Here is a 141,825-nt window from a genome sequence, read left to right on the forward strand (position 1 = left end):
GCATCTCATCGAATGCACACAAGGGGCACCTATGGATCGATGAGCGATAATAATTTTTGTTTGAAAAGCAACCAATTTTCATTAACTGTTCTTGCAGAGGAGGAGATGCAGAAGTGAGGAACAAAAACTTGTGCCAATACTTAGAATGCCGGCCTTCTTATAGCCTCGAACATACTTGACTATGTTTGACGATTAGCGATGGGCACGAACAAGTAGAACACTAAGGCGCAATGATTGCTGAAGCCAGCAATCCTTGATCATTCAGGATTCGAAACAAGATCAAGGTCAAGAGTATTGCTTTGGTGAGTTGGAACGTCGACTCTTTGCGTACAGTGGACAATAAGGCTCATGGCAAGAAATTTCATATGTAGGCTCAATACATAGTCATTTAGAGATTAGTTTATTTTTATTACGCACTTTTGTGGAAAGGCAATGCCTCCTTAATTTAAATAAAAATTATTGGTTTTTGCAAAGGAAATGGCGCAGTATCTGTCTTATATATCGGCGGACACTTGAACCGCGCCGTAAATGAAGGGATAAATTAGAGAGTGAAAGAAGAAAGGAAGAAAGAAGCGCCGTAATGGAGGGCTCCGGAATAATTTCGACCACCTGGGCATCTTTAACGTGCACTGGCATCGCACAGCACACGGGCGCTTTAGCGTTTTGCCTCCATAAAAACGCAGCCGCCGCAGTCGGGTTCGAACCCGGGAACACCAGATCAGTAGCCGAGCGCCTAACCGCTGAGCCACCGCGGCGGTTTTCATTAAAAAAATGAATTTTAGGGAAAGGAAATCGCGCAGTATCGGTCTCACATCTCGGCGGACATCTGAACCCCGACTTGAGGGAGTGGATAAAGAATGAAGGGCAAGAAGAAATGAAGAAAGAGGTGCCATATTTGAGGCCTCCGGAATAATTTCGACCACCTGGGGATCTGTAACGTACTCTGACATCGCACTGCACACGCGCCCCTTAGCGTTTCGCCTCCATCGAAACGTAGCCGGCGCGGTCGGGTTCGAATCCGGGAACTCCGGCTCAGCAGCCGAGCGCCCTAACAACTGCGCCACTGTGGCGTGTAATTCAGCACAATTCCCATTTGCGTGAGGCGTAGCTTCACACAGGCAGCGATGGCGCCTCCTTCTCTCCTGGCGCCGAAGCGACGTCGCCGGCTTAGCGAAATTTCGCCCATGTTATTCGCCTTTCTTCGCGTACAATATTGCCTTACTTCTCCTCCGCCCCTAAGCTGGTGACACGCATGTTCCGGGGTTCACTGGGTTTTTTTCAGGCTTCGAGCAGCAAATTAGGTGAGCCCAGGCTCTTCATAAGCGGCTGAACGCGAGCCTTGATCTCCGTCTGTTTTTTGGCTGTGTTGTCACGGATTCCCCCGGGGAACACTCGGTCCGAAAGAATGGACTAGGCGACAGATGTACCCACACAGACGCATATTTAATACACCCTACGTGACACACACACACTAGAACACAAAACTAACAAAAAACAAAGAATAAAAATACACACGACCCGGGAACACTGCTACCAGCGTCTAATATTAGAGAGTTTTAGCAGAGCGAGTTTACTGTCCCCTCCGCTCGCAGTTCCCAGCGGAGCCCCAGTGGAGCGTCACGCAAGAATAGTGTTTTAGCGCCGCGGGTTCCTCGTCCGCTCCAGCGAGGAGTCCTGTTGCACCTCCAAGTGATCGTAATTGGACCTACCAGAAAATGGTTATAAGCAAGACAGCCTAATTTATGAGGGAATAAAATAATAATAGTTGATTACGTTTACTGTATGTTTTTGGCAACAGCAGTGGTTTGGGTTTAGCAGCAATGTTTACGTATTACGAAAATTAGAGAAGTTTGTCATTGCGAGAGCCAAGTCAAGACCACGCAAGCCATTCCTCGGAGCGCGTTGTCGTGAGTGTGTGATCGTTGGGTGCGCCTGCGAGCATCGCGTTCGAGTTTTCCCCGAGTTTCGTTAGTAGGTTATCCGACACAACCTGTTCGCGATGCCGAAAAGCATTCTGCAAGACCCGCTCCTACTCTCACAGTTTAAGTGGTTCGAAATAAAGGACTTGTTATGTCTAGAAGTGTTCAGACAAAATCGCCGTGACCCACTTTCCGTGCACGGGCTCATCAACATCGATACGATGGACCGTGGGGTCTTTCGGACTGCGTTTAGTTTTGAAAAATACGATATACGCAGGCTGCAGAGGGCATTGCTAATTCCCGATGCGCTGACCACTCCGCAAAGGGTGACAGTGCCCGGGGATGAGGCCTTTTGTATCACCTTACGTCGGCTTGCGTATTCGAACCGCCTCCACGACCTCGAAGGCGTTTTCTGGCGGCACAGTTCGACTCTATCGTCTGTGACAAACACCATTCTTCAGCACCTCGAAGAGAAGTTCTCCCATCTCCTGGATGATGTCAACAACCATTCTTGGCTGAACACTGACACAATGGAGAGGTTCTCGCAGGTAAGGAGGAAAACGCAGCAAAATTGCCCAAATGATAATTGCTCACAGAATCGCCCTACTGTTTTCAGGCCATTCCCGCCAATGGAGCCCCGCTGAGGAATTGTTGGGGATTTATCGACGGTACGGCGCGGCCAATTTGCCGGCCGTCGAAAGATCAAAAGATCTATTTCAGTGGGCACAAACGCGTCCATGCTCTCCAATACCAGGCAATAATGTGCCCGAATGGGATCATCTGCCAGTAAGACGGATCGTATCCAGGCAGCAAACATGACGCCGGTGAATGTGAAAACGTCGGCGATAAAAGCCCTAACAAGCACACAGTGTGTAACAAGCTGCTAATTTTGAGGTATGGTTTCTTTTTATACCCTTCCAGGTGACTTCGGGAAGAGCGATGTGTACACAAAGTTGACGAGCCTGGTCAAAGGTCAAAGCTGTTGCATATATGGAGACCCGGCGTACCCACTCAGGCCCCTCCTGATGAAGCATTATGGCGGTGCCCATATAACACCACAACACCACAACAGATAGCTTTCAACAAAGCCATGAGCACCGTGAGACAGGCAGTTGAGTGGGGGTTCGGGAAGATTGTTGGACTGTTTGCATTTTGTGACTTCAAAAAGAACCAAAAGATCTACCGCCAAAATGTGCCAAGGATCTTCAAAAATAGTGCCCTCCTTGCGAACTGCCACACATGTTTGTGCAGTGCCCAGGTGTCACAGTACTTCGGCATCGACCCCCCATCACTTGAAGTGTACCTAGCCCCTCGCTAATGCCACACTTCAGCATATAAATTGGGTGGTATTTGTCTGTTATACTTTTGTTTACAAGGCTCTTGCTGCTGCACTGGGCCCCTCGAGCTATAGTCGGATACAACTCAAGGACAAAGTGACTTTTCCCTGACAAAGGACCGCCTTCTAGCCAATGGTGTGGGCCGATTCTCATGAACCTGCGAGCATCACAATGCTAGGAGGGGACTATTCCCTTTCATCTCCCACTTCCTGTATTGCCGTGCTAGCAGACTCATGAGAATCGACCGAAACCATTGCTTGAAGCGTGTCTTTTAAGGGGAAAAGCCGCTTCGTTCTTAAGTCGTCTCTAACGGTAGTCGTAAAAACAGGACTGAAGAGGTCACATTGTTTTAACCAGCGTACTTATACGAGACAACAAGCTAGAGGCCTATGTACTGTGCGATGTCAATGGAAGTTAATGAACCCCAGGTGGTCGAAATTTTTCGCAGCTCTCTACCACGGCGTTCATCATAGCTTCAGTTGCTTTGGGACGTTAAACCTCACAAACCACAACCACATCACTGCCACTTTCAAGCAGTAAATAAATATTCCATCAAGATTTACTGTGAATGATGGCCTGCACAAATTGCAGGTGTTGTTGATAGCTGCACGAAAATTGGGCATTGACACCCACTCATTCTTGCTATTTGTTATTCAAGCCCATGAGGTACTCTTTTCATGCAAAAGTTGCTCAAGGCAGTCCAGGCGGGCAAGCGGGCGACTGTGTTCCTCTGCCCGGCGGCGTACATCAAGGCGGTGCCTCTCTTCAAGAGCCACTTTCCTCTCGTCGAGGGCTAGCCGCTGCCTTGCTAGCGCAACCTCTTCTCTCCTCAGATCACATTCGTAGTTTTCACGGCGGGCCAGGAGCTCCAAGCCCATTGCTTGTAGCCCTCAGACACCTGCCGGGATAACAAAAGTAAAATCTTAGTAATGTTGTTTGAAAACACATCAGCATGAGGTCACACACCATAGTTTAGTGCTCAAAAGTCCTCTGTGATTTGTAATGTACTCACCTTCTCTAACTAAAGGATGCATGTACAACAGGGAACTGTAAACACACCAAAAACAAAAAAAGCTACATACATGCATGCGTACACCACCCCTTGGCCTGTATACTTTTGACGGGGTGTGTACAACCTTTGTCAAAGTACTGTGTGGATGCTCATGCATAGGGTTTGGGCATCAATTTTTATGTGACAAATATTCTGACCTTTTTCAGTGTTTATTTCAGACGACAACTTTCTTTTCTTTCTTCTGCGAATGTTATATATTCGAGTAATGAAGTGCTGACTATTTTTCGGTGATTTAATGTGCCAATCTTGTGCGCTCAAAACTCACTTGTAGTCTATCTCGGCGTTCACTTCACACCAATTAATGCAGAAATGGTAGTACTTTTAACTGTGCCTCAACTTTTGTGTACTACGTTTGTGTGTGTGTGTGTTGACTTCTTTTCCTTGTTGAAGTTTCGACAAATCAAACGAGTATGACAAGGTGCGCTTTACAATTTTGCCTGACCAAATCTGCAGCAGCTGTTTAGTGTGCATTTTTTGTTGCATTACGTCTACATAGAAAATTATTACACTGCAAGAAAACGTTTCAGCGTTTTAAGGTGTAGGACATAGGTTTCCAATCCTACAACACGCAGCTTCCTCAAAGTCGAAAGCGCCTCCTGCAAGGGTAATATATGCAGAATTACTTGAGATTACTGCCTAAACATACTGTCCTCAAGCTGCTTTATATTCTGACTTTTTTCAGTGCTTATTTAAGCCGAAAACTTTCTTTTCTTTCTTCAGCGAATGTTATATATTCGAGTAATGAAGTGCTGACTTTTTTTCGGTGATTGCGAAGTGGCCAGACGTCAACGATGAAGACGACGGCCCACCGCAAATCTCATTGAGATTTCAATGAATGTTTCTCTCTATCTCTCTCGGTGATTTAATGTACCAGTCTTGTGCGCTCAAAACTCACTTGTAGTCCATCTCGGCGTTCGCTTCACACCAATTAATGCACAAATGGTAGTGCTTGTAACTGTGCCTCAAATTTTGTCTACTACTTTTATGTGTGTGTGTGTGTTGACTTCTTTTTCTTGTTGAAGTTGTGACAAATAAAACGAATATGACAAGGTACGCATTACAATTTTGCCTGACCAAATCTGCAGCAGCTGTTTCGTGTGCATTTTTTGTTGCATTACGTCTACATAGAAAATTATTACACATGCAAGAAAAAGTTTAAGTGTTTAAAGGTGTAGGGCATAGGTATCCAATACTACAACACACAGCTTCCTCACAGTCGAAAGCGCCTCCTGCAAGGGTAATATATGCAGAATTACTTGAGATTACCACCTAAACATACTGCCCGCAAGCTGCTTGAGAGCACTGTGTAAGAGCTGTCTTACCTGTTGTCCCACCCCGCCGGCACAGCTGCTTTTGTTGTGGTTCTTGTGTATTGTGCGTTCCAGACGCAACACTGGTGTTCATAAAGACAGCATCTCCATTTTCGCCACCTGTGTTGTCCTGCTGACCACTTTGTGGGGACAACGGGCTCTGTGGGGAGGGTGGTGGCCGCTGCTCAGACTCGAACAAGGTCATGAGCAGCTCTGAGGCTGCTAACCCACACTGTGCAAAAAAAGTACAGTGCCGAAATTAAATGTGTGAGTCAAATAACAGAGATGCATAGGTAATAAACTGGGATAGTAAGGAATAAAAGTATTTCACAGTTTGTAAATGTGGTACATTATGTACATATACACCTCTAGCCAGCACATTTAGACCACATCGAAATTCGTCGCATGTTTGTATGCACTTAATAATCAGTGCAGTCCTGCAAACACCTATTGTATGCCAAACAACATCTCAACATGCAGAACCTTGCCCTCGAGGATTGGCGTAGAAATATGCGAGAGTAAAACTACACTTGCCATTCGTCTGACTGTCGTCGTTCTGGCTGTGCTCCGCAACAGACAAAGCAGAGTCCCTTAGTCCCTGGGCCAACCGCATCTCAGAAGCGGCCGATATCGTTGCTGCGAGTGCTTTGCGCTTCACAGGTACCGATGCGTTGCCCTTCCTTGGCACAATTTTCGGCGTATGCGCAAATTCGCGCGCCATATCGGAAACTTCCTGGAGAAGCTGCTCCAGCTCATTGTAGTCTTCTTCAGTGCCGGATCTGAGAAGGAAATACGAGAAGCGCCAGCTTGGTTTTGTGTTCACGCAGGTCAGACAGTAGAAGTAGTAGTGAGTGCAGTGAGAAGAGCAATGCGCACGAACCTGCCCACTACAATCAACAGGATCGCTACCACTGCCGCATGCGAATAGAAGTAAACAGGGAGGGAAAAACAGTTTAAAGGAAAAGCCAAAATACACGGGCGCCGTAGCCACCTCGTACGCGAAACGACAAAGTCGACTGCGAGAAACCTATACAAGTAACGCACAGAATACTTCCACGCAACACAAAGCTGTACCTCAAAACACACCAAGATTAAAACAAAAACCACTTACTTTCTCAGGTTTGCTTGGTCTTGCTGCCTGAAATATCAAATGAGCAGGTCGACTCTGTTCCGCACGGCGCGGAGAGTCACCTTGCGTTGCACGGCGGCCGCTACGCTCTTCTGAACCCCGTGCCACATAAGCGGGTTTTGAAAAAGATTTAGTGACACCCCCTCCCGCCAGAGGCACAGATCCTCGCTGATTCTAAACCTCCTTCGAGGTTCTCGAATCGACACGGGGTCCGTGCGTTCTGCGGAAGGGGCTACACATGAGTCTCCAACACTCGCGCTGGAGGCCGCCATGTTGAATGTATACGTTTGGTTAGGCTAGCGCGAGCCCAGAAGGCTTTGCGCGAGGCCCGCTCGCCGCGCCGCTCCGGTCCCCGCTTGGCTCGCGCGGGGCCGAGGAGCCGTTCCGCTCGCGCGCTCCCGCCTGAGCTTTTCGCGCATGCGCAGTAGCGCTCCCGCTAGCTCGCTCAGCGTAGCGGGCGCACAAACCCGCTCAAGCTAAAACTCTCTATTAGCGTTCTACTGTTAGTGGTCGGCGTTCGTGCTCACGGTCGGTTCGGAGCGACTGCGGCGTTGTATGGATCCAGTAGCTGGCGTCGAAGCGGCGGTCGACGTGCTTGGGCTGGCGTCGCTGGCGGCGTCGCTGGCTGCGTCGTATAAGCTCCCGGTCCAAGCGCCCGTGGGGGTGATGCGGTGTTGTTGGCGTTGGGGGCACCACCCGGATGGCTGGCAACAGCGCTGGAAATACCCCTGGCCGTAGCATGTGGTAGCGTCCTCCGTTCACTCCCGGGAACGGGATCAGGCACGGCAGGAGGTCCACGATGCGAAGCCGTAGAACGCGATCTCACCGGAGCAGTAGCCGGCGTCGCTCTCTTCCAGCCGAAGCGTCCCTGACCCGCCGGAGCCTCCGCTTCTCTGTTCTCCCCCCCCCGTGCCTCGCTCTCCCTCACCCTTTTTTAGCCTTGGCGTTAGAACACGCACGTAAGCCTTGTCGTTGTCTTTCTCCTTCTCTACTCCACCAATCGCCTCTCTCCACCTGATCGAATGCTTCTCCACCAATCATCTCTTTCCACCTCACCGAATGCTTCTTCTTTATTCTTCGGATAATCCACGTCGTCTTCTTCACACCTCTTTTATTCATAATTTTATTTTAGATTCCTTATTATATGTGACAAGGGTCCCCTCCCTCAAGTGTTTTTCTATGAAAAACTGCTCACGTCATACTCATCTTCAAGCCATCCAGCCAACCGACTATCTTCTGTGGCGATTGTGGACCGAGCACACAACACACCGCAGATGTTCAGCACACACCAAAAGCACACCACTGACATAGCACACCAAATTGCACTTACGGAACATTAACACACCACTGCTGTTGTCCGTGCAGTGTCCTTAATACACATGTTAATGTCCACAACACACTCCCTTGTATAATCACAAAACAATAGCAACAACCACAACAAATCAACAACACCAAAAAGTTACATTTCAGAGATACCTACAGCTGCTCAGTTGGCTCTACTCATGAAGTCCGCTCCAACGTTATCTTTTGTCTACATTGAAATTGGGGGTTATTAGTACCTTATCCCACCCCCACAATGTCAATAGTCACTATTTGAAACGGTAGGTCGATGGCTGGCATCTTGCCCGGAGGTACGGGACCAACTCTTCTCTTCGGAACTGTGCGCTGGCACACGTCCCATGAGCGAACAAAGCGCTTGACGTCACTTTGAACACCCGTCCAAAAGAACTCCTCGGTGATCCTAGACACCGCTTTTTGAACACCCTGGTGTCCGGCCATAATGGCATCATGTCCTAAGCGTAGCATGGTCTTGCATATCTCTCGGTAACACCGGCTGTTGGACCCGCCTTCGTGAACTAAATATGTATTCCCTGTGCAGAAGACCATTTACCAATTGATATTCGAATGACGTACGACTCTTCTTTCTTTTCATTTTTTCGCCGACTCTTTCGAAGCAGGCCTTCAAGCTAGTGTCTTCTCTTTGCCTAATTGCAATTCCGCCCGGTGTTACGCTCTGGCACATCGTAACAGGAGTAGAGAGCGGACGCTGCGTTGCTCGGGCTATCGCTTGAGCTCTTGTCTCCACTGCGGACGAGAAACTGACTGCACCCGTCTGAGCTGTCGCGGGCCTTTCCTCCTTTGGATGTTCTTCAACGTCGAGCATCCTCCACTCGGGATCGGCGTCTTCGACACTTCTTGCACCCGTAATATTTCCCAAAATGAGATCGTAGATGTGTTGGTCTACGCATTTTGCTACTACCTGCCGAGTATAATATACATACATACATACATACATACATACATACATACATACATACATACATACATACATACATACATACATACATACATACATACATACATACATACATACATACATACATACATACATACATACAAGTTTTATTCTCCACAAAGAAGTGGAAGGAGGCGGAGGGAAAAGCCGTACATTTGCGGCTTGAAAAATCCTCCGCCCCCTTACAGTGCATACAGCAGCAGAGCGGGACAATAGACAGTCACATTTTTTTTTATTCAAAGAGGCAAAAAATAAAAAAAAATAAACAGCACTATATCGCATCACAAAATAAAATAAGCCTAAATAAGAGTTTCAATATAGAACACTGGGTTTGGACTCCTGGAAAAACATTTTTTGTTTTTGAAAAGTAAACAATGCAATGTAATTGACCATAAAGATAGACCTGTGCGTTCATTCACAAAAAAAGAGTATGAGTAGCAAAATATTTGTACATATTGGGAAGAGACATATTGGATACATCAGCGCCTTCTTTTTCTGCAGCATTCAGTAATCGCGGAAGGTTATACCGGAGTGTTTGTTGTCCATAGGCAGTACGACATTTTGGAACTTTCCATCGTTCTGGAGTTCTGGTGCTGTAGATGGGATAATTGGGTTTTAGTTCTGCCATTTCAGTAAAAACTGTACACTAGAATCCTGGCTTCAGGAAGGTACCTTACTGTGCTATCTACAAGAGTGACGGCCGACGCTTCCCCTGTAAGATCCTCGTCCTTCACCAGGCTTCTTGGAACCAAAACTGTGTTTTTTCCGCTGTCTCTAAGCTCCAATATAGGACGGTCCCCTATTTGCCAAACCACCACTGGCATTGCTGCTTTCGACTTGGGTGTTACACTCACCGCCTCATTTTCCAGCGGCGTTTGCTCTCCTTTCAGCTGTGGAACTTCAGGTGGCGTGACAAGTTCTACCCTAGAGTCGACAACGCATGCAGCTCGGTCCTGCTTTCTGTATCGGCACTCATCCGGAGTATGACCGCTCCTCTTACAACCTTGACGCACAACCCATGTTTTTTTTGGGCAGCGCTACTAGTCCGACAGTCAACTGCACGGTGTTCCACCTTGCCTCAGAGAAAACACCTTACTGGCACCTCAGATGCACCGCCATATGCTCTTGGTTTTGCCTCATCTGTCTCTAGGATCTTTTGGATTCCCTCCTTTGCCTTACTCAAGTTTCTTAGCCCTTGAGCCTCGAGTAATCGGTCTGCAGTGTCGGCGAACTCTTCCAATGAACACACCTTTCTTTCTTTCAGGAATAGCGCTAGTTTTGAGCTACAACACGCTTAATATTGCTCTGTGACCAGCTTGTCATGCACCCCTTCAAAACTCTTTTCTGAGTTTGACATATCAAGCCACCTGTCAAAATAGTTGGTCAGCCTGCACGAAAACTGCTTAGCGGTTTCCGAATCCTCAGGTTTCGCGGTGCGAAATCTCGCACGAAAACCCTCTGCCGTAAGCCTGAATCTTTGGAGGAGTGCCTTTTTGACTTTGTCGTAGTCCATGGAATCAGCAGCAGGCATCCTTCCAAACACATTCAGCGCCTCTCTGGCTAAACACATGCTCAATGCCGTGGCTCATTCACTGCGCTCCCAGCCTTGCCCCAAAGCTATCCGCTCGAATCCTTGCAGATATGCGTCCAGATCATCTCTTTTGTCATCGAAGGGAGCCATCAGCTTCCTTCGACAAATTCTGGCTGGTCTAGGAGATTCTCTCCCCGCTAAGGAACGCTGATCATTGTCGGTGATCTCCTCATATCCTCCCGCGACATGCGCCTGTTTCCACAAAATAAACTCCTTCTCCCGTTCTATCCTTCATTTTTCCTGTTCTTCTGCCTCGCGAGCTATTTTCTCTTCTTGCTCTTCTGCCGCGCGAGCTCTTTTATCCTCGCGCACCTCTGTTTCGCGAGCGTCTGCGCGTGCTTGCGCTCTTTCCTCTCTTTGCCTATCTGCCTCCTCTTTCTGCCTCTTCCCCCTTAGAGACGCATCGCCTCTTCCTTGCTTAAGCCTAGCTTGAGCGCCAGTTCTATTGTTTTTGCCAAATCCATCCTTTCTGCCGTCGAGAAATCGGAAAGACCCGAGACAAAGCAAAAAGAGAAAGGGAGTTGAAACCTGGCACAGGCTCGCCACTTATCTTTGTCACGGATCTCCCCAGAGAACATTCGGACCGATAGAATGGACTAGGCGACAGGTGTAACCATACAGACCAACATTTAATACACCCTACGGGACACACGGGCCACTTACAGCGATGGCGTAAAGGTAGAACATCCGCCTCGTGTGCAAGAGGACCGGGGTTCAAATCCTGGTGCCGCGCAATTCTCCACCGGGATTCAAAAAAAAAATCCGCGTGTCGATGGAATTGCATAACCAGGCCTGGAGTGCAGCCTGATCTCGGTGACCAGAACCGACAACGCACTCTCTCAACAAAGCAGGATTTGGCCACCCTGGTGTAGTACTTGGCCACAACCTTCTATGATCAAACCAATTAACCCTCGGCCCTCAGTCCCCAGCGGCTGCGGAGCAACTGACCACGGCGGCGGTCAGACCTGTGACGCAGCGGAGGGTGCTAAGAATCTCTGGCTCCGGACAGGCCGCCATTGGAATCTGAATCTGGCAACGTTTAACGCTAGAACTTTATCTAGTGAGGCTAGCCTAGCAGTGCTGTTCGAGGAACTAGCAGGAATTAAATGGGATGTGATAGGGCTTAGCGAAGCTAGGAGGACAGGTGAGGCGTATACAGTACGAAAGGATGGACACATACTGTGCTATCGCGGATTAGAGGATAGACGAGAACTAGGTGTGGGATTCCTTATTAATAAGGATATAGCAGGCAATGTAGAGGAGCTCTATAGTATTAACGAGAGGGTAGCAGCTATAGCAATTAGGCTGAATGGGAGGCACAAGCTGGAAGTGGTGCAGGCCTACGCACCCACATCCAGCCATGATGACCAGACCGTTGAAAGTTTCTATGAGGACGTAGAATCGGCAATGAATAAAGTAAAATCGCAGTACACTGTACTGATGGGCGACTTCAACGCGAAGGTGGGCAAGAAGCAGGCTGACGACCACGCCGTAGGTGACTATGGGATAGGCTCTAGAAATAGCAGGGGAGAGCTATTAGTCGAATTCGCGGATAGAAATAATTTACGGATCATGAATACCTTCTTCCGCAAACGAGAAAACAGGAAGTGGACCTGGAAGAGCCCCAATGGTGAAACTAAAAATGAAATCGACTTCATACTATGCGCTAAACCTGGCATCATTCAGGATGTGGCCGTCCTCGGAAGGGTGCGTTGTAGCGACCACAGAATGGTAAGGTCTAGAATTAGCTTATACTTGAGGAGGGAACGGAAGAAGCTAGTGAAGAAGAAGACCATTAACAAGTTAGCCGTAAGAGGGAAAGCACAGGAGTTTAGGATAGCGCTGCAAAACAGATATCCGGCTTTAATTGAGGAAGACAATCTTGATGTTCATTCAATGCACGATAATCTGACATCAATAATTACGGAGTGCGCAGTAGAAGTAGGTGGTAGGACAGTTGAAAGGATACCGGGAAGCTATCTCAGGTAACGAAAGATCTGATTAAGAAACGCCAAAGCATGAAGGCGTCAAACCCTACCGATATAATAGAACTAACGGAGCTATCAAAGTTAATAAATAATCGCAAGGTAGCCGACATAAGGAAGTTTGATATGGAGAGAATCGAGCATGCTCTAAAGAACGGAGGTAGCCTAAAAGCAGTGAAGAGGAAACTAGGCATAGGTAAAAACCAGATGTATGCATTAAGAGAGAAGCAGGGCAATGTCATTAGCAATATGGATAAGATAGTTAACATAGCCGAAGAGTTCTATACAGACCTGTACAGTAGCCAATGTAATCAGAGCGCTAATGAGGAAGACAGCAGTGCACAGCAATGCGTCATCCCGCCAGTAACGAAAGATGAAGTAAAGAAAGCCTTAGAAGCAATGAAAAGGGGAAAAGCAGCTGGGGAGGATCAAGTAACAGCAGATCTGTTGAAGTATGGAGACGACATCGTGCTAGAAAAACTAGCCACCCTGTATACGCAATGCCTCATGACCTCGACTGTACCAGAAGCTTCGAAGAATGCAAACATTATCTTAATTCATAAGAAGGGAGACGCCAAGGACTTGAAAAATTACAGGCCGATCAGCTTACTATCCGTTGCCTACAAAGTATTTACTAAGGTAATCGCTACTAGAGTCAGGGCAGCGTTAGACTTTAATCAACCAAATGATCAGGCAGGCTTTCGTGAAGGATATTCCACAATACATCATATTCACACTATCAATCAGGTGATAGAGAAATGTGCAGAATATAACCAACGTCTATACATAGCTTTCATTGATTACGAGAAAGCATTCGACTCAGTGGAAACCTCAGCAGTCATACAGGCATTGCGTAATCAGGGGGTAGAAGAGCCTTATGTCAAATTACTGAAAGATATATATAGCAACTGCACAGCTACTGTAGTCCTCCATAAAGTCAGCAATAAAGTTCCAATAAGGAAGGGCGTCAGGCAAGGAGACACAATCTCGCCAATGCTGTTCACCGCAAGTTTACAGGAGGTATTTCGAGGCCTGAATTGGGAACAGTTGGGAATAAGAATAAATGGAGAATACCTAAATAATCTGCGATTTGCTGATGACACTGCCTTGCTGAGTCACTCAGGAGGTGAACTGCAAATCATGATCAATGAGTTAGACAGGCAGAGCAGATCTATGGGTCTAAAAATTAACATGCAGAAAACCAAGGTAATGTCCAACAGCCTAGCAAGGGAACAGTTCACAATTGGCAGCGAGAGCCTAGAAGCTGTGACGGAATACATCTACTTAGGGCAGGTAGTGACAGCTGATCGAGATCATGAGAGGGAGATAACTAGAAGGATAAGAATGGGGTGGAGCGCATATGGCAAATTCTCGGAGATCATGAGTGGCAGTTTACCAATTTCCCTCAAAAGGAAAGTGCACAACAGCTTAATCTTACCGGTACTCACCTACGGGGCACAAACGTGGAGGTTAACGAAAACAGTTCAGCTTAAGTTAAGGACAACGCAGCGAGCCATGGAAAGAAAAATGATAGGTGTAACGTTAAGAGACCGGGAGCGGGCAGAGTGGGTGAGGGAACAAACACGGGTTAATGACATCCTAGTCGAAATCAAGAGAAAGAAATGGGCTTGGGCAGGGCATGTAATGCGAAGGCAAGATAACCGCTGGTCCTTAAGGGTAACGGAGTGGATTCCAAGAGAAAGTAAGCGTAGCAGTGGGCGGCAGAAGGTTAGGTGGGCGGATGAGATTAAGAAGTCTGCAGGCAAAAGGTAGATGCAGCTGGCAAAAGATAGGGTTAATTGGAGAGACATGGGAGAGGCCTTTGCCTTGCAGTGGGTGTAGTAAGGCTGATGATGATGATGATGACGTGACACACACACTAGAAGACAAAACTAACAAAACTAACACAAAACACAAAGAATAAAAATACACACGACCAGCGTCTACTATTAGTGTTCTACTGTTAGTGGTCGCCGTTCGTGCTCACGGTTGGTTCTTAGCGGCTGCGGCGTTGTATAGATCCAGTAGCTGGCGTCGAGGCGGCGTTCGACGTGCTTGGGCTGGCGTCCCTGGCGGCGTCGCTGGCTGCGTCGTGTAAGCTCCCGGTCCAAGCGGCCGTGGAGATGATGCCGGTGTTGTTGGCGTTGGGGCCACCTCCCGGATGGCTGGCAACAGCGCTCGAAACACCCCTGGCCGTAGCAGGTGGTAGCGTCCTCCGTTGACTCCCCGGAACGGGCTCAGGCACGGCAGGAAGTCCACGATGCGAAGCCGTAGAACGCGAGCTCACCGGAGCAGTAGCCGGCGTCGCTCTCCTCCAGCCGAAGCGTCCCTGACCCGCCGGAGCCTCCGCTTTTCTGTTCCCCCCCCCCCCCGTGCCTCGCTCTCCCTCGTCCTTTTATAACCTTGGTGTTAGTCCACGTAGCCCTTGTCGTCGTCTTCTTCTATTCTCCACCAATCATCTCTCTCCACCTCACTGAACGCTTATTCTTCTTAATTCTTTGGTTGATCCACGTCGTCTCCTTCACACCTCTTTCCTTCATAATTTTATTTTAGACTGTATTATATGTGACATAAGTCTCCAGTCATCTTAAGCACCTGAGTGCCAAGGGATGAGCCAGCTTCGGCAACTCAGCGCTGTTTTGTTGTCTGTACAGACAAAAAAATGAAAATTGGTTGTTGAGGAAAGGAAATGGCGCCGTAATTGTTTCACATATATCGGTGGACACCGCGCCGTAAGGGAAGGGAGGAAGTTGGGAATGAAAGAAGAAAGAGAGTAAGAAGTACCGTAGTGGAGGTCTGAGGAATAATTTCGACCACCTGCAGATCTTCAACGTGCACTGACATCGCACAACACACGGGCACTTTTTGCGTTAAAAAAATTGCCTTTGGGGAAAGGAAATGTCACAGTATCTGTCTCACATCTCGGCGGACACTTGAACCGCACCGTAAGGGAAGGGATAAAGGAGGGAGTGAAAAAAGAAAAGAAGAAAAAGGTGCCGTAGTGGAGCGCTCCGGAATAATTTCGACCACCTGGGGATCTTTAATGCGCACTGACATCGCACAGCACACGGGGGCCTTAGCGTTTCACCACCATCGCAGCGCAGCCGCCGCGGTCGGATTCGAATTCGGGTACTCCGGGTCAGTACCCGAGCGTCTTAACCACTAACCCGCCACAGTAGGTTTGTCTGTACAGTCGTTTAAGTCTTTCGTACAAATTTTGTCTTTTTTCCGTGCGTCCTTCGTTAGTCATCCTCAAGCAGATGCCTTCTGCTGCTCGTCCGCAGCAAAATCAATCGGGACCTCGAAGACGGTAGGTGAAGAAAAGAACCGGTATTTTACTAGCCCCGCCGAGAGGATGCTGCGACCACCAGCACCAAGCAAGAGTCAGCACCCATCGCATAGCGACCCATGAGGGTCTGGCCTGTCAGCGGTTAGAATCTATTTCGGGCCGAGGACTACGGCCATGGCACCGGGACCGCAGAGAGAAGTCATGAGGAAAGTCCTGGTTGCTTTCTCGCAGTGGGTGGACACCATGACCGTAACGTCCCGAGAGGGGCAGATATTAAAAAAAGGAATTAGTAGAGCCAAGATTACCGGCTTAGCGCATTAACCTGCGAAAGGTAGTTGGCGTTAGCGGCGTGCGAATTTGCCGTCGTAACTGAGAATATACACTTACGCCGCCGTGGCGAATCTGTGAGCCGTGGTGTGGTCTCTTCGCACTTCGACGTTGCAGTGAACTCCACAGCTACCTCGTTGCGATGATCTCAAGGCTGCCTTTCCACCATGTTTAGCGATCTTTATACCCACTTCGTCAACCACCGCGTTACCCTGTCCCCTGCTTCAGTCACGAGCGAGCCGCCGGACCCTCGGTGTCACCTCTTCGCGCACTTGTTGCGTGCTCTCCGAGACACCCTGAGAACGTGTGGGGTTAGCGTCCTCGGTCGCAAAGGAGATGTCCTCGATTCAGCGTGGCAAGCTCAGCCAGAAACCAGGTACCAAGTCACAAGGGGGGTGGTCGTCTGGTGCCCGGTTTTCGCCGGTCGCAAGCCTGAGAGTGAGTCGGAGCCAAAGGTTCACAAACAAAACAAAGTCTATACAGCAAAGAGACTATAGAGAGGAATTCCCAATAACTCGTAATAACACGTACAAAGTGATTCTAAAATGCAATGCAACACATGCAAAGTAACACTCGAGATAGACTGCAGTACAACAAAGAGCATTGCACCTAAACTGCACTAACACCAGAGAGAGGCAAACGAACAAAAACACAATCGTTCACCGGCCACTGCGACAGTCCGGCGACCAGAGGATCACGACGAAGCCGAGCCGCAGGTTGGCGCACGCTGCCTCGCTGGTCCGTGGCTGGGCGAGCGGTGTCAACCAGGTAGTCGTGCGGGCGAGTTTCTTCAAGGCTTAAACGACTGCACGGGCTGACACAGTGGTCAACGTCCGTAATATGTAGGCGGACTCCGTTACTTTCTTCGCGCCTTTTCAGGCGCACACATGTGCAGTACGTACATTCGCACTCTCAATCTCGCACCGGGCGCGCGTCCTCATCACCTTGTTAACTCATTAGTAAGGCGTGGAGAACGGCTTCCACAACATTTGAGATTTTTCTTCCGACCCGGCGCCTCCGGCGCGTGTGCGAAAGGGAGAGGGCATCACTCTGCATGCTCAAGGCTACGCCCTTTCCGTCGGCAAGGAGTAGCATTACGGTGTAAGAATTTCTTACACCGTGGTAGCATTTCCTACAAGCATCTCGAATATTCGGCGGCGCGCGCGGACGTATATCCTTTGGCGCCGCGCCGGCGAACGAAGTGGATAGTGCAGCAACACACAAATGCGCTATCCAGGGTTTCTTTTTCCACTGTTCTATAATAATCAACGGCGCGCACTGGCGAGATTGCTTCCGCAAGGCGCCGGTCTTCCGAATGTGAGCCGAATTTTGTGACACTCGGCAAGCCGCCGGCACCTCTTTCATTCTTCTTCTTTCACTTCCACCGTCATGGCTGCTCCAAGATCACCTTAAAACTTCAATCCTGCATGCTCTGACCATGACGTCACGTACGGCAGGCGCGTGATTGTGCCGCCCAGCCCTGCCGTCGCGCTCCGCGTCAGTCTTATTTGACGCGTTTTGTTTGTAGTGCGCTAATAACTTTGAACGCATGGTGATTCAGTTTAGTGTGGAGATGTCGAGCAAGTGCATCCCGAGATGCGGCCTGAAAGGAAAATGCGTGTACGACACGCGTACTGCTTCCCAGGAAACTAATTTTGCCTCCGAGTGAAATACAGCTAGATAAAAAAGGTGCGTTTTTTTCTTGCCTTTGGAAGCCAAATTATTTGAGGATTTCGGCTGAGAAGACTGGATCACCATAATATTGTCCTTATAATGTCCGCCTTATGTTTCTTTAGGCCGCTCCGACAAAAAAAAATTTATTCGTTTACCTAGCCTTAAAATACAAAGTTTATATGCGTTTAGATTTTACTGTGGACCTCGCAGGCAGCGTAAAAATCCTATAACTTTATTTCCATGGAGAAGCATTTGCCTCCTGCGTGAGAAACGAACAACAACAGAGGCAGTGTTAGTAATAGCAACATATAAACATATTTTTAAATAAAAATCACTTCACGTTCTTTACATGATGCAGCGAATGTCAGCTCTGTCTGGTTTTGCGAAATTCTTCACCTGTTTTCGTCACTCACACTCTAGGAACACAACTCCGGGTCCTAGCACACCTCCCGCTTTTAGATCCGCTTCTCTGGTGCAAAGTTCAAATTTCGAGGCTCGGGTGAGCCTCACGTTCCAGATCGTTCCCATGTTCTTGCCTTGCACGGTTTTATTGCTAGATAGTAAGAACACGGTAACGGACGCTCCTGTCGCCGGGCTAAAGATTCAGCGCGTTTCCAGGCAGGTGTGCATCGCTTGCACGCCGCCTTCTGAGCACAGTTTTTTGCAGGACGCCGTTTGCAAGGTCGTTGCATAGGACGCACGAGTGTTGACAACGTGAGCAAGTGGCACTGGGTAGACTAGAGCACATGGCTCCGCTTCCTCTAATGGCTGCCTCATTCACAATCTCATGTGTTCTCTCAGCGCTGAAGTGGTAGTGACGGCATTCGCACTTCAGCCTTCCTCCTTGCAGTTGTATTGATTAAAAGCATCTTGACAAGCGTAAATTAGGCGAGAGGAAGAAAGGAAATGGGGGATCGCTGTGCATCAATTCGATGTCAGGGAATCGCCCAGGCCGAGGAAGCGGCGAAAGCTTTGGCGTGGTGTCCAGGAAGGTCTCGTGTGTAATCACACACTCCCAGACTGCATGTCGTAACTATACAAGTGGAAGGATTGGTAGACACGTAAACAAAACACTCAGAACTAAAGAAGATACAGACTTCAAATCCACAGTCATATATATGGACTCCAGGACAGAATGGGGATGTTGGAACGAAGGCGCTCATGCCGTCGCCCGCGCGCTATAACCACGGGTCCCCCAACATTCACAGGAACATAATTATATTCTGAACCACTACTACGCTACAGGGATTTACTGCAACATTTGGAATTAACGAGCAAAGTGTACGCCGAACCGCAACAAAAATCTAAACAGAGAGCAAGGGGTCACTTTAAGAAAATTTCACTCGAACACTTATATAAATCCTGTCAAAACCAGCTATATGTTGACAAATTCTCTGAATCCACACTGCGCATTCTGTTGTGAAGTGGCTGACTTATATGATATGGGCATGCCAGAAAAGCCTAGATATACAAGGAATCAGTAACCCAACAACTGAGGACTGGGAGGCGGCGCTGTCCACTTCACATTCGGAGGACCAGCTTTCGCTGGTGAACCCGGCAAGACCGGCCGAAAGCCAATGAGCTCATAGAATGAGGAGCCGCCAAAACATTCTATACTTAAACGCTTTTCCTTCTCTCTCTAAGATGTAGTGGAATTTGGTTATAAAACCTTATGTTATCGCAGTGTCATCTGGGAATGTTAATTAAGCCTCCTGAGAACTTTCATCCTTGTTTTGAGTCTATTCTGTGCTTAGGACTTATTGTAATTGTCGTGGTAAATGCTACTGCATTGTCTACTGAATATCCTTGGCGTATATTATTTTTTATATGCACACAACAACGCGCTCACTCGTTTGTGCAGTGCGTATAGATGACAATGAAATGTTACAAATCAAACACAAGCACGCACACACACACAGGAGCGCGCGCGCGCGCGCACACACACACACACACACACACACACACACACACACACACACACACACACACACACACACACACACACATATATATATATATATATATATATATATATATATATATATATATATATATATATATATATATATATATATATGCACAGTGAAAAGGTCACAACTGGTTCGATTATCTAGGTTTATTCACCAACGGTTTCAGACGGTGGACCGTCCTTCATCAGGGTAAAGTCGAATGAATACACAGATGTGCGCTTTACGGTCCTAAATGCAGAGGGAGAGGAGGCACTTTCTCTTTCTCCATGTCGGCGTCCACTAAGGGGAAAGGAGATGGATGCGAAACAAGTTAAAAAAAGCTAGTTAAAATACAGAGGTGACAGACATGCAGCAAAGCTTAGAGGGATGGATTTTCGCCGAGAAGACTAAAGCAAGAAAGGTTTCCTTCTGCGGAAGCGAGAAGTTCGAGCACAAGGGGAAAATAACGAAAACACAGAAAACAAGAAAAGAACAAAAAGGAAAACACCAGAATACACTGAAACAAAACACAAAGGCGCACATAGCATGACCCGCTCCCCAGCGGTGCAGATGTTAAGAACTCTTGTAATGTAATTTACTGTCAGCTGTCAAGGCCGCATCATTACGCCTTGTTCAAGAGGCACCAGTGACCGTTACAAGGGCAGCGTGTCGCCTCAGCGGCGGAAAAGCGGTCGTCCAGACGCCGTGTCGAAACCCGATCCCACAACTAGCCGCCGCAGAAAGCAACCACCGGCCGTTCGTCAGAGGGCGCCTGCGCCGCGCGTCCCACCGCTGACAATTCCGAGAAGGGAGCTTGGAGGACAAGGAGGAAAAAGGGAAACCGGCATGGAGTAAAGAAGAGGGGGGGGGGGGGGGGGGGGCGCATGGTGAGCAGGATAAAAGGAAAACAAATGGAAAATAACAGACGGGAGCTTCTTTCTCAATTGGAAAGGTTTTTGAGGAAGGCAAAATTGCCCAAGTTCTCATTAATGCCGTGGGTTAATGTCCGAAATTTATGTATGAAATGCGATTTCCTTTGTTCTCTTTGGCGGCTGGTTTGAAAACCCGACTGTAGGAGGATGACCCGGATGCTTTCAAATGAGTGCTGTGGCAGACATAGGTGCTTAGAAAAGGGTAGGTTTGGCAGTGTGTGAACGTGGGCCTTGTGGTTGTTGAATCGCAACCTGAACGGAGTTTCTGTCTGGCCGATGTACTGCATGCCGCACACGCTGCAGTGAAGCATGTAGACTCAATAAGGTCGCCAGAAGCTGCCGACTAGACAAAATACGGTGCATTAGCACGGTTGATTGGGCCAGTTAGCTAGTTGTTTGCTATCCATAATGCAGACAAGATTCGCAGCATAAACAAAACACACACAGAAGACCAGGCGCAAACAAGACAGATCATTGCTACACTTCCACCTGGTTTGATTTGAAAATCCTCGATGTTTGAATACATTCAGTTATCATGAGGTGAAACCTAATCACGTTCATCAGAAAAAGCCATTTCATTCTCCAGCAATGACAGTGAAGGCGTGCTGATGCATTTGTCACTAGCTTTCTTAATAAAAAAGGCTTCGATAATTTCACGCTGAATATTACCCTGGCCGTAAGCCAGAAACTGCGCCTTGTTAAACAAAGGTTTGCATTTGCCAGTCTGGCAATGTACATCAAAATAGTCGCAACGCCCTGTTTTGCCAATGTACACTTTTTTACACGGAAGGGGAATGCTATAAACGACCTTTGTCACACAATTAGTGAACTTTATGACGCGCTTAATATTACACAGCGCCTTTTTCTTTCTTGTTATCACTGGGCAAATTTTGACAGCTTGTATGGTGCAGAAAATACAAGGTTAGCGTTGTATCGGCCGGCGATTTTCTTCACTTTGTGGGATATCTTATGTAGGTACGGAATTACCTCATTGTTTTCCTGCTTCTGTTCTTTATCGTCCACTTTTTACTTCTCTTTCTTGTCTGCATTGAGCTCTAACAAATAGCTGAAGCACTATCATCAGGGAAACCAGTCGTGCGTAGCCACTAGACTTGCTAATTGACACTATCGGTCATTTGATGAGGGCAAGTTTTTTTTCCAGAGCAGCGTTGATGCAGTTCATGGCAATCCCGCGTTTTATGATCTTAGAATGAACGCTGGTAAAAGGGAGAAGGGTCTTTTGTGGCATAGCGTTACACTTCCAACAGATCTACACTGTGTATGTCAGGCCAATTTTAGAATTTGGATCAATATTGTTTTCAGGCTCGGCTATATATAAACTTCGTCCTCTCGTCCTTTTAGGGAAGCACTTCGCATGTGCCTCGGCCTTCCAAAATTTGTGGCTATCAATGTGCTGTACCTTGAAGCCCGCATTCCGCCTCTCTTATCACGACTTAAATTTTTAACTGTGAAAACTTACCTCAGGATCTATGAATCTTATTTCCACCGTTCCCAAAGCATTTTCTGTTGTCAGCCGACCTCCTTTTTTGGTGTCCCCTGGTCTCGTTTCAATTCCCCTCAGGTAGTGCTTGTGCAAAGATTACTTCAGCCTTTAGATGTAAACATTTATGATATCCTTCCTGCGCTTCGCAATGGGCCCGCTATCCACATTGTTTTCGACGACACATCCCTAAAAAATGCAAAACTTTTGCCACCGAGTATTCTAAATGGTCTTCTAGAGGATCATCTGAGTACCCTACGTACAGATATAGCAATAGCCACTGACGCATCGGAATGCAATGAAAAAGCAGGTGTGGGAATATTTTGCTCGCATTTAGACTGGTCCTTTTCACTGCGCCTTCCAGATTTCACCCCTATTTTTCAAGCAGAGTTTCTAGCAGTTGTACTTGCTCTACGCAAGCTAGACCCCCCTATTACAGCAGTTGCAGTAATTACTGATTCTTTATCTTTGTGTTCGTCCCTCGCTGCACATGTTGACGGTCCCAATTCAACAACTTTATTATCCCTACTTCCTCCGCATCTGAGCCTTGTTCATTTAGTATGGGTTCCCGGTCACAGCAGTGTGACAGTAAATAAGATTGCTGACAATCTCGCAAAGGCTTCCCTCAGCGGCCCCGGGTTGCCAATCATCCCGGCTACAGCTTATATTACAGCATCTAGATTTCGGCGACGTGCATTTTTAAGCACGCAAGACACATCACTTTTAACATCGGCGGATTATGAGCACCTTAAATAATATTGGAAGAGGAAATGTTGTTGCTCTCGGCAGCTTGAAGTATCACTGACGAGGCTGCGCTGCCGCATCCCCCCTCTAAATTTCTATTTACACAAGTCGGGTTTGGCGCTCTCTCCCCTTTGTGCATTTTGCCGTGAGCCTGAATCTATAGAACATTTTTGGCTGTATTGTCGCCGATTCAACTCTCTGAGAAAAAGGTTGCTGGAGGAGCCCTTGCAGCATCTTGGCCTTAGTTTGAGCAGCCCGCTCTTGCTATCATTTGGTGCCACCACATTTGGGTTCAGCCACAGATCTGTTTGTACCGCTGTTCTGAATTTCCTGACAGAATCTCACCGACTACCTTGCTAAGTGTTCCAAACTTTTCTTTTCTATCCATTATTACATTTTGACTAACTCATTAATATTTAATCCCACTCTTTATTACTATTCTTAAAATTTTAAAATCAAAACACTCATCCCTTTTCTGTTCATGACGAAAAATTCACCGGTGTTACTCTCCCACGTGCTTTTCCTTTTTGTTAACTGCGTTCAGGTGTACAGCCACCCGATTCTTGGCCGATCCCCAATGTGGGTATGTGCCATCTTTTGATAGGCCAACAACAACAACACCAACAACCTTCAACGCGCAGAAGAATCTCGAAAGCTTGCCCGATTACGGATCAAAGATCAGCAACAGTCCAACGCCAGACGCTACAACCTACGAAGACGCAACGCGGATTACAAGCCAGGAGACCAAGTCTGGGTGTGGACGCCCATTCGCCGCCGTGGATTGAGGGAAAAGCTTTTGCGCCGCTCTTTCGGCCCGTACAAGGTTCTTCGTCGGCTGGGTGGACTGAATTATGAAGTCATCTCTGACGCAATGACTGCATCCCAGCGACGCCGCATACGACCAGAAGTTCTCCATGTAGTCCGTCTGAAGCAGTATTATGCGCGCTAAAGGACGCTGCATTTCCATACTCTATTTTAGCAAGATCCGCTTTATCTCTTACGAGTCGCATTATTTGTTTTAATGCATCGGGTCGATGCTTCTTTGAGAGGTGAGTAATGCCGCGAACATTTGCAGTGTTTGTTCATTCTTCAAATGTGCCGCCACACAACTTTATCGTTTTGTTTGCGACGCAAAACGCGACAAGATTTATCTCGATTGATCGCAGCCAGGCAGAGCTGATTCTACGTTGTTCTGGAATGTTCTAGTAACTTTGCACACTTTATCTCGAAAGTTCGCTCGAAAGTTCAGCTTTAAATTGAGCACGGCCGACAGCGAAGGGCATGCTGTTCGACGACCGCCGCGCACGCTTGTCGCTTCGCCGCCGTCGAGTGTTCAGTCCAATAGTCAGCCCAATAAACAGCTTTCTTTTAGAAGACCTTTTGTCCGTCTTCATCGCTGCTTCGACTGCCGTCACCACTACGTGACAATATACATAAATGATTTGCCCTCGCATGTTTTCAGTAAAATTCGCATGTTTGCTGACGATTATGTTCTTTATCAAACAGTTAATAATATCTCTGATCAATTATTCTGTGACGTAGTGCAAGTCATGCACACGCGCCTAGCCGGACAGAAGCAGCCCCCATTTCTGTTATCTAACCGCTTGCCTATATAACCGCTCGCCTTCTTCAATAAAGCGTCATTCATGCACCATGCTTCGTCGTGTCCACATGGTGTCAGAAGTGGCCGGTTAGCGATCGCGCAACCCAACCGGGCAACGTAACCGACAGCAGAAGCCATTATGCCAGTGCCCTCTCCGCCTGCAGCGTATGCGTCTAAACCTACAAAAATACCATATAAACGTCAAGTATACTCCGGGAAAACAACTGTTCATCGCTGACGCGTTATCACGTTTTCCTAATAAAGCACAGCTCGTAGAACATTGCGCGCATTTCCACGTTAACACTATCGCTTGTCTTCAAGCTTCAGACAGGCGCCTGGAGCAAGTTCTGCGGGAGACGGACCGTGACCCAAGCATGGTGAAACTTCGCCAATATGCAAGCACAGCGTGGCCCATTGACAAGGCTGACGTCCCTACCGAGCTACGCAGCTACTGGAGCTTCCGCGACGAGCTGCATACTGATTCCGGCCTTGTGTTCCGGAGCAATCGCCTTATCATTCCTGCCAGACTGCGCAGTGAGGTACTGGCTTCTCTTCATGCCGCGCACACAGGAGCAGAAAAAATGAAGGCACGCGCCCGAACCGTTGTCTTCTGGCCAAGTATAAATAGCGATATTGAGGTAGTCGCTCAACGCTGTCAAACATGCCAAAAGTACAAATCAAGAAATGCGCGACTACCGCTGTTAAGTCACGAGATACCAACTCTGCCCTGGGAGTCAGTAGGAGCTGATATTTGTCATCACAACGGTGCCGAGTACTTAGTCGTTGTTGACTTCTACTCTTTCTTTTTTGAAATCAGGCTTGTGCAAGCGCCGTCAGCCAACAAGGTTATTGCAGCATGCAATGACATCTTCGCAACACATGGCTTCCCAAGGCGACTTTGCACAGACAACGGATCACCCTTCAGTAGCCAACAGTTCAAGGATTACGCCGATAAGATTGGCCTGCAACACGTCCGGTCTAGTCCGTACTATCCCCGCTCGAATGGAATGGCAGAAAGAGCAGTACAGGAAGCTAAGAAGCTGTTAAGGCGGTTCCGTTTCGGTAGCACTGAGTTTTGTGCCGCATTGCTTGAGTGTCGAAATTCACCTCGGGACTCTTCTCTGAAGTCCCCTGTGCAGAGGCTCATGGGCCGACAGACAAGAACGCTGCTTCCTGTACCAACTAGCCACCTACAGCCACAAACAGTGCCACCCAAGACCGTGCGACGAAGGCTAGAAGACATCAGGAGCAAGCAACGCTGCTTCTACAACAGGGGTACACGGCCTCTTCCAGAGCTTCGCACTGGCTCGACCGCAACTATGTACAATGTGCCCTCAAGATCATGGTCCCCTGTCACGGTCGTACAGCGGGCTGAGACTCCTCGTGCCTACATCGTCAAAACGGAAGAGGGTCAACAGTTTCAGCGCACAAGAGAACACCTCAATCCGGCTCCTCCTCCCTCGTCTCCAGACCACAAGACTCCCGCGCCGCTGCCAGCTGTGGGAGTCCCAGACACTACAGGGACATCCGAATCTACACAGCTCCGCAGGAGTGAACGGAAGCGCCAACCACCACGAAGATACCCGGCGCCTGAGTTCTGAAACTCTACTTGATTCGACGATTAAAAAAAAAAGAGAGAGAGGGGAGATGTGACGTAGTGCAAGTCATGCACACGCGCCTAGCCGGACAGAAGCAGCCCCCATTTCTGTTATCTAACCGCTTGCCTATATAACCGCTCGCCTTCTTCAATAAAGCGTCATTCATGCACCATGCTTCGTCGTGTCCACATATTCCTCCAAAACAACCTTAACAAGATTCAGGATTGGTGTAAAATCTGGCTAATGGGACTTAAGTCTCAGAAATGCAATGTACTCTCTTTTCATCGTCGCCGTAACCCGCTCGTGTCATTCTATCATAGCAACACCGTTCCCGTGCTGCCAGTAGAATCATACAAATATTTTGGCGTCACCTTGTGCGCTGACCTCTGCTGGTTAAAAGCATATAAATAACATCATTTCGTCAGCTAACAAATCACTTGGTTTTCTAAGTTCATCTTCGTGTTGCGCCCTTGGATGTTAAGTTATTAGCTTTCGAATCACTTGTGAAATCAAAATTAGAATATGCTTCACCCATTTGGCACCCACATCAAGCTTATCTGGCAAACGCATTAGAACTTTTGCAAAACCGCGCCGTTAGATTTATTCATTCTTCATACCATTATAGCACGAGTGTTACATATCTGAAATCGCTTTCAGGCATTCAGCCACTCGAGCTGCACCGCCGCACAGCCAGTCTTTTATTATTCCGCGTTTTTTTACAGCCATCTACGAACTGCGCCCTACATGGTCCCTCCGGCACGCAATCTCCATCAACTACAGATCAGCCGTCCACGTGCACGCACCGTCACCTTCGCAGCTTCATTTTTTTCTCGCACCGCCGCGGTCTGAAATGGCCTTCCCGCTGACACTGCAGCAATCACCTGTCCCGCGAACTTCGCGCGTAGAGCCTACAGCTATTTGTCATCATCATAACGCATGGTTATTTACTGTCACATAAAACGTTCTACCCACATCTTATGTAATGCTCCTAAAAAGGGGTATTTAAGGAAATAAAATTGATTGTTTGATTGCTTGAAAAAGTTATCACTGTTGACACCTGAAAAATTACGAAAAGGCACTTCTCCTGTCTCTTCAATAAACTGTTTTAAGGATTTAAACAATTCATCGCGTGGTACGTATTAAAAAAGTTCTGCAACGTCTACGGAGAAACCGATGGTATCAAAAGCAGTCAGGTTGAGTTCTGCGAACCTGGGACCAGGAAAGGATCTTCAAACTTCAACCTTGTCAACTGCCTTTGCAGGTACTGTCCAAGAGCAGATGGCGAACAGTTATTTTCTGAAACAATGACTCGAAATGGGAATTCCGGCTCGTGTGTTTTACAAGAGAAGAAAGGTTCTAGGCTTTCGAGACGGAATCGAGACGCTCTTCATGTAGGAGAGGAACTGCAGTGATCTTCTGGGATTTCTTTCTGAATTTCGTTTCGTTGAAGTTCTTCTGTATAGCTCAAGTAGGCTTTTCTTGGTACAAGCCTTTGGGCAGAACTACAAATTCTCCCTCTTTATCGGATTGAAGTACCATTACATCATGCCCCTTAAATTATCTGGCAACCATCTGACGTTGACGAGGACGATTTGAACTGCGGCTGACATTCTTTATCACGGAATCGGCTGCTTCCCAGGTGGCTCGGTCTTTGTCGCGTTCCTTCGTTTTTCCAGAGATGCTATGTGCCATGGCCAGGAGCTCGTGCTTTTTTGAAGCAGGCTCAACACAAAACTTTGGTCATTTTTTCAGGATTCCGCGTACCCGCGTCTGTCGCGGGTACCCGCGACAGCTGGGCGTCGCCAAGTGCGGTAACCGTGCTAGGAGCAATGTGAGTTCTTTTTCTTGGCGGAATAAAATGGCAGGCCTTCTGCCATGGGAACTCCGTGCTCTATGTGGCCAACTAATTATAGTATAGTACGAGGCAATGGCGAGTAAAACAGCAGGAGGCCCTAACTAAGCGCGAATCGCATTTGCTACAATACCTTTTTGAGTTGGATGAAGCCCAAACCAGGCTCTGCTCTTTTCCAAAAACCAAAAAGCACCGGTGAAAACAAACGAAACAATTCGCTCTCAGTTTGTTCGTTCACTCCCCAAAAGCTTATTTCTCTCTCAGAGAAATATGCTTCCTATGCCGCATGTGAGCACGCTGAGGCACTGGCTGGCAGGCCTCCCAATGACACCTGGTATCTTTTCAGGTGCCATGGATGCAATAGACTCAATAACAAACGATTTGCCGCTCCAAGACAAAGCATGATGTGTCGTATTCAATGGAATAGCTTTGAAAACAAATTAAAAAAATGATTGACCAAAGTTATTGTAACTTGCTTCATAGATGACGGGAATACAAGGACTTTTCGTATGGCAAACACAGCTCTTGTTATGGCAAAGTATAGCGCATCAAGAAGTTGAATTCATCCAGTTACCTTTGCGGCTGCCCACGGAGCATGAACAGATCTTGCAATGTGCAAGCTTCTATTAGATTTAATTCAGTAGCTTGAAACAAAAGGTCATTTAGTGAAAAAGGTTATCTGTGACCAACAGTCGAACAATATTAACTTGCCAAGAAAACTCATCCATTCCACCCATGAGCCATGATAGAACACACCAATCGAACACCTCAAAAGCAGATTGGCAAAGAAACTAAAAGAACAATACATGTGCAGGATGTCCTTCGCTGACATGAGAGTGAAGCAAGCCACACAAGTGTTTAGAGAATCAGTGTCTGTGGCACTCCTCACTCTTGTCGCCATTCAGAAGCTTCCTGTTGTTGACAAATTTACATCAGAGTTTTCAAATAGGTGAATAGCTTTTTTGACAGCCTGAAAAGTTCCGCGTTAAAAAAGCACGAGGAAAAATTGCGGTATGCACTGACTGAGGGCTCGGCGCATCATGCCATCCTTGAGACGTGCATAAATAGGGTTGCCCATTGGCGTTCTGGTCGCCGTAGAGACAAGCCACCGCACTCAATCAAAGGTTGGAAGATTACAGTCAGAGCCTGGCTCCTGCTGTTCACTGATATAAAAGAAGATTTCGAATTTACTCACCTTTTTACTCGTCGTTTGAAGGAAGACCCTTCGCAAACCTTTCGCAATAATCCGTCAAAAACATGGCTGTAATGAGGCACCTAATATGTACTTATCTGGTTGGCAAACTTTTCAAACCTTCTCGAGGAAACTGTGAGATGACGACAAATGCATTCCTCACCAACTTGGAGTGCGTTGCCGCATTGTTGTCGCGAAACAGCACGCCAACCAGAAGCCGCCGCAAGGCTCGGATTCATCTGACGTGCAAGGTGCAAGTGTGTTCACAACATCGCCCTCTCACTGTATATAAAAATGTGCACCATGTCTATGGCACTTTTGTGAAGAGTTGTCTTGACCTGAGGGCTACAAAGAGCACATGCAAGAGAACACTCCTTGCAGCATACGTTGGATCTCTCCGTGGGCAACACATTTTTTGCACTAATCAAGAAAAATGGTGTTCGTGAACACATTTTCAAGTCAACTCTCGCAGTCTCTGAAGAATGTATAAATTATATAAAGGAATTAGGTTCCACCTTCATGTAATGTGCCCACTTATCAAATGTGTGTAAGAATATGGTTGCAATGATGCCAAATCGGCAGGCTATTTTCTGTTGAGTGAGCTGCGGTGTAAATTTTTTAAAATTATTCTGCCGCAGAAGGACACATTGGTACATACAATACGTCAGCAGAAGTACAGAAACAAAGTCGAAACCCAGTGCTCTCATCAGAATGAACCATAAAAAAGCTTTTTAACTTCATGATGCATCGTGTTACGATATGATTATAATATTTTGTTTTTTACATCTGCCAGCTGCTTATGTCCCCTCTCGAACTTTTGTAGCACTATTTATTTTTTATGTATACAAGTATTGCAATATTTGTTTATTTCATTATTCTGCTCTGATCACACATATACTGTACTGATTGCTTTTGCTGCTGCTGGTTACATCTTTAACAAAATGCAAGTTTGCTTTCTGGATGCCTTGTGTGCCTTGTTATTCTGTTCACTGTTGTGACCAGGGGTTCTCAATTCACTTAGCTTTGGCGAATGCCAACAGCTTGCAAAAAGTGCCAAAGAACCGCGTATTTTGGCTTCGTTCACATCCTGTTCAACAAGCACATAGCCATTCAGCCCCTCAAGAAATGCCTGAATTCTGTAAATAACGAGTGGCTGTATGCTGAAAGCAGACTCGATGAACAGTTGCCGCATGATTAGTGCAAAAATAAAGTTGTGATGCTTATGATAATGTTGAAGAATGCATAGCTTCAGGTTCTCAAAAAATCCAAAAAGTGCTTTGCAGAACCCGATGGTTTTATGTTATATTTTACTAACCCCTCTTAACGGCTATTGCATGCTATTGTGGTGTTGTGAAAATTAGTAATGCCTGGAATTCACCAGCAGCAAAAACAGAATAGATCAGAGGTGTGTAGGAATTTAGAAGGGTGTACGCATAAGATGCGACTTAGTTGAAATGTATAGAATACAAGTATTCTAGTGTGAAATCTAGTGTGTTTTCTAGTGTGGGATACAAGGATGCTCTATTTATGATTGACCGCTATTTACAACGGCTGTCTCGACCATGTTTTATTCTGGAAGTTGTAACATGGGTTACACACCCCGAAGCAACGCTTGGACTATGAAAAACTCAATAGTTGTGGCCGGTGCATCATATTGGAGCACGTGGGGTTCCTTAAAGTGTGCTGACTCGGCACGGTACATAGACTACTTACATTTGTCATTCAATAAATCACCGGACAGTGTGGTAGATACAATATAACGCCACATAGAAAAGTTCTAGTGGTTCCTTTTGCAGTATCTTGGCTATTTCTCTTTCGACCAATTATTGTATGCATATTTTGGGTTGCACTTCAGTGTTTAATGACAGCAAACTGAACTAATGACCGCCGGTTATTGCTGTCGTGCGCCAGCCACGGACACAATTCTGCGAATTTACAGAAAGTGGTCTCTCCACTTGACTCTCGACCTACCTTGGTCACACTTTCCTCCCCTTGGGAATAAAAGAATCAAGTAACCAAAGTAGAGCATGGCACATGATCCATGACCTAAACCATGCGAGCCTTTAACTCACCTGCCTAGAATCAAACATGCCCATGGTAAGCCGAGTCAGACGGTGACCTTGTCTTGTTATATGTCCAGTTAGCTTATTTCAATACATGTGAAATATTTTTCTTCACTGCTATATATCTCAGTCTGTGCAGAGTTATATATATATATATATATATATATATATATATATATATATATATATATATATATATATTGCCGCATGCAAGAAGACGCCAAAGATGAAGACTTGGTCTACGATCGCGAGGCAAGAGCAAGAAGAAGCTGAAGTGCGCAGGGACATTTTCTGGTTAACCAGTAAACCGTTTTACCTTCAGCTCTCCTCGAGGTTCTACCGAGTCCTGACACTAGTGGAGCGTGCTGGGTATGCACAGGACTCCTTCCGGCAGTCCACAGCGAGTCCCGGACATCGACACGCCTGTCAATCGCACTAGGCGCTGACGTCTAGGCCTTTCCCCGGAGTACAACCATCTACCGGGCGACTCTTCAAACGTCAAAGTTCACCGGGTCTTCCAAGTCATGGCACCTGCCACCCCTACGTCGGTGACCCTTCACATCACCAAGGTACCGGAGTGCTTCCGCGGGAACGCGTTTGAAGATGTGGAAGACTGGCTCGACCAGTTTGAACGTGTGGCCAAGTTCAACCAGTGGAGCGTGGACCAGAAGCTTTGCAATGTTTATTTTGCACTTCAGGATACTGCTCGAACTTGGTAGGAAAACCACGAGGCCAGCTTGTCCACATGGAATGACTTCCGCCGCCAGCTGGTGGACACTTTTGCCACTACTGATCGACGAGAGAATGCGCTGCGCCTGCTTGAAGTGCGCATCCAGAAGCCAAATGAAAGCGTAGCTATGTTTGCGGAAGACATGGCTCGACTTTTTCGCCATGCAGACCCCGATATGACTGAGCAAAGGAAGCTACTACATCTCATGCATGGCGTCAAGGAGCAGGTGTTTGCCGGCTTGGTGCGCAACCCACCTTAAACCGTCAGTGAGTTCGTCAAGGACGCTACAGCTATAGAGCGAGCCCTCCAAGAACGGTGCCGCCAGTACGACCGACCCTTCACCGGTGTTCCACCGACTGCGGCGGCACTCACTGCAACCAATGGGAACACTCTTCGAGACCTCATTCGAGAAATTATCCTTGAGGAGCTGCAGCGAATTACTGCTACGAGCGTTCAGTCACCAGAGGCCGTCGCAGCAGCCGTTAGGAAAGAGCTCCGGCATGCTCTGTCACCGTCTGCACAATACCACGAGTCTCATCCAGTTGACAGCGCGGCAGCCGTTTGCGAACCATACCACGTGCCCCAACCCAACAGCAACACGGCCGTCAACACGGCGCCTTACTATGAGCCGGAGCCGCAACCCGCGAGCTATGCGGAAGTCCTTCGTCGTCCGCCGCCAGACCACGCCCCACCGAGCTCAGCGAGCCGTCAGCAGACGCGGTTCTTCCAGGAGCCTCAGTGGGCACGTCCCGGCCGCCCTCAGCCGCGCCGAACTGACCTGTGGCGCTCTTATGACAGCCGACCACTCTGCTTCTTCTGCGGACAACCTGGCCCTGTGTATCGGTACTGCCGCTACCGCCAAGAGGGGCAGGCCTTTCCGCCTGGTTCTGCTCGACGCCATTTCGACGCTGGCCGTGCCCAACTCGAGGACCCGCCGCTCAGCAGGGAAGCCGACTCACCGGGCTTCCGCCGCCGCTCCCCATCTCCACGGCGTTATTCTTCACCGACGCGTCGTAGCGATGCTGACGTTAGCGGACAGCGGACCCCGAACCCTCGCCGGGGAAACTAACCGCCGAAATCTCGCGAGGGGAGGTTGCAACCAGTCGAAAAGTTTCAAAGCCCTCACTACCGCCGCAACTGCCGACCGCAACCCATGACTGTGACGCCTCTGTTGTTCACATTGACGCTGCCGCACTACCACCGTAAATGCCGCCTACATTAGCGCCGAACATGCCGAACCAGATAAGCAGCCCCGACGACGAAAATAACAGCGCCGACCTTACCGCACTTCCGCCGCAAATGCCGAGAGAGAAGAGCAACCCAGACGGCGTTGTTAGCGCTGACCTCGCCGTTTGCATTGATGGGCTGGAGGTACAGGCTCTGGTGGATACCGGGGCGGATTTTTCAATCATTAGTCAAAAACTGGCTGACAAGCTGCGCAAAGTAAAAACCGAATGGACTGGACCAGTAATAAGAAGTGCTGGGGGTCAGCTACTGGCACCGACTGGGAAGTGCACTGCCCGCATAGGAATTGGAAACTCAATGTTCGTTGGCAGCTTCGTTATCCTCTCAGACTGTTGCAAAGACCTCATCTTGGGCATGGACTTTCTGCGCCTTCATGGGGCTGTGATCAGCTTTCGGGACAATGTCGTTGCCTTCATCAAAAATCATGGAGACCTTGGTTATGCGCAAGTACCACTGATGCCCTTACGAGCTGCCAATGAAGGGGTGACATTACCTCCGCGATCGTGCTCTCTTGTTGAAGTGAAGTGCGACATGGCGCATACCGGCGATGGCGTCGCAGAACGGGCCGTCACCCTGATACTCAGCCGAGGTGTTTCTATAGCTCGAGGACTAGTCAGTTTGGCTAATGGGCACGCCGAAGTGCTGCTGACAAACTTCAGCGACGAGCGTCGGCAAATTCCGAAAGGCACAACTGTTGCCTTCTTCGATAGCGTCCCAAGTGACCAAGACTATTTCGTGCTGCAACTGGAAGAATGAGTGAGCAAGGCGCCCGCACCCATAGTCGATGTGAGCCCAAATCTGTCGTCTCCAGAACGGGAACGTCTTTTGGATCTCATAGATCACTTTCGAGACTGTTTTGCTTCAGAATCGCGGGTCGGCCAAACACCTTTGACCAAACATCGCATTATCACGGATGACGCGATTCGCCCGATTCGACAAAATCCTTACCGTGTGGCTCCGAAAGAGCGCGAGGTTATTCAGCATCAGGTGGCCGAAATGCTTCGAGACGACGTTATCCAGCCGTCACAGAGTCCTTGGGCTTCCCTCCGTGGTACTTGTTAAAAAAAAAGGACGGCAGCTTACGATTTTGCATTGACTACCGCAAGCTCAATCAAGTGACCAAAAAGAACGTGTACCCCCTCCCTCGCATCGATGATTCCCTTGATCGGCTACGAAATGCACGTTACTTCTCTTCAATGAATTTGAAAAGTGGATATTGGCAAATTGAAGTAGATGAGAGGGATCGGGAGAAGACAGAATTCGTCACTCCTGACGGATTGTATGAGTTTAAGGTTCTTCCATTCGGTTTGTGCTCGGCACCAGCAACATTTCAGAGGCTGATAGACACTGTGCTCTCAGGACTCAAGTGGCAAACATGCCTGGTGTATCTTGACGACGTGATCGTGTTTTCGGCAACCTTCGAGGAACATCTGCACCGTTTGGTAGCTGTTTTTCAGGCCATACGATCTGCGGGCCTCACACTAAAACCCGAGAAGTGCCACTTTGGTTACGAGGAGCTGCAATTCTTAGGACACGTTGTTAGCCAAGAAAGTGTCCGGCCTGACCCCGAAAAGCTCTCCGCAGTCGCCAAGTTCCCAACACCTACGGACAAAAAGACGCTTAGGCGCTTCCTGGGGCTTTGCGCCTATTACCGTCGATTTATTGCTGGCTTCTCACGAGTTGCCTAGCCTTAACTTTACTTACACGCGACAACGCTGTCTTTCGCTGGGGTGAAGAAGAGCACCAAACTTTTAATGAACTCCGGAGACGCCTACAAACGCCACCTGTCCTGGCGCACTTTGATGACGACGCCCCTACCCTGCTTCATACCGATGCAAGCAATGAGGGTTTAGGTGCTCTATTGGTGCCGCGCCAGGATGATGTGGAAAAAGTAATTGCTTATGCCAGCAGGACTCTGTCTAAAGCTGAAGCGAACTACTCGGCAACAGAAAAAGAATGCCTTGCAGTTGTATGGGCGGTTATGAAATTCCGCCCCTACTTTTACGCTCGCCCCTTTCAAGTCGTTAGCGACCATCACTCTCTCTGTTGGCTGACGAACTTAAAGGACCCTTCAGGGAGACTCGCGCGTTAGAGCCTTCGGTTACAAGAGTTCGACATGGCGGTTATTTACAAATCCGGAAAGAAGCATGCGGATGCTGACTGCCTTTCGCGAGCACCAGTCGGACCCTCCACAATGACCGATGAAGACACTGCTTTTTTAGGAGTCATAGATGATGTAACTCTTTCCCAACAGCAGAGAGAGGACCAGGAATTGCTCCCTCTTATTGGTTTCTTGGAGAAGCGAACTACGGATGTGCCTAAGATTTTCGCCCACAGCCTCTCGTCATTCTTTCTTCGCAACGACGTAATTTACGAGAACTTTCCGTCCTAGGGGGGAACAGTCATCTACTCGTCATCCCAACAGCTCTTCGCACGGAAATCTTGCACGCGTGTCACGACGAGCCAACCGCCGGCCACCTAGGCAACACCCCCACGTTGGCTAGAGTACAGCGCGGATACTACTGGCCGAAACTACCGGTGACAGTGAAGCACTATGTACGGACGTGCGTAGACTGCCAACGTCGTAAATCACCCCCTGAAAAACCAGCCGGTCTACTCCACCCTCTTCAAGTGCCAAAGACACCTTTCAAGCAAATTGGCATGGATCTCCTGGGACCATTTCCGACGTCTACTGCCGGGAATAAATGGATAATTGTCGCCACCGATTATCTAACTCGCTACGCGGAGACAAAGGCTCTGCCCAGGGGTACCGCCGCCGAAGCAGCTCGGTTCTTCGTTTAGAACATTGTCATCAGGCATGGCGCTCCGGCACTCATTATAACTGACCGAGGAACTGCCTTTACGGCCGAGCTTTTGGAAACCGTTCTCCGCCTCAGCGGTACCAGTCATCGTAAAGCGACGGCCTATCACCCCCAAACCAATGGATTGACGGAACGCCTCAATAAGACAATCGCCGACATGCTCTGTATGTACGTGGACGTAGACCACAAGAATTGGGACGAAATTGTTCCCTACGTCACGTTCGCCTACAATACGGCACAACAAGACACCACTCGCATGATGCCTTTCAGCCTTCTTCATGGCCGACCAGTGACAACTATGCTAGATGCCATGCTGCTCCCGAATGCCGACGGCGACGATGTCGATCAGGACGCCGAGGAATTCGCACAGCGCGCAGAGGAAGCTCGACAACTAGCGAGTGTGCGCATCAGAACTCAGCAGGAGGCTGACGCACGACGCTACAATCTTCGCCACGGACATGTCATCTATGAACCTGGCGAAAAAGTGTGGGTCTGGACGCCTATTCGCCGTCGTGGACTCTCCGAAAAATTATTACGGCGGTACTTCGGGCCCTATGTTGTGCTGCGACGTTTAACCGACGTCACGTATGAGGTGGTGCCGGACGGGTTATCGACATCCAAGCGACGCCCGCAACAAGTCGACGTCGTCCATCTTGTACGTATGAAGCCGTACTACTCGGACCGATCTTGACCGCCTACTTCCTTTTGTTACCATTGAGACGATGCTTCCTGAGGAGGGGGGCAAATGCCGCATGCAAGAAGACGCCAAAGATGAACACTTGGTCTACGAGCGCGAGGCAAGAAGAAGCTGAAGTGCGCAGGGACTTTTGTCTGGTTAACCAGTAAACCGTTTTACCTTCAGCTCTCCTCGGGGTTCTACCGAGTCCTGACAATATATATATATTATTGAATTAATATTGGCTTATTTATACCACACTTACCTTCATAGTGTCGTACCTTTATGTGGCATGCTTTTTGTAGTAGGGTGGCTGCGACTGATATTGCCATGCCACTGATGTTTTCTACTGATGTTTTCTATAATACTGATGTTTGCTATAATAAACGGTCGTTTTCAGAGAATTATTTACGTTTTCTTGAGTGAGCGCCATAGCAGCTGCCAAGCAGTCACGCCGCTCGCAACCTTGCTACCTGAACAGACACGGTGAAATACAAGTGCAAACAAGCACATTCCGCGAGTACTTAGTAAATCATGCTTGAAATCAGCAGGGGAGCAGTTAGTCACCAGTATATATGAAGCTTGAGTCGAGTTAGCTGCCTTAAGCACCACGAATGCGCGAGCAACCGACCGCAACTAGCCGCCCGTACGCGCGCGGCATATATGAGATTTCTGCACTGCCTTGTTTGAGCTAGGCTCAGGCTGGCTTAGGCAGTTTTGATCAATCCGTTCGTTTATTTCCACTCTCAAGCACCGCCACCGCCGCCTTCGTAAAAACGGCCCCATTTGCTTTGTCACTCCCTTGACACGAGTGTCAGGAAAAACGAAGACGGAGAGCTGGAGGCAACCGACGCTGCAGCGGGACAGCGGAGTTTCACGCCAGTCGATACCTACGGCCGGCGCGAAAATTCACTGTCCTGCTGCAGCGTCCAGTGCAATTTTTTAGCGCGAAAGCGCTACTTCACTAGTTCCCGGGTTCTAACCCGACCGCGGCGGCTGCGTTTTTATGGAGTAAAAACGCTAAGGCACCCGTGTGCTGTGCGATGTCAGTGCACGTTAAAGATCCCCAGGTGGTCGAAATTATTCCGGAGCCCTTCACTACGGCACCTCTTTAATCATTTATTCTTTGACTCCCTCAGGTGTCCACCAATATATGAGACAGATATTGCGCCATTTACTTTCCCCAAGACTAATTATTATTATTATTATTATTGTTAGCAAAGCTGAACAACCCGAGCGGTGTGGGAAACCTCGACATTTGACCTTAGACGGGCCAGCGGCAGAGGCCTTGCGCAGCTGCTCCCTCAACGCGCGGAATCGGTTGCACCGACGCCGCGACCCACGCAATGCTGCTACCATTGGCGCGGGGAGAATGGGAGAGGCTCGCGCCGCTGCTGGTAGACCGGCCTTGGAGCTGACTCTTCCTGTTTGTTCCCTGTCTCGGTCTGCCCTGCGCTGTTGCTCTAGGAAAGACTATCCGCCTTGCGTCGCCGGCGCGCTCCGCTGTCCCCGCTCCCGACACGCGACAGGCATCGGCGCCGGAATTCAGGCAGGTTTATGGCGCGTTCACACTTGGGCATTCGGCGGCGAGAGCGAGCGTAATCCGCCCCCGCCGAAATGTTTAGTTCACATTTGCTGGCAACCGCGCCGCCGGAGCGACAAGGAGCTCTCGCCGACCACCGATAGGAACGAGACTTCGCGCGGCCTGACTCGGACCGCGGTGCGCGCGCGCCGCTAGGGTGGCTAGGGTGCCGCCTTCTCCAGTCGGCCGTGTCTCGTACGCGCCTTTTCAGTCTGCCTTGTTTGTGCTTACGCGCGCGTTGTCTCATTCGCGTTCGGCGTGCGAACCGTGAACAATAATGAGCGGTTCAGAAGAGGAGGAAATAATCTTGATTCTTCTGGTACGGCCGCTCGATCTCCAGCGGCCTGCCGAAAGCGCCTCGCGGCCTGTGATGGCGGAAGTACCAGCTTGCGCCGCTGCGCCGGCCGTGGCGCTGGCTATCGGTGAAGGAGTAGAAGCGCTGGCGGCGCAGTGTGCGCATTTGTAACGGAATCGTTGCCTGCAGTTTTATGGTGTATGCACTGCCCCTCGCGGTATGCACTGGGCCTCAGAGCCCTGTGAGTTAGGGCTCCGAAATTTAATGAAAATTACATTTCGATCTACTGGTTCTTTATCCTGTAGTATTCATAATGGTATAAAGTAGGGAACGGGGTTGCCGGGTATAATTTCACACCTTTGGAAACGCAAATAAAATGATCACGGTCGCGTACGCGGATGTTTGTCTATATCCGCGTGGTCGGTAAATTTCGCAGCACACAAAGCTATGCAGAACACGCAACTGAGATTGACATAACGACTAACGACATTGTTTTGTCCACGCATGCTCAACTCATGCCTTGTTTACGGCACAGACGCACTTATTGCTTTTTTCGAAGAAAGTGCGCCCTCAGATAACCAGAAATATTTTTTTACTCAGTATTGTTGATGTATATAAAAGATGGCGAGCAGTAACGATTTTTCGTACATTTCCGCTTATGCAGGACATAAATACATGTTGTAACGTGACGGCGAGCCGAAGACTGGACTACACGGCGAGTGGCCATGGCATGATTTAATGGTGCTGGGCCTTGCGCGAGCGCTCCTGTACTCACCACTGCTCGCTCTGTAGTCTTGTAGTTTGCGACAATATTGGGAATTATGTCAAGGAGGAGGGGCTAAAGGCGAACCATGTGTCTCCTCACGAGACTTTCAGCACATCTGACAACAGCACAAGGATACTTCGTGTACCTTTGATACAGTAATAAATATACGGAGCATACAAAAATGAAAGCTAGAAACACTTTAATAAGACCACTCGTCCAACATGTGCTCTCTATAGACGCAAGACTTTTCGGGACAGAGGCTTCCGCGAAAGTTTCAGGATACTTTCCAGCGAGCTATTCACGTCTCCTGCCCAGTTGGCTAGGAGTGGCCTCAACAGCTTCTTAACAAAAATAGTTGGCTAGGAGTGGCCTCAACAGCTTCTTAACAATGATCTCACAAAGTTCTTCACAGTGTTGTGGGTATATGCAGTCTTTGCACCACATCACAGGGCAGTCCTTCAAGCGAGGAAGCACGGCATTGGAAAGAAGTTTGGAAATACGTGCACAACGACGAAGCTTTGCTGACATAAGGGCCCTCTCGACGAACGTGCAGATGAGCTTGCACAGCCATACAGCTTCAGGGCGCGCATAACTCAGACCTCCTTGGTCAAGGCCGGACACGAACTTGTATGCTCCGTCAGGTGAAGGCTTTCCTTTAAGCAGCAGCTTACACTCAGGGCATGTGACCTGAAAAAGTAATCACGTGCGTAATTTACCGCCGCTTGGTTTCAAAATAAATATGCTTACCTTTCTTTCACAAACAAAGACAAGGTAGCCAGCCAAATACGTGAGTGGCGCGAACTCAATTTCCGAAGGTACTTCGTCGTACTTCATGACGTGCTGAATTTTCCAAAGCACAGCCAGGGCATCATCTGGAACTGCTGGATTTTTCACTTCGCAGGTGACGTTCGCACATCTCAGTGCCGCTTGGCACTCTGAGCTGGAAGGTGCATTTCCATGCCTGGCACCCTCCAAGATGCCTGCCTGCAAAATGATTTCACCCGTTCGTGAAAAAAGTATTCAGTTTGATTACAATATCTGACTTGCCTTAAGCAACTTTTCCGCCGTGAAGACAGCTGTTCTGGCGTCTACTCGGTCGTTGCCACAGTTGAACTGGCGGAAGCAACTGAACAGGGACTCAACTGGGTCACTGTTAAAGGGCCGGGTGAGCACGTACTTGAAGCTAAAAAAAACGACAATTAAATGAGAACATCAAAGGCTAGTACTGCGCTAGATTTTTTTATTTTGACCCACGGACTAAACGGCTACAATTAAATAAGCAAGTTTAGTGAAATTTATACTTGCCCGAGATCAGTCAGCAGATACTCGACAACAGCGACTGTTGATCTCGTCGTCATGACAGTGGCTTCATAAGTCTCCTTAGTGAGGAACTTCGCACGAGACTCCCCACTTCGGACTTTGATGTTTTCAAGGAAGCTGATAAAGTCGACCTCAAGCCAGGTTAGCCGATCGTCATCTGCTTCGACGAATGGTGTTTGCCTTGACTTCCAAGTGGAGATGTCGTGAAGATCGTACCACATACTTATTGCCTTCATAAATGCGATGGTCGATCCGCCGTCGCGGAATTCTGATGCTTTTTCGTGAGAGTGAGGATGCTCCTGAAAGTACTCCAAGGTGTTGATTACGACAGGTGAAAATATTAATGTTGCGCGGCATACCTTCATTTTTTCTAGATTGTTTGGCTGCACGTGAGCTCGGCTTAATAATCGCACCGGCTTGACCAACAGCTGCTCCTGAATCTCGTATAAAGTGTGGAGGAAAAAACCACCTCTTATGGGCTCTACACCATCAAACATCTCTCTTTCCAGCAGGTTGGTTCTCAGGTTCTTGATGAGATGATTGGGATCAAATGAGAGGAACAGAGGGTCACCTTCGCGTACTGGATGACGAACAACAGGTTGGAGTGTATTGTCCTCGGACATGTCGCGGAACATTGCGGTGTTGGTCTGGTGGTTGTCGGTGACAACACGAACAATGCGGATTCCTGCCTCTTCAACCGCCTTGATGACACTTAGCGTCATAGTGAGGAGCTGGTCATGCTTGAGGTTTCTTGTAAAAAAGTAACCGACCGGAACAACATAGGGTGTGGACAGCCCTCTTACAACAAAACAAAGGAGTCTAGTGGCCACTTCACTAGCACCTTTTCTAGCCTCGCGCACAGTGTCAACCAGCCCAAATATTTTGTCTACCTGACGATCATAAATTACTTTCTGCTGGATCGACATTTCGTCAATGATGAGGCTGCAGTATGTTTCTTTTTCTGATTTCATACCTTCCCTCTCTACCTGCAGTCGTTCCTTGATGAGGCTCGTGACTCCGGTCTCTCCCGTAGACGACCCAACAAACTTCTGCAGCGTGCTTCGGCACGGTAGTTTCAGAAGCTTTCTTCCGCGCAATAAGTCGTATCCTTTGGAGGACGTTGCTTTCCATAATATACACTCTCTCAATGTTGGCTCGTCCCAAGCTGGTCTTGCTTTGTCAAAGTTCATGACCTGTTCCAAGACAAATTTCGCAGTCTTGTCACCGTCTGCTGCAGCCTTGGACATGTTCACTGCGGCCTGCACAGCTCGGTCATCTTCATAACGTTTCAATCGTTGGCGGACTTCGTCATAACTTTCTTGCAGCTTTTGCAGTCGCTCATTAAGTCTTCGGGTTTGCATTTCAAAGCGATGAGCTTTTCTTTTAGTCTCGTCGAAAAATCCTGTCAAATTGAATGACGTCTGACATTCTCTATCTTTACACTCCTTTATCCGACATACCTCTACACCAATGCAATCGTCCGAAGAATGGCTTTCTGCTACAGCTGACTGGACTCTGAAACTTTCGCTTCCGCCGTGTTCAGTGCTGAAATCTGAGTGTGCAGATTCCTCTTCCGCATTCATTCCTCTCTCTTTACCTTCTAAAGTGCCGGTCGTCTGAGATATGAGAACGTCAGGTTGCGCACGACAAAGCGTTCTCCGCTTCTTTGAAGTCACCGGCTGTTTGTATGTGGGATAGAAGGGAAACTTCGTCGGAACCGCCGTCGGCCTGAGCAACTTGCGCTTCGTTCCTTGTCGATAATCCTCCTGATTGAAATGCAGTGAGCATACAACTGCTCTGGAGCTCGGTTGCCACTGGCTGCCCTTGTCACCACCTTGCCGCGAGATGTTGCGTAACCACTCCTCCCGAAGGTTTGCATTGGACGGTAGTTCATGGTAACAAAGCTTCGGGTTTCTTGCAGCATTTGATAGGCAGCGCGGCACACAACAGTTTTTAGGCATTATCGAAAACCCCTTAGAGGATCTGACAAAAAACGTAGCTTACGCAATCGTCGTAGGAGCACGTGCAACAGAGCTTACCGAGGAGCATTCTTTCGCTCGACGAAGGCGTACGACAAAGCACCGCTTTTACGGTTATTCGCCAGTGTTGTGAGCAACTACACCCAGAAAAAGAGTTCACAATGCTTGTTTTCGACGCACGTACGTGAGTGCAGTGAAGTTCGAACAGCAACACCACGTAAACGCAACAGAAAACACACAAAGCCTCAGCTTCCGAGCCTCCGACCGCGCCGGCCTACCGGGAGCGTTTCACCGATGCTTGGCGCCCCTAGCGGCCGAAATGGCAAGTAGCCGCATCACACTCTCCCCTTTGTCTGCTCCGCGACTCGGCAGGCCGCTCCCAAGGGGGGAGATCGAGCGGCCGTGCTTCTGGAAAACCCGTTGCTGGCTGCGTGGCAACGACAGCGTATGCGGGACGCAGCGAAGAAGAAACGGCACCAGCGACGTTGGTGGGTGCTACCTGCCCTTAAGCAGCGTGAGGAGCTCGGCGACGCCTACAAACTGCTGCCCCTTCTACGTTCCCGCGACGTGGAATATTATCGAGAGTAAGTTCAGATAGAATTATGTGCTTTCTGACAAAGCTCTGTCCTTTTCAGCGTTGCAGTGGCGCTGCTGAAACAGTGAATGGCGAATGGCTACTTTCTTTTCTGTAGTTACCTAAGAATGCCTCCTCAAGCATTCGAAACTATCTTGGAGCTGGTCAGGCCACGATTCCTTAAAAACCACACAAAGTTTCGCAGAGCGATCCCGCCAGAGCACCGCCTTGCCCAAACTGTGAGGTAATGGCCACACTTCAACAAACGCTGATTGATTGAAGACTTGATTTCTTAACTCGCACGCGGCCTCATTTATCACTGGAAACACTCTTTTCAAATTCTTAGCTGCCGGCGACACACTGCGTTCGTCATCCTTTTGTTTTTTTTAATAAACATTCACCCGCGTGTGGAATCATCTCATCAACATGCCGGGCGATTTGGGAGGTCGTTGGCCCCATATATGTCGCATGCCCAACGAAACCCGAGGAGTGGTTGCAGGTAAACATATACGCAAACTCACAGTGATCACTCTGTAAAACTTGCTTATTCTTCCTGTGAAACTAGGAAACAGATTGCTCCTGCGTGCATTTATTTTTGAAGTGCCCCAGACGTGCTTCCTGATTGCTTTACATGTGCACATCAATTTTTTTTCTTATTCTTCAGATCGCATGTTTCTTTGAGCAGCGTTGAAATTTTCCGCACTGTTTAGGCACAATTGACGGCAAACACGTTGCCGTGGAATGCCCTGCAAATTCAGGGAGCGTTGATAGAAACTACAAAAATTTCTTCAGTAAATCGGTGCTTGCCATCACTGATGCTTTCTACAGGTATCAACAGCAGCCTGACTATGCCCACTGCAGGGCAAAGGCCTCTGTCATGTCTCTCCAATTAACCCTTTTCTTTTGCCAGCTGCACCCAAAATATGCCTGCAAACTTTTTAATCTCATCCGCCCACCGAAGTTTCTGCCACACCTTGCTACGCTTGCCTTCTCTTGGGATCCGTTCTGTTACCTTAAGTACCAGCGGTTACCTTGCCTTCGCATTACATGCCCTGCCCAAGCCCATTTCTTCCTCTTTATTTTGGCTAGGATGTCGTTAACCTGCATTTTATCCCTTGTGGGGACCTGCCCTGCAGCCCCCTGAGTTTGCTTTCCCGCGAGGCACCGTGCAGCAGCAGTCGTACCCCGAGGATGAGCGCGTTCCCTTGCCAGTTACATTAACTGGCAAGAGAGGGCGCCAGCGTCGCTGCGCGGGAGACTGCTGAAGCCCGCCCGCGGGAGATGGGGTCTCTAGGGGGCCGGGATAATCACCCTGGGCGGACGCGTCGCTCGGGTCTCCGCTCTTCGCCGACGGGGCGAAGAAGCGACGGGGAGACAGGCTCCCGTACTCGTCCCGTCCGGCCTGCGGAGTTTATATCCCTTGCCCTAGCGCGGGCGAACATTCGCTCGGAACCTTGCTGGTGAGTCGGACGTCCTTGATTCATTAGCGTACCTTGTTGCTAGCTGGCGTTATTGTTTCTGTAGCAATAAATGCCTGTTTGTGTCAGCCAATGTGTCGTTCCTTTGTTCCCCCAGAGCAAGGCCCGCCGTGGTCGGCGTGCGCTCGGTAGCGTACGCGATCACGGGGTGGGGTCCGGGCGGCTTTGAACCGTGTCAGCCGCGATTGAGTGGGGAGAAAGTACTTATCTCCCCAATTCAACCCCACATCTGGCAGCCCAACGTGGGGCCTGCTCTTGGAACATTGGACGACTGTCGGTTCGGTTCGAGGAACGCTCTTTGTCCGGACTTGACAAGTGCTAGGCCTAGAGTGAATTTTGATCGCTAGGACCTGCGGCATGCTTTCTTGAGTGCGAGGTGTATTGCGCTGCAGCATGTTTGAACTTTTCGACATGCTCAGCACATTTTTTTTTCCCTGGAGTTTCTTCGTGAGAATCACTTGGTCTGCATCGAGGGAGCGCGAGGCCTAGCGCCCGCGGAGTCGCCGAGCCCGAAGCGAGTGAGTACGGAAGCCGCGTGGGTGGTCCGAGTTTCTGTATATATTTTCTCTACTATCTCTTTTTCGACTCTGGGAGTCGCGGCTCCGGGAGCCGGGTGGCCTGGGGCCACGGGTGCCGCTACGAGCTCGCTGGTATTGCAGCTCGGCACCGGGCGCTCCGACACCGTCCGATACGGTGGGCGCCGACCGCTCAGAAGCTGCTTTGTGCAGTGAGCGGGGTAGGACCACCCCACAAAGCTGATGTCTCCTCGCGGCTGCGCGCACAAAACCCGTTTCGGGTCTTTCTTGTGGTCACGGTCGTTGTCGGAGTGGTCGTTAGGCCTGAGGCTTTTCGGAGCTGCCTGCACCACATTAAAAGAGACATGACCACCGGACCGTGACGTTGAGAGGGGGCGCACTTTGCTGCCCGTCCGTTTTTTTTGTAACCTCGCACGAACTGAGCAGTCTCGTTCAACTCAAGAAAGGTCTTTGTTCACTCGAACTTTGCGTTTGCACAGCCGCCGACACGTTTTGCTAGCGAGTTAGGCATTGTGCCACGAGGCCCTTGCGGATGCCGTTTCCCCTCCCGTGACCTACGTTAAAGGCACGCCGAGAGCGTTTCGACAATTTTGCAGATCCGGTGGAGCCACCCAGGCTTGCTGACCGGTGCACATCGTCTCGCTGCCACCTGCTGCGACGGAGCGGCCTGTATCCTGTTCGCCGCATCCATCCGGGGCAGCTGTGGCGAGACCAGTCAGCAGTCACCTCCGGCTGCTGCTGCCCTGGCGACTACTGCAGGATCCTGGCCTGCAGTTTTCCCACCGGCCTTCGATTCGCGGGCCTGCGGACACGGTAGTCCGCGGGCCATACGAGTCATCCCAGCGGAGACCGTCACGCCGCCTTCGGAATACCGCGGAAGTCTGCGTGGACGCTGTCGGCGTGACCTCCGCTGCAAGACGTGCCTCAAAGACATGAAGACCAGGAGACTCCTCCATAGCATGTACTTTCAGGCGCGTGGGTCTATTTAAGGTTGGGGGGATGTGGGGACCTGCCCTGCAGCCCCCTGAGTTTGCTTTCCCGCGAGGCACCGTGCAGCAGCAGTCGTACCCCGAGGATGAGCGCGTTCCCTTGCCAGTTACATTAACTGGCAAGAGAGGGCGCCAGCGTCGCTGCGCGGGAGACTGCTGAAGCCCGCCCGCGGGAGATGGGGTCTCTTGGGCCGGGATAATCACCCTGGGCGGACGCGTCGCTCGGGTCTCCGCTCTTCGCCGACGGGGCGAAGAAGCGACGGGGAGACAGGCTCCCGTACTCGTCCCGTCCGGCCTGCGGAGTTTATATCCCTTGCCCTAGCGCGGGCGAACATTCGCTCGGAACCTTGCTGGTGAGTCGGACGTCCTTGATTCATTAGCGTACCTTGTTGCTAGCTGGCGTTATTGATTCTGTAGCAATAAATGCCTGTTTGTGTCAGCCAATGTGTCGTTCCTTTGTTCCCCCAGAGCAAGGCCCGCCGTGGTCGGCGAGCGCTCGGTAGCGTACGCGATCACGGGGTGGGGTCCGGGCGGCTTTGAACCGTGTCAGCCGCGATTGAGTGGGGAGAAAGTACTTATCTCCCCAATTCAACCCCACACCCTCAACCACTCTGCCCGCTTCCAGTTTCTTAACGTTACACCTATCATTTTTTGAATGGCTCGCTGCGCTGTCCTTAACTTAAGCTGAACCCTTTCCGTTAGCCTCCACATTTCTGCCCCGTAGGTGAGTACCGACAAGATAAAGCTGTTGTACACTTTTATCTTGAGGCATATAATATATAACTCCCTGGTAGTGAAATGCGTTCCTCTTTGCATGTTGTGCAGGCAGCTAGCTAGATTTGTAGCAAGAAATTAGTTTCCTCCTAAACGAAGAGCTTACTTGATTTTCACCATTGCGAATATTTTCTTGTATAAACTGGTCGTCAAGCAAAAATATGACCATACAGAGCTGCATGCTTCGTGGTATGCAGTGAAGGCTCACAATAGCTTAGCAACACGAAATGTTTCAGTGCTGTGGATTTGCTACCTGCAGTGTCCTTTCTGACGTAGAATTCATGCGAAAGTATTATTCTGGTGTGAACTTGACTTGTTGCACATATGAGAGCAGCAATAAAGAGTGCACTGTTATCAGTCTGCTTATTCATTTTAAATTGGCAAGATATTCTCTGCCTGTTGTTTCATTTCTCAGGTTCGTTTATGTGGAGGTTGGCCACTTTGGTAGTGAGTCGGATGGCGGGGTGTTTGGCCGAAGCACACTCCAGGAATCAATTGAGCAGAACCAAAGAGGATTTCCCCCTGGCAAACATCTTGCACAGTTGGACACATGCCATACTTTCTTGTTGGGGACGAGGCTTTTCCCCTAAAGGCATATATGATGCGTCCATACTCAAGGAAAAGTATGTTTGATTGTTTTGTTTGTGCAAGTGCTTTGTGGCAGTAGCAGAAAGCACTATTTTTTATAGGTGTGACTGGCCTTTCCTTTTGACAAGCATTGTAGAATCACATGAGCTAGCATTTTGTGATAGAATTGTAGTGTAAGATCAATCTCATGCCTCACTCAGTTTGGTTTCTAAGTGTAGTGCATGTATTTAATTTACAGTAGCCAGGAATCAGTTTAGATATTCGTTATGTTCAGATTGACCTGCGATATGGTAGCTGCCACAAATTTGGCGCACAGTCCCTGCATGCTCAACATGTTTGCACCTATGTCGTAGCTAACTTCCTGCATTCGGGTACTACTACAGCAGGCAACTTCATTTGCCCCACCAGAATCATGCAAGCCTATGACACAAACGCACACATAGATGCACACACATGCATGGACCCAGTATAGAAGGACTCCCGAAAGGTTCCCACACCCGCGATTTGGCTATATTTGCAATTATATACCCATTTGTCATGCCCACCAAGCGTGTCGATTGGCTAGCATAAGGGGGTGCTTGCTGTTCCAGTCACTCGCACCATGGTGCCGCTATATCAAAACAAGTGTGGAAGAAAGTGGCATTACAGAAGCTGATATTGCATCTCAACACTGCTGTTGATGGCTTGTTAATCTGCACTTTTATTGTTTTCTACTCATGTTTCATACTGCAGGTCTTCTACCACTGTTTGCAATCACTGAACGAAGCCATTTTGAAGAATTGCACCAAAGAAGAATTTTCAATTACCGCCTCAGCAGAGCCTGTAGGGTAGTAGATAACGCTCTTGGCATTATGGCCCAGAGATGGCGCATTCTGCGCCGTCTCTTCAAAGCAAAAGAAGAAGACACCCGTTTCATAATCTTGGCGTGCCTCTCATTGCACAATTTCTTAATCAAAGACTCTTCCAGCTCCCGGTCTGCATACTGTCCTCCTGGAACTGCTGACCACATTGACTGGGAAGGCAGGATTGTTGATGGAAGTTGGAGAGCAGAAGACGACGGAAGCTCTGCACTGTGTGCCCTGCTAAACACAGGCGGCAACTCAACCAGGTATTGGGAGCCTGTAGCTGGTTGTACGTCTCCTGGAAGCTTGTGCTTAGCAATTTCTCAGCCCTCGGTCGTTTACATGTTGTACATCGCATAGATGTGGTGGACATGCAAAGTGGGATTTTTGCTTTTGGTATACCTTTGTATTATATTTCCGTTCCACACTTGCCTATGACGTGAGGGATAGGCTGTGCAGTAACCTGATCAACTATGGCAAGGTACCATGGCAAGTGAACATGAAAAAAGAGAACAGAGATTGAACAGGCAAGATATTTCAGTTTTATTCGAACATAAACATCATCATTAGCTGCCGTGGTCCGCCAATGCTTGTCTCATTTTTGGATACATTAAAACATCAATCTCATGCATAGCATCTAACTTCTGTGATCGGCTCAGCGATCGCAGCTTGTTGGCAAGTGTCACATAGTAATGGTGAGCCAAATCGTCCGTCTCCTGTTTTGGAGACTTCATTTGGACTCGGGCGTTTTAAACATGCTGAAGCTACTTCCATGTGTGGGCCCTCTGAAGAGCTGGAAGTAAAATTTTCCTTGTTAACTGCAGCCATTTACATAGAAAAAGCATCGTTTATTTTACCTTTCTCCTGTTGAAGTTCCTACAAGCTTACGAGGTTTTGGTGGCCTAGGAAGCCTGCAAAGCGAAAAGAAAGTGAATGAGCTTAGCAAATTTGCATCATAAGCACATTGCCCGTGCCGAAGGAAGCTCTTATAAAGGCACGTATACCTTTCAGTGTCAGAGTCCACATCTGTGCTCAGGAACCTAAAATAAATAAGTTTTCTGCGTCAAAATTGTGTAATGCAGAGATGACTAGTTTTTCTTCACCTGTCATCTCGTGTATTTTCAGGTACCGCAGATCTCGGAGGTCCAGGCGTCCCAAGTCGACTTGGCGACTGAGCTGGCGTACCCCAATTTTCTTGGGAAGCCATGCCAACGTAGGCTGGTTGCGGATCACTTGCGTGATCTTCCCCATCATCCTCTGTATATGCAGTTCTGCAGCAACATTCGTAGAGCATCAGCAAATCACAGTGGTAACAATTGACATAAATTTCGTTTTATGAGTGAAATATTCGAAATAATGGGTGAATACATATCATCATTCTTCAACGCAGTACCCATTACGTTTAATGCCCATGTTCCACCAGTTGACAAATGCTTGGACCACTAGGAGCTCCCTTCTTCTCACTGGCTCCATGAAAACTCATTCTCAGCGCATTTCGCTTCATTTCAGAAATTCTCGACACATGATACCTCTTTGACGGGTATAAATACATAATGACCTCTTAGTGTTAGGTCTGGTAAAATTATAGAATGTTGTACAAGTTGAAAATAAATATTCCTTTAATTATTGTGTTTTGTATACATATCTTGCCTGTATTACTTTCAGTTTATACTTTGCGTTGTTCTTGTATTTTCACATTTTGTACATTTTTGTTTGCTTGTTAGCGTTGTATCATAATAGTTTCTTGCTTTTCATCTGCGTGCTTTCTATACACCTTCTTTGCCTTGCACCTGAACCCCTGCATTCTTTTTATTTCCGAACAGGAGGTCCCTCGGACAGTATTACTTCGGGACCTCCGTCGGCAGCACTAATAACCCCACGTACTGAATGTACCGCACATTGCAAAAATATGAATTAATGAAGTATTTCTTAACTGAAAAAGCGTTTTGACATGACTGCAGGCTTCAAATGGTTCTCAAAGCAGGCCAGAACACGACTTGCTGATCACAGTGCATATCTCGATATGCATGTAACAGCGCACTCATTTACAGTCACAGCTGAGCCTCCGAATCATTTGGTGGCAACAATAGTAGCAAATCCGTGGTTTTGGCAACGACTACTGTCACCATTCTATGCTGCTGTATTTGCTCTCTAGTGCACAGCAGTGCACTGATCCCCAGTTACCATAGGCTTTGTGCTTCAAGAAATATCCGAGTGTGATAATAGACATACACGCAGTGTATTGGATCAATAGTAAGCTGTTTTGATGCCCATATCGCCAACACCGTGGCATCCACCATCTCAGGAGCAATGCAGAGCAAAGCCATGACTAAATTTTGTCTGGTGGCACTTTGTAAATTACTGCCTGCCAATTATCTCGCATCTGTTGCTCTAGTGCAGTTACATTGTCTGATTGAAGATCATCTACAGTGAGTCGCAACTGGTGTAGCGACTAGTTTTCAACTTCATGTGCCACTCATAAACTTATACAACGGTCAGAAGCCTTCGTGCTGTGATATCATTCTGTAATCAATACTGGTTGTTTTTGCACTCACTAATGAGAAAACTAATGACAGCACACTAATTTCCTCTCATGAATGCCTACAAGGATGCCATCATTCTGCTGCAGTTGTGACAAAAAATTTTAAAACAAACCTCGCAGTTTAGTGCGGCCAACAGGAAGAAATTTTGAACCTACATCTTGTGTGTGGTTCAACTCTGTGCTCTTTTGTGTACAGTTCAGCTCTGTGTGTAATCACCGCTGCTATGACTCTCATATAATGTTTGGTAATGAATATAGGCTTATTTTACACATAGTTTCTTGATAAATGTGTGTTCACACACGTGTTAACTGCTGCTTCAAAATGGCGAACGGTTCGAGTGTGCTTGAAACAGTACCGCAGGCCTACTCGAGTTGTTTACAGTGAGTGCTCTTTAATGCGAAAAGCCCAATAAATGCCTACGCGCTCTGAGGAATATGAAAGGTAGCCGCATGTGCTTGTGTTGTTGAAAATATAGTTTCTGTTGTGAGCTTCGTTTAAAAATGCCATTCATATTAATATTCTTCCAGTGCTAAGAGTTGAAGTTGTGTGACTCACTCTTTTGCGGCACTGAATGTGAGATTGCTGCAGAGGCTGAAAAAAATTAAAGAGAAAGAAAAGAATGGACAACTATACACCACACAGTCTACAATTCATAGCACACGACATAAATTTCTTGAAAGGGGGTCATGCTGTGCTGAGTGTGCCCAGGTATTGTAGTTCTCACTACGATGATACCCGCATACAAGTAACATTTGCATAACACTGTTGCCAAATTCCATTCAAAGGCATTATGCACGTAGTCATGTAAAGCGTTCTGCTGCGCTGTCAACATGTACGTATAACAGTGTTTGCAGAGCGGTTACATAGAGATGCATACTTCTTCCTCTATTGGATTTTCTAGGCTCTTATCCGAGGTATGCGTCTCTCGCCTTGTTTTCTACTTCAAAATGAACTATAAATTTTTAAAAAGCAACACAATTTTTGAACTTACAACGATTCTGGCGAAACGGGCTCCATAATAGCCATCACGGAGTCAAAATGCCGCCACTTTATGGTGGGAATATCTGATGTCTCCGCACCACTCTTCGTTTTGTTTTTGATGAGATTGCACTGCTTTATGAACGTATCCTTGAGGTTCTTAAATTTCTTCTGGCAAGCTATACCTGCAGCAAAGGATACATTTTTTTACACACCTTTATTCAGCTGTGCATCACTGCACAAATAATGTGCAGCACATACTGCATAGTCATTCTTAGATAGCATGCAACACTGGCGGGTAGCTAAATACACAAATGCGCTTTCTGGGCATTCAGCAACCGATGCTATTGTTTGCGGTACAAAACTTTCCAAATTGACTGCACTAGAGTTTATTCAGTGATCGTTTCCGCGTCTTTGGACAATTCACCGCGCACTGGTGAAACGGTCTCGCTCCAAACAAGAGCACCGTTAATTTTCCTAACTAGTCAGCTGTGTGCTAATCACAGGTACATACATTCGGTTTTAACTAGCGGTTCATTTCGGAAAAGCACGTTTCGGCCGTCAAAAAGCTTTTCAGAGCCTGTTTGTTAAGGGGTTAATGCATATCGCGGTTCATTACGATTTCATGAGCCCCTATGCTGACGGCTCGATCAAAGCTATATATGCTACCAGACAGCATTCAGCCGTGCACAGGTCTCACTTTTATGGACGGGTAAAGGCGCGCTAGTATCAAAATAATTTTCAACGCCAGTACTAAGTAACTCATTCACTGCAAGCGGTGACAGACTAGACGTGGTAAACAAGACGTGCATGTTGGAAATATTGCATACATACTGCTCTTGCCTAGGGCTGCTCCGATCTTGCTCCAAAGGAAAGTCCTTTAAAAGATTGTCTTTACGTTGTGGGTGCCGCTTGTCATAAAGCACGCGATAATTCTTAACGGCATCAATCAACGTATTCGTTTGCTGCGATGTCGGTGACGTGGCTATAGCGACGATGTGTTGCTGGGAGTCCTGCGAATGCATGGACGCCATCTTGCTCTACCGGCAGAAGCAGCTTCCTCGCCATCCTATTGGCTGACGCGATTCGGCGGATTTTTTTCCGGTGGCAGAATTCGGTCCTGGACCGATCGGGCTTTCCGCTGGGTATTCCGGCGCAATGTCTGCCGCGGCAGCGGATGCCGCTCGCTCTCGCCGCCGAATGTCCAAGTGTGAACGCGCCATTACACTGGCGAGTTGCGGAGGTCGCGCGACAGGCTTAAATCGATTTGCTACGCTCCTTTCCCGCTTTCCTAGTGCTTCGAAAACGGTAACGAATTGCCCGAAATTGGTCGCGCGACGTTTGCGACCCGCCAGTGTGAATCCGCCTTTACGCGAGCAACCGCGCGGGGACGATGGGCGCGCGCTGCCCGTGCCGTGTGCTGCCGTGCGGTTTCCTTTGAGGCGGTGTTGCGTCAAGTGCTTTCGCACGTTCTACTCGGTTCTATCATTTAAGCTACTCGGTTCTAGTATTTTTCGTTTTTTTTGTTTTTGTTTGAATTAGTTATGCTGAAGCTTGTCTGCAATCCTGTTCTTAAATTAGGTCTCTAAATTGCAGAAGTAAGCAGTTAATAAAACTAAATTCGTTAACTTATTTACTAGTTGACAAATAGCTGGTTTTTTGAATGGGCACCGGAACCATAAATACAACTTTGGTGACTGCGGCACGGCAGCAAGCCGTATTTATTTTTTGAAAATTCCATGCAACAAGACTGCATAAATGCATCATTCATGCCACACATATCTGCACACAAAGGAACGAGAGGCGCACGTTTGTAGCTTCGGTGCACTCAATGCTCGTGTCCATTTTTCATCTCTTTTATTTAATTTCCTTGCATTTCGGCAACAATGACGCAGTATGGAATGGCACACTGTCACCGTGACCGTAGGCCTCGGCTGTCCCGGCCCCTCAGTGGCTGACCTCTTTCTCGTAGATGTGCTTCAGGCCCGAGGCGTAGTAGAGCAGCACCAGGTTCAGGTGCTTGATGCGCTCTTCGGAGGAGGCCAGCGGAGAGGACAGGCCGGCCTTCGACTTGGACTGGACCTGGAGTCGCTCGCGCTGTTCCTTCTCGAACGCGGCCTTCACTCGGTGGTACTGCGCACAGAGCACCCACGTCTGAGCGTCATCGCTTGCCGCACGACATCACAGCAGCGCTGGCTTAAGAAAACTGGCCAAATGGGAGCACACAGGTAAAGCGCAAGTTGCAACAGAATGTTTCAAAAGGGTCCCTGAAAAGGGTGTTTGCGGTTGGCTATAAAATGCTCGCATTGTGTAGAGTACAGGCCAACGAGCATTTATGCCGCGTACAAGACCTCAAAAGCGAGCCGATAATTCACAATACAATTTCTAAAACTCCTCCTTCCGCGTTTAGCGGCGACCTGCGGCGCTGCGCTTTCGCCCGAATCTGCGCTCGTTACGTCATGTAGCGTTCCTTACGTCAGCAGCGAACTGCTAGCGTTGGTTCGCGCGCGTCGGCAGCCGGCCGGAGGGGGCCAGTGCGAGGGGCCGACGGAGGAGTAATAATAATAATAATTGTTTTTTTTTGGGGGGGGGGGGAAGGAAATGGCGCAGTATCTGTCTCATATATCGTTGGACACCTGAACCGCGCCGTAAGGGATTGGTAAAGGAGGGAGTGAAAGAAGAAAGGAAGGAAGAGGTGCCGTAGCGGAGGGCTCCGGAATAATTTCGACCACCTGGGGATCTTTAACGTGCACTGACATCTCACAGCACACGGGCGCCTTAGCGTTTTTCCTCCATAAAAACGCAGCCGCCGCGGTCGGGTTTGAACCCGGGAACTCCGGATCAGTAGTCGAGCGCCTTAACCACTGAGCCACCGCGCCGAAATTTCATTTTCAGCGTGCAAAAAGTGACGGGAGGAGAGGGAAAGGCGCGAAGACGCGGGAATTCAAATCTTAACTGCAGATAACTCAGCTTCTATGAAGGTAATAATAATAATTGGTTTTGGGGGAAAGGAAATGGCGCAGTATCTATCTCATATATCGTTGGACACCTGAACCGCGCCGTAAGGGAAGGGATAAAGGAGGGAGTGAAAGAAGAAAGCAAGAGAGAGGTGCCGTAGTGGAGGGCTCCGGAATAATTTCGACCACCTGGGGATCTTTAACGTGCGCTGACATCGCACAGCACACGGGCGCCTTAGCGTTTTTCCTCCATAAAAACGCAGCCGCCGCGGTCGGGTTCGAACCCGGGAACTCCGGATCAGTAGTCGAGCGCCCTAACCACTGAGCCACCGCGGCGGGGCTCTACGAAGGTGGTGGTAAAACTTTATTGGATGCACTGAGCCGGGTTTTAGAGGAGAGTGGAGGGTTTCACCGCTCCCTTGCCTGGATGATAGTCCTCATTCCGGAACGCCATTGGCGGTAGCCGCTGCCCGCGCTCTCTGAACCAGAGCCCTCTGGACTCGAAGACTCGTCTACAAACTGTGGTCGTTGATACGAAGCGCATCTAAAAACTTCTTGCTGGAGGATATTTATGAAGTGGCGTCCTTAGGCATCCCAAGCACATCGCATCTTTGTTGAGATCCCCTTTCACAGCCCCTTTGAAGGAACTAGGAGAAATGCTCCATTCAATTTTTTTTTCTAGAGAACAGTCGATCCTGTGGGTCCCTGTGGGTAGGGTGTCATTATTCGGGGGAAAAAAAACGGACGTTCTGCCGAGAAATTTTATTTAAAAATGGAGCAGTTTTCTTTCCCGGCACTCGATTCAACGATTCAAGCTGGTGGCACCGAGCTGCTTCACCAACGTTTTAAAGGGAATGGCCGCGATGAAGGAAAGCCGCACAGATCCGCGCTCAAAAAAAAAAAAAAATGGCAGGCCATGCTCTGTAAGACCAACGTTTCAAATGCACTAACACTAACGATTGCTTTGCTTTTTTCAAACTGCGGCAAACTGCTTTTGTTGGTCATTGAAAATATTTTCTTTTATCTAGTTTAACTACTGCTGAACCCCTGCCCCCACTAACACCGCCACCACAAACGTTTTGTTCACGCCGCACCATTCTTCTTTTATTGTTTTTATTAGCAACTGCGGCGTATTTAATACGCGGCAAGGCGTGGCCCATTTTGCCGGTTCGTGTTCGGAGTGAGGCCGATGCGACTGGGCGACGCGCGGAGGTTTTTCAGGCGAGCTCGCAGTAGCTTGCCATGACGCGGACGGAGACGGAGTTTGTATACGTCATCGACATTCTGTTCGCTCACGCCACCTAGGATGACGTCATGGAAAGTTTCGTCGCCACCGCTGCTGCCTTGCGGCACAGATTATGTTTACCTTTATCCATCAATTAACACGGCACTGGTCTTGGTTGTGAGGTTCTCTACTCGCTCTGCGAGAAATTCCTGCGTTCCAGGCCGACCTGCGGAACTTTTTTTTTTTCCAAGGATTTTGTGTGACGCAGAACAACGCACACACACCGTTGAAATCGCTCACCCTAGACAGTAATGCTATATAGAATTGATATTATGGCGCCGCTCAACGCGATTTAAAAGGTCAACGCAATTAGATTATTTTCTAGATCCATTGCGCACGAATTGAAGTAACGAAGACGACGACCTCCTAAGCACAGCTCGAGAGAGAGAGAGAAAGACGGAAAGGCAGGGAGGTTAACTAGAGACGCCGTTAAAAAAGGGATGTTGGGCTGCGACGATTGCGTTGTGGTCTAATGCAGTGGCCACCGAACGTGACCTATTCGCGCCGTCGAGGCGTTGTTCATGGAATGTTACATTCATGTGATTTTTATTTAAAAAGTCATAGTTTAAACAGTCATCTGACGCTCCCTGCTACTCTTGCCGCCTCCAACAGCCAGATCGCTACTGTCGCAGCCTATGGTTGTAACAATAATAATAATAATAATAATAATAATAATAATAATAATAATAATAATAATAATAATAATAATAATAATAATAATAATAATAATAATAATAATAATAGCTGGTTTTGGGGGAAAAGAAATGGCGCAGTATCTGTCTCATATATCTGTGGACACCTCAACCGCGCCGTAAGGGAAGGGATAAAGGAGGGAGTGAAAGAAGAAAGGAAGAAAGACATGCCTTAGTGGAGGGCTCCGGAATAATTTCAACCACCTGGGGATCTTTAACGTGCACTGAAATCGTACAGCACACGGGCGCATTGAGTTTGAAAGGTCGCGCCACAATTTGGTTGGTTTCATGATGTCAGGTGAAGTTGAGACGTCATAAATTTCTCGACGAATCAGAGTTTCGCGACTGGACACGCCAGGGTGCTGCCTCGCCTACGCCCCAGATGCTATCGCATGGAATAAAAAAAATTGCGTAAGTTGCTTTGGTGAAGGCCGCGTGACTGGTCGGGGCTGGAGGCTTTTGCGGTCGGTTGGAGACGTCGAAGAATGAGTTCCTTCCTGTACTAGAAAGCAGCGCACATCGTCCTGTATTTGATCTGGGATGGATTCCGTGAACCCGAATTTCATAAACATCGAGGTTATACGCGCAGTCTATGCCCCCTTCTTTGGTTCCTCGTCGGCTCGTTCGCGCTAAGGAAGCCCCATCTCGCAATGGCTGGGCATGGCCACACATGATGGGCTGCGTCGCTTCAGTAAGTGAGCTACCAGGGCATCATCTGCGCTTGTGTTCACCACGAACGTGCATCAAGAATAGAATAATGTGAAGGGGTGCAGTATTTTCAGTTCTTATGCGTCTGCAACACGTAAGTTTGGCTTCTGCTGCCGACTTCCCAATATCTACCGCCCATGTCATGGGCTAAGCCATGCAGACGAGAAAACAAGGCAAGCTCTAGTTGCTGAGCGACCGTCTATGTACCCGTTAGGAATCAAAATCAAGTGTGTCCGGACGCCAACGATGGCGGCTTTGCAAATTCTATATACAGAAGCCGTCGTAGTTCTTGTTTGAAGGGCTATATTCCTGACTATAAATGATCATTTTGAGCAAGCTGCCAAAAATTACAGAGCACGCAACCACAATTGCTCACAGCTTATGCGCATTTACAATGTGGTCTCCTCGTTGGGCGTTGACCCACTGCTCAGTCAGCTGTGGCGGGGACTTCGTGCTAGCTGAGTGGAAGCGGCAACAGAGCTGTTTAACAAAAGCCAAGAGAGGAGATCTTTGGGCTGCATAAAGCGGTTTTCATTATTGAGGATATAACGGTGTACCCCTATGCTGTCAGCCTCTTCCTCCTCAAGCCCCCTTCTTTATCTTTCTATGAAACACCTGCAAAAGGGTCAAAATCTTCAGCGCATGTAAAAAAATCGCGAAGCTTTGTTATTATGTTGAGTCTAGACTATGGTGAATGTATTTGCTTGCATATACTAATTCGAGCAATCACCTACGACACAACACTGTCTTGAGCATGCCCTGGTCTTTCTACCCTTATCCGAAGTGAAATATCTACTAGCTGTGCGGCGCCTATATATAGCGTGGTCGCGCCGGGCCAACCAAAGGTGCGAAAGCGAAAGGAGAGAAAGTGAGGAGGGAGCGCTGAGGAGCGTTTTCAGCACGCAGCTAGGCACCGACCGTGCACCGTTCTCACACGCACCACGTTGCGCACGCGCTCCATGCGCTGTTCGGGAGGCAAGTCTTCGTGGATGTGCCTGGCCTCCTCGACGGCGACGGCGTACATGCGCAGCCCGTACTGCTTGGCCTGCAGGTTCTTCAGCACGGTGTTCAGCCCGCTCGCCGAGTCAGAGAGCTCGAGCTTCCTGAAGAACTCTCGGTCACTCTCCGCAAGCGGCACCGGCGGTGCCGCTGCCTTCGGCTGCGCCTAGCATACACGGCAAAGTTACTTTTGGAAAGTAATTAAATTACGTTATTCTGGACACCATTAAAAATCCCGCAGGTTTAATGAAATTACATTTAAATTACTTCTGAAAAGCAATGGAATTCTGAAATTACTTTGCGCTTTTTCACCCACACAAAGAAGCACAGCGGTCACCGCTCTTCTAAATATCTTAGTTTTCTGTATTTTTAACGCAGCGGTGGCCAAATAGTTGAGCGCCGGAGTACAATGGGCGCAAGCTTTCACCTGGCCTGGTGTTCGGATGATCAGGGGTGAAATGCTTGGAAAATGGGTCTTTGACCCCATCTTAATTAGTGGAAAGTACCTTGTGTCACGGCGCCCTTTAGCCATAAATGCCCTTGCGCCATAAATATCCATAATCATCATCATTTCTGTATTTACTGCCCCGCCTGAGTGAGCGAACTTCAGAGTGGGTGCCAAATATTTTGCACCGCTTTGAAAATAGCATTATTGGCCGCGCTGAGCAGCTGCTGTGTTGATGTGGATGCTGACAGCCCAGCGTAATACAGAAAAAAGGCTTTTTGAGCTTTGTTTAGGACTGAAAAGAAAAAGTGGTTGACCACGCTCTTCGTCCCGTGGTGATATTAGTCGTTGAGACGCGTACGTAATGTATAGTCGCGCTATGCTGAGTAAAAAAATGTGTAATCCGCTACCTGTGCGGGCATTTCTTGTTCGCAGCGGCATTTCTAGAGCCAGCAGCATGCCAATTCTGTGGCCTCTCATGTAAGTACACAGTAACGGCAAAATTAAAAAATCCCGATAAAATTGTGCACCACGCCGTACACCTTAGCTCTCAATGAATTTCTCCTAAGCAAAACAGAGGAAAAGAAACACCAAATTTTCTCTCGAAATATAAGGCCCACATTCTTTGGTTTTGTCGCCATGTCAGTTCTAGCTGACTACTTTCCTCCACCCTCCCTCCCTCATACTGTGCTCCCATAAGATGAGACGACGCAAAAATGAGCACCAGCAAACACTGGTGCCTTTCATTATTGGCGAATTGTACTTGTCGATTTGGAGCAATATGCTGAATCTGCGTCAAGCTTACCAAATATTACACAGGGTGACCCATTCCTGATCGGTGATTGAGCATCAGCCTCGCATGCGGGAGGTGCAGGGTTCGATCCCCAGTACAGCCGGATACCCACTGGTAATGCAATGAATACAAGCTTTGCCCTGGTCTGGGGCTCGGCTTATTTAGGGTGACATACTTGGGAAACAGGTCTTTGACCCCACCTTGAGAAAGGGAGATACCTTGTGCCATGGCGCTCTTTGGCCATAGATGCCCTTGCGACATAAAAATCCAATTCAATCCATTCCTGACCGATCAGTGAAACAAACATTGCTCCGACGCGGAACCCGACGGAAGCTCTCATGCGCCTTCGATTCCGGAGGTTGGTATTGGCTTCCTTCTGCACATTTGAGCTTGACGATGATGACTCAGGTCAGTCATATCTCGTGTTTATTTTTGAGCTGCGCCTCATTTTAGCACGCCCAATGGCTATGACAAACAAGGCTTAACACTGGGGATGAGTGCATGCCATTGGCATGTGTACGTACGCCTAAATTGAATAGTTACGCGTTGCAGCGCCGATGTAGCCGACGAATTTTTACGGTTTTCAGGACGACGGGGAGAAAATTTCTTTTATTAACACCTCTCAGGCGGCATACGTTTCGCCATCGTTGTTGGTCTACGTGCTCTCCCCATATGCTTTGCAAATTAATCGAGGCGACAAGCACAAATGCTGTCAAGAACGCCTTGTTGTGCTAGTTGGTAATTGTTGATGTTTGGTTAAAGGCGTGATACACGCACAGACACAAGGAAGGCAGAAGGGATTGAGCGACACTCACAACTGCTTTACCTATAGGCCAAACGCACAAACATATCGCCGTCATACACGCAAAGAACACCGTCATGCTTCAGGTTTGATACGGTGGCGAACGGGTGAAATTGTTGTTCTCGGCTTTATACAAAGGTATAGATGTGTCGCTGATGCACATGCTTCCTTCCTTTCCGATAAGAAGTGCGTCAACTAATTTCCTAGCATTGGTATTTTTACTTGCTGACAGGATCCGCGCACCGGCACAACATGGCGGACAAGAGCGAGACGCGCAAGACCTTTACGCTTGGGTAAATTTGGGCCCTCTTTATCTTGCTGAACGTTTCTTTCCTCTGCCTTCCTTGTAGCAACGTTCACCTTCTTTGTGCCTCTGTGTGTTTCGCGCCTTTAACCAAAGAGGAGCGTAAATACTCGATCTGATGAAGGAGCATGACGCTAGGGCGCCCTTCTAGCCGTCATAAGGACAATCATAGATGTAAACTGACGCCCAGGTTAAATGCGCCTATGCTGGGATTATTAGGAGAGAGAGCGCCCTGCCGTGGAGCGATCTGCGCCGAAACGACCAGTGGAACTCGCCTACCCGGTCTAGATCTACCAGTGGAACATGCATGCGCCACCACGGAGCAAGATAAGCTGCTCCGGGTCGACCGGTGGAATTCGCCATAAGACAGAAAAGAGCGGTGAACCCTATTGCCTTGGTGTTCGCTCTGTCTGCACCGCTTGAAGCCTCCGAAGCAGGCTATCGATTGCTTCTCAGAAGCTGCACTGGGAATCAATCCTCAGCAGCTTTTGCTCGGCAACGATCGCGCCAAGCGCGTGTCCGTGTGCATGCTCCCTCACCCGCACACTGTGGAGACCAGCGTAAGCAGGCATGCACCGCTGTGCACGTGGCCGACGCAGCCACGGGAACTCACATCTTCTTGTTTGGGGGATTCTCGCGACATGTGCATTCCTGCCTGCCTCTCTGCACTGGCGAGCACCGACCGGGCTACAGAGGACACAGGCGGTCTCGCGAACACGGCGCTAATTCTGTCTTAATTTCTTGGTCCAGTTCCGGGCTTGCCGCATGTCGTTCCTGCTTTCGAAGCGCTGTGGCTTGGAAATGAGAGACTAAAGCTTCGCTAACACGATAAGAATCGGTCCGTTTTAGTAAAAGGAATTTCAGTAGCGAAATTACTGGTCCAAAATATTTAATTACATTACAAATTACCAAGAAAAGTAATCATATTGCTCTTGTTTATCACGGTAATTGAATAACTGCCGTGTCTGGCGCCTAGTATTCAAGCGGGTCACTGCTATGACACGGGTACCATTTTGCATGTACGCGCCAAAGACAATCAGACACATCTTACCTCAATCAACCCCAACAGAGGCACCTTGAAAGATGGAGAGGCCAACCTTCCCCTCAACGGGCTGAGGACCGACTCGGTTAGGTTGGACCTTCTTCCCAGCTTTGAAGAAAGAGAAGAGACTGCTGTTAGCGAAACAGTGAAAAGCGGTGACCGAGGAGAAAGAGCGCTCAATAAGGACGAGCTAAAGAAGACTCAGAGTTTACAACCTTGGGGTTCTAGGTCTGACATAACATCAGCGCGTGGCCCACAATTTACCGCATTATACTCTAATATAGAGCGAAAGCATTCCGTGCAGTCAATATTATAATGTTTTACTTTATTAAGCACTTCACCGGCGTCAAAAATCTCGCGCTTAAAACATCATTTTGTGTTTAGCGTTTTGTAGCTGACAAGAAGCGCTTGAACGTTGGCCTATTTGGCAAGGCGTAGGTGGCGGCCATGGGTGTGGGCAGAGCTGCTCTGCGGACTTCTTGTTCGACTACATAATTTAGGCCTGCTTCTCTATTTACACGGCTGCGGCGGCAGAAGAAAAATGAAATGCGCAGTGAATACGTGCCAGACGACCGCTCGCGGTCTGAACCTTTCGCGGGAGGTTCGCTGTTAAGGCTACAAAGGTGGACATCCCACGTCCTGGAGGAGAACGATGTGGTGGTGGTAGTGAAAAATTTTATCACATTATTGGGAGCATTAAGGCGGGTACAGCCTAATGACGGATTGGCTCTTGGCTACGAGCTGTAGCCAGAAACGGGTGCTTCCCAGCGAATCCCAAGCCCAGCCCGCCAGCCGCTTTTGAACGGCCGGATCAGAGCTGGGCAGCGCAGCCTCCAATCGCTCGATGTCTGAGAGTTGCCAAGTGGCTGAAGAGTGGAACTCCGAGCATTCAAACGATGTGACGCGGCGCACCCCCCTCGCGTCGGCCGTTCGGGACAAGCAGCATCCTAACGAACGAGTCCCGCGTTTACTTCCGCTGCCTATACAGCTTTCCAAGATGGGCTGCGCGGGCGTCGCCATGATTCCCACTGGACTGTTGTGTGCACCTGAAGTAAGGGCAGTGGAAGCTGCAGAGGAGCGGGTTTACAACAACCCAGATAGGGTGTTTCGGGATCACTCTCGACCGATGGAAAGGTCTACGCCGCGTGCGCCACATTTAGCGTCGTTAATAAGAAGGTAGCGTAACAAATACTCTCTTCAAGGGCTAACTCGCACGACTGCACCGACCCAGCGTGAGCCAATGTGCTTCGCAGACTTAAGCCATTTTAACATGAATCTTCTTACAACTTTTTTTTTCTCACGTTGTTTGCTCGGTCGCCTGAGCCCGCCTAACCTCAAGATACAATGGCCAGTCTGGGCGCTGAAAACACCAAGCCACACATCAGATGGAGATTGTAGGGGGAAAAAAGGCGCTGATCAGGGCTAGTTTTTAAGCGAAGAACTCTATCGTTCTTAAAATCAAGGCCGACAAATGAGCCGATGGCAAACAGGACAGACTGATACTCCTGTTCGTCGTCCGCTTTCTCGTCCCTCGTTTAATGATGAGTTGTAGAAATTGTAAACTGAAAATTGCTTTTTTTAGGAAAGTAAATGACGCAGTAACTGTCTCATATATCTCGGTGGACACCCGAACCGCGCCGTAAGGGAAAAAATAAAGGAGAGATTGAAAGATGAAAGAAAGAAAGAGGGGCCGTAGTAGAGGTCTCCGGAATAATTTCGACCACCTGGAGATCTTTAACGTGCACTGACATCGCACAGCACACGGGCGACTTTTGCGTTTCGCCTCCATCGAAACGCGGCAGCCGCGGTAGGGTTTGAACCCGGGGACGCCGGCTCAGTAGCCGAGCGCCTTAGCCACTGAGCCACCGCGGAGGGTGGGTAAAACTGCTGAGTGCGGAATGCATTCTCCACAAAGCCGGCGAAGGCAATTGAGGCGAGCCTCTTTACTTACGTCTTTTTCCTCTTTGTCTGGAAAAAAAAAAATCGGCAATATAAATCCACCAGCGCAAACGTGCAAGGGCCATTAGGCTGAACTGTTGTTCTCTGCGTGATATGTGCAGGGTTAACGGCGTCTCTGCACTATAGTGCCTAGAATATACTGGCTAGTGAGCCGACCGTGGCCTCCCTGGTGGCACCACGAGCGATAAATGCCCACAGCCGCCGCGTGGAGCGCTGCTAGTCGGGAGGGTGCAGACCGCGCTGTCTCGCTCTCTCGCGACATCAGCAAAATGACTGCTGCATCTTTGCTTTAGTTAAGCCGTAAGCGACCATAGCTGTCACGGAGGTAGGTTACAGTGTCTCTTTTGAGCCTCCGACTAGAAGCTACACGTTTACGGCTTGTCGCATGCGCGAAAGCACATCTTCGACCTTCGAACATCCGGTGCTTACGAAGAGAAGATGTGCTCTAGAGCCGATACAACATAAGCTTTTTATCTAGAGTACTTTTTCAGCAACATTTTCTCTAACAGAGGAAGTGAAACACGTCAGTTAATTTTACTAGCTATTATTTAGATATTCTGTGTGCTCGGTTCAGCCAGAATTCCTTGGTACTTACAGAAAGCATACGACTCTCCATCGGACCGCATACGTAATAAACACTTCTCAGCAAAAAAAAACGTGCCTTCGTTGGAAGTGTGCTTTCCTGAGGCCGGCTTTATGTCGCTTCCACTACAAATATTTGTCAAGGAAACCTCCTTGATCAAGTATTCGCCCTCTTTGCAAGCTCATTGTGAAGATATATATGTTTTGACTTCTCTCTTCCCCTGAGATACACCACGGCTACCGCTGATTACCCATCGAGCAAAGTTGTTTTCTTCATGCTTCACAATAGGCGTAAGCTAATTAATCCACTGACACAGATGGCACTTCCATCCATGTGGAATAGAGAAGTTCTAGAATAGCTCTCGCGGGACGGCAGATATGTTTACAATCATTTTGCGATTCACAAATTCACCAGCGCTTCATTCTTTAGAACCACAGTGTGCGGTGCACTTTTCAATTACTAAAGCTCCGTAATCTGCACCAGGTCGTTCCAGGCTCACCGATTCGGCACTCTCAATTGCTGAGCACAACTCGGAGGCTTCCGATGCAGGTCGCCTGTGACGATTTGCTGGAGGACAGATGTCGTTTTCCTCTTTGCTGATATTTTAAGCACAATGTGCTTCAGATAATGCTTGGATATCGTAGGGGTGGTGTCGGGTTTCAGACGCGGTTTATCGCGGGGAAGCGATCGCTCTTTTTACTACGGTGGTACTCAACATGCGCTCGATACAACTGCTCTCAGAATGTTTCTCCCTAACCAAAGCAGCTGGTGTCAGCCTTCCGTCTTCTGTTTTAAGTTTCGTTCCCATTCTGCAAGTAGCACCAGATGGTGCAGTAAACATAGAATCGCGCTACATGTTCGAGCGGTATGCCGCTTTTACACTGTGGCACAAAGCAAGCCTTCTCTTTGCACTGTCGCTTTGGCTTTGACATGTTTTTGTGCAGTCACATGTAGCTCGTTTAGTGATGCTCACGGGAAAAGAACAATTGAGAGCTCAGTCCATATGATTTGACTATACGGTGAAAGCACGCAGAACGGCTACACGCACGCACAGAACGCGCGCACAAAACCGACGAAATCACCAGAGAACTACTCGGAGGAGCGGACGCGATGACTTGCATGTGCAAGCAGCCGCACAGGACAACAAACACTACACTTAGCTCAACAAAAATACGCGCACAAGCAGGTTAATCACGTAAGCACAAGACCAGCCTGCTGCCTTACGAAGCGACAAAACCCCGCCGTCTGCTGCGGCAGCACCCTCCCGACAAGCAACGCCTTCTGTCGCCACCGGTGGGCTTTCATTGCAAACGGCGCCACCATCTCCCATTGCGCAGCGCTGCCGCTCGGCAGGCTAGCCAGTATATTCTAGGCACTATATCCGTGCTATACGGCAGGCGGATATTCTCGAGTTTCGCCGTTACCCAACGAGATTGCATGCGCAAGGCAGTGGGTGCTGCGCTGCTATTGCAGCTAGTGTTTCACCCAAGCGAAGGGCGAAGCCAGGCCTTTACCATCGTTGTAGCGAGCTATAGATACGATAGTAAGTGTTCTGCGCGTGTTGACCGACTTCTTCCTCTTCTGCTTGTAACGCGATGAGGCTGAAGGCTGTGTGTCTTTGCCACAACTTAATTCAGCATGAGAGTTGACGTTGGAACTGCAGGCAACATTTACCGTGCTACCCTCGCTGTCTTTTTCGCTATCGCGCTGGCTGTCGCGTTGTTCGGAGCTTTGATACGACAGGGTTGAACAAACAATTTGCTCAGCCTCCCTCGGCGATCTCGTTTTCCGTGGCCCGCGACACGATGGTCTCTAGCACACGTGGACACGTAAATGCTAAACCAGGAGTCTCAAACTTCTCTCACCTTCCGACTGCACTGACAAAGTTTCAAGGGACATTAGCCGGGAAAGAAGAGGGCTGCGCACCGCTCGTGCAGCCTGCGGCCATTGCAATTGTTCTGCCGCCTCGGACAGGGTGAAAGTGAAAAAATACTGATCCACTCTCCTGGCTCGTTCTAAGGTAAGCAGTCAGTGCCCCTCGGTTTCCTCAAAAAGTATGCCTAGCTTACATAACACAGTGGGAAACCGGTCGGTGACAAAACAGGAAAAAATATATGCGATGCGGCTTCGAAAGAAAAAATGTGGTAGTGGCAAGGCACCTCCGGAACAGAGGCCATTCTATATAGGGCCAGTGGCTTGCACGACAAGGCCCCGAGGCCGCGTGCTTGAAGGCCTTCTTCAAGACCATGTGTAGTAGGTGCCTGCACGTCTACCCTCCACTAACTACTTTTATCTTTCAAGAGTGCGGTTCCGATTAGTGCAGCCGTCCGAAAAAAAAAGGCAGTTTACGCCTGCTTCTGATGGCACGTGCCGGACAGCATTTTTCTCTTCTGGAAGGCTTGTGTTAAACTATCCCGTCATCGCGGGATGTGCGCACATTCCGCCTAAATTAATGCACTTTTTTGGAGACAATGGCAGGCGCTGCATAGCAGAGAAAGAGGAGCCAACACTTACCAGTCTCTACAGCATCTTCGTCCGGCCAGATTTTCCTTGGGGAAAAAACGAAAAAGAGCCACCTGTACTTGAACGCTAGAAAAAATTGCTCTCTGCCAACCAGACGCAGCAGATTATAGGAGTGGCTGATGTTGCGCGATTTTTCTACGTACGCGGACAAAGCAGATGTAACGATTCTTCGTTGAATTCGATTGCAGGTTGCACATATACCGAACTCCGTCGACACTTCGCTGCCTCTGACGTTGGGCGGAATGCACACTCGATTTGTACACCAAGTTGAGAATTTGCAATCTAACGAGTTTTGTTCTCTGTTGATGGTAGATATCAAAGCTTTTTTTTTAGCGCGGATTCTTTCACTCAGTCGGAATAACTCTAATGAAGCGCATCACAACGTTTACAGCCACGCGGGAACATAAACCGGGCTTACGTGGAAATTAGCCGACGAGAAATACTCATTTTAGCCCCGCGCATGCATCTACGACAAAATCAACAATTTTCCACCATTGTGTGAATGTTGCTGCTAAACATTTTTCTTGCTAACGGTTGATGATTTAGTTGTCCGTTTAAAGAGTCACTGGAGCAACGTGAATATAGCGCAAGGGCTGTCATACTCGAAACACGGGCTGCAAGTGTGCCGAAGCTGCTCGATAATCCCTGCAGGTAACTGCTTCATAAAAGGTAAATAAAAAAGTAACTTTTCCCGAATCTTGACAAGAGCGCGTAACTTTTCTTACTTACATGCTGATGAGATTAGCCAGTGTCGTTGGCTCTGATGACTGGCCAGCACTCGCGAGCCAATTCAATCATGCAGCTTGTCGAAAATGGACAGCCTGGTATGTGAGAGTCTGGTTCATATTGGATTAAGTCACCGCGTGTCTATTGCTTCAGAATTCGCTCCGAGACAGCTGAACATTTACATAGGCCAGTTGCGTGCTGAGGAGCGCAGCGTGAATGTGTTAACGAAATCATTTTCGATTTTCATGCAGTAGGTGACACCGAAGTGATATCACTTCTCGTATACGCACTGTTTGCACAGAGTTTTCTGCTGGGCCAGAGGCAGACACTTGTTGTGCACTATCATCTTGCACTCTTTGCAGCGACATCCGTTTCCCAGCCAGATCTGGAAAAGCGACGCCAGAGCTAAAATCTGCATGTGTTACAGCGTACTCGGCCAAAAAAAAAAAAGATGCGTTTCTTGACAGTGGGCACGGAGATTAAACAAAAATATTTTGCAAACAGTTTTTTTTTGGAAACGCGAAGCAACGTGCACAGTTTGGTTTCAGCATGAGTTTTCACAATAGTATATAACAAAAACAAACCATCGCATTTTCACGTCAAACTTACTGCAACATAACCGATGTGAAATGAATTTAACATAATAATTCGAGGTAATTTTACACAAGGCGTGAGCGTAACTAGTGCGTGCGGCCTGTAATGTCCTAATACTTTCTGAAAAATATAAAAAACAGACTGATGGAAGCCTTGTTAGGTTAGATATTGTTGTAGCAGTACAGTTCCAAAGAATCTAATTTTTAGAAGAGGCGTGTTCCCATATATGACTCTATGCGGTCTCAAAAACGGAACAAGAATTCTTCGCTCCAGCAGCGATGCTACGCAGCGGCCAGGCGAGTTGCGATTCTTATTTCTACCGCAGCAGCCGCAGTAAGACAGCAACGATGAGAACCAGCCTAGGAGACGATAGCTGGCATGTAGAGGGATTATTAGGTGTGAAGAGTAGCAACACATTCAACTTGAACGGAGAAGCAGAAGCCGCCGGCTATATGCGCAGGAAGTTACAAAAATATAACGAGTGTTTCTGTCAGCAGTTTCAAAAACTCCTGAAAGTAAGGTGTCTGAAACAGACACAATATCTTTTGATGAGCAGACTCTCAACCGCGCCTGATTTAATACTAATTGACTAGAAACGCCTCACTAACATGGGGCTTATGGCGGTTAAGAGCCCAAGACGATACTATATGAGCTTTCGAAACGAAGAAAAAGTGAAACGCGAGGAAATCCAGTGCATAATTTCCGCACAAAGTTGACACTGAGCGCTTGAGGCACGCAGGAAGCACGTAGTGTAAACGCAACGTCCGTTCCCGGCCCGTTGCATTGTCTACGACGTTAAATCCGAATTCCCGGCTTTATTATACAGTGGCGTGCACTTTCGTTTCCTTGGTCGTCTGATGCAAGGAAATGCGTATAGTCCTGGCCAACTATCTGGCCGTTATTTCCGAGATCGACAAAGCGAGTAGGAGGAGGAGGAGGAAAAACTTTGTAAAAGTGAAGGGGAGTTGGGCGACCTTATGGGTGGGGCCCTCATTCCAGGCCTCCACTGGCTTTAGCTGCCCTGTTGGATGAGGGCACGTTGGTCCTGACCAGCGCCTCCTACCGCTCAGAAGACGTGTTTTCAGTCCGCAGAATACTTGGTTTGGCCCGACATCCTCACGAAATGTGGAAGAATGAAGGGCGGGGCTGGCACCAGGCACAGATGTCGGAGTATAATGTTAGGTGGGTGAGATGTAGTCTTTGGAGGTTTGGAAATGTGTTCGTCTGTATCTGCCGCCAAGAGACGGCATCTGGGGTGTGTAATTTCCTATGAGGCGGAGGGAAGTGTCTCCTTTGATCAAATACACTGAAACTCGAGGCGTTCGTTATACCTGGAAGGTAGAGGGGGAAAAGAGGGCACGGTTTGTGGCCCCGCTTGGTTGATGATGCCTCGAGCTAGAGCATGCGCCCTCTCATTTCCCTCCACTCCCTCTTGGCCGGGGGTCCAGGTGATTTGGTGTTGCTTGGTGAGGAGTGTAATGCCCATGAGCCGACGGACGCGCTTTGGAACTCGGCCTCTCAGGAAGTTTCGACACGCGTGTTGCGAGTCTGTGATCACATGAGCGCTTTGGCCTTGGGACTCGTAAAGTCTGCTGACAACGGCCACGCCGGCGGTCTCCGTGGCCGCTGGTGTTTCGGCTCTTACAGAAGCAGTGAATAGAGTGGAGAAGCGGTGGTCGACTGCCGCCACAGCGTGCTTGTCATGGTCCGGGTATGCTGCGGCGTCCACATAAACCACGTTCGGGAATTGGCTATAGGCGTCGGCGCAGGTAGGATACTGGCGCTTGTCGTCTGCCTGTCGTCGTCGTCTGCCCGGTATAGAAACATATGCTTAAAGACGTTCACATCAACGAAGCAAAAGAAAATGCATGTCAAGATACAATAAAGCCGATACTTCTAATACTGCGTTGAGTTTGCCCTGGGTTTCTTGCGCGTCTCAGGCGCTCAGTCCTCGCTGTGTGCCAAAAAAAAAAATACATTGGATGATCTTTTCTCCCCTGGGCTGGGGAGAACGGCTTTTGTATCGTTCCAAAAACTTATAAGGCACCGTTGTAGGCAGCTACAAACTCCCATTGATACTATAGGCACCAGACTGTGCCAATTGAAACTTTCATGAGTAAATCCTAGTATTGTTTCTATTTAATATGATTTTAAAGCAGCTGCCACCTTCCATGCCTCTGAGTGTGCGCTTGTGTGCATGTACTTGCTATTTCAGACACCCTCTTTTAGTATTTTTATGATGATGATGATGCATTTTTATCGCGCAAGGTCAGCTTTGGTCAAAAAACGCCATGGTACAGGTAGTTTTCATTTTTTTTTAAAGCGCTCGCTAAAACGCCTAGTGCCATGAAGTCAGTCATAACACAGCTTCTTTGGAAGCAGAGAAATAACAAAACTGTTGTTTTGCTCTTCATGGACAGAATAACGCAAAAGCGGTCTGCAAAGTTTGTCAGAGGGCACTATACACTACCCTAGTGAAAACATGACTTGTTGCGTGTGTGCATTTGCGTATAAACCTTACCCTGTTGTCGCAGTACTTGCAGAATATGATCTTCTTTAAGGGGACGTCCTCAAAGACGTGGCTGAAGTTTCTCGCAGCTTGTGACTTCATTGAGGAAGACCTGTACGACGTATGTTAGGCCACTTTAGTGAAGCTTAACGTATACAGATCACGAAGAAAAGCTGGTTATTTCTAACAAAAGAGCGCGATTAGTACTCCTCAGATACCCATTAGGTAGCAGCGGCAGTGATGCGACTACATCGCTAACGGCGAAAGTTCCCTTTGTTGCGCTTTCCTTTCTCGAGTGCTCCACCTACTGGAAACCGAAGAACACCATTTCTGCTGCCGTGAAGCGACGCCGATACTGAAGCTGCCTCTGCCGAGTCCGATCATTGAGCGCTTGGCGCGCAACGGCTCAGTTTTCTGCAGACGCTGAGTGGCAGCCGCTATAAAATTAAACTGGAGCTTCGAAGCTGTGGCCACAGGGCATGAGCGGCAACGATGCGACTACGTCCTGCCCAGGACCAGGTAATTATATCTACTGAGGTTAGGAAAAGCGCAGGAGCAATCAATATTACATTGCTTGCCACCGCGCTGCAAAAGCTTTCAAGCTAGCTTCATGAACGCGGAATATACCAGTGATTAAAAATGCTCCTCCTCCCTTCTTCCTTCAACTCATACACGCCGAAGCGCAAGAAGAAAAAAAAACGAAAACAACCAGGGACTGCACCCCTCCGCGCCCCATATCGGCCTTGTGACTCAGACACGCCCCAATGAGAACTCTCGCGCAGATTCGCCACATTATGTCCGCGGTGTAGGGGCCGATAAGAACACACGGTTAGGTGTCGCCCTAATCGGCTGCGAGCAGCAATTTATAAGAACTCTGTAAATTACAGGACCCACGCAGAGAGTTTAAATTTGACTGTAATACTCACAAAGACCACCTTTGCAGATCTGCTGCTTTAGGATATGACCATCAATATCATTTCAGGGTCCCTTGAACGGCTAGACTCTCTATGTGGCAGGTTAGTGCAACATTGCGAAAATGCATTTGACATATGCCATTGCTGCTGCCGCCATAGCTGTCATTGCTTGGTTGCGAAACAGTGTTTTATGTTGGTTTGTTGAACTGTGCGATTCTGAGAACAATTTCTAACGTATGTTATTCTTGCAAGCAGTCTATTCATGACAACGTGCCGAGTTTGAAATGCACAGAGTGTCAATGCGCATATCATTTCGTAAATGCGCGGGAGTAACAAAAAAATCTTTAAAGCAAAAAAAAAATGCAGAAAAGTCCCGCCTGGTATCACGTCCCGGGAAAACGGGTTTGGCAAGGGCAAGAAATAAGATAATTCTGAACTCGATGTAAAGAATGCTCGCGCTCTATCCTGAAGAAACTAGGTGCGAGTAAAATATCTGCACCAACTTTCGCATAAATAAGTACAGCGCTCGCTCACTACCTAAAAAAAAAAAAATGAAACAACGCTCATATCACCTCCCCGCTGAATTGAAGGCCTACGCTTCTTCTTTTTAAACCACATCCCTTAAAGCTATACACACCAACGCGCTATCAGTAAACATTAGAATTGAATCGGAAACTTACTTTTCAGCTAATTTTGGTTTACGCTCCGTCTGATAATCTTCGTTGAAACATGCAGCGCCAGCTCACATAATATCTACAAAATGAAGCAAAAACTCGCTTTCTCGTTCAGATTATGGGGATTTATCGTCGGTGAGCGTGTTATTTGAATATACCTGTTCGCAATGGCGGCAAGTGGCACTGCTGCTGGATGCAAACGAAAAAGGTGAACTGCTGAACTGGTATACTGTAATTAAGCTGGACTACGAGATGATAGCATCAGTGTGTGTGTGTGTGTGTGTGTGTGTGTGTGTGTGTGTGTGTGTGTGTGTGTGTGTGTGTGTGTGCGTGTGCGTGTGCGTGTGCGTGTGCGTGTGCGTGTGCGTGTGCGTGTGTGTGTGTGTGTGCGTGTGCGTGTGCGTGTGCGTGTGCGTGTGTGTGTGTGTGTGTGTGTGTGTGTGTGTGTGTGTGTGTGTGTGTGTGTGTGTGTGTGTGTGTGTGTGTAAACTTTGCTACTGCCAGCCGAATGCGGATGTGGCTGTTTCTTGAAAATTCGATGTCCACTTTTTGCCTTTGTAGCTAACAGAGATTACGTGCTTATTGCTGGCGGTAACTTCAACGTCGACATGAGCAGTAATAGTTATTCTACCAGAGAATTCACCATCATTTCACTCTGAGTGGCATATTAACCTACTTGAAATATCGACTAGAACAATAGTTGGAAGTAAATGCTCTTTAGACTTGTTCATTTCTAAATTCTCCCACATGACCGGCATCTTGCACTCCCCGAATCAATTACCGCCTTCCTGTGTTACTGCGCTTGAATTCGCCAGCCCAAACATCACAGCAATAAGAACGTATCAACCAAGTTCCATTCACCCACGTTATTCATCTAATAACGCCAATGAGGCTCATAGTAAGCTTCCTTATTAATTTTAAACAACTATACGACATTTACTTTCGCTCTACATTGTGCAAACCATCCCGAAAAACTATTTGAGGGCACACTTAAGTCCACCTTAAGCGTATTACGCCATAGCGTAATGGGATAATTCATGCACAAGGTAATTTTTTACTTTACATTCATAAATCCCCGGGAGTCCTCATAACCCTCCTGGCGCTGGTGCCGCGGTTAAGCGATGCGCCACTGCCCTGCGATGGGCCTTGTGGAGCCCAGGTTCCTCTTCCCGGGCGACCAATCATTCATTTAACTGCCAACGGCCACAGTGGGCAGATTGTGATGACGCCGCATGGTCATGTGACCCAGGTGGCCCACCTGCCTCCTAGGTTGGTCTCTGGGGACCGCCTGTCGAAGCAGTGCCCGTGAAGTTTCGCTCCCAACGCCGATGCCGGATTTTCTGGTGAACGGGGCCTTTAAAGCTATCGTGTTAAATGTAATAAATGATAGATCAAACCTCAGTTACTGCTATAAATTAAAATGAAGGATAAGCTATATATAACATTCTAAAGACACATAGGATTGACGACTTGTGGTTGTTCAAGGAATTTCGAAATTGATTAACAACGAAACAGCGCTCAGCTAGAACGGATTATTACTCCGCGTTTCTTTAGTCCAGAGGGGTCGCCATGATGTTGCTTGGGCCCGGGTAAACGCATTGCTGCCACGTGACCAGAAACACAACCCTGTTCAAAATTTGAAGACTGATGGCAAAGAACTAACAGGACTCGGCTTGGTCATGAGGCGGAAGAGTCCGTATGAAATGTTAGCCGCCAATAAGCGGGAAAAACTTATTTCTCCCTCTTAAAACCCTCAACCTTTAGAAAGTTGGATAAGGTAGAACAAACTCAAGGTTTAGTGTGCGATTTCTAAAAGAGAAAGCCCAGTAGCTCGCATATATTCACGCTTGCTAAATTTTCGCAGATAAACATTGAGATCTGGGTCTAGCCTGCCTCATGACTGTGTATGAGGCGAACAGCTGAAACTGTTTCCTGCTACTAATGCTATCTTCGGCAGTCGCAATTCACAGCGCAGTGAAGCAGAACGTTTGGTGACCAACTAAACGTCGCTCGCACACGCTCACCAGCTGGACTCGAGGCCCATGAGGTCGTGAACTTCCTCTACGTCTTGTTGAGGGCCTCCCTTGAACTTGTACTCCCCTTTGAACACAAAGTGAAGAGTGATATCTCCGTAACAGAGCCGGGGATCAAATCCGTTCAGCGACGAGTATTTCACCAGGTCCCTGGAAAGCATGGTTTAAGGAGGGAAGAAGGTGTCAGTTGTGGCAGGCGTAGACGTCTGTCGCTATGAAACGGAAGCAAGCCAGGAGAGTGCAAAGCTTTAACTAAGCTATAAAGAGCAAAAAGGGCATTTCCTCGCAACCTGCTGTGCTAGAGTATCGCAGCTTTATGCCGAAACTTCGACTGCAGGACACACGGCCATGGAAGGTTTTTTAGTCACTGAATTTGAACTAACGTTAAGGAACCTTTTTTCCCACTGATATTTCAAGCACGTATTTCTTGGTGTTAGGTGTGTTTTATTTTGAGACGCAGAAACGAAACAAGAAAACATGGAAGATTCTGGCCTATCTTTGTAGCCTTTCTTTTTGGATGTTTAGGCGGTAGCCAGGCTGTGCAAAAAAAAAGTGAATGTGTGCTGCCTCCAAAGGCGCTGAACTGCACGATGGGTACCAAGGAACAGGGTTGAAGTTTTTTTGCTCCTGCCACGCTTAACCATCGGACGTGTACTGCCCAAGTGATGTGACTTCACAGAAAGGTAGCGAACTTTCGTTTTGCCGATTAAGTAAGCCGAATAGCCGCAACATGAGGCACTCTACTTTTTCGTCGAAATTGTACCAAGGGCCGGAAGCTTGCCACCATTGCAGCAAGCGCCGAGTCTGCACAGCAGGCGCATCGAAGACACGGGCCGCCTCGCTGCTCCCTGCTAGCGCGACAAACCACCAACACGTCATGAGGCGTGTACACTGCTGTGCGACTCGTTGCTTCGCTGGTGCTGTGCAACTGATTTGCTCGATTCGGCGTTGCAGCAAAACATATCAGAATGGCACCGCCGCCCGCAAACTTAACACGAATCATCAAGCGTGTGGTCTGCGTTCACAATAGCGCCGCGGAGCGCTGACCACAGAGTCCTAGTCCACAGAGTTCTAGGTTTCAAGTTTAGTAACAAAAAAATCTGCAGTCATGATATTTAATGAAGAGGGCGGCGAGCATAGAATACAGGAGTTCACGCTAGAAGTAGTGGATGAGTACAAGTATCTTGGGGTGTGGATAAATAACGGTGCTGAGTATCTGATAGTGCATGAAAAATATGTAATGAACAAACCTAGTAGGAATGCAGCTGTCATGAAAAATCGGGGCTGTGCAATTACATAAGGTATGAAGTGGTAAGAGGGATCTGGAAAGGGGTGTTGGTTCCTAGCCTGACTTTCGGTAATGCGGCCCTGTGCATGAGACCAGATGTTCAAGCAAGGTTAGAAATTAAACAACGTGGCGTAGGGAGGCTTGCTTTGGGAGCACATGGCAATACACCAAATCAGGGGGTTCAGGGTGATATGGGATGGGCGTCGTTCGAGAGCAGAAAGGCTAGCAGTAAGAGAGCATTTGAGGAGCGATTGAGAAAAATGGGGGAAAAGCAGTTAGCCAGGAACGTTTTCAGATACCTGTATATAAGGAATGTTGACGCGAAATGGAGAAAGCGAACTAGAAAATTGACAAGGAAATATCTGGACAGAAGTAGGGGTGAAAATCAGCAATTATCGGTGAAGAAAAAGGTTAAAGAAGCAGAGAGAGTTCTGTGGAAAACAGGGATGCTGATGAAATTAGCAGTGGGAACATACAGGATTTTTAAGCAGGGAATTGGCAAAGAAAATATCTATGATAATTGTAGGGGAAGCTCTTTGTTGTTTGAGGCCAGAACGGAATATTTGCGGACTAAAACATATAGAGTCAGGTACCACGAGATAGACGCGTTGTGCGTTGCGTGCGGAGAGGAGGAGAACAGCTGAACACTTTATACTTTTCTGTAAAGGGCTTCACCCTGCAGTGGAAAGCAGCGGGGCTGATTTATCCAAGGCATTGGGGTTTAAGGACAGTGAAGGAAAAGTAGATTTTAAGCGGGTTGAAGTAACCAAGCGCAAGTTATCTGATTGGTGGCTAAAATCAAGATAGGAGTAAAATTTCATAAGTCATGGCTAGGTGGCTTGAGCCAGCGCCCCATTTAAAGGGTTCAGCTGTGTCCATCCGTCCGTCCATCCATCCATCCATCCATCCATCCATCCATCCATCCATCCATCCATCCATCCATCCATCCATCCATCCGTCCGTCCGTCCATTCATCCATCCGTCCGTCCGTCCGTCCGCCCGTCCGTCCGTCCGTCCGTCCGTCCATCCACCCACCCATCCATCCGTCCGTCCGTCCGTCCAAATACATACATACATACATACATACATACATACATACATACATACATACATACATACATACATACATACATACATACATACGTACGTACGTACGTACGTACGTAAGTACATACATACATACATACATACATACATACATACATACATACATACATACATACATACATGCATGCATGCATACATACATACATACATACATACATACATACATACATACATACATACATACATACATACATACATACATACATACATACATACATACATACATACATACATACATACATACATACATACATACATACATACATACATACATACATACATACATACATACATACATACATACATACATACATACATACATACATACATACATACATACATACATACATACATACATACATACATACATACATACATACATACATACATACATACATACATACATACATACATACATACATACATACATACATACATACATACATACATACATACATACATACATACATACATACATACATACATAGTCTACGGTAGGGTGGTAGGGTCAGCCGCCACAACCACGCCGTAGAGTATGGTCTCGGACAGAACAACCAAACCTCTGTGCTGAAATAATCGTGAAAGAATCGAACTCACCGCGGAACAGGCATACCAAACAGATACATAAATAATTCCAAATGTCTGAAACCTAAGAAAAGGTGCAGCGCCAAAGCATGCAACAACAGAAAAAGAAATGAGAAGACACAGGCCCTGATTATACTGATTCAGGGTAGGCACACCTTAAATAAGGCGAGGAAGAGAGGTGAAGAAGAGGAGAACCAACAATTGTGAAAGATAACAAGCCCAAGCAAGCAACAAGACATTAAGAGCCAAACGTTAGCTGCTTCAAAAAGCCGACCTCTGCTACAAAGAGTGGTAAAGAGGGAGGGCCGATGCAAGTATCTCTTAATAAAGTATGCTTCCAGGCTAACACGCGCAGTCTTGTCGGTGCCCTTTCCTAGAATCCTAGTCTCGCCCAAGCAAGTCACGCATCCTCTGCACTTACTTGCGTGCACAACCAATTGTGCGTACTTATCTTTAAACTGACTTAAATTTCGGGCATGCTCCGCCAATCGTTCGTTGATGCAAAGGCCGGTTTCGCTTACATAAACTTTTCCACGCGTCATGGGAATGGCATAAATCACGCCTGTTGAGCACTTCACAAAACGGAGTGCCATGTCGTATCTCGCATCCTCTATTTTTTTTTTTGAAGCCGCAAATGCGTGGACATAACTTTGCCATCTTATTGGGTGCCGAAAATACAGCGGACACACCATGCCTGTTGGCCACTTTCTTGATATTGTGCGATGTCTTGTGCAAGTATGGCAAAACGACAGGCTTATCGGCCTTCCGACGATCACGATCTATTCTTCTTGTTCCATTCTTCATTTCCTGAAGCAGGGTTTCAGCGGCAGTAATCAGGACCGAAGGGGGAAACCCGCCGCCAAATTTCGGCTAATCTGATACTGAAAATTGCTTTGCGTCTGATGCGTACACGATTTTTTGAGACAGGATTCCATACAATGCGACGCAATGGCTATTTTGACCGTTTTCCAGTGTGCCGAGTCATAAGGCACGAAATCCTTTTTTGCACCACTGTAATAGCCCTTTAGAGAACGTTAGTTCCAAGTATAAAAACTGTAAAACAGCTGCGTCAGGTAGTTAATGGGTTAATTTTTAGTCCGAGTCCATGTTTTTTAAAAGCGTCTAAAACTTCGCCTACTGTAGAGGGGTAGGTGAAGCTAGGTCTTCTACTTTTCTGAAAACACTAAAAAGTCGTCCACAGATATAAAACCTTTAAACCCCCCTCCCCCCTCCCATTAAGATATCTAACTGCTGATATACTTTTGCTAGAAAAATATCGCACAAAATTAGAGCCACGCATCACCCAATACAAATTCCATTGCGCTGCAAAACGAGCAGGTTGTCAAAGGCAATAAATGTATATCTCAAGTAAAACTGCAATAAACAGACGAAATTATCTACTGACACGCCTGATGAGTTCTGGAAAGACACGTCGCTGTTTGCTTTAATACATTCCTTTACAGCCAACAAAAGCTGATCTTGTGGGACCGAATAAAAGAGGTCTTGCACATCTACAGAGAACCCAAAGCAAGTATCATCTGTACTGGCGAGAAAATGCGTGACATCGGCAGATTTTTTTGTGAAGAAAGGGTCATTCAAGGCGAACACTTTTAGTTGATTTTTCAAAAACATGCTAACGTTTCTCTGCCACTATCCTTCATCGCTAACAGTTGTACGAAAAGGGATTTCTGGCTTATGGGTCTTGGCTGTGAAGAAATAATTTCAGGTTATTACCTCTGCTATTTAGTACATCCATGGCAAGTGAGTGAAGACTAAATCCTTGCAGAAGTTCATGAACTTTGTCTTTATTTTAACGGCACTGTTTTTTACAACAAAATTCTGATTAATTGCCGACTGCGCTTTTTCATTGTACATTCCCTTCGGAAGAACGGCAAACCCAGTCTCCTTGAGCATGCATAAGGTTATTTTTCTTAAACAGAGATACCTCATTATTTGGGTGTCTTTTGTCCTTCTGCGCGGCTACATCATTTAGACAGTCCACACCTACCAGAAGACAACGGTTTCGGTCTTCTTCATTTCTTGCTTTCAAGGCCATTTTTCTATTCACTGCAATCAGCTCAGGTGCCGAAACACAAGGCTCCAAGCCGAAACCGGTGTCTTCTGGAAGGTATTGACTGTCTGCGGAAGTGCTCTGCGAATGATGCAGCCACGCGGAACAACAAAAAACTACTAATTGATGTGGTATCTCTGATTGAAAAATAACGTTATGCTTGTTCAAGCACACAAGGAGACGGGGTTTGTTGTTCTGTTGAAGGGAATTTACAATGAAAAAGCGCAGTCGGTAGTTAATAAAAACTTTGTTCCTGTCAAAAAAGTGCCGTTAGAGTAAATACAAGGTTCATGTACTTCTGTAAGGATTTAAATCTTTACTCACTTGCCAGGGATATACTGAACAGCAGAGGTAATAGCCTAAATGACTTCTTCACAGCCAAGACCCATAAGCCAGACAACCCTTTTCGTACAATTTTTAGCGAGGAAGTGTCGTGGTAGAGAAACGTTAGCCCGTCTTTGCGAAATCAACTAAAAGTGCGCAGAAGTAAACATTCACATGATGCACCACTCGTCCCTGTCTTTCCCGCGAGTTATCTCTTCGCTACCTCACGCCAACTTAGCTCGAAACAAGGGCGACTGAGGCGCCAACGACAGCGACAAAGGCGGCGACGTCATCTATAGGGCAGTTGAAATACAAGTACGGCCATGTGGACTCTCACCACACAGCCAAGATGAACAAGCAGGTTCTTCGGTGCGTGTGAAGGAACCCAGAAGCCGAGTTCAGCGGGTCGGACAGCAGCGGTTTACAAGGCAACGTCAGCGAGAAGCTGACCTGAACTGCCGCAGGGCAGCCGCTGAAGCAGTGAGAAGAAATCGACTTGAGAATACGGAGTGTCGGAAAGCCTAGGCAGAAGCGAAAAGAAAGTGACAGGTGCACGCCGCTCTATGTGGAGCGGAGGCCGTGGCGAGGAAAAGAAGGCAAGAGTACGCTGAACAGCTCAAGTCCGAAACCGAAACCAAGCGCCGAGAGGAGGAAAAGGCGTTCGTCCGAATGTTCCGCGAGAACCAGTCAGGATACGCGTGCATAGTGCGCAACCGCCTGTGGCACAAAAACGACTTGAAGTCCCTACCGGTGACCAAGCACTATGTGCTTTGAATGGCATTCAGCTCCTTGGACCTAAAAATGTTCAACGTTTTGCGCTCCGTGCTTTTAAAGCGCAAAAGAGAACAAGGTGTCCTACTGCTCTGTAAGCGATGTATATATGCACCAAGCAGTGCCGCAAAGTTCATTCACACAGTCGTGATGCCCCCAGTCTCAAACACGCTGCTCCAGCAGAAATGGTAAATCATCATCCGAAAAGCCAAATCAGTAAAAGCCAAAGTCAACACCCCTCCACCCCTCCTCACCCTATCTGTCACACCTTCGCAGTTTCAATGATCGCCTGTGAATTTTTTTTCTTTCATAATGAACAACATTCACTCACTTTGGCAGTTGCTGAAATTCGGGACACAGCAGCTTTATCACCGGACCAAAGAATCCCTGCGTGGTCTTCTGGCATTCGTCCAGGACATAGGTAAGTGGAATGCTATTCTGTGAACGGAATGTGTGCTTATGTTTAGAATGGCGTATATAACACATAAACCGTGTGCGAAATGCAATTTAAGTACAGCTGGTTCCAGCAAATGGCCCAATCTTGTGGCGATATATTTTTAGAGTGCTTGCCATTTTGTTGGGCTCGAGAGTACTACATTCACATCTGCAGCTGTTCTGCGAGCATTTGTCGCTCAGAGTTTGCATGCATTCAGATCTACCTTCGACACAGCGATCCCACAAATTTTCACAGTGAACTAACTGTATCGTAGAGTAAAAACCATAGGAACCGTATTCTTTCCTCTCCCGAGAGGGTATTACTCTTTCTAGCCCACCTAGATCAAATGAGCGCGTTCCCCAGGACAGCCATTTACGGGCCCGCGTAGCCCGGGGGGCATTGGCTAGAAAAGGAAGCTCAATAGTAAAGCGCAGTGAAAGTCTGCCATGCTGTTCTTGCTCCAAAATAAAAAGAGAACTCACGTATGCCAGCATCGTGTCAGACGGCCGCTTTTTCATGCCATGCAGACTGATTATCTGACCTTTGCTGAAGATACCAATGTTGATGTACTTCAAACTGTTCTTTATATTGAATGTGAACTTTTCCAAGAAGACAGGATCCTTGAAGAAAGAAAAAAACACAAGCACGCATTACAAGCGTTAAGGAAGGGTAGAAGTACACAGGCAAAACAAAATCTACGCGTTGCACTTGGAGCGGGACACACCACGGCTCCCGGGAAGCTTGGCTGTTAAGCCTCGTCGCCATCAATGACGCTTACCCTTGTGGACAGAACAAACTGGGTGCGCTCAATAGGCTGGTTTCGAGCTTTAGCGCGAGCCTGAATATCTTCGCTGTCGCCGACTTTCTTCCCCTTGGGGCCACCTGCGAAAATGTAGTTTAAAAAGGAGGTATACCAACAGGGATTGAGTTCAAGAACTTGCCCCAAATATGCTTTCACCTGTGCGCTGTATGATCCGATCACTGGTAGCACTGAAATTGTGTGAAGCTTTGTTAAAGTGTGCGACTGTTCAAAACAGCTGCGTCCAGCGAAGACGCATTGCTGTTTCTTGTCCTAACAGTGCCTGCTGATTAAACACGCTTTAAAGGTAGACTTAGAAGAAATTGAAGTTGTCATCGACAGAATACCAGCTCCTAAGCACGAAAACACCACTCTTACTGAAAGATAAGCTTTTTTAAACTAGAAAAGAGGAAGAGCTGAAATGCAGATATCGCCGCCACAGGCCAACCTCGCAAGTATAGGCGTGATGATGAAATAGGAGAAAGAAACCACGGATCCCCGAGGCTGACAAACATGCATGAAGGTTACGTGTTTTATCGATACTGAAGTATGAAAGTTTTGTTTTGAAACCGCTAGTGGACTTTTATCACACGAGGAAGACGAAAAAAAAGACAACCTGAATGTTGGAAGTCAAAGAAAACCTCTCATTGGCGGCGCAACAGGCGGCCACTTGAGTTTCAGTGTGTTTTGGGGTGTCTCGCGGCTATACGGTTTGAGTGTCCACAGGGTTTTCTTACGCGGCTCAATTTACAAGGGCGCAGCAGCAGAGGACCTTCGGGTGCCTCGGTGCTCCTCGGCCGAAGTTCATGCAACGGCACGTAACTGCGACATGGAAAAAGAGTATAGCCAATGCACAACGCGCCTCCACGTTATCGAACGCACAGCTCGGCGTGTTCGCTTTGCCAACGTACCAAGACGCAAAGCTGCATAAGAAGGCCTACGCGGTCTATTATTACAGAATTTGAATATGCCCGCATGTACCAGCCGCTACACATCAGTCGTGACGGCGGCTCGGCGGTGACGACGCTGCTGACTCTTCGGCGCCCTGACTTTCTTGCCAGACTCACCCCCTCAGCCCTCAAAAGCATCGCACGCTGCAGGGGGATGAGGTCGCTGAACGCAGGCCGCAATTCTTTGCAAGAACTTCTTCGTCAGGATCGGGAATGGAATCCACTGTGACGTTGGCGCAATCATAAACGAAGTGACGACGGCTGATGGAGGCCTTCAACGTCTGACCTGCAGTAGTGTTGATAAGGCTGCTGCTATAGGCGGGAGCGCAGAGCTTGCAATGCGGTCTACAATCACGGAGTCCTCGTTGCCGGCACTTTACGTCAACAAATTTTCTCCTATTTCGTCGTCAGAGTGTCGCGAGTGTGAATCGAAGATACGGGATAAAGCTTGTCAACTTCGAATCCAAATGTCTCATCAATAAATGCTCCCTTCGCTGCCGGACAAACGGAACAAAGGCACGAAGTGCCGGGTTATGGGATTTTACTAAGAAAAATTTGATAGCGTTGTCGCAGTGTCCCTTTTAAAACTTTCAGCTACTCGCTGCCCACCACCTTGTGCGACGGGACTCGCTTTTTTTGGCTTTCATCACTCGTTCACCCAATCTGCCTACAGCTGGGACAGCAGTCGGTGTTCGATGCACGATGGCGAATAGCACTGCTTTACAAAACAAAAGCCATTTCAGACTTGGACGCTGCACGCTCTTGCTGCCTAGCACAAAATATTCTAGTATACGTATCGCGCAATCAAAAATTGCGCGAATAAAAATGGCACGATACGTGTACTAGATATTTTTTTCTTGTCTTAGGTTTCCAATCAAATAACAGTGCCGCTAAGGCTAAGAGAAGGAAACGGGTTTTTGTCTCCGTGTCGTCGTTAGTGGGTTGTTTATTGTTCGGGCTATAGATGCGGAGTTGTGAATGGGGGAAGTTTAGAGTGTGGTGTCGCTAGGCATGGGGTAGCCCAGCCCGCACGGCACGTGTACAGAGACCAGTCTCCACCCCTCCCTGCCCAGCCTTGGCTGCAGAGCCACAGAATGTTTTCCGGGAGTATAAACTCATAGCCCAGAGCACGTAAGAAAGGGTCGCCGTCTCAAAATTCAGCCTTCGAGGACGCAGCCGCTTGTGTGTGAAGCGCTGACCGAGTGTAGCTGACTGTTCATCGCTTAATCAGTGCACATAGAGGGTGTCATGAGCAGAGTAACCGCGATACGACACCTTGGGCAGGGCACAATATTTATTTCACAACACATATCCGAACGAAGTGACGATTTCTGCCTACATTTTTGTTGAAGCCCTACATAAATTCTGTTAGCAGCGGGAGCTGTGTACTTCTGAGCGGTTCTCAGGTGCGGGTGCACCAATATGACATCAGCAACACTGAATTCAAGTTTTGTTTTCAAAAAGTTTCGAATGAAGAAACAAGAAAATGGTCCTACCTAGCAGGCTGGCCAGTGTCGACTTCGTTGCCACGAGGTTGGTTTTTGTTTTCGTTTCATCCATGACAGTTGTCCCTTGAGCAGGCGCAGTCGTATCTGTAGCCTTTAAATAAAAAGTTATGTGACTGAAATGGCCTAATGTCGGTCAAGTGGAGTGACTGGTGATCGTATAGAATTGACCACAAACTGAATAAGATTACCATGGATTTACAGACAAATGCCAACCATTGCACGAGTGTGATAGTAATCCACGACAAGTTTCAAATGATCCCAGAAAGAGTTAGGAAAACGCTCTACTTTTCTGCTCCTTCTTTTATGCGCTGTTTCTTGGACTTCGTGCGTTGCCTCTTTGGTTTCGAGTTCCTCGCGTAGCTAAGCGTTCTTACTCATGGTCTCTGAAGACGCCATGACAGCAAAGTGCTGGTTTGATTGCACGGCGTCTGGTTAAATTGCTGAAAAGTAGCTAAGCTGTTATGAAGCCGCCTGAATCCTGCGCTGGATTGAGCTTTTTGTGCTGTTCGCATCGATACCGGCAATGCCCCTTGTTGGTGCTTTGGTGGGAAGCTAAATGACTCGACGGTGTGCTTTGCCACGAGAGGTTTTTGATGCCTTCGCTGTCCCGCAACAGTTTTGTCTGACGTGAAAGCTGACGGCGGCGTCATCCCGAGAGCGGGCGCGCCGAGTGAGTGTATGACAAAGACTGACGATCTGTAAAATACAGCGCAAAAAAGACAGGACGTAAAAGAAGAGGACAAAGACAGAACTGAATTTACAAATGGCTGTCCCTATTTTATAACCAAACGTCAAGCTTGTTCACCTGCTCACTGTTTTCCCCATTGCACTTGTCTGTGCCAAAAACCCCTGGCGGATCATTATAGCGGGTCGCTATCCCCCATGGAAGATTTGTTTGGCGACTTACGGTTTATGTGGTTTAACACCCATAAACAATCAGGTTATGAGGGACGCCTTAGTGGCTGGGTTTCAGAGTGTTTCGACCACTTGGGCCTCTAACTTTTCGCCTGCATGGAGATTCAACCACCGTGGCGGCAAACGAATCCGCGTCTTTCGGGTCAGCAGCCGAGCACTATAACCACTGAGCCACTGCGGTGGTTGCAGCTACATTTCCTTGGACTAGAAGACCACGGATAGCCGGCGATCACATCCATTACCTTTCCTTATTATGCGAACAGCCTCTGCAACTTCACTTGAGCACCAATAATTGAGGGTAAACAACACTGCCGTGAAAACAACAAAAGGCCTACACTTACAAGTAACTCGTTGCTCAACCAAGCACGTCAATTTCTTTTTCAAAGAATTGAAAAGTTCAACAATCCTTTCCCCACTTTTTCTCTCTCCTGTCTCTTGTAGAGCTGCTTTAATATACGACGGTCGGCCGACTTGCCCAGTCTGCCGTTTTGCTTGAGTTCTAAAAGCACGGACCACTGGATAAACTGCACGTGACAAAGCTTTGCGAGCGACTTTCGCTTGGTGATGGCAACCAGTATTTCATTTTTCGGTCTTTAAATGTTCGGATATCAGTGAAAGTAGCGTATCTGAGGTTAAAATGCGGTAATCGCTCCTTATAGGCAGACTTCAGTTCGTAATCAATGTATTTATAAGTATGGCAAAATTGGTGGAGTATAACAGCGTAAAAAATATTTAGAGAAACGAAATCAGGAGACTTTAATTATGTTGTTCCTTACCGAAGAGTTAAAAAAATTGCAAGCTTGAGCTTATTTTCCACAAGTACAGCACTTGCAGAAGATGTGGTCAGGACGACGGAATAAAATTTCCGTCAGAGCTTCGTTTATCCAATCATTCTGACGGCATCTTGCACAAGAGCAGCTTGATTGACCTCGATCACCCGTATACAGATGAGGAAACGTTTTTCTTGACATTGCTGAAGTCAACGAAAAGAAAATGAGTGTACATTATGTTATATAACTGTACTTAAATGATCTCTTTTTGGGGCTCATGTGGTTTCTCATATGTTACTAGCCTAAATTATGGGCAAGATATCTATTAGGCGGGATAGGGTTAATTGGAGAGACATGGGAGAGGCCTTTGCCCTGCAGTGGGTGTAGTAAGGCTGATGATGATGATGATGATGATCTATTAGGCGTTGCTGTCTCATCCATTGGACGTTGCTGAGCTGAAGAATTATTTAAAAAAGCCACGAGAAATGTCCATAAGAATTACCTTTTGAGCTTGCGCTTGCTGTTCAATTGTGGCTTGCTTATGCCATTTGAATTCCGATTTCCTCTCAACTTTCATGGAGACTCTGCATTCAAAAAGCATGCCATTGATTGAGCGCGCATCAGGAGACAGAAGAAAATATTGAATAAGAAGACGTTGTTGCATTATCTCACTTTTCTCCGTGTTTGGCTAAGAGCTTGTAGGCCTGCTTAATATCCGTAACGTCGGTACCCTTTATAGAAATGACGATATCTCCCTGAAAGAAAGTCGGCAAGAAGGTTACATAATGGGTAGAGTTCGCCACAAAAAACTCTAAGTGACAGTATTGGTTTAGCATTGCAATGTGTAAAAGTATCCCAGCCTAAGAGAGAAATATTCCGGAAAAGGTTGACACCATCTTCCAACTGCTTGAAATTCAGCCTCAGTGGAGCGTTAAACGTTGCACCCTTATTACTCTCAATATGTGTGCTGAATTTTTTAATGCAGGAAATCATAAAAATTGCTGCAGTGAAATACACCACCTTGTCCTTATCACATCCAAGGAGAAAACCCCCTTAAACGCCTCTTAGATACTGTCCCCAAGGGGCCTGGCATGCCTGTAAGTTGCCACAAGCCCAAACTACTCACCTCAACGAGTCCACCTGATGCGAAGGGGGAATTGGGCGCAATGGTGTCCACAACAACGCACTCTCGGAACTTTCCTTCGATCAGCTTCTGCCGAAGGAGAGCACACAGGGTACAAGCATAAATGGTTAACAAATGCCATCGCTCCGCCCATTCTGCTGACGCGCCTCACAAGCGCTCCAGTTTAATGCATCGGAAATGTATGCTTCCTCGCCACCGTGGAGCAGCTGCTTACCTCTTTCAGTTCGACTCCAGTGGCTTGACCTCTTTCCTTGTTGACCTCGAGGTCTATGGGGATCCAGGCTGTGCCAACAATCTTGTCCACGTTGATCCACTGGGAATCCTCTGCATTCATAGTGTGGCATGTTTCATTCTTCAAACTGTCGCGTGGAAAAGTACTCTTGCCTACAGCACCAGGCATACACAGAAAACTATTTAGAGAGAAGAGCTGGTCACTTTGCTATCAGCTGTTAGCAGAATGTTCTTATGCAGTGTTAGCACATGGTACTTGGACGATGCCTTCCGCAAGATAAGTCGACATTGACTTTCTGAGACTGCATCTGTTATAGTATTGTAAGGGGGTGAGCTTAGAAGCGAATGCCGGAACGGGTCACCGACGTGCCCTAAGGAGGGCGCTGGAAGAGCGCCCCGTAAACCGAGAGTACACGTTGCTGGCGGGAGTCAGACTGGCCCCTCTCCTTGAAAAGCGGGGGAGCGTTTATTATCTTTTCCCTTTCCCCCGTGCAGCTGGGTGCCGCTGAGAAGGCGCCTGCGGTGCCTTTGGCGTCTGCTGCCTTGGGGAATCGTCACAGCATCTAAACAAATATTAGTTTCCTTAGCAAAGCTGCTTTCACAAGGTTTTGAATGGTTAGGAAATATTTTTACTCGGGTGCCAGTGAAATTTACTTGGGTATTTTGTTGCACTCGAGTACGTTTCGAGAGTTAGTTATAACCGTCCGGCATATCGACATTCAAAGGTGTGCAATAAGTTGTCCTCAAAGCCCAGCATCCTCTTTTTCAATTCTTTTCTTTTTCTCACGATCTATGAGCAAAAATGTAACAACACGCAAATTATTTACTTTTATAGATGTCGGTCACTTACAAGCACGCGCCACACAGCTGAGAATGGTATGTTTTACAGGATATGCTACGCGCCAAAACACCATACGCAATTCCTGAATAAAGTGAGACCACGTATTAGGAGCATATTTCGCAGAGGCCCACTGGCAGGAAAAAGAATTTTCCATTTAAAACTCGAATAAAATTTTTGAAGCTCTCGTCTGAAGTGAACAAAATACTTTCGAGGTAAAGTTCATGAGAAGATTACGAACGGTTCGGTAGCGGTGCGGCGTGGCCTTCTAACGGGTGGAAGGCGAAAGCAGGTGGGTAGCTTGAAAGTGGGTGGCGCTTGTGGAGGGTACAGCTTGGAGGGTGGATGGGGTCTTAGGAGGGTGAAGGAGACTGCTGTGAGGAGGCGGATCGAGGGTAGCGGTGGGCAGGTAGTCCCTTAGCTAGAGGGGCTACACATGGGAGGTGGCTGGTGGATGCTGCTGCTTTCTGAAGGGTGTTTTATGGCGTCAGTAGGCTTCACCGCCGACTGGCGTCAGATTAATGGGGGGGGGGGGGGGGTACAGTAACTAAACGATCCCTTTAAACACGTCAATCTCTAAAACCTGTTCAATTGCTTTTTGACCCTGCAAAAACTCAGGTTTTCGTTTTTTTTCGCTACTTTTACGGCAGGGTACTGCACGCTGAGCGCTTTCTTTCCGACTGCGACAGGGCGTGAAATAAAAAGAGGTGCGCACCGATGGACACCATGCAGTAGAGCTGGAAGGAGCCCTCGCAGAGCACCAGCCGCGAGCACTCGACCACGGTGACGTCGAGCTTGCCCTTGTGACTGATCTTCTCCTGCAGCGGCGGCGCGATGCGAAGGTCCGGCAGCAGGATGAACGGCTTGATGCGGATCTTGTAGCTGGGAATCGTGTGCTTGATGCGCAGCGTCCGCCTGATCTGTGGCGCCCCCCAGCGGGAATAGGAGGAAGTTGCTTTCTATGTGCCGCACGATAACACGGCGCGGTTGCTTATTGTTATCAAAAGGTTGCTACTACGCACCGTGGATGTTATGATGTTCGCAATTTGCGGGAAACTCTGGCCCTGAAGCGATGATTCCACCGATATCACAATCTTGGGCTCCTGCGAACGTAACATCAAGGGTATATAGGCGACCACGTTGTCATGAGTGTATTTACCATCTCAACGCTTCAACACGCAAAAATGTTGCAGGTCCCGCAGTGCGCAGCAGTGACCCGAAAAACAGTGCTGTTCCTCAAGAGAGTTTCGAACGAGGCGAGTGCTTTTGTAACGAAACTCTACGTCGAAGTCCATGGCTGCACACATACAAGAAGGCGATTCTCCGACTTGTTTTAATAAAAACACTTACTACTACTACTTCAACTTACGAGTGTCAGTAAGCAAGTCGATCCCAGTAGGTGTTTATATCGGTGGTGCGCGCTAAACACGAGAGAATTCCGTCACCTGCAGTAGCGAAATGTGCCTCAGCACGCATCCGTCGCAGTGGACGAAAGCGATAAACGCGCCGCTGATGCCCGGAAGCTGCCGTGCACACGGCTGGGTGTCGCGACTCGAGCGTGAACGATGATTCGTTCCTCCGTCTTTGCTTATATTGCAATCAGGGCTAACTTCCAACGAGTGCATGCCGAGTAAAAAGTTTGAAGCTTGCGCTTATGGGGCGTTCGTCGTGTAAGACACCGGCACTGCTTTTGCACACTGCAGAGCTGAGACACTGTGAACGCAGTGGGATGACGTTTGTTAGCGTTCACCTACTTAAAACATTTTATGACTTGCTGGTTCATGCGCTAACGACTAGCGGTGTATGAACCGGGAAAATGTCAATTTGTACTGAAGCGGGGTCAGGGATCTCGCCTTTTAATAGCGGGACGGCGTGAGAGAAATGCGCAAAAGACGCACCGTACAGTGCAGAGTAGGTTTTACTTAAGGTAGCATACACACGCAATAAACAAACCTCAGTTCCTCCAGTGAATATTATTTAGCACTGCCCGCGTAGATTTTCCGCGTCTTTGTCTCATTCAATTCATGCTGTTAGGAAATATGACATATAACTAACTGTCCCCTCTCTACTACTGCAATTTAGTATGCGTGGTGCCTGAATTAATGGTGAGCACGTGCAACAATAAATGTTTTGTATTCAAATACGAACACGAAACAGTAATCAGCCAAGCACTGAGAGCACATGGCGTTAAGGAGAAGCTACGCTACCGTCAGTGTTTAGGCAAAACGCGTGCGTAGGTTATCTCATTGATAGAAAACACGCAATGTTCTGCCGTTTGCTCCACGTAAAAAAACACCGGGTGGTCGAAGATCACACGCAGCTCTCCACAACGGCGCCCTTTTCCCTCTATCGTCTTGCACTCCCTCCTTTCCTTACGGCGCAGTTGAGGTGTCCGTGAAACAGTTACTGCGTCTCTTATGGCCTTGAAACTAATTTTTTAAATATCGGATACCCGGTCTTGTGGCAATACTTAGCGACTTATTCAATAACGCGCACACACTGACGTTCCTTGGGTGCATGGCACACATTGCACAAAAACTTATGCGTGCTGCTTATATAGGAATTATGTGATCAGTTCAAAGAACACGAATTTTGCACTGCATGAAATCAGAATGACTCTGCACTGCTTGGACAGGGCACAGGGCAACCATAAAGCTAACATACCTTTTTAGTTGGAATATCTTCTTCCAGTTGGATCGCCTCTTCCAAAATAATATTCTTTCTCCCTTCCATGACTAGCCAGTACTATGATTTGAAGTGACGTCATAGCAATACAAACCAGAGCACGTCCCTTTCTGCTCAGGAAATGAGCATCCTCACGATGGTCGCGATATCCTGACAAAACCGGCTTCCCTGACAAGGAATTCTTCCGCTGTGGCTGCTCGACGGAAAAGGCGCCTTCCTGTTGTTCGACAGCTCATCTGCTATATCGTCGCATTTCGAGACCGGTACAAATGACGTATTAATTCGAGAGTAGAAGGCGGCACTGGAGGAAGCGTCATAAAAAAAGAAAGGAGAGAGAACAGCACGCGCCGCGGGTCATTGGCGGAGATGAGGATTCTGGAACGGGTTTACAAAACGTTTCTCCGGCTCTGACTGCCGCCGTCCGGCGCCGTGGCGAATCCTGCAACGAGTAATGCTGGCTGGCCTTCCGAGTGACACGCGAGCACCACTCACTTCGTAGAAGGCGAACGACCAGTGCGTGTAGGGCTTCCGGGAGAACTGCAGGCGGCTCTTGGCCGAGAAGTGGTTCACCTTGACCGCCAGTGAGGCCACTCCGCCGATGATGAGCTCGGCGTCCACGGCCAGCGTCACTCCGCCGGCGTAGTCCAGGTTGAGGAAGATGTCCACCTCCTGCGCACGGAAGGGGCGGGCATCGTGCCCGAGTGAGCGAGGGACCCGAGCTTAGCACGCCGGGCCATCTCCCGGAAACGCTGCGAAATAGCGCCGCGAGTTATCATTCCCTATGATTAACATGGGAATAACTATGCGATCAGCACCTCTCACGGATAACGAATTGACTTTTAAATAATTTGTCGCCGTAGTGAAGCGACAGCAGTATCTCGAGGCGCTTTCGAGACGAATCGTAATTTCGCCGAGTGACTGTGAGAGATCATGAGATCAAACGCTCTTCCACATGACTGTGCGCAAACCACGCGCACCGCCCTCCGAATTCTATCAGGGACAAGAGCACTGCTAAGATGCCTGGAAATATAATTTACTTCACCAGCCTAAGTACATCCCCTGCGGGAAAAAAGCCTCTCTCATATTTCTCACGTCAACACTGTCCTGTGGCAACTTGGTACGCTTGTCTTCTCTTAGAATCCATTCCGTTACCCTCAGCAACTTTTGACTATCTTGCATTACATGTCCATGCCCATCTCGTATCGATTTCGACCAGGATGTCATCAACTCGCGTTTGATCCCTAGTCCCATTCAGCTCTCTGGTTCGGACCTGCTGCCACTACATTCGCTCAAACACTTCGGTTGCTATCATATAATCATTTTCTCTTCCATGGCTATTGATCATTGTTATTTCCAAATACTGTTAGCCCTTGCGGGCTGTTGCAGGGTGGGAATGGTACAATCAATCAATACAACACATTTCCAGCTCTTTTGCAAAGGTTTCAAGTGAACAAGTTTTGTCGAATACGCGTCGGTGAAGGTTATTTCATTCTATATTTGTTTTAGGCAGAAGCGAAAACTTATAGACGTCCATTCTCGGCGTGTATGGCATAACTGCAAAGGAATGGCAAGTACGCGATGACAGTCTTTCCGGTGGCCGCAAGTACAAGCTGATATCAAGACTGAACATACTATGATAAAGTTGATAAAAAAAATTTAGCCTAGCAATTGTTCTGCGAATAGCCAATGTTGGTAACTGTGCTCGTAAAAGAAGTTCTGATACGGACTGCGTTCTTTGGCACGACGAAAATATAAACCTTACTGGTAATCTTTGAACTTTTTCGACAAGATATTGCTGATTCGGATCGCAGGTTATGCTTGCGTATTCCAGAGTTAGCCTTATTGATTAATACGCTTGTAGTTTGGCATACGATGGAGCTTTTTTTAGCTTCCGCTTTAGGAATCCAAGTTTCCGTTGGCTGCTCCACAGCTGTTTTGTACATGACCAGTCCGGTTTAAATAATGACTAGTCGTGATACCTAAATATTTTAATTCACTGGAACACTTTAGTTCTCGGTCATTAATTATCTACGGGAACGCTAATGGCGTCTTCTTGTTCGACACAAATATAAAAGTTGACTTTTCGTAATTAATGTCCATGCCTCACTTTACGCACCAATAATACACAGCCTTCAAGGAGTCATTCAAGAGAACCTGGTCTTGCAGGCATTTTCTGCGACAAAATAACACAATGTCATCTGCAAACAATCAGACAAGAACATTAGATTTTTACATGCTGTTTTTCGACCCTCTGTTCTGCTTTTCCTGTCTAGGCCGTGAAGCGTCTTGTGTGTTTTCCCCCTAAGTTACTTAGCAACGAAATGTCATCAGCTAACCGTAACTACTAAGGCGTTCTTCATGAAATTTGATCATCGATTTTTCCGAATCAGATTGTCGGAATACCTCTGGTAAACATGCGGTAAAATATTGGTCGAGATTTAACGTAGTAAAACCGAGCAGACTTGCGAAAGCATTTGTTCATTCTTCAAAATTATGGGGCTTTTAAGCTTCGCTTTAGAAGTATTTTGCGACATCTGCAGTGGGTTAATGCCCAGAGGGGCAGAATTGGTCATTCTCTACTTAACATTCATAAATGGCGGCGAGCCCTCATACCCCTACCAGTGCAGTGGCGCAGTGGCTAAGCGATGCGCAACTGCACTGGCAGGTGGCTGTTCCTGTCACAGCCACCAGGGGTGCTTGTGAGACCCACGTTGCTCTTCACGAGCAATCTCTCGCGCAGCTGGTGCGCCACTCCGCGGAACTTACCCGAGTTTACACGAGTAACTTTGGTAAGGTCGGGTATGGCAACGGCAGAATATTGTACTATAGGGGACAAAAGTTTGCGGACGCGAGTTCTTGGAAAATGTTTATTGTAGTTGCACCTCTCTACACGGTCGCCTCATATTGTATGAAGGTATTAAAGGCCTAAATGCTCCTATTTCCTGTAGTAGTCTCAGGCGACTGGGTAGCAAGGTGAAACTACAATAAACATTTTTCCAAGAAATCGCGTCCCGCAATCTCTTGTCCCCGAAAGTACGTACGTACCAATGTAGGGTGACATTATTCCTGGTCGGTGTTGAAAATCGTATGAGTGGTTTCGCGCTAATTGTATCGCTGAGATTGTGCCTTCCTTCATGCTTTATTCTCTGCTTATTAAACTTCCGTATGTCGGTTACCTCATGCTTAGGGATTAAATTTGACAGCACTGCCAATTCTATCATGGGGTTGGAGGCCTTCAGGGTTTGGAGTTCTTTAGTCTTTCTCGTGAGGGATACTGACAGCATTCTGTAAACACCCCCCCCCCTCTATTTTCCACTTCTATTGCTCAGTCCGTAATGATATTTGTGAGCATGTCCTTCATTTGTTGAACACTAATGTCGTCGCACTCGGGTAAAGCGGAATATCTGTTCTGCGGTAAGATCATGAATCCTTCTACTTTTTCTCTCTTTCCGATAAATGTTTGGTGGGCTTCTGCATTACTAGTTTCCTGCGCTTTCTCTTCAACTGTAGGCTAATTCAAGGCTTTACCATGCTGTGGTCAGTGCATCGTACCTCACCGAGCCCCTCCACGTCCTGCACATTGGCAGGATGCGTGTGCAATAACATGTATATTTCATGTTCAGCCTCACCATTCGAACTCTTCCATGTCCACTTCAGGTTCCTCAGATTGTGGAAGGTGTGCTTTAAGTGTAAATTATTTCGTTCTTTGAATTCTATTATTAAATCCCTTATGTTATTTCCGAACCAATACCTTAATTACCCATTGCCTGGTCGCCTGTCCGTTCCTTGCCCGGCTTGGCATTAAAGTCCCCAATCTTAGAACTTACTCTCTTCTGACAAATATATTGTGATCTGAGCTTACGGAAGAGTATTTGATCAAAGACAGCTTATTGGTTTTCACTGTCGTTTTCTTCGCGTCAGCTTCTTGTTCGGTTCGAGTGTCGCGTTGCTAGTACTTTCTGCCCGCTTAGCCTCGCCGGCTCAAAGGAGGTTATCCAGTTTTCTTTGTGTAAATTATGCGAAATTTTATTAATACGTGAGTCTGTGATGCTTGAAATATATGGAAAAAAGGACATGAAGATCACATGTGTTAGAGGCAGCGTGAAAAGTTGAAAAAGGCGAACTGTGAACGAAGCTCATGCACACCAATCATGAGAAAGCAAAGCCTTCCGCTTGCCTTAGCCCTATGCTTTTCTGTCTCTCGATGAGACCAGTTCTGACGTAAGGGCTAATGATCATGTCCTTTCTCACTGAAGACCGCCGGCGCGCTATACAAGTTGTCTACAGAAGATGATTTGAAGTGATTTATGTGAGGCTCAGAGTGGGTGCGAGGTCTCTTGCGGGCCTTGGCGTCAAAAGGAATGATAAGATGTGAAAAAGGAAAGAAAGAAAAGGAAAATATCTATTTCTGAGAATGGGCCTCAGGCTAGGCTATGAGGCGCCGTAGTCTCTCACCTCGAGTGTTTTCCAGGTTTCGTGGAGGATGACGTCGTCGACGGATATCTTAGTGAAGGTGAGGAAGTCACTGCCGAGGTCAAACTCGCGAAGCTGGAAAGATAAAAAAAAACGGAGCTACAGAAAGGAAGGTAGCCGAATTCGATACTTGTCTTCATAGATGTAGTTTCACTGTATGTAAATATACCGCATGCATGTGGTGTTCAGTCCGTAATGAACGTCTATGATGTGTACTGCGTTCATAGGCCCGTAGATATAGCTCTGCTTTAGGCACTCTTTTGTAACTGATACTTTGCCTTAATAATTCCGAATTGATAAAACCGACTACGCTCAGGTTAGGGGAACCTCAATGTGAATTAAATTAGGGCCTAATTATGCCAATATCTTTACGGGATTCTCCAAACCTGAATTTCTGCTAAGTCATCCATTAAAACAGTTACTTTACAGAAGTTTGTTGAACATAACTTTATAATATGACACCGTGGGGAGGACGAGCGCCTCCAAGTTCATTGCAGATTTCAATAATTTTCGTCCAACAATCTCATACACCCAATGGTACTCGGATGCAGCTATTAATTGTCTTGATGTGACACTGTAACTTCACAATGACAAACTAAGTGCTTGCCTTTACTGCAAAACCTACTGATTGTCAACAGTACCTTCAATTTAACATTATCATCATCAGCCTGATTGCGGTCACTCTCCTTGCACTCAGGCCTCTCCCATGTCTCTCCAATTAGCTTTCATTTGCCGGCTGTGGACACCTTATCCCTGCTATCTTGTTAATCTCATCCACCCACTTATCTTTCTGCCGCCCCCTGCTACGCTCTCCTTCTTTTGGAATCCACTCAGTTACTCTTAACCAGCGGCTGTCTTGCCTTCGCATTACATGCCCTGCCCAAGCCCATTTTTTCCTCTTGACTTCGATTAGGTTGTCATTAACCCGCCTTCGTTCCCTCACCCACTCGGCCCGCTTCCGGTCTCTTAAGGTTGCACTATATCATTTTTCCTTCCACATTGCAAAACTAGCATTCCATAGTCAGGCCCCTCGATTTAGAAGGATACTCTTCAAACCATCGCTCTTCCATAGAACTGCGCACTACTTCCACGTCTTCTTACGAAACAGAATATTAGGCAAAAATAATTGGCGACGCCGTGAAGCGCGCAGACACCCTTCATTGCAAGACGCTAATTTGTGGTACAAGCAAATTAACTTAGCCTTAGCCTACTCAGCCTCTGTGCACAACATAACACGTATTCTAAGAAGACATCATAATATCATGACACAAACTGAGTGCCTAGAGAGCATCTTTCAGAAACCACCACGAGCTGTATTCCGACGTGGTAAAATTTTTCGGAAACTTTTAATGTCTTCCAAGCACCCCCGCCCCATGTTTACAGGCTGTGCACCATGCAATAAATGTCGCTGTCAGATTTTTCCTTTGATGATAACATCGAAAACAGCTTGTATTGTTTCCATCTAGAGAATAAAAAGCAAAGGTATCCCTTTGCGACACTGAAAATGGAATTCACCTATTTGAATGTTCCGTCTTTTAGATCCTAAATACACGTCAAACGGCGATGTCTTTTAGATTATGTTTTAAAAATCAGAAGTCTCGCAGTGCCAGCCTACACTGTCTGCCGTTATCCAAGGACGCAAGCATTCCAGATCACTCAGTTAATAAACAAAAATCACTTTTTTGGAATCTGGGTTTTGATTACACTATGACCGCAATGCCAGAGAATCATTTTTTATTCACAACTTTATATATATATATAGGAAAACTAACTGGCCCATCTTAGTAACGCCATTTTTCAAAAGCTGCTTTGAAAGGTCACCACGAACATGACTGTTATCCCTGTTACTCCGTTCAATGAAACAGCTTCTCCGTGGCCAAAAATAACCTCTGTGCCATGCGTACGTTCTTCTTTATTTCATGCCACCGGGTGTTATTTTTTGTTTGAGTGGTTTTATTTAGTTTCATTTGATTGCGTGCTTGTTGTAGGCTCAGTATTATTGTAGTTTCGCCGCGTGTCTTAGTTTTTTTTACAATTGTCGATTATTTGTAAAGCACGTCTGCACACGTGCTGACTCCGCAGTTTCATATACAATGTAGTTTGATGGCGTGTCTTTGTTTTCCTGTTATTTTAAATGATCTGTAAACCACAATTGACGCACGTATGACTGCACCGCTGTGACCTACATTTAGATCGGCGTTGTTCTTACATATTCCCCGTCATCATTATTGATACTGATAACCTCACCGTTTCAATATAGACAATTGCCTGTAGCCCTGCTTTTTCTGACGAAGGTTGGTACTGTGACTGAAACGACAAATATAAGTTCCAATATGGCGTCTGAATTTTTCGGATGAGCATTGGTGTTTCAAATGAAAACCGTAAGAGTTCCACAAAATTTCGAAGAGTTGTGCGATGGAATTTGCAGGTGGCAGTAGTGTTCCTTGAGGTTCACAAATTGACCTACAAGTGGCATAGTGATGCTACAAAAGGCAGCAGCGTGCACATCAAGATGGCTGCCCGGCTGCCAACATGCACCGCGATTGAGCAGCGATCTGCGATGCGTTTTTTTGTGTAATGAAGGTGTCAACGTAATCGAGATTCTTCGCTAAATGACAATGCAGTACGGTGATTCCAGTTTGTAGTTGCAGCGAGTTTACGAGCGATGTAGGAAGCTTAAAGGCGGTGTAAATTCTGTGCAGGATGCCTCAAGACTAGGGCAGGCTTACCGCGTAGTGACGGACGAAAACATTGCGTGAGTGGAGGAGCTGGTAAAGGAGAACAGACGCATTCTCCTGGAGTGATTTCGTAGCAGTACATGGATAGGGATAGCGATGGTAACCAGTACTGTTCTAGTAACTTTACATACTTTGTCTGGAGAGTTTGCTATCAGCTTTAAATTGAGCACGGCCGACAGCGGAGGGCATTCTGTTCGAAGACCACCGAACACGCTTGTCGCTTCGCCGCCGCCGAGTGATTCAGCCCATTGTGGACGCAAGTCAGCAAAATAAAGAGTTTTGTTTAGACACCATTTTAGCTGCCTTCCTGCTCTCCGGAGTACAGTCACCACTTCGTAACATCTGGTGGAGGTGCGGGGTGGCCGTCCATGTAACGGACACACCTTCAACTCGTGACGCAACGAATCTGCGCTTCGCACCGGAGAACGAGCCAGCAGTTAACCGAGCCATCCGACATCTCCAGAGAGAGCAGCCTGAATTCGGGACCCCGCCGGATAACACCTGACAACGAAAAGACGCCGCAACGTCAACCATGCCCTCGTCACCGACGCAGGCACCGATAGTCCTACAGCAGCCGCGAATGCCGCCAACGTTCAGTGGCCCCCCAGGGGAAGGCCTCCCAAATAAATGGTGGGACCAATTTGAGCGCGTTGTATCGTTCAACAGTTGGGATGATGCTAGCAACTTAGGGCACGTTTTTTTCTCTGTGGAAGGCTCAGCACGAAGGTGGTATGAAAACAACGAGTCTTCCCTAACGGCATGGGGGCTATTCAAGAGAGAACTTTTGAAACAAAAAGCTAAACGGGCGAGTTGGTGGTACATATTGAAAGGCAAACAGCGCAAAGACGAAGACCGCAGAAGAAGAAACAGGACGAGAACTTTTGAAGATATTCACAAGTGTTGTGAGGAAAGAAAGAGCCGAACGACTCCTCGAGTCCAGGAGCCAGCTTCCGAACGAGCCCATACGCTGTTACGTGGAAGAAATGAAGCACCTCTTTCGCCGCGCTGATCCTGACATGACTAAGGAAAAGAAAGTTCAGTTTTAATGCGCGGCGTAAAAGAACAACTCTTTGGCAGCCTCATCCGCCAGGCGCCAAAAACCTTAGACGAATTCACGCAAGAAGCCGCCACCATCGAGAAGGCGATCGACGTCCGGACTCGACAGTAAAACCGCCCTGCTTATGTCTCTGCAATTTGTCCGGACACGATTACCACCATTAGCGACAGCTTGCGGGAAGTTATCCACGAAATCATCCGCGAAGAGCTACGACGACTGCTGCCATCCTCCGAACATCCCCAAACAGCTACTCTAACGGATGTGGCGCGGGAAGAAGTGCAACAGGGCACTTGGCAACCCGGCGGCCACGGAACCCCGCGCCATGACCTACGCCACTGCAGTACGCACTGCTCACCCCAACGACACCCCCTACGTCCTCTCTGAGATGAACCACTTGTTCTGGAACGACACCTCCCTGCCCACGTTCGCCTAGCCTATCAGCGATGCTCAAGTCCCAGGATATGCGATGCCTGGAGGACTTCCGACAACCGGACATTGTGTTCCATTCCGGTGAGGTCGGCCATATCCTTCGTCACTGCCCGTACCGACGTTTCAGTCTTCGTGGATTTGCCGTTGACGCACCACGTCCATGCTTCACCCAACATCCTCAAGAAATCGACGAGTACCTGCGTCATTCGAGAGGAGTACGCGCAGAACCTCCTTTCGCGCTCACCATCGCCGTCAGCCTCGCACTTTGCGTCACCCCGCCGCAGCTATGAAGTCGCAGTGTGAAGAAGGTCTCCCAGCTCACGCAGGAAAAACTGAAGACAGCAACCTCTGGAGGTGAGGCTGCTCATGGGCGAAACGCCGAAGATCCTCCAACGACCATGCCGCATGAAGAAGCCGCCCCTGACACGCCGACACCGCATACAGTGACAACCACGACGCGAACCGCCTTCAAAACTACGCCGCCACCGAGAAGAGCTTCGACGGCACGCTCTACCCACGACTCCCATATCCGACAAAACCGTGACCTGACGCGGGGGCGAAGCACAACGCAAGCACCAGGACATCCGACTTAGAATTGCTTATCGACGGTCGCAAAGTTACCGCTCTATTCGACACATGACACCTCATTGCGCCATCAGGACCACGCACAGCGCGAGTGACTGTCAAAGAACATACCTATCCAGCGTCCTTCGTTGTGCTACTGCAATGCTCCCGCCGCTGTGATCTTGGGCATGAATTTCCTTAATTAGCATCAGGCGATCACCAACCTGCGATCCAAGCTGATCACGCTTTCGACGAACGAGGCCATCCCTTCGATGAAAACTCAGGAAAATCACGTTGCACCACCCGTCCTGCAGGACGAAGGGAGCATTCCACCTCGTTCAAGAGTCATCGTGACAGTAGGCGCCACGAAAGCCATTAACGCTGAAGCCATCATCGAGGGGAACATGCAGTTGCTCCTCGACCGAGGAATCAGCAGCGCAAAAGGCATCGCACATTTCCGCAATGGCGAAGCCGAAGTACTGCTGTCTAATTTCAGCAAGAATACCGGCACATTAACAGAGTAATGACGATCCCTATCTTCGACGAAATATCCGACGTACGAGACTCCTTCGACCTTTTTGACCCATCGGCAGAAGATTCGCCTGACCAAGAGAACTCGCCCATTTTCGACATCAACCCAGCCCTGCCCCGGAACAGACAAGACCAGATCTGCAATCCGCTTCAAAGCTACAGTGAGTGTTTTTCGACATCGCCGAAGGTGCGACAGACGCCAATTGCCAAGCATCACATTATAACTGATCAACACGTCCGACCTCTCCGTCAAAGCCCCTACCGTGTGTCACCGCGAGAACGACAAGCCATCCGGGACCAAGTGGAAGAAATGCTTCGCGACGACGTCATCTAGCCATCAAACAGCCAATGGGCGGCAACGGTTGTTCTAGTGAGAAAGAAAGACGGCGCACTTCGATTATGCGTTGATTACCGCCACTTGAACAACATAACAAAGAAGCACGCCTACCCCCTCCCCCGTGGAACGCGGCTTCGGGAGTGCGCGGGACAAAAGCATTTTTAGTGTTTTTAAGAGACGCGGGTCTGGTGGACATTCTTTGACAATTTTGATTGTGCGTGTGTGTTTGTGAGTGCGTAAGTGTGCTTGATTTCACCATTCACCCTTCCTTTTTCTCTTTTCCTTTTCTTTTCAACATCCTCTTCTCTGCCTTTCTCTTCTTTCGCCCTCATCTGGAGTAGCATGCTAGGCCAACAACCAGGCAGACATCTCCTATTCCATTAAAGTTCTTTTCCTTCCCCTGCCCAGCATCGACGACACACTGGGCCGGCTCTGAAACGCCAAGTATTTCTAATCCATGGATCTCAAGAGCGGCTACTGGCAAATTGAGGTTGATGAAAGAGATCGCGAGAAGAAAGCATTCATTACTTCGGATGGCCTCTTCAAGGTGATGCCATTTGGTCTCTGTTCCGCATGAGGGACGTTTCAGCGAGTAATGGACACAGTACTGGCAGGCCTGAAGTGGCAAATTTGTCTCGTATATTTAGATGACGTCGTTGTGTTCATCTCGAATTTCGAAGGGCACCTGAAAAGGCTTCGAAAAGCACTAGACGCCATCAAGTCGTCTGGCCTAAACTTGAAAGCAAAGAAGTACCACTTTGCCTGTGAACAGCTGCTGTTTCTAGGCCACATCGTTAGCAAGGAGGCATTACGCCCCAACCCACAGAAAACAGCTCCTATTGAATAGTTTTCATTGCCGGCCGGTAAGAAAGCTGTGCACAGATTCCTCGGACTGTGCGTATATTACCGACGATTTGTCAAGAACTTTTTGAACATCGCCGAGCCTCGGACCCAACTGAAAAAGGCAGACGTGCCATTTAAATGAGAAGAGACGCAAGCAGAAGCCCTCAAGAAACTTCAGCGTCGTTTACAGTCCGCACCAATCCTCTGGCATTTGGATAAAAATGCTGATACTGAAGTTCATATCGACGCAATCAGCGTGGGCCTAACTGCCGTCCTTGTTCAGGAAAGGGACGGGCTGGAGAAAGTCATCGCATATGCTAGCCGTTCCCTTTACAAAGTCGAGGCTAACTACTCGACAACTGAGAAGGAGTGCCTTACCATCATCGGTCAACGTCGAAATACCGCCCCTACCTTTACGGACAACCGTTCAAGGTAGTCAGCGATCACCACGCGCTGTGTTGGCTTGCCAATTTGAAGGACCCCTCTCTGGCCGCCTCGCTCAATGGAGCCTACGCGTCCAGGAGTTTGACGTCACCGTCGTTTATAAGTCCGGACGCAAGCACTCTAACGCCGACTGCCTGTCACGAGCCCCTCTAGATGCGCCGCCACCGGACGACGATGAGGACGCCTTCCTGGGACCCATCAGACTCGGCTCTTTTGCTCAGCAGCAACGCTCGGACCCCGACCTAAAACGCCTCATCGAGTACCTGGAAGGCAAGGCTTCTTGTAAGAGAGTACTGTCTTCCTTCTAGGTACAGAATGATGTCCCCGTCAAGAAAAACTTCGCAGCGAGCAAAACAGCCTAACTCCTTGTCTTACCTGCAACTCTCAGCAAAGTTATACAGGCTTCTAACGACGGGCCGACAGCTGGACATCTCAGGATTTCTCGCACCCTGCGCCGCATTCAAGACAAATATTACTGGCCCCGATTGTCTGCCGATATCGGACATTATGTGAAACCCTGCCGAGATTGTCAGCGACGAAAGACCCTCTCACCCGACCAGCAGGATTCCGGAACCCCACTGAACCCCCCTCAAAGACCTTTTAGCAGATCGGCATGGACTTGCTTGGCCCTTTCCCGAATAAACATCTGGAAATAAGTGGATCATCATAGCGACCGGACTATCTGACCCGTTACGTCAAGGCACAAGGCCTAGTGGACGACACAGCAGCTGAAGTCACCAAATTTTGCGTAGAGTGCATTCTTCTGCGACACGGCGCCCCCGATGTGCTCATCACGGACAGAGGAACGGCATTCACGGCGAAACTAACGCAAGCCATCCTGCGTTACAGCCAAACCAGCCACCGGAGGACAACTGCATACCAACCGCAGACCAACAAACTGACCAAGCGCCTGAACAAAACCATCGCAGATATTCGATGCAACGCGGAATACAAGCCAGGATACCAAGTCTGGGTATGGACGCCAATTCGCCACCGCGGATTGAGTGAAAAGCTTTTGCGCCGCTATTTCGGCCCGTAAAAGGTTCTTCGTCGGCTAGGTGAACTGGATTACGAAGTCATCTCTGACGCAATGACTGCATCCCATCGACGCCGTGTACGACCAGAAGTTGTCTATGTAGTCCTTCTAAATCTCTATTAGGCGCGCTATATATTAAAGGCATGGTGTTTCAACATTCGATGCTTATTTTGCACAATTCGTTTTGTTTCTAGCCGCCTTAAGCTTTAAAGCATCGGGTCGATGCTTACTTGAGAGAGGAGAAATGCCGCGAACCTTTGTAGTGGTTGTTCATTCTTCAAAGCTGCCGCCACACCGCTCTCTTTGTGGATGCAAGACGCGACCAAATTTATCTCGATTGATCGCGTCCAGGCAGAGCTGATTCTACGTTGTTCCGGAATGTTCTAGCAACTTTGCATGCTTAATCTCGAAAGTTCGCTATCAGCTTTAAACTGAGCACGGCCGGGAGTGGCGGGCACTCTGTTCGACGACCGCCGAGCACGCTTGTTGCTGCGCCGCCGCCGAGTGATTCATTCCATTGTGGGAGCAAGTGAGCCCAAATAGAGTTTTGTTTGGACGCTGTTTTAGCTGTCTTTCTGCCCCTCAGATCGCAGTCACCACTTCGCGTCAATATGCTGTTGTTATGTCGCCCACATGAATGATTCTATGTTTTTATCTGTTTCATTATATTCCGAACTGATAAATGCTGTCAGCAGGCTTCTCGACAGTGATGTGGAAGCAAAATCTGGTCCTCCTATGCAGGATGCGTCTACGTCCTGCCTCAACAACACAGTCCCAGAATGGTTCCACCTCCCAACTTCACTCCAAGCCTGCTCAAATTCAACACATGGTTGTACAAACGTGCGCTAAACATCTTGGTGGGAGAAAAAAAAAACTGGCTCAGGTTACTGGCGAAATCAAATATTTTCAATTGTCTGTTAATGCAAGGTTTGAGGCTTTGAAAGACCGTGTGTCTTTTTAAATCTACCGCGGCGTCTGGTAGCGTGTTGTCTTCTAATGATGCCTTTCTGATTGAAATCCAACAATTAATAAACGCAATTTCAAATCTTTCATCCCGAAATCACAATTTAGAAAACCGCTCGCGTAGAAACAATACCAGCCTATAAAGTCTTGCCGAAGAAGCTGACAAGAATTACGAGCATCTGACATTGATAATTGCGAGATGGTTACAGGATAACCTTCAGATCTCATGCCGGCGCATTTAGAGGTGTCACCGACTTGACAGGAACATTAGTGACCAACCACGTCCCATCACTATGAAGCTCTTGGACTTCCAGCGTAAGGTACTAGTGTCACAAAATTATTCCCAATTTAAAAAACACCTTGCCTCTTTCTCAAGATTTCTCGCTTCAAGTACGTAACATTCGCAAGAAGTTCTGGAAGGAGTCTGCATCTCACAGGAAAAATGACTGCTCTGCGCGTCTTCGATTTGAACATGTATTCATAAACAAGGTTAGGTAGAACTGGGACAGTACATCCATCAAGCTCGTCAGATCATCTACTGGCTCATCGAAGCTCCACTAATACTTAATCTCAGGTCGACTCTTCTGGACTCCGCCGTTCCTGGAATAACGTATTTTGAAGATTAATGCAAATTTTCGAACTTTCGCTAATCTTCGGGATCCCGGGATCTTGCGGCATCCCGGAATAGGAACGTGGACCAAGAAGATGCCGGAATTTACCATCAGTGCCGGCTCATCTTTTCTATGTGCTTATTAAGGATTTACTCTCTCTCTCTCTCCACAAACTATTCGTGGTACAGAGAAATGGCTACATAATGGTGTGCAAGATTCAGAGGTGAAGGCGCCTGCCTCCAAGCGGGTTAGAGGAGTCGGGAGAGGTGGCGATGTGACCTTTTCTTCAGTCCAACCTATTGTTTTCTGTGTTCGCGGTCTCACCAATATAGAGTTTTTGGTATGAAAGTTCCAGTTATGAAAACTGAAATCTTTGATAACAGGAGTTGTTTTCCGTCAGCCTGGTACTGATACTGAGCAGTTACACACTCTTATTAGGCTATCACATGACTACACTACTTCTTCAAACGTATTTTGTATGGGCCATATTACCGCACTTGGCGTCGACAGGTCGTTTGTGGCAGTGAGCGGACATAGTGTCTGCTGGAAGGGAGCTGGTACACTTTTCATTGTCTTCCATATCTTACAAACAACGGTTATGAATGTGCCGAGATTAAGGGAGTATGCGATCACAAACCTGTGTTTAGTTTCCGTTCCTTGTACAGTTCCTAAATCTCGTTTAGTCTACTGCACGTTTGTTGATTTTAACCGCACAGATTACCTAGCAGTAACTGACACTTGATGTGATTCCTTTGACGCGTTTGAGCAAATAAGTCCCACAAGAGATGTCACTACTTTAACAACACTCTTTACAGATCTTGTCAAAATATGGATCAGTCGTTTTATACCTTTAAAAACAAAAAAATACACAGCCATTCCCTGAAAGACTATAAATTTATTGCATTTATCATGGCGTGTCGGTAGATAACGGCGATCAAAACATTCTGGCAACCCTGCAATGATGAGTCAGTTTAATAGTACGGAAAAGGAGCTTCATGCTAAAACAGGCGCCGTGAAATATATTTCAAGGTTACGTTGCCCAAGTTATTGAACGAAAATCCCAGAAATTTTGGAAATCTATGCTACCCCTCGGGTTCACTGCGGAGACATTGAAAATAAACAACGTCACAGTTTCTGAACCACTAACAATTCCTTTGATTTTAACCACTACTGGCATTCAGTTTTCACAACAGACAATTCCGTAATTCCAGCTTTTGCTTCTCAATATGATTCTTCAATTGGCGATGTATCAGTGGGCACTGAAGGTGTGCTGGATGAGATATTAAACTTCATGCCAAGAACTCATGTGTTTCTTACGACGTCCCTTCTGCATTTCTCGTTCGCTACTCTCTTCGGTCTACCGGGTACCTTACAGTCATCTTTAGGAAATTCCTAACAACCGGCACCCTTCCTTTCTTGTTGAAACTTGCTAAGGTTCTCCTCTATTGACATGTGATGATGTAGAATTATTATCTGACTACAGGCACATTTCCTTAACAGCGCATGCGTGTTAATGACTGGAGCACGTCGTCTTTAAACATGTCATAGAATGCCTTGAAGCAAATAACGTACTGTTTTCCATCATGCTTTTCGTCGTGGCTTCAGTACTTTAACACAACTAACATTTCGTACATGACATCAGCAGTTCTATCCATATACTTGACCAAGGTGACGCCATTTTTATAGACTTTGCGAGGGTCTTCGATAGAGTTTCGCACCATTAACTAATGCTCACGCTGTCCGTAATACAGGGTGTTCAAAGTTACTTTCAAGCTTTTTAGAACGAATCCGGATACCACTACACAAAAGTTGTTTTTGTACGTGGGATATATGCGGCTAGGCGGACGCGAGCTGTTAGTATAATTATCATATTATCGGTAAATAACTAAATGTAATAATTACTTTTCATTTCCTGCAGTTAGCATGCATGTTTTTATTGGAAACTTAGCGACAGTGGCATTTAGTAACTATTCTGCTTTGCAGAATTTTAGTAACGCGCCTGCGTCCTGAGATATGGATGTCTAAAATTTCAGCCCATCACGGCACTAAGCAAAAGCTCCTCCCCGGTGTGATACAGCTGTTGCCTATGGTGCTCCGCCCCACAAGAATGTGGGCCGACCGGCGACGGTGATTGCTTTTCGTTCTTCCTTGTTTCTAATAGCCATGTTTTTAACTATTGGAGATAAGCGTCCGTCGCAATTAGAAAGTTGTAGGTTATCATTACTAATAACCATATCACTTCTTTCAATTCCTTCTTACTATCGCGATTTTGAAAAATAATTTCGCTGTCTACTCCTGCTGCTCAGGTTGTAAGGTGAGTGAGAGCCTTCTCAAGCTGCTGAAATGAAGCAGTTTGTCTCATCCATCATGTCCTCATGAGTATATGACAGAAATGAAATGAGAATGAATTTCGAAAACGCCTTTCCCCTTCACGCTACGGCTTCAGAAATTTTGGCCATGTCTTGCGCAATTCAAAACGTAAGCGGACAGCGACGTCCATCAGAAACGCGTCATGCCACGGTACACGTTCCACGCAACCTTACACGTAGTCCCGGGCTGGAGCTGCGAGCAGCGCCGACCCCGTTCAGCCCCGCAGTGCAGGCGGGAAAGACATGGTCACGCGACTACGAGCAACGCAGTGACGTGTTTTCACGGACGTCGATGAGCGTGCTGCGCGGGCGAGGGATTTGCGAGTATACCCTGAGAAATGCTCAGACCTCACTTGGTCACAATGTGAAGGGTATGCAAGGCGGAAGGGTAATTCCGTTTTCTGAATTCTAAAAACTGATACGGCTACTACTAATGACCAGTTACAAATCTCTGATTGCATCTAGGTATGTATTTGCACGAGTTAACTATAAAAATGCCGTGAAGCAACTGCTTAGTTAATATGATTACACTGTCGTATGATATGCTCCAACGCTGGTGCTACTATTCTGCAAAAGTTATAGTTTATCTCAAAAAGACTATTTTTATAGATCAGTAGCAGGCTTCTCTCAAGCACCAGGTATAATCACGAACAGCATCTCGTTTGAATCTGAGCATGCTGACAGTTATTTAGATATACTGCACTTGAAGAGGTCTTTTTGGACCATTACTAGCGCCTTTGTGCATTGGCTCAGCTATACCCGCGCCAGATATGATCCGCCCGCCCTCCGCGTTACGCCACTAGCAGCGATAGAACTTTAGAAAGCAGGATTACTTTCTTTAGGATCACCGTCTGCGGTAGTGAGGCTGCTAGACAAGTATGATTGGCCTCTGAGCTAGGCTAACAGCACGTTTGTGGAATTCGATGGGACGCGCCCCGACAGCTTTCGCTCTATAGCTACAGAAACTTAGGCATAGCGAGTTTCGATAGCAAAGAAAGCCTGCAAGGCAGGACACTCACTTGGATCCTTTCGAAAATTTTTCCGGCAGCACCGCGCTGCGCTTCCTGAAGCCCCTTGCTGATGGCGCTAAGGAGCAACCTGAGACCAAATGAAGAAAAAAAAATTATGCGCAGTAGTGAGTCTGTGTGCCTGCACACATAAACCTAGTTAACGTCGACGCTTTGTTTGTACTGATAATTGGGAACTATTCATTTTGCCTCCTCCTAGATCGGTAAGTGTTGCGGTTGATCGTCAATTTCTGTTTTTGTATGAGCTGAAAAATCTAAGATGCGCGGCACGTATAAGAAATCAGCGGACTACTTGAAGTATAGTTCGGTGTGCGCATATAAACGAGGATCATTAGCTGGAGTTGCGGCCATATTAGCTTTAATGGCTCGCAGCGAGATTGACGTCTAAGTACAACCGCCACGCCTGGTCTGCGTGTTCATCAGTGTGCGTGATGTCATGATGATAAACTTCCACTTACTTGGTAATGCTGTTTGAATACCTGCCTGTTCAGAACAGCACTGTTTCATCTATTTTCTCGGCCATGTCAGGCGACGCCGGGAGTAGATAAAAAAAACTATGAGGTATGCAGGAACACTTTTTTTTACAGTCTGCACGCACTCGTTATTGGTTGATATGGCCTCTAGGTAACAGAGTGCCGCAAGTTAAGTGGCGAGATGGACAATAGGGCGCGGCTAGCGACTTTTTGAAACATAAACGTGGTTTTGTGGCGGTTTAACGTCCCAAAGTAACTCAGGCTATGAGGGACGCCGTAGTTAAGGGCTCGGCTCAGGAAACAAACCCAGATATGAGGGCTACAAAATCACGAGCGGTGTGTGATACGGTATGGTGTGATGCGGAGTGATATAGTACGGTACGCTATGGAATGGTCCAGCATGGTACGGTAAGGTATGGTAAGGTACGCTATGGTACGGTATGGTAGGGTATGATAGGGTATGGTATGGTAGGGTATGGTATAGTACAGCATGGTAAGGCATGTTACGATATGGTATGGTAGGATATGGCAGGTATGGTACGGCATGATACGTAAGGCAAGGTATGGTAAGGTACGGTACGGTATGGTATGGCACAGTACAGTATGGTATGACATGTTAAGGCATAGTACGGAATGGTATGGATGTTATGGTAGGATATAGAATGTGGAGTTTAATGTCGACAAGCTGCCCATGAGCCACGGAGGATCACCGTAAAGGGTGGCTCCTGGTACATTCCGACTATGCAATGTTTGGTAAATAAGTTTTTGCGCATTTTTTTAGATATTGCCTGATGGCGGTAGAACCAAGAGCATGATTGGCGGTTTTACAAGAATTTAGCTTAAACTTGCAGGCAAAATGAGACCACAGCCGATATGGTGGCCGCTGGCCCTATTGAAACTTTTAAGCGCTGTGCCGTTAGGGGGGTTGCATCATTTGGAGTTGATATACAGCGCCTCATGAATATGACGCATTGCCTTGAACACTCGCAAAGTCGTTTATCCTATGGTTCTAGTTAATGACTCCCTAGACTCTCTCCAGGGTGCCGAATATATCTCCATCCTAGATGTTCGTTCTGGTTACTGCTAGATTCCCATGCATTAGGCAGACAAGGATAAACCATGTTCGCTACTCCACTCGTGCTTTAATCATTCAATGCTATGCCGTTTGGACTTCGTAAAGCTCCCTCTACACTTGAACGCATGATTTACATTGTTAGACTGCGTCTTTTTGTGACCACTTGAACCTCGATGAAGTGCTGACTTGCGATAGTTCCACTGACTTCCATCTCAATGCAAAAGTGTCGCTTCGCCAGGGAGGAAATCAATATCCTAGGCCACCTCGTCAGCCGAGACGGCATTCGACCTGACCCTGACAAGCTTGCTGCTGCCCTACTTTGCTCGTCGCCAACGGCCTGAACTTCTGCACAGTTTCCTTGGGCCGTGCTTCTATTCTCGTCAGTTTATCAGACGTTTCACTGCCATTGCCCAGCGAATGCAGCTTCTCACTGCTTGAAGTGCTTTCGATGGGTCTGAGCAATGGGGAAGTGCATTTAAAACCCTCAAGCGAGACCCTGTCCTTGGCCACTTCGACGATGCTGCTCCTACCATTCTACACACTTACACTACCGGCCACGGCTTTGGTGCTGTCCTTCTGCAGCGTGAGAGTACTTCTCGCGAGAGAGTTATGGCATTCACTAGCCGCGCTGTGCTACCTGCGGAACGTTACTGACCCATCACTGAGAAAGAATGTCTTGCCTTCGTTTGGGCAGTTCATAAATTCCACCCGTATACCTTCACCACACCTAATGCTGTTTGTCTAGCCTCAAAAATTTGACTGCACGCCTTGGCCGCTGGATTCTTCGTCTCCAAGAGTACTCTTTCGACCGTCGTCTACAAGCCGGGTCGCATGCACCAAGAAGTCGACGCCCTTTTTCGTTGCCCGCTTCCGGAGTCTTGTACATCACTTCTACCTGCCACCGCGAAGCCGCATTGTCGTCAGCTCTTCTACCCATCGCCGCCCTCTCCTATGTGGCTTCTGACGATTTCAGTGCCTTTCCATCACGTCAACGCGCCGATGCCTATTGTTGCTTCCTAATCGACCCCCCTCCCCCCCCTCCGGGGCCTCCCCTGCTAAAGCTACGCCGCGTAGTCACCTCCAGCAATTCAAAATCGACAACGCTATGCTCCACCGCTACGTTTGCTGACCTGACTGCACCCGCTGGGCTCCAGTGGCGCCGTTTTCGCTTCGCTTCATTATTTGGGAGGCCCTCAACCTATGATCACGTGAAAAACCGTTATTTCTGGTCTGGCCTTTCGTCAAGCATGGCTAAATACGTCGAATCTCGTCCGCTCTGCCTGCATCGTAAAAGTCACCTATAACGCCTGGCATCTGCAACCTCTCCCATGCCCCGCCACACCGTTCACCGTCGTTGGTATCAATTTGAACCGCCCGCCTCCTCTCTCTGTGCGCGGTAATCGTTTGATAGTCACCGCCATCGACCATCTGATCTGATATGCTACGCAGAGACATCAGCTTTGCCTGATGGCTCGGCGTTCGAAGTTGCCGCCTTCTTTTTGGAATAAATCGTACTGCGCCATGGAGGCCCTCTTAATTGTGTTTCTCAGTGACCGCGGCCGGACGTTCCCGTTGAGAGTTGTTGCCGAAGTTCATCACTATCCCTCTGCAATTAACAAGATAACGTCAAAATAACGCACCGAACTAATCACGGCCAGGCTGGTCGCTTGTGACCATGTAGAGTGGCTATGGTAGTTAGTGTGAGCACTGTCAGCCGTTTCGTCCCTTTCATCTATCTGTATGTGACTTGTGACGCACACTACAAGCGAGACAGGGATTGAAAGGAAAGATGAAGCTGCAAAACTATATGGAAGCAGTGTATGGGTCGCACCTTACACGGCTTTGGCCAATAGTTTGTATCAAGACATCCTGCGACGGGTTCTATTTCAAATACATTTGGTGGGAACTAAGTACCATGTTATTCGTGATCGCTGCTCGATGGTTGATTCTAGGCAGATATGCTTATTTTTAACGTGATTGCGTTAAAGGCCCCGTTCTCCATAAAATCCGGTGTCGGCGTTGTCGACGTCGGCGTTGTGAGCAAAAAATCACGAGTATAAATCCGGCAGGTGGTCCCCAGAGAGCAACCTGGGAGGCAGGTGGGGCATCTTGCGATGTTATCACAACCTGCCCATCAGATAGTGAGCAAACTGCCCACCGTGCAGGTGGCAGTTCAATAATGATTAGACGCTCGGCAAGGGTAACATGGGTCGCACAAGGCCCACAGGTGGCAGCACGTGCTATCGAGGACAGTGGCGCATCGTTTAACCGCTGCACCACTGCGCCAGAAGGGGTATGATGACTCCCAGAGATCTATGAGTGTAAAGAATGACCTTCGGAGTATATGGGAATTAACAGACTACGCTATCGCATCATACGCTTAAGGCAGAGCTTAAGTGTCCGCTCCAATTTTCTTTACCTCTCCGCCACTCCTTAGGTTACCTGCGCAGAAAGATGCTGTCCTTCCACTCCCGAAAAAGGAACTGCGCCAGAAGATTGGCGACAATGAGGAAACCTCGCTGCTTGCTCCAATTCCCAGGCTGCACAAGTCGAAGCAGTTTCTGCGGCATTGAAAAAAAAAAACCAAAAGACGCCTCAGATGTGCATGACAAGCTTGGCCGATCACAGTTATCTGCTTTGTAAGCTGGTAGTTCTGAGTTTTCGTGCCTCTCTGGAGTAAGGCAATTATTACAATTCCTTTCCTTTTGCGTACCGAGTATTTTTTTATTTATTTAGGCATACTGTAAGCCTAGTTAGGCTCTTACATGAGTGGGAAAAATAAAGGAACAATTATACAAACAATAGCATATCCAGTATGACATACACGAGATACAAAACATGCGCCTGCAGTAGAAAAGACCATAGCAAGTAGGCTGAGACCACCAACGGTCAAAGGACATGCGCATTGCTATACACGTTCATTTCGATGCATTTAAAACACTGGAAAGGAGAACGACGAGACCACGAAGCGATACAATCAGGTCAACACGATGCTCTTTTGCTATTTTTATTGTAAATTCTGTTTTTCAAAAAACGACTCTACGTTTTTAAAAAAGATATCAAGAGAGACGTCGTTCATGAATTCGTGAGGCAGATTATTGCATTCTTCAATGGCTAACGGAAAAAATGAGAATTTATATGTGTTACAGCGCGTTGGGATGGGTCTGATGCAGTTTTCATGGTTTAATCGCTTCGAACGATGATAAGGTGCCTTGATGTACTGATCTTTATCAAGTCTTATGCGATCATTGTAAAGAATAAAAAGAAACTTCATCGAAGCAACGCGTCGTCGACAAGCAAGGGTAGGGATACGCGCTTTAGCTCGCAGGGAAGATACGCTGTCATGACGTGAGTAGCAGGAATAAATAAACCGGAGGGCCTTATTTTGATTTTTTTCGAGTTGAACGCTGAGGTAAGACTGATGGGGGCTCCAAATGATGGTGCCGTATTCAAGGATGGGCCTTATGACGGTATTATAGGCTGTTAACTTTGCATGAGGAGGAGCTGCTGACAGTTTTCTACGGAGGAACCCCAGCTGTTTGAATGCTTTTGCACACGTGTTGGATATATGCGTGTTCCAGCTTAGCTTATGGGTAAATGTAACACCTAAATATTTCACCGTATCCACCCTCATTATGTTAGATCCTGATAAATTGTAAGAATATACAAGAGGCACTTTTTTACGGGTAAATGAGATACAAGACGTTTTGTTGATATTAATTTCCATTCCCCATGTTTCGCACCACCTGGCAATGTTATTTACAGAAGAATTTAATTTTAACTGGTCGTCCGGTCTACGTACCGTAGTGTACAGAACGCAGTCGTCAGCGAAAAGCCTTATTGTTATTCCAGGTTCAGCGCAGGCATGGATATCGTTGATATATATTAGGAAAAGGATCTGTCCCAACACGGATCCCTGTGGGACCCCGGAGAAAACGTTCAGTCGTTCGGATTGTGCATTATTCATTTCAACATATTGCGTGCGACCTGTGAGGTAAGAGTTTATCCAGGTTATTACTTTTGAGTTAATGCCAATAGTACAGAGCTTGTCGATTAATTTAGAATGTAGAACACGATCAAATGCCTTCCTAAAGTCGATCAGAATGGCATCTGCTTGAAGCTGGGAATCGATCACTTGTGCAAAATCATTTGTTATTGCTAATAGCTGAGTGATTGTTGACAGTCCTTTTCTGAAGCCGTGTTGTCTGCTGTAAATTAAGTTATTTTCTTCCAAAAACGTTGTTATGGATTTGTTGATTATATGCTCTAATAGCTTGCAGCTGTCGCTTGTTAATGAAATTGGTCTATACATATCTACAGAAAGTCTGCTGCCGTTTTTGTGAATTGGAATAACCTTTGCACATAGCCAGTCGGACGGAAGGGCGCCCGTTTCTAGGGATAGTGTGAAAATTTTGTGCAGAAACGGGGCCAGTTGTTCCGCGTATCGCTTCAGAAATGTATTTGATATGTTGTCTGGACCAGGACACTTTTTGACATCAATCTGCAAAAGCAAGTTCACTCTTCCTGTCTCGGTAATCACGATATCCGGCATCAGTGATTGTGGCTCACTTATGATAGCGCTTGTAGCAAGGTCACGAGCAAATACAGACTGGAAATGTTGATTGAAAAAAGTTGTGATAATATGAGGGTCTGTAACCACTCTACCGTCTATTTCTATTTGTGATACACGGGGCTCAGTGCTCGGTAAATACCGCCAGAACTTTCCTGGATCTCGAGTAATAAAGTTAGATAAAGTTGTTGAGAAGAACATTTCCCGCGCGTTCTTAATTTCCAGTCCTAGTTTGCTCGCAAGTTCACTTATCTGAAAACTATTTCCTTTTCTCCTGCGCATACGCTGTAGTCTTCGTTTCAGATGAATGATGTTACGTGTAGTCCACGGGGTTTTCCTTTCTGTTCGTTTTATCCTTGTAGGTACAAATTCTGCCTCACACTCTGTTATCGCTGCTTTTACTTGTAGCCATAGGTTATTTACACAGCGGGAATCTGCACAAGAAAAACTGTCGAGGATTGATTCTAGATGATCTATAATGCCTACATCATCTGCCTTGCTGTAGTCTTTAATAGTGACGAAAGAGTTACAGTGATTACGATCAGCGTGGTGGCGCAGGTGAGGAAAAGTAAGAAAGAGCAATTTATGGTCCGAAATCCCGTTTTCCACACTAATTTCAGGACAGAAAAAACTAGACACAAAGGCTAGATCTAGTACGGAAATCGCGGTTCCTTGGACACGCGTTGGCTCATTTACCACTTGAGATAGCGAAAAACTGAACATTATATCCAAAAGCTTTTCTCAGTTATTTATTTCGTTTTTTCCTATTGCTAAGGTTGTCCAGTCGATACCTGGCAAATTGAAATCGCCTGTGACGATGAATTTTGCGCGAGCGTTGAATTTGCTATGAAGGAAGTCGTGCATTTGAAGAAGGTAATCAATTGGTGCATTCGGTCGTCTGTATATACTGCCCACTAGTACCAAGTTGCCCTTAATGTTGACAGTGCATCAGACACTTTCATGGTTTGGTATGCCACATTCTTTCTGGAAAAGGAGGTTCTCTTTTATTGCAATGGCTACGCCGCCTCCTCGCCCATCGCGGTCTGAGCGATGTGCTAACCTCAATAGGCTGTGCTAACCTCAATAGGCATCCTTAGACTGTGGCTACTAACGACACCCTGAAAGCACGCTTAAGTTTTACTAGCAGGATAGCAGCAATCATTTGATAAAGGACGGACTGTCTATCACTGCTTTCACTGGCATTCGTAGGCTCACACAATCCCGGCCACGTCGGCATGCAAAGGCAGAATGCAGTCAAGGAGCATTCCACTGACAATTTCTGTTGTGCTGTCTGGACTAGATCAGTTCTGTATTGCCTATGGAAATGAACCGAAACATTCACTTCTCGTATTCCCCACTCAGCCTTACCTGAGGCAAATGGATTGGGAGAAACTTTGCAAATGGCTTCGTGCGTGGCCTGGGTGGGAGCTTGACCACCTTGTAGAAAGCGAAAAGCTCCAGGGCGAGCATAGTCAGGACGCCCAGGACAAAACCTGTGAAGCCGATGAGGTAGATCGCGAGCGACATTGCCTGGACCTTCGCTGAGCCTGGTCGAACAGCTTGTTGCTGCTCGACTCCCCGTGGAAAGACTTTAGTAGCGGCGCCGCGCTTCTTCGTCTTCTTCTTCTGGGCTTGCACGAGGGGCGCGCTGAACAAACGGCTTGCCGAAGGTCTCTGCGTTCGGTATAAGCATGGAAACCTAATTTTATGCTTCCTGCGGGCAACTGACATAAAAAAGAGGTTTTCGGAAAGTATTCGACATTTTTAAAAGGTTTGCTCCAGCGAACAATTTGTTTAAATGGATCATTCAGTAGCTCCAAGTCAGCGTCATTCCAAATCAGCACCATTCAATTAATCCAAATTTGCAATCCAAATCAGAATCATACCACTCAGTACATTATTAAAAAATTTAGGGGGACACGTAGTCGCTTAGGGGCCTTTTACGAACCCTTAGAATATGTTGGTGCACAGTTCGATTCCCGCTTGGCGGCTGACTCACGCTGTAACGAGCAATTCTCGAATTATGGAACGCAACCACCCCCGTAGTTGTGCTACAATTTAGGGGGTCATAATCTTTGACCCGAACCCACATCAGTGTACAAGCTTGAGCGTTATTCTAGGTGTACATGCCAGATGCTTCAGGCAAGCTGACACTAATTTTTAAAAATATGGTTTTTTCGGTAAAGATAAGCTTTTTTTTCGACATAGAAACGCAAGTGTTCGCAGACGTCAGAAAACAGGCGATCGGGGTAAGTAGTCATGTGATTCATTCAATTATAATAGTTTGCTTTCTATCACAGATAAGCACCTAATTACAAATAGAGATTGTAGTCCGGATTTAGTAAGTGCCTTTTCAGTGTCTTGTCCGAGCAGTAAGGACAAGGTGGGCTTAAACATAACTGGGTTTATTACATCGCAGCACCGGGACGCACGTCTTCTGCGTATCCGCGTCGACCATCGAGTCCCCTACGCGTTCCAGTCCCTTGCGCGTTGCGGCTGCTCGCGCATGTGGCGCTATCTGTCAGTCCTGCCGCTCACCACACCCTGCCTTCTTTATGAGAGTTGGGCTACAGGTCCAGGCGATTTGGAGGTTTCACGACACGTCCACTGTCGTGACCGTCCCTGGTTGTGGTTGCAGGGGGTGGAGGGGACTGCTGGTGCGACGAGTCATCCCGCTTGCGGTTTGTACCACATAAGAACGCGGAGAGAGAGTCGGAGCAATCACAGTCCCTTTAGCAGCCGCGCCGTAGAAGATGCGGACTGCTGTGCTCGGCAGCAGGCGTTCTCGTTCACAGACCATATGTCGGCGGTCGTAATCGATGCGTTGTTTTGCCCTGTTCACCTGGTTTCTGTTCCGGTAAGGGCGAGTGCTCCAACGCGGTCGGAACTCCGTAGACATAGTTGGCACGTCGGTTCTCACTCGGCGCCCCATGAGTAGCTCAGCCGGAGAGTAGCCTTCGCGAGCTGGCGTGTCGCGGTGAGCTAACTGAGCTTTGTTGTTGTTCGGCGATTTTCTGAGGAGCCGTTTTGCAGTTTGTATGGTTCTATCGGCCGCCCCGTTGCTTTGGGGGTAGTACGGGCTGCTTGTGATGTGCTGTATTCCCCATTCTCGAATGAATAACTTGAATTCAGTAGAGGTAAATTGAAGTCCATTGTGCGATCGGATGACAGCAGGTGCCCCAAACCTAGCGAAGATCTCCCCGAGTGCTCTCGTGATGTCGTAAGTCGTCGTCCTTTTCAGGTTCTTGAACTCAAAGAACCTTGAGAAGTAGTCCAGTACTACTAAGTGGTCCTCTCCGTTTTCACTGATAAGATTTATTCCAACCACCTCCCATAGATAACTGGGCAGCGGAGTGTCAAATACTGGTTCAACACCAGGTTTTCGATACTCTTGGCACACTGGGTAACGAGAGACTTAGTTTTGAATGTGTAGTCATACTCCAGTAGTCTGATCCGCAGGCGCTGCAAGCGTGGAGGTAGTCCATCGAATAGTTTCGACGACAGTAGTGGCACCAAGGGCCTATGGCCCGTTTCTACATGAAATTGTAATCCAAGGAGATATTGACGGAAATGCCCACAGGCCCACGTGGTTGCCAGTGCCTCTTTTTCAGTCTGCGCATAGCGCTGTTCGGTTTCCGAGGGGAACCGGGAGGCATATGCGACAGGTAGGCATCGTCCGGACATCAGTAATAGCCTTTTCAGTTTTCAGAATTTCAAAAATGCGATTACTTATCGTGTTGTGGCTGGACGAAATTTGGCGTTTTTTTACCATTTACGTCCACAGGAAAGGTTGCTGTACCGGCATGCTTTTCGAAAGCGTATGTATTTTGGCACAATGAACACAGATTGTATTGAGCCAAAGCGGCGAGGGAAATCCCTTTTTTTGACTTCTATTAAGTGATATGGCTATTAAAAACGGCAGGCTACGTATCTCTGATTGCAATCAGGTGCCGATCACTAATAGCTAAAAAGGTCACTCTTAGAACTTAGATAATCACTTTACTAGTTTACACTATTCGCCTCTTTTTTGACGTACGCAAAAACTGTTATTACTCTGGTGCAGAAAGCTTCTCTTTGCCTAAAAACCCTACTTTTGAAAATTAGTGATCACGTTCCCCAAAACACCTAGTTTATGTAGGAAACGATGTTGTGTGAACGGTAACGGCTCCGGTCGTGGCTGGAGTCGTTTTAACACAATCAAATGAATTCTATTCTAATTATAGTCCATTCCTTTGTAGTCGCCGCACTTGTAAGTACTAATGATGATTGTTACGGCTTAGCATTTCTTATTTTTCCGCTTCTTAGGAAGTCACATCATCTCAACTAATCGCGAGATTTGTCAGCCAAGTGCTTTTTAGGCGACGCCGCATTTTGTCGGTTATCTAATGTTTCCGCATTAATAAACAACAAGACCAGAAGAAGCTGAAGGATCGAGCCCTGTGGAATGCCAGAGTGTACCGAAAGTTGTTCGGGATGGTGGTCTTGAAAAACAACAGATTGTTCCCGGTCCTCAAGGTATATGCTGTAAACAAGTAAATTTTCGAAGAAGTTTTCATTACCGTGCTCAACTTGTGAAGCTGTTTTTGGAAGAAATCTTATCGAAAACCAACGCAAAACTAATAAAATTATCATCTATTTGTTTTCCATTGTTAACTCCTTCGGCAAAGCCATGCTCTCTTAAAACCAGTCGCGTGCTTTAAGGTACCTTTTCTTTAAACATGCTTATGCTTTGTTAGAACGTTAGTATATCCCGGAATTCCAGCATATGATTATGAATTATGTATCGCAAGACATTTCTTGTCAGAGATGTTAAAGAAACTAGGCGGTACTTTTTATTGCACAGCTTTCTTTTTTGGTTCATGCAATGGCTTCTCTCTGGCAGTACTCCATTCTCTCAGGGTTTGTTTCTCGCAGAGTATCTCGTGAGCATGACGTGCAGGTACTTGGGCATCCATTCCACGCACCGTCTCAAAGATACGTTTGCAAATTTGTCTGGCCCAGAACAATTGCAAGGAGTAAGCCTTTCTTGGCTCATGAGAGGCGTGGACGGAAGTTTGAGCACAGATTTTGTCCGCGCTAACTGTCAGTCATATGTTGTACGGTAAATAAAATAAAATCTAAAAGCTGATTAAGCGACTGTTCTTAAGCAACATATAATGGGATGAAATAATATAGAAACAAAAATGTAAATAAACGCAAACATAAAATAGAAAAGAAATTAAAAATAACAAGAAATAAAACACGCGGCTGAAAATGCAGGGAGAAAGAGAGGGCAGAGAAAGGCTTTAGCATTTCCGCTCTTCAGCAGACTGAAGTGCAGTCCTGTAAATTTTTAAAGTCGAGATTTAAAAGCCTGTTTAAGCCGCCTGGTTCCCTTGGCTGAACATCAAGGATAGTGTGCGCAGACAAATCGAAAAGTGGCAGTACGCCAACATTAATGGTAAAGACGGACTTTAAATGTTCATTAAAGTACATTTTTTGGCCATCGTGAACTTTCTTACCACCAACAGAAAATAAATATTACATTCTTTAGAGGTGGGAGAAATAGAACGCCAAATTTTTCTCGATAATCATCATCATCCCCAGCCTTAATACACCCACTCCATGGCAAAGGCATCTCCCATGTCTTTCTAATTAACTCTGTTTTTCGCCAGCTGCGCCCACCGTATGCCCGCAAACTTCTTAATCTCGTCCGCCCACCTAACCTGCTGCCGCCCCCTGCTATTTTCGCCTTCTCTTGGAATCTACTCCGTTACACTTAAGAACCAGCGGTTATCTTGCCTTTGCATTGCATGCCCTGTCCAAGCAAAAAAAAACAAAAGGTGAGACAAACCAGCATTCGTAGTAGTAGTAATAAGGCGCACATGGAAGCAGGCCTCCTTCCGTTCAGTTTTTGCCACATTTTGCATTGCCCAAGCGCGATAGCTTTATGTAACAACCGCATCAATGTGCATACTGTTATCTTAACAGCAAATAGAAGCTTTTGCGGGACACACTTAAAGGCGCATCCTTGAGATTATATATGTTATGTAGCGTAGCAACACCACTTGCTCACTGTGGTGAACTGTACAAGTGTGTGAACGACGACGATTCAGAGGTGTGAAGCTCGCTCGCAGCAAGAACGCTTGGCCTGAACCTGTGTTGGGCGTTGCAAAGGGACCTAGGTTCTGCTCAGCCCCAACCCATTCACCAAGCTCAGTAACACCCTGCTCTATCTTACCGACCGTGGCTAATTTGTGTTTCCGAAATCATGAGGCCGACCTGCCTACATGGTCTTCTTTCAAGACCAGTTTCTTTTGAGGCATTCAGCCGCCCAGCTGTGCGCTAACTGCGCGCCAAATAAACCCTCCGCGCTCAGCCCGCGAACGAAACTTTCACGAGTTATATAGAAGATGTTGTCGACCTGTGCAAGCTGATCAATGCATCAGTGCCTGATGGCCATAAAATTAATAACATCTTGAACGTTATCTACTACGACGGGTTGCAGATGTTGCTCGCCAACAGTCCACAAATAGGTGTCGATGTTGTCCAACTTTGCCAACTATACAACGTTCTCAAGAAGCAGAGGGCTTCTTTTTTTTTTGAAGTGATGTTTATTGCCTCAGGGCATAAAAACTATGAAGTGAGAGATGACTAAGTTGCTTAAATAAATGAAAAAAGGTGGGCTGATCTGATAAAATCAGCAGAGGGCTTCTGCTCGCCGATCAGGCGTGTTCGACGAGTCTGGCTTCTGACCCGGCTTCACTGCTTCCCAAGATCAAGGTCTTTACATGGGAAGACGTAGCCCGTAAACTGCTACTCCTGCTTGTGTCTGGCGACCCTGATCCATCCCTTGATCCCACACTTCGACGTGCCAACCAGGAGCAGGCCGCTGACGTTTCCCCCTCCAGCTCTCGGCTTCCTCCTATGACTGCTCCTTTGACGTACGCTGATTTTACCGCTAGACCTCGACGCCGCGTAGCCTACGTCTCCAGCCCAACCATGGCGCCACTGCCACCTACGCCGGCACCTACACGTCGTTATCCGCCGCCTAGCCGCGCTGTCTTGAACCCGCAATTTGTGGTGTCTCTCTTCTTGTCCGTGTTAGCCTTCGCGCTCTGTGAATGGAAGCATGAGATGCCAACTCGTCCAGCGACTGATTTTAAGCGGTACAGTAGCCAATAGCTATGACGCGACCATCCGGTCGAGCGTCCGGAGCGCCCGAGCAGATGGGTTCTTGCGCCCCATTGCTCTGACTGTTCGCACGGCCGCTAGGACTCATCCGCATGCGGCCCAAAAATCACCTTACACCGGCCTTGAAGTAGGCCGTCTCATGTTGCAAAGTGGTGGGCTTGACAGCGGAGAATCCGGGCCGCAGGACGCGTAGAATGAGGTGGGAAGCGATCCTGGTGTCCTGCGTCGTTCAAATGGAATGTCGGCAATATCAAGAGTACAGGAATCACTGGTGGCGAGAGATGTGGAGTCCAAGTCACAGGGCAGAAGGGCGCAGGACAGAGCGTCGGCATCAAAATACTTACGGCCAGATCGATAGACGACATCAGTGTCGTAATCTTGTAAACGTAGCGCCCAACGAGTAAAACGGCCAGAGAAATAACAACCAGCAGAGGGCATGATGATCGTCAACGACACAGAATGGGGGACTGCATATGCAAGGTCGGAACTTTCCAATAGCCCAAATGATTGCCAAGCATTACTTTTATGAAATAATTCCTTGCGGCCTTTCTCAAACTGCGCCTGGAATACGGAACAACATGTTCGAAGAAGCCGGGTTTCCGTTGTGCCAGAACAGCGCCGTGGCCCACTCCGCTGGCATCAGTGTGAATGTCAGTGTGTTGACTGGGATGAAAATGCTGCAGGATCGGACGGGACTGAAGAAGGCGCTGAAGCAGGGAGAACGCCGCATCACAGGTTGGTGTCCAAAACGAGAGGCTGGGGGTCTCCGGAAAGCAGCTCAGTCAGAGGTTGACAGGATGGAAGCGAAATTGCGTACGAAGCGGCGGAAATAATAGCACAGCCCAATGAAGCTACGCACCTCTTTCAGTGCAGTGGATCGAGGGAACTCGGTGACTTCATGCAGTTTGGCAGGGCCGGGAAGAACGCCTTCTTTGGAGATGATGTGGCCCAGGATGGTAAGCCGTTGGGCAGCGAAGCAGCACTTCTTGAAGTTCAGTTGCAAGCCGGCGTCGGTCGGACATTGCAGTGCGCGCTGGAGGAAGAACAGGTGGTACTATAACTCTTTAGAAAAGGAGACAACATCGTCCAGGTAACAGACACGTGTGCCACTTCAGTTCATTGAGGATTGTGTCCATCATGGGCTCGAATATGGCCGGCGCGTTACCCCAGCCGAACTGCATGACGTTAAATACATAGTAGCCGTTAGGCATAACAAAGACAGTTTTCTCCCGGTCTGCAGCAAACATGGGCACCTACCAGTTGACGGAGCGCAGGTCCAGTGAGGAAAAGAATTCCGGACCTTACAGTCAATCCACGGCATCTTCAATACGGGGAAGTGGATGCACATACTTTCGCGTAATCTTGTTGAGTCAACGGTTGCGGGCCCACACCCTTCGAGAGAAGGATGGTACACGGCCGTAGTCATTGACGAGAAAAGACAGGTGGACGGTCTGACTTCTAAGGTCCCTGGCGCAAACCACGCAGATGAGCTAGCAATCGCCCTGGCTGCGACCACCCTAAATTTAAACTGATCTTATCCGACTAGCAAGGGGCCTGTCGAAATTATGAGCTGGGCTGGATAAAGCCTACAGCGCAAGAATACTTCGTAGAGCAGCTCGGGATCAGAACTGTACGATCCGATTTCTCATTTGGACTCTAAGCCACCAGGACTTACCGGGTAATGAGGCCGCCTGCTCGGCCGCCCGCGCACTAAGTGCGCCCCCGATGTAGACCCTACCGGTCTGAATCAGGCCACCTGCCCTCTTTAAACTTTCAAAGATATATCAGCTCATTACCGGAACTCTCACCGTCAATGCCCGGCTCCTCTCAAGGAGCCAAGGAAAGCGGGCGAAAGAATACTTATTAGACTCTTTACTAACACGCTACAGTGCCCGGCAGTACTCAAACATTTTGGTCCTTCCTTCTCTGGCCTCTCCTATTTCTGTGAGGAGGGGGTTGACGCCTTCCACATGGTCTGGGCATGCCACGAAAGTCCTTCTCGTCTATTCCTAACGCATTCCTCTACCCGAGAGTACAGGGAGGCGGCCCTGCTCGGCTGCCTGGCCGGCCGCCTGGCTCGGCTGCCTGGCTGCCGGGCCCAACAAGCCCTGGTTCAGAGAACCGGAGTGGCGGTCCAGACCAATAGGGTCACTGAATAAAGGACTCCACATAGTATTGTAAGGGGATGGAGCGGCCCACTAGAGTCTGCTTCCCTGTCAACCCCTTTGTTCACTTAGTTCTTGACAGGTAGGTTTTTAAACTGCCATTGGCACATATCTTTTGGCTGTTTTGCCGCTGACTGAATTGCAATATCCTATGTGTGTTCGGTATGCGACAAAACGGTAGAGGGCACATTCCTTGCCTGCTCAGTTTGCAAGAGAAATTTCCACCTCACAAAAAAACTGTTCCGCGATTACAGACAGTGCCTACACTAAAATGTCCACTGTTAAACGTGAAACATGGAAGTGCCGGACGTGCAAATCTAGTGCAGGTTCCAATTCTATAGCGATGGCTGATTGGGCCCTCAGTTTTCCGCTGTTAATATCAAAGTGGACCAACTGAGCAGCACCGTTGAGGCACTCATGGTGGACGTTGAAGAACTGCTCTGTTTCAAGGCAACGTGTGAAAATATGGTTGATACCGTGTCCGGCATTCAGACTCCCATTGATTTTCTTTCTGAAAATTACTATTCCCCGCTCTCTTCAATGACTGCTAATCAAACCGAAGTAACTCAGCTTCTGCTAGAAGTGGAGTGCCTTTCCGCTACAGTCACCCGTCAGGCTTAAATTCTTGACCAAACAGACAGTTCAAATAAACGAACTAAAACAATATGGCAACCGCTAAAATTTTGAAATCCATGGTCTCCCTTTGAAACCGGACGAAGACTTGAAGTCCATTATCCGCTACTTACCTGGACGATTGAAGCACACGGATCGTCCGCGGAGCTTATCAACATTTGTCGTGAGGATTCCCTATAAAGTATAAATACCAAAAATAAATGTTCGTGACTTGTCCGTGGTGTTTGGGTCATGGCTTTGATTTTCCCCGTTCGAACTTTTTTCTTACTGCTCACAGCCGAACCTTTGAAAAGCAAATAGTTCTAAATGCCTCTCAGTGGTTGCCCGGTTCGCGGCCTACTGCGAGGTGCGGTCAGAACCATGTTCCGCGCTATGGAGGGGGGCCGTTTGTAAATGAGTCGCCCATGTTGGCCTTCGCCTAAGATTGCGGAGGCCAAGGTCGGGAGGCAATGGCTCCGGTTCGGTAGCTTTGCATATATTGTCACGGTATACGTAAATAGTTCTTGTGTATTGGCGTCCCTCAGCCTGAGTCGCTTTGGGACGTTAAACCCCCAAAAAACGAAAACTCACAGCCGTACCTTGTAATTGCAGATAACTTCAAAAGATTCTCAACTATATCTGGGCTCGTGGCCGAGTGAAAATCGCGCTCAGATCCTTGATGGTCGGGAAAGAATGGCTCTATGCCGGTAGGTTTGCATATATGGAAATAGTTCTTAGTGTTGTGCATTTGATGCATCCATTCATCCTTTATTCAGATACTCAGAGGGAACGTAGAAGCAGGGGGCGGTCTCGGAGCTTATAAACAGCGCTTACGACATGGCGCAGAAACTTCAGCCGTTGGTACGCGAAGTAGAATTTTTCAGGTTCGATGGAGAGGCCCGCAGAACGGATTGCTTAAAGTACGGCACTCAAGCCCTTGATATGTTCTTCGTAGGGGACAGAGAAAATGACAACGTTGTCAAGGTAGTCGAGGGATGACTAATTCGAGGCCAACAGAGACAGTGTCCATCATTCGTTGATAGGTGGCCGGAGAAGAACACAATCCGAAGGGAAGTAACTTGAACTCACACAACCTGTCGAGAGTAATGAACGCTCTTCTCGCGGTAACGTTCATCCTCCTCAATCTACCAGTACCTACCGAGGAGATAAAAGGAAGAAAAGTAGCGGCTATGATGAGGCCAGTCGAACGAGTCATCGATTTGGGGCAGCGAGTAGACATCCTTTTTTTGTAATCTTGTTGAACAGTCAATAGCCGACGGAAAATCTTAGCGTCTCATCCTTCTTGGCGACCAGTACAACTGGCGCAGCCCATGGGCGGGTTGACAGCTGCATTAATTTATCCCGAAGCATCTCGTCAACCAGCATCCGAATCGCCTCACGCTCTTTCGCCGACCCTCGAGAGGGGTGCTGATGGATAGGCCTTTCATTGTCATCAAATATAATATGATGTTTTGTCACAGAACACTGCCTCACCATATAGGTGGTCGCCGAGCAGTCACGGAAGGAGTCGAGGATGGCTTTTAGGCGTCGTTTCTGATCAGTGGTTAAGCCAAGATTCACTGCAGTCGTAACTGCCCCAGTCATGCTCTCTAGCGGTGTGTCGTCGAATGCTTATAAAGTACAGTGGGCGATGGACTCGCGAACTTCATCGAAATAAGCGTTGCATGTTGCTATTGGCAAACGGCGGTATTCGGCGCTAAAGTTCGTTACCAGCAGCTGAGTTCACTTGCGGTGTAGATAAATGACACCGCAGGCGCCGCAGACTTGCTGGCTCAGCAGTAAAGACAAGTTGCCTTCCGCGATGCCTTGGGGCGCGCGTGGGGAGCCACACCCCATCGTAGTAATAAACAAGGTGGTGCGCGGTGGCAGTGTGACGTGGTCGTCGCACAATCGATAAATCGGTCTCGCCGGCTCTCTGTAGTCGACTATGGTACAATGAGTGCAGAACGCAACCACAAGATCTCGGAGGTCAATGACCACACCATGTTCCCGAAGAAAATCGCGGCTGACGATCAGGGCCTTGGAGCAATTCACCAAAGCAGCCAGTGAAGCTTAAATTGTGAATTTCTGTCCTAGTGGTGCAGACTCCGAGCGGCGACACTACGTGGCCTCCAGCTGTTCGTATCGGTGATCTGGGCCAAGGCGTCAGAAATCTCAGGGCGCTACTCCTCTATGATAAGTGGCCGCCACAAAAAAGTGTAGAGCGTGGCTCGACCACCCAAGACGTCCCCTCATGTATCTAATAGGTCCCTACTTATCGCTTAGCTACCCAATTCCTCAGTAGACGGCGTCGAGCCACCCTTTCTAAATAAACACCTCTGTGTCTCTTTAAAGTCCCAAAGCGACAAAGCATATGAGGGACGTGGTAGTTAAGGGCTTCCGGAAATGTCGACTACCTGGGGTTCTTTATCGTGCATTGACACCGCACTGTACACGGGCCTCTAGACCAAGCGCCTGGGATCGAACCCGCGTCTATTGGGTCAGCAGCCGAGCGCCATAACTACTAAGCCACAACGCTCGTTCTTTCATTCTCAGGGCAACTGCAAGAGAATGCTGTTGTTAGTTGGGCGCTCTTTACTATCCGTCTCTTCCTTCCTTAAACGGGCTCGAGCTGCGGGAATTATGGGCCGGAAATCTCGACAGGTTCTGAATGCGTACTCGTGGTTTTCAAACCACGTCTTGGCGGCGTGCACGGTAAAGTAAACATTCCGCAGCTTCCGATGTTCTCTATGTCTTCACATTTCTCGCCATGAAACAGCGTCAGCGTACGAGGTGCATGGAGGAGCAGCGGTGGGGAACTCATGAAGTGCTGGATGGCCTGGCTTGCCATCGTGGACGTCATGATTCTAGGGGGTGTGGCCAGAAGATGGAAATCGGGATCTAAGCCTCTTAAGCGATGGCTTGCTTTGTTAACAGGTGTGTCCATGGGGTGTAGATCGAGGTCGGGGGCTCCTTGGAGCTCATTTTACATGAGGAAATACCCCACGGCTGTTTAAAATGCCAGCGAGAACCTTCGAGCTCTTTTTTAAGGAAGATTTTTTTTTTGCCTTAGGGTATCAATGGGCGAATGTGTGATGAAGGATTCAGTAATGATTAAAATAATAGAAAAAGGTTACCAGATTTTATGAAGTCCACAGAGCGATGGTATGGTCCCTGCGTCCAGGCAATATATGAAGCAGCGCTTGAGCAGAATATACGAACAGCGTTTACGAAAGAATTTTAGTACGCACACAAGCACAGGTAGGGAAGGCACAGGCACCAGTGAACCTAGTCTATCCCTATGGCGGCACCAGTAAATGGCCAACAGTGGGGCATATGTCATAACGAGCCTATCATTTCCTTACCTCTGTCTCTTTATACAATGTACTCACGGAACACAACACACTGAGCGGATTCGAATCTCCCTTAGCCCCACTCCCTACGTAAATCTGAAGAAATTCACTAGCAAGAACTACAAACCAATACCTTCTTTAAGCCTAGGTAACTATATAAACCTATCCCTCACTATACATCCATCAATGCTGAAGATGTGGCAGCTACAAACTACCAACGATAATAAAACACTCAATCTCTGCCTTAAGGGGATGGCAGACAGCGCAGCGAGTTAGTTCCATGTATACGCATGAAGCCATTTTTTTACTTTTAGAGATCCCTCGAAGTCATCATACCTCTACTGGTGCAGTGGTTAAGCGATGCGCCACTGCCCTGGGGTGACAAGGTGCTGGCACTGGTAGACCTTGTGGAGCTCAGTTTCCTCTTCCCGGGCGACCAATCATTAATTTAACGGCCACCGCCCACGGTGGGCAGTTTGCTCATTGTCCAGTGGGCAGGTTGAGATGACGCAGCAAGGTCCCGTGACCTATGCGGCACACCTGCCGCCTAGGTTGTTCTCTGGGCACCAACTGCCGAATCATGCTCGTTGTTTTTCGCTCTCAACGCTGGCAACGCCGATGCAGGATATTATGGGTAACCGGTTTTTTTAACACTATAAACAAAACGCTGTCAGAAACCAGCCATACGAGGCCTTTCTGCTCAGCTGGAAGAATAAAATCATCAACTGGGCCCGGGCTGTCAAGCAGGCTGAGTAACTGCTTTAAACTCACCCAACCGTAATTCACAATAAATGTTTTCACCTCCACCATCACCTTCTTTGTTGAATTCAAGCACGCGTCCGTAGAATGTATCGCACATGCTCTCGTCCGCGCTGGCACGTGCTTGCAGTATCCGCGTTCGTTCTCTTCGTATCTCATAGGTATTGGGATACCTATAGAATATTTAAACACATTTTCGGCAAGCAATGACAAACTGCGCACAGTTGGCTCGTCGCTTGCAGAAAATTCCTATAAATATACTTGTGGCAACGCAAGCGTCCTTGTTAATTCCTTGAATCCGCTTGACCGGCATCTCCTGAAGCGCGTGACATCATTCGAGAGTAAATGAAAATTCAGTTCAAATGCTTGCGCCGAGACGACGAGAACAGGCGAAGGATATATGTGGACATGTCGTACTCGCTACTTCATCGCTGCGGTTGCGTGGGTGCTGACAAGTGACGTAAGGAAAAGAGGGCATGAACGTTGCTTCAGTGGCAAACTTCCTTGTGTTGTTGCTTGTATAACGATGAGATGAAAACATGAAAGAGCGCGCATTCATTCCTGCCGTGGGAAATATAGGCATAGCACGTATTCAATTCCGGAAATGTTTCATGCAGAAACGCATTTTTGAGTACATCAGAGTGACCCGCAGCGGTGCCAGAATGGTTAGGGCGCTCCGGTACTAAGCCGGAGTACCCTGGTGCGAACCCGACCGCGGCGGCCGCGTTTCGATGCAGGCGAAACGCAAGGAAAGCACCTGTGTGCTGCAAAAAGTTAGTACACGCTAAATATCTCCGTCATCATCATCATCAGCCTGACTACGCGCACTGCACGGCAAAGGGCTCTCTCATGTCTCTGTAATTTGCCATGTCCTTTGCCAGCTGCGGCCACCGTAGCCCTGCAAACTTAATCACCTCCACTTTCTGCTGCCCCCTGCTATGCTTGCTTTTATTGGAATCCGCTAGATTACCCTTAAGGACCAGTGGTTCCCATAAACATGCCTTCCCTTAAGGCCTTCCCATAAACATGCAGTGAATAGCAATGGCGAGATAGTGTCTCCCTACCTGACACCCTTCGTTATTGTAATGTTATTGCTGACTTTATTAACGACTGTGGAAGCTGTGCAGTCGTTATAGATACTTCCAGTATGACTGCTGAGGTTTTCACTTATCGAATGGTTTCTCATAATCAATGAAGGCTATATATGGGGGTTGATTATATTCTGAGCACTTCTCTATCATATTATTAATAGTGAAAATATAGTCTATTGTCGAGTATGCTTTCCGAAAACCTGAATGATAATTTGGTTGATTTCAATCTTAGGATGTCCCGATTCGATTCGTAAATATCTTGTAGGCAACGGACACTAACCTGATAGGTCTTTAATTTTTCAATTTCCTGAGGTGTTTTTTCTTATTAATAAAGATAATGTTAGCGTTCTTCCAAGCTTCTGGTACGCTTGAGGTCACAATGCATTCCGTATACAGGGTGGGTGGTTTTTCTAGCACAATCTACCCTCCGTCCTTCCAGAGATCTGCGGTTAACATTTCCCCAGCTGCTTTCCCCACTTGCATTGTTCGTAACGCGCTGATACGCGTCTCTGTGTCTCGTCTCGTCCTCCGTCTGTGTTTTCTAGCTCTGGTTTTTAATACAATGGATTGTTCGTAAGACTTTCTTTACTTACTCTTTTTTTCGTGGCGGAATGTCCCATTGCTGTGCCCTCTTGCCTGACACCTTAACGTTCTGATTACATTGCTACTGTATAGATTTGTGCAGACCTCTTCGGCAACTTTGACTATATTGCTAATGACATTGCCCTCTTGGTCTTTTAGCGCATACATCTGGTTTTTACTTATGCCTAATTTTACCTTCACTGCTTTTAGGCTACCTCCGTTCTTTAAAGCATGCTCGATTTTCTCCATAATAAACTTCCTTCTGTCGGCTACCTTGCGGTTATTTATTTAGTTGATAGCTATGTCCATTCTATTCTTTCGGTAGGGTTAGACGCTTTCCTGCTTTGGAGTTTCTTGATCAGATTTTTTGTCTCCTGAGGTCGCTTGCCGGTTTCACAGTAGAAGCATCCTACCGGCCCCAAGTGGTCGAAATTATTCCAGAACCTTTCACTATGGCACCTCTTTCTTCCTTTCTTCTTTCATTTCCTCTTTCATCCCTTCCTAATGGCGCAGTTTCGGTCTCAGCGGAGATACATGAGACAGTTACTGCGTCATTTCCTTTCCTTTCATTTTTCACTTTCAGTTTCATGCGTGCTTTCGGCGTACGTATCCTACGAGCGCCTAAACAGCAAGTTTATTTGTGGCTACTTTTTATACACGAAAAGAAAAATAAAGAGAGCCACAATCTTCAAGTAAATACAGGAACGAGAACATCATCAAATCTGAATAAAATTCAGGACCGTATTCTGAAGAAGCTGATCAAACTTCTTTCTAAAACCTCGCTATACACGTGCCGCTCAGAGGACAGCTAGTAGCAAAAAATGCGTAACTGTCGGATTGAATTTCACTGCTCCTCTTGCCTGTGAAACGAAAACACTACCATCGGATATATTTTTCGTTCACTTGTTTCATCCTACAGCGATTTATGCTATGAAATTGAGCGCATTGTTACCCGCCTCACTGAAGAAAAGTAATGTAAAGATAGCAGGGGACATTATTATTCATAAAACCAACATTATTAGCAGCGGATGTTCCATCTGCACACGTTGCGCTCTTGGCTATGGTATGCAATTTCTAGTAACTTGCTTAACTCGCTCATGCTCCAAAAGTTTTAGCCTACTAATACAGCTACTGTTGTCAAATGTCGCACCAAGAAATGCAAAAGCTCCTGATTTTAACATACTACATCATTATCCAGGTTTTTGTTTTTTGATAAACTGTGTTGACCAAAATAACTTTAAAAATTAACCAGGCAATCATTTAATTAGTGCCAATTCATTCATAAAATTGGTAGCATTGACTGGAGTAATGTACTTAACCAACCAGGTGCCAACACAGCGTTTAATACTTTATCATTAATGCTAAGAGAGATCATAAGCCTACGCACATAGGCATGTTCCACTCTAGATCGCTATTCTATCGCCATAAGTCCATGAATCGCAAACGAACTTCTGCGCTGTATTCGTAAAAAATATAATTTCCACAAAACATTTTGTAAGAGCAGCCGTTCAATCTTGCCCATATATCTCGTTTTAAATGATATTCTCAAACTCTGACAGCTGGATTCAAACAGGCGCAACGAATATATTACAAAAATCAAATACTCAGACATGGAAACTACTGCTATAAAAATTAGCGGCTCATGAAGTTTTGAATGTAAATTACAATTCTTCTGAAATTAGCGATAGCTCACGTACATCAACTCGAGACATTGACATAGCTAAGGCGCTGAAGGCATTCTAGGCAAATAGCAGACGCGTAGTAGCCACAAATTATTCTCACCACAACCGTGCATTCCTCTCATTTTAAGACGATGACTTCGCTTTAATGACGCGTGGGAATTTTGGCCAAAGAGCACCATGGCGCAAAATATTTTCGTCGACTCAGGGTGGGGTTAGATACTCATTTTCCAAGCATTTCTCCCCAGAGGGGCCCCAGAGCACCAGGCCAGTGGAATGCTTGCAATCACTGGGAACCGGTGCCTATCCGGCGGCACTGGGAATCGAACTCCGCCCCTACCGCCTACGAGGCGGATGGTCAAACGACTAGGCTACCGCTGTAGTACTCTCTCTCTCTCCTTTTACTTGAGACCCGCTACACCAGACGAAGTTTTATTCACTTTTACTATGTTTCAATGAAGACGTTTATTGAATGGAAGCGCAGAGAGGTCGGCTGGTTAGGGCCTGCTACTGGCACATAGGAAGGGGGAAAAGCAGGGTTGTGATGAGTGAGGATGTGGTGAGAAGAGATAGAGTATGTGCACGTACATTTGATGGCATCACAGTCGCGAGTCCAGGTCCGTGCAGGCTAAAAAGCGTGAAAATGCCCGCATTGCCTCAACAGCTTTTTGAACTCTGCGGCCAAGCGCCTAGCACTAAGTCCTTCGGGAGCAGCGTATACCTTCAAAACGCTTCAAGGAAGAGGCCAGTGTTAGCCTCTGTTAAACAATGTTTGGAGAATACTTGAAAAGGTCGTGATCAAATTGAGTAAAGCTCAAATTTGGGTGAGCTAGTAAGCATTCATTGTGGGTGAACAGCGCAACAAAGTCGGGACAAAGGCCCTTGTCTGGCCTCTGTTCCGCCTTTGTTGCGCTATTCACCCACAATGAACACTTGATCAAATTCATCCGTCTTTAATAGAAATTGTCGCTCGCGAGTCCTCTGATATTTGTTCAAGTTAACAAAATCATTCAGAGCAAAGTGTTCCCAGAAGCATTGAAGCAAGAGAAAGGACTGCCGTTTTCGTTATACCACGTTCGGCTTCATTCTCGAAAGTCCAGAGCGTGCATTTAAATGCTAGGCGCCATTGCACATAACATAGTTTTCTTATTTCTGCAGGTTCCAGACATATATAGACTTTCCTTAGCATCATGACCTGGAGTACTTGACTGGAGGACGGAAGACCAATTTGCAGACCCCGGCCAAGGAAGGTTGCTTTGGTACGTACTGACGTCAGTGAAGCCACGGAGGGAAAGCCTAGAAACAGAAGGAAAGTACGGCGAGTACCGAGCATGTTGGTGTAATTTAGGTTTCAAAAAAAAAAATGTGGGGAAAACACTGTGTGCCGCAGTACACAGTAACTGCGCAGAGGAGACTAGTAATTGGGTTTTAAACCTTATCAAATGCATTTTCTACGAGGTTCATCAAGCCCTTTGCGGGCCTCAGTACAGGAAGGACCACCTGGGTAGCTTTAAGTTTTTTGAAGTTTTACTTCTAACCTTCTTTTGGGCGTTTTTTTCACACGGAACTTCTAGAATTTATTATCTCTGCACCTACCAGTGTCCTCGTGCATGTTCTAGGAGGCTCTGTGCTTTCTAGAGAACAGTGTGCCCAGTATTTCGATCGGGTATTTCAGAGGTGCCGCAGTTTTTTTTAGTGCAGCTATGTGAATTTTAGGTTTCACGTCTACTCGCATCAAGCAAACGTAGATTGAAGTACCTTAGGTTAGTGGCTTATACTCACTCACACGGCATATCCTTAACAAAGCCCGACCCACTTCTGCAGATGCCAAGCATGACCATATTTGAACAGTGGATTCAAACCACACAAACAAGATTGATAGCACTATATCATCTCGAAACAATCGAGGCATACTAATATTGCCTCTGATAAATTCATCTTTGCAGGTGGCGATGAACCCTTTGTTTCAAGGAGTGTTTAGCCCCAGCCAGGGCCCTCTGAATGGTACCAAGGTAAAAGAAGATTCAAGAGCCCAACGTATTAAAGGGGCTCTAAAATACCTTCCGAAGAGAGCATATCAACTTGCTCAGTCACTGCATTGTGTTGTCATAACACCTGAGCCAAATAATACACTTCAACACGCATCAGAGATCCAAAATCATGCGTGAAAGTTGGCGAGCCCTTCCGGGCGATTTTTTTATGCTCGCAACCTCGTCTGTCGGCCGCACCTGTGTATTCAATTTCAGAGATGCCAACTGGCTAGATTATTTCAGACGGCCGATAGCTCCAGCGAGTCAGGAAACTCCGTCCCTGGATGTTGGGCAGGCTGAGGAACGCCGATCTTCTAGCGAGCAAAAAGTGACGAGAGGAGAGGGAAGGGCGCGGAGACGCTGAAATTGAAATTTTGACTAGAGATAACTGAGCTTCTACAAAGCGCATTAAAAACTTCTTGCAAGAAAATATTCATGAAGCGGGTTGCTTTGACATACCAGGCATACCGCAACCTCGTTATAGCTCCTTTCGGAGCCCTTTTAATGCGAATGCCTGAAATTCGATGCCCAGATTTTTAGCCACCTTTGGTATTTTTCGGAATATCAGGGATATTTTGAGGTTTATTCTACAACTTCCAGATTAAGCTTGTGTCTTCCAGGAAAGACTGTTCTCTAGCAAACAGTGTAACCTGAAGTGAACAATCTGAGTACCTATTCAATCGATGCCTCAGTATTTTACATTCGATAACATACTGGTGCTAAACTTCTAGAGCTGCAGCTTAGTAAGGCAAACATCAGGCTTCACTCCTACTTGCGTCAAACAAATATTTTGGGATTACCATAGGTGTGCGGCTTCCTCTCACTCGCGTGGCATATTCTTCACCCCCCCCCCCCCCCCAATGCCCATCTGTCACTTACCGTTCAACTGAGCAGCAACTCCTTTATTGCAAAGCAGTGCTCGAGCATGCAGAGTATGTTTTAAGCATCAAAACTGTTGAAAGCACACAAGTCCGCATCCCTGTTTGTTGCTGAAATTAAGGGCCACTTCTCATGATTCTTTACTGCCTGTGCACTGTGCTCAGACCTCAAATGAGCACGGATTCCTGACTGAAAATATGCTTGAATTTTATACCGATTTTATACATCACTACCAGAAGTATTATGCCATCAGTGTTGGCTCCGGTCACAGTTCCTGCAGGAGGAAGTCGAATGGTTTAAAAGCTGGAGATCTGACAGCCCCAGGCAGCCTTACTATTCATGTCTGGCTTGTCACCACCCAGGCGGTCCTCATGCTGTGGGAAGATCTCTCCCAAGAGGTCAACTTTTATTGCTTTCTGACTCATAACCTGCAGCAGCAGGACACTATTGAGAACCTTTCTGGCTCTGTGAGAAGGAAACATGGCTGTAATGAACATCCTAATAAGCTACAGTTCATTGCTGCACTGAAACACATTTCTGCTGGGAAACTGGTAAATCTGACCTCTGGTGGGAACTGCGAGGTTCAGAATACGTACATGGTGGCACGCTTGTCATGCGATTATCCTGACGAAGCTCTCAATCTCGCTGAGGAAGCGTAAGTGCCCAGCTCCTGCGAGACGTAAAGTGGTGGCCTTCTAGAACTGCGGAGCAGAATGCCCTCTACTGCTTGTCAGCCCGCTTCGCGCAGCAATTCCTCAAGAACAGCCCTGCATACTGTCTGTAGTTGGTTCCTGAAGAATGAGAACGATGCGCTGTTTGGCTCCCATCAAACTCTGGCAATGCTTCAGGCTCACAATGAGCAAGGAAGGTTTTTTGGAGACCTGCCGGTGCCTTCAAAGTGCTTTTTGAAGACGTGAAGTACATGGAGGAAGGTTTACTTTAAGAATAGAGGTGTCGGAATTAATCTCCGTGGTGTGGCCCGCGTGCTGGGATAAATTTTCAGCAGCAGGCTTTCTGTACAATTGTTCTGTAGGGAAGCCTGCCACAGTTCTCTACGGTAACAGTTCTGTCGTTCAAGGCTGATGCTGCAAATATGGCCGATAAATCAAATACTGCGAAAGCGTCGAGAGACGACTATGACCAATCCCGTTTTCCTGTACCAATCAAGGCTTACACAGGTTACAGCACCACATGCCGAACTACTGAAATTTCTTAGAAAACCGAAATATCGGCATAAATAACATGTCTAACAAAAACTGGAAAGAGAATGTTATTGCCGAAAACAGATGACTCCGCGATATTTAATATGAATTTCGTTATAAACAAAAATATGTCGCGAAAAAATGTGTACTATAATCCCCTCTACTGGTTTTGGATCTCGTTTGCTTCATAACGTAAATATGTGCACACGTAAACAAACGTAGAAATTGTGTTCCGTGCGTGTATGCTTCGAAACAGCTTTGTACATATGTTGATATTTACATACGCGAAAACTGCATATGTTTTTGTTAAGCGCAAGAGCAGATTGTGTTTATTCATGTCCATAACTCTCGTTATGTGTTACATTGGTGTTCTTTGCTTAAATCATTGTTATCATAATTGCACAGTCTATATTAGATGTGTACCTGTTACCTTTGGAAATGTTGAGTTCCATGCTGATCTGTTCGCCTCCTATGCAAAGAAAGGGGCAGGAGCCCTGTCAAGCTACTATGCCTGTAGCTTTTTGTTCCGGCCCCTAGTGTTTCTTCCTCCAACTTATTGTAGGGTAAAGATGGTACTAAATAAACATTTGATTTGATAAGAGAGAGAGAATAGTGGTAGAGGAAAGGCAGGGAGGTTAACCAGTAAAATATTCCGGTCGGCTACCCTGCAATGGAGGAGAGGGATGAGGGGGGCGTAAAGAATAAGAAATAGTAGAAAAATGCGGTCCGTAGCAAGCACGACAGGCAATGATACAAGCACTGTAAGTCACAGGCCACAGCAGCTGTAGCCAGCACACCTTGAGGGCTGCCTACTGCTGCGACCTGAGTGGAACAGATCGAGGGCCCTCCATCACAAGGCAGCGCAGACGTTTCAGTGTCAAGAAAGGCTACTTGCCGTTGAGGCTGATGATGTTGATGACAACGTAAGCATCAGACTTCTCGGAAGGATGAGGCTGGAGGATGCGTTGTCCCAGCTATTGGACAGCTGCAAGCACTGGATTCAACAAATTCAGCATCTGCAGTGTATTCTGTGCAGCTGGTATGTGCATGCTGGAAAGCAGTACACGCATGGCATTCACGATTGCCTTTAGCATTGCAATCACTTGCTCGTCTGCGACCTGGTCTGGTTTCTGGCCTATTATCCGACCAGCAGTAGGCTCAACACACTGGGTGCGCGGTGCTGGGGTGGGTGCTGGGTGCTTCGGGAGCGATGGCCACGTCACTTGGCGGTCGCGGTCTTGGACCGGAGTTGTGACTTCTGCTTGATTAACAATAGGCTTGGGACTCTGAGTACGCAATACCTGCTTGGTCACTGCGGGTGTGTATAGCTTAGGCAAGGATGGCCAAGGCCCGTCTGCGACAACCGTCTGTGCCTCGCCAGTCATCTTGCTCCCAGCCCTTAAAGTAGTACGCGCAGGGGGAGGACAAATTGCGGAAATTCTTGGACGATCCTTTCCAATGTTCGCTACAGTTATAAAAGGTCTGTGACGAGGGCGACGACGTCATCGCACCTTAGCGGCAGCTTCTCTGCGTGTGGAATTGTCTCTTGTCAATTGTTTGAGTATCGCCCTTTCCCTTTTCAGGCGAGGACAATCTTTTGAGGCAGCGTCATGAAGGCCGCGGCAATTGGCACACGTAAGGACTGTTCTTGATTCATATTGCAGCGAAGAAGCACACACACACAGAGAAGGAACACGCAAAAAACACGGACGAACGCTGCAAACGTGTTTTACTCAAGTAAGGACTGTTGCCCGGCAAGGATCGCCGCTGTGTGGCTGAGTACAACGTGGGCACACGATGGGGAAATTGCACACACTACTCTCGTGTCCTATCTTCATGCATTTCCTGCACTGGAGAGGCCTCGGGACGAAAGGCCTAACTGCATGCCGAAAGTGTACAACCTTCACGTACGTTGGAATGCAGTCGCCTTGGAAGGTCAACTTGATGCACTTTGTCCTCCCAATGCGCTGAGCTTGCAGTATGGCTACATCGTCGGTAGCTGGTTGAATCAAGATGGGCAGATCAGAGTGGCGGATGGCTATGTCGACGTCGTAAAGGACACTTGCCGTAGTGGCACTGCCTAGAAGGACATGGGAACGAACGCTGATGCCGTCGTGCGTTCTGATGTTGCTCAAACTCTCAAGCGCGTTCCGGTCCATGACATCAATGGCGACGACATTCCTAAAACGATTCACCCTCACATCTTTTATTGATCCCGGGACGCTAGCCTCAACGCAGACGTGGCTTGCCTATTGATGTGGTTGAGATTGTCGGCGGGCGTTTCTGGCACAAACAGGACAATATGTGCCGATGATCCTCGCTTCGTAGTAATCGTGAACGTACTCGACGACGACGAGTCCACGCCTTTGCACAGTCTCCGTTTGGCCTTCTTGCTTACGACTCTGATGAAGCCGTCGTCAGCCGAAGAGTCATCACTGGTGGCCGAGTACACCACGTTGGCCTGGCTGCTTGCGTCATTCGGGAGGACAAGACGTTTCCTCTGGGCGGCAGCGGCTGACCGACCGGACGGAAGTTCAACAGTATCCACTTCCATGACCGTCACCAAAAAAGCAACTGTGCTTTCATTATAATGTCGTAAAACAGGAAAAAACTGGAGGCAAAGGGACGAAGTTCTGGTCTAGAGCCACTTCATCGTCTTCTCAGGTGTGTTCGCCTGATAAGTGCACTGCCAAAAGGAGGCACAGAAGGTAGTAACGTAAAACATTTTCACCTTTCTACTTTTTTTGACACCCCGATGAAATGCATTCTTTGGTATGTAATGCAATAAACACGTAAAACCTAATTAGTAATGACATGCTATGTGGGGTTTAACGTCCCATGTTTTACCTGACCTATGAGAACTGCCACAGTAGGAAGTGTCCTGATTAATTTCAATTCCTCATTGGTCATGAAAAGGACGCTGAGGACAAATTTAAGTTCGCATGTATCGATACATTAGTGTCTAAATTACAGAGACCACACTAACCGAAAACGGTGATGTTGTAAGCTAGAAGATACCAGAATAACCAAATGTAGGAGCCGTCTCCACCAACCGATTTCGCGAGCAAAATGCATGCGTCGACGCCGAAAACTTGGGAGTTTCAGTTGAATGGCAGGAAGATTTTACTACAATTTTTTCGCCGACGAATAGATCTTTTGCTGTCATACAGTCGTCAAGAAAGCCACTAAAAACCAGATAATCTATTTACACCCACAGAAATAATTGAATGGAGTGGGCCTCATTGCCCCTTCATTGTGTACTAGCATTGGAGAACATGCAGCAGGTATTCGCATTCCGCCTCCATCCGAATGTGGCCGCCGCGACATAGGTTTGAGGGTGCGTTCCTGGGTTCATTCAGTACCTCAAGGCTGATATCACTAAGCCATCACAGAGGGCTGGTTTAAATGTTTTGGGCCAAAGTAACATTTTTGGTTGAGGGACCATTGGTGAATTATTGGCGATATAAAAACCATTAAAGCTCTACTAATATCAGCAGCACACATTGTGCACTGAGTGAAAGGTGAAATCAGATAAAATATGCCAGACTACCTATTACCAGGCAGTGCTAGCATCTAGTAAGAGTTTTGTGCTGCGGAACTGCCTATTTTGCCTCAAAACGAATGCATAAGCTCGTGCAACCGGACTGTCTAATAAGATGTTCTAGTAACACATCAGTCCTTGGAGCGCTGCTGTGCCCACACTTCACTATTGCGCACGAGTGTCTTCACATGCAGCCTCCATCAAAGTGTAGGCGTTGTGATATTTTCTGATTTCCCAGATGCGAGCAACATGAGTTTGAATTGTTTCATGAAATCTTTCTTCACGTTCTTCATAGGCGAGGCGGCGCGAGGCCAGGAGTTCGGCTTACATCGGCTGCTTCATGGCGGTTCAAAGATTACGTCGTGATGAAGCGGTGAACAATTGGGTCCAGGAAAATGAGGTGTCAGTTGGATCCTTATACCTTCACGAGCTCGGTGACGAAAAATAGTGAAGATCCAGGGCGAAATGCCAAAGCCAGCAGCGAAAAATTTTGCAGCCCATGCAAGGCACGTTCTCCGCGAAGGGGCGCGCTTTTCCCGTCCTATCCAAATCTTGTGGGTTCCGGCTCAAGTGGGGCACCCTGGAAATGAGGCGGCAAATTCAATCGCTCGCGATATGACAGACCGAGCTGCCCCTACACTCTGAGATGGACACGCGTTACTCCCTCCTCACCTTCCATGTCATCACCTTCATCATCGAAACTTCCGCCTATCCCTCCCTGCCCTTAACAAGTCCCCCTCTAAGCTCCAATAGAACACATGGCGCCATTTACCTGCCCACACTTTCCTCTCTCCTGCCCGCCTTGCTCTTATTCACACCGGGGCCTTCCCACCTGAATGCACGCTCTGCAGCCATGCCTGAGCAGTCTATACTTTGCTCAGATTCTTTATTGATGTCGGGCACTTTCTCCCCCCGCCACCTGGCACCTAAACAGTCCGCAGCTGTGAGAGGCTGCTATGGCCAGCTCGGGGCCGCATGTTCAACTACTGCTTACGGCCTCGGAAGCGGATGTCACCGCCAGGCATGACATGGAGGCCACGACCAGCAGCCGGAAGGCCACCCATTGAGTGGCGGCATCATAACTGTCTTTTTTTTGGAGGGGGGGTCTCGCTAAATAAAGTTTTCACCACCCCCGAACTTACTACATACAAATTACTACATACTACTACTACGATTAAGTACGAGTAGTTACTACTACGAGAATTTACTACGAGTAAGTATGTATGCACGTACTTACGACGCAGCGCACAAACAAAAACAGTAATACAGGAAAGTGTAAAATCTGCACAATTCGCATGGCAACTAAACTATTGCAAAGCAGAAGAAAGGTAAGTGCAACAGAAAAAAAATCAATGTAACAGATATGCCCTGAGGTATCGTAAACATTGCATTAATATTGCATTAACATTGCATTAATATTCGGTTGCGGGAACATTTGAATTCGCTCTCGGATTCAAGTTATTCCCATTTGAAAGATCACTGCCGAGAGTGCGGAAAACAGGAGAAAAAGAAAAATGCCGCCCCCTGGTCACCAAACAAAGATTTTGTTTCGCCATAGAGAAAAAACAACCAGGGAAATAATGGAGGCATATTTCATTCGGAAAAGACAAGCGGAGTGTGTGAGCCAGCCTTCCTTGATTCTTGCTGATAAGGAGTTTTCTTTTTTAGATAATTCATGATGTAACCATTGAATTCAGCGAGATAACCATTGAAAAGTGCCAATGCAATCGCTCAGTGCCTGATGCATCACGTGTTTTTGAATATAAAATGTATGTTCTTCTTAATAAAATCATAAGTTGCGAGTCAGCGCTTGTCTGTGTCTTCTCTTCTCGTCTTTCGTCTGTTCGCGCTGTTCCACCCACCATGAACTGTTACCAACTAGCCCAAGTTTCCATCCTTCTTGAAATAGTAAACTTATAATAGTCTGCACCAGCATGTCTAATTCTTCATACAGACTTGAACGCTTCCAGATCACGTACTAATTATGGTGATGAGATGCTTCTGTGTCATCCTACCCAAACTTCTAAATAGTTGTCACAACAGCGGCATAGAAATTCTCAAACTACGTCAGAATTCAAGTTGCTTATAAACTGTTACCTCTAATCAATATGTTGATGACTTTCTGTACATTTTACGCCGCATTATTATCTCTTTTTTAAAGCAATCACGTCTTC

General features: G+C 47.6%; 1 protein-coding gene and 1 pseudogene across 1 annotated transcript; one reads left to right on the forward strand and one right to left on the reverse strand.

The window, feature by feature from the left end:
* The first annotated feature begins 43,222 nt into the window (after positions 1–43,222).
* LOC144129510 (uncharacterized) lies at positions 43,223–49,734 on the forward strand (annotated as a pseudogene).
* Positions 49,735–53,920: 4,186 nt separating this feature from the next.
* Positions 53,921–116,112, reverse strand: LOC144129511 (PDZ domain-containing protein 8-like). The gene is made up of 23 exons (XM_077663670.1): positions 115,954–116,112; positions 112,458–112,576; positions 108,459–108,537; positions 95,500–95,592; positions 91,537–91,713; positions 89,382–89,462; positions 89,075–89,279; positions 87,505–87,674; positions 87,273–87,359; positions 86,819–86,901; positions 86,649–86,730; positions 84,450–84,552; positions 81,983–82,086; positions 81,687–81,824; positions 81,100–81,206; positions 74,614–74,772; positions 71,014–71,113; positions 68,189–68,283; positions 67,164–67,198; positions 64,059–64,075; positions 62,117–62,215; positions 58,663–58,887; positions 53,921–54,213 (listed from the first exon to the last, which is right to left on the reverse strand). The coding sequence occupies exons 1-23, from the start codon at positions 116,110–116,112 to the stop codon at positions 54,028–54,030; spliced, it is 2,703 nt and encodes a 900-aa protein (XP_077519796.1). The 3' UTR covers positions 53,921–54,027.
* Positions 116,113–141,825: the final 25,713 nt, after the last annotated feature.

Source organism: Amblyomma americanum, chromosome 4, assembly GCF_052857255.1.
Source record: "Amblyomma americanum isolate KBUSLIRL-KWMA chromosome 4, ASM5285725v1, whole genome shotgun sequence".
Taxonomy (NCBI): domain Eukaryota; kingdom Metazoa; phylum Arthropoda; class Arachnida; order Ixodida; family Ixodidae; genus Amblyomma; species Amblyomma americanum.

What these genes read in the sequence shown, in the direction of transcription:
- LOC144129511 (XM_077663670.1), bottom strand. Translation starts at nt 116,112, where the DNA reads ATGTCGCTCGCGATCTACCTCATCGGCTTCACAGGTTTTGTCCTGGGC. An exon ending in TCCCAATCCATTTGCCTCAG is followed by an intron (nt 112,577 to 115,953) that starts GTAAGGCTGAGT and finishes TCAATGCCGCAG; the next exon opens with AAACTGCTTCGACTTGTGCA. An exon ending in AAACCTGGAAAACACTCGAG is followed by an intron (nt 91,714 to 95,499) that starts GTGAGAGACTAC and finishes TTCCGTGCGCAG; the next exon opens with GAGGTGGACATCTTCCTCAA.